At 33.8% G+C, this 112,999-nt stretch overlaps 4 protein-coding genes across 6 annotated transcripts; 3 read left to right on the plus strand and 1 right to left on the minus strand.

Moving 5' to 3' along the window:
• The first annotated feature begins 5,203 nt into the window (after positions 1–5,203).
• LOC130247258 (Ig heavy chain C region) lies at positions 5,204–10,886 on the plus strand. The gene is made up of 3 exons (XM_056480489.1): positions 5,204–5,329; positions 5,671–5,988; positions 10,565–10,886. The coding sequence occupies exons 1-3, from the start codon at positions 5,281–5,283 to the stop codon at positions 10,867–10,869; spliced, it is 672 nt and encodes a 223-aa protein (XP_056336464.1). The 5' UTR covers positions 5,204–5,280; the 3' UTR covers positions 10,870–10,886.
• Positions 10,887–16,826: 5,940 nt separating this feature from the next.
• LOC130247161 (uncharacterized) lies at positions 16,827–20,797 on the plus strand. Its single transcript, XM_056480366.1, has 3 exons — positions 16,827–17,609; positions 18,686–18,991; positions 20,563–20,797. Exons 1-3 carry the CDS (start codon positions 17,288–17,290, stop codon positions 20,667–20,669), a joined length of 735 nt encoding a protein of 244 aa, XP_056336341.1. The 5' UTR covers positions 16,827–17,287; the 3' UTR covers positions 20,670–20,797.
• A 12,505-nt stretch (positions 20,798–33,302) lies between these two features.
• On the minus strand, positions 33,303–40,105 carry LOC130246807 (uncharacterized). Of its 2 annotated transcripts, XM_056479950.1 has the most exons (9): positions 39,932–40,105; positions 39,451–39,762; positions 39,071–39,370; positions 38,528–38,626; positions 36,863–36,890; positions 36,733–36,770; positions 36,549–36,589; positions 34,340–34,398; positions 33,303–34,237 (listed from the first exon to the last, which is right to left on the minus strand). In XM_056479950.1, exons 1-8 carry the CDS (start codon positions 39,987–39,989, stop codon positions 34,342–34,344), a joined length of 933 nt encoding a protein of 310 aa, XP_056335925.1. In that variant the 5' UTR covers positions 39,990–40,105; the 3' UTR covers positions 33,303–34,237; positions 34,340–34,341. The 2 variants fall into 2 exon arrangements, with proteins under 2 accessions (XP_056335925.1, XP_056335926.1); XM_056479951.1 differs by lacking the exons at positions 36,733–36,770; positions 36,863–36,890.
• A 9,832-nt stretch (positions 40,106–49,937) lies between these two features.
• On the plus strand, positions 49,938–109,635 carry sema4ab (sema domain, immunoglobulin domain (Ig), transmembrane domain (TM) and short cytoplasmic domain, (semaphorin) 4Ab). 2 transcript variants are annotated; one of them, XM_056480410.1, is made up of 15 exons: positions 49,938–50,181; positions 73,098–73,348; positions 92,445–92,602; positions 92,927–92,986; positions 93,111–93,209; positions 94,371–94,476; positions 99,540–99,662; positions 99,768–99,895; positions 100,281–100,462; positions 100,565–100,709; positions 101,032–101,221; positions 101,999–102,114; positions 104,090–104,253; positions 104,883–104,971; positions 108,390–109,635. In XM_056480410.1, the coding sequence occupies exons 2-15, from the start codon at positions 73,255–73,257 to the stop codon at positions 109,235–109,237; spliced, it is 2,502 nt and encodes an 833-aa protein (XP_056336385.1). In that variant the 5' UTR covers positions 49,938–50,181; positions 73,098–73,254; the 3' UTR covers positions 109,238–109,635. The 2 variants fall into 2 exon arrangements, with proteins under 2 accessions (XP_056336385.1, XP_056336386.1); XM_056480411.1 differs by having other exon boundaries at positions 108,405–109,635.
• Positions 109,636–112,999: the final 3,364 nt, after the last annotated feature.

A 112,999-nucleotide genomic window follows, 5' to 3' on the forward strand; every position in this document is an offset into this window, starting at 1 on the left:
AAGTTTCCTCTGCTTGTTTTTTTTTTCTTTCTTTCTTTTTAAACAGTTCTTGCAATGCACAGGCAAGGACATGCTCAGTTTTTGGGTGGGTGCAATGGGATTACGAGACTTGACACTCCTTTGACAACATTACAGGAGTGATTTACTACAGCATATAGGACAGCAATGTACAGGTGTGTGCGTATAAGCATGCATATTTACACATAAACAAACTGAGCAATGAATCAGTCAATGTGTCATCATCTTCAAACGATTGCTCCACCCTCTTGTGCAAAAAAAGTAATTGATATTGAGGTTTGGGTAACTGATTAATTTACACAAGCAGAATAATATCAATACTTCAGGTGTTCAGAGAACACTTCTGTTGTGTTTAAAATATGGTTAAATTGTACAGCTGAACGAACTGATGCATTTACTTCAAAATTATACAATTATTAAAACAATGTTTTAAAATACTTTAAAGTAAAACTTTAAATTTGACAATAATTTAAAGCACACTTTGTGAAAGTGAACTCTTATTAAGTATATTTCAGGGGTATTTTATTTCATTAAAAGTTTTATATCTAATTATATATTTTTTAAAAGTAGTCTAAGTGCAAATTCAATACAATTAAATGTACTTCTTTTCATAAGGGAAAACAAAGGCCCTTTTGTGTCTGTTTTATAAAGTGATGTCAGTTGTATTTAGTGCATGTTGATTCTGGTTAGTTATTTAAATCCATTTGAAGCCATCATGGCTCAGACCCATATTTAGTTAAATCATAGATCTTTTTCTTTTCTCTTTCTTGCTACACACAATGTCACATTTGTTTAATTTTCAGTGTAAGCACAAACAGCCGTGTTTTTCATTGCAGATGTTAATTTCAGCTCAGTTCAAGTCTACATTCTTCACATACCATGCAGTTTTTTTTTTGGATGGCACACTGCCATTTGCAAACTGCCTGTTTTACCTGCGGTCTGAAATGTAACATATTTACAAAGGAAACAAATGTGCTTTGAACGTACAGACTCGTGTTCACACTTGTGCGTTTGTGATGCATGGATTACACATGCGTAAGTATTTGCTCAATAAATGTGTCATCATCTACCTGTAGAGAGGTGTTTTAATGAATGCAGTATTAGTGAAAGGAATCAAAGAGTCCTTATAATGCTATTTTTAACAATCCTAAATATGTATTGGTTTTACGATAAAAACAATACTTTTCTCTTAGCACCTTCTCACCTTATTTATGCCCATATTGGTGTCTTAATGATATTATTACCTTTTGAAAAGTTGTAAACTTTTACATAAAATTGACATAATTTTAAAAGCGTTTTTTCCCTAAGAGTGTAAAAACTGATTTCTCCAAAACCCAATTTTTTTAGAGGTTACTCTGATTAGTCAGATTGGTCTACCACAGAGATGCCCAAAGTAAAGCATGTGGGCCAAAGTTAATCTTTAGTTAAACCCATTGTAACCTTTGATTTGGCCCACCATCCCATCTGAGAATAATGGAGAGGATTGGGGAGAATGCCTTTAACAGAGATTGTCATTTCTAATTTGACGTAACCTGACGTGTGAGCAATTCAAGGCAAAAAACAGTGTAAAATTGTTTTTATTTTTATTGTAATAAGTTCATTATAAAATGTAAAAAAAATTATTATACCATATTAGTTAACAAAAAGCAATGTTTTCTAGTTATTTTTAAATATTAAATACATTTCAGCCCACTAGCCTCAACAAAACTTAGGTTTTTGGCCCTTCATAAAAAAAGTTTGGGCACCCCTGGTCTACCACTTACAGTTTCTATCAGAAACCAAAAAATCTGTTTCTGGATTTCAATTTTGAGCCTGAGTCTTCATCATTTGAATGTAAAAAGTAGGATTTGATTTGCTTTTGCTGAGCGGAAAACAACTTCTTCTCAACATTCCAGCTCAACAGCCCTTTTTCAGGCCTTAATGTTTGAAAGCTGAAATAAATATATGTCGGTGAAGACCATTTTGTCATAAACCTACATAGGTTTGTACAAAAATTATGACTGAAATTACTAACAGATAGTTTCAGACTGTTCAGAATCATAAAATTTTGCAAAGGTTGAACGAAAATCACACAAAACTGGATTTTCTATACATTTAAGTAAATTATTCATTCATTCATTTTCTTTTTCGAGGTCACCACAGCCGAATGAACCAGCATATGTTTTTACGCAGCAGATGCCATTCCAGCTGCAACCCAACACTGGGAAACACCCATACACTCTTGCATTTACACACATACACTAAGGACAATTTTTTAGCTAACCCAATTCACCTATACCACATGTCTTTGGACTGTGGGTGAAGCCGGAGCACCCGGAGGAAACCCACGCGAACACGGTGAGAACATGCAAACTCCACTCAGAAACGCCAACTGGCTTTGGTAAATTGAAAAGGGAAATTAAAAACAATTATTATCATATTTCAAACAAAAAAATTTACCAGACCTACTAGCAACATTCGTCCATCCATTTTCAATAGCTTGCACTGTGTAGGGTAACTAGTAACCTAACTGAAATAACAGGAGAGTGCCTTCCAATTTATTAAAGTACATAAAAGTGTATAAAGTGAAGCAGGAAAGCTGAGTTCATGGGATTAATTTCTTGTCATCTCAACAAAGGCTAAAACATGACAGATAGATTTCATATTTACTCTTCCTGCTCTGATGCCGATGTCACAATAACCTGTTCTGTTCAAACCTGTGCTCAACTAAATCTACGTCTGCCCCACCTTAATTTATCATTACCATTGACATCACATAGTCATCATGACTCTCATTGTATCCATTTCAACCACAGATCTTTCTTTCTGTCTTTTCATCAGTCCCGAGGCACAGGCCCCAATCAAAAAATATATCTTTCTGCTACTGCACTCAGCTATTGTAGGAGAGCAGATTCAACAAGGGGCCTCATGATGATTTAATTTAAAGTTTGGATAAAATCTAAATTTTAATGTTTATTTTACTAGAACACTTTGTTAGTCTTTAATGTGAACAATTAAGTGCAAGTTCATCCACTGACAAAAAAACCCCAAACAAAAACATTGTTTTGTTAATCTTTTATCAAAATCTCACCATGTGCTTCATTCTGGAATGGCAGTCCTTCTATGAAGATGTCAGCTTAATGGATTGGGTGAAATATTCTTTGCCACACCCCTTTAACAATTAGTTTGCTGTGAGGGAAAGATGAAAGGAGCGCAAAAATAAAAGCCCCGCCCCTACTTAACATTAGATTCAGTTGGAAATACGTCATCATACTGATGATAAACTAATGATGAAATAAAAAAGTCTGCAGCAATTTCCGGTTCACAAGGACTTTTAAGTAAGACAAAACAAGCATTACAATTAGATAAAAAAATAATTATTGTCAGTGAAATGTCTAATGAGGGTCCATCAAAATAAAGTGCTAGCAGATACACTCCAGGTTGTTTCAAACCAACTTTGGGTCAAATATGGACAAACTCAATGAGCGGGTACATTTTTCAGTGGTAGGGTGTGTCCTTAACTTACTGCATATAGGTAGGTTAAAACAGCCTTAAAATATTTTTAAAGTGTATTAAGCAGACAATCTACTAATAGGGGAGTGCGGGGCACAAAGTAACTCGGGGTAAAATGTAACACAGAGTTTTAATGTATTTGCTCGGGGTTAACCATGGCATGCTTCTGAGGTTTTCTAGTCTGATCTCACGAGAAAACATAAGTATTTTACGTTTTGTCAGTTATTGGCTGATTGGCTATTGGCTAACGAGTTCAGTCGTACGAAATTGTACGATTTTAAAAAGGAGGTGTGGCACCTAAACCCACCCCTAAACCCAACCGTCATTGGAGGATGAGCAAATCGTACTAAATTGTACGAATTAGATTGTACGAATTCATAAGAATTAGGCACTAAATCAAAAAGTTACGAATTGCCGTGAGATTGTGTTGGGTTTTCACCACAGTGTCGGCAGACGTCTTCCTGCCAATTATTTAAAAAGTTCAGTGAAATATGCATGAGAAACACAGGAGAAACCATTTTTGCAGCATAAAAATATTTTTTATTATGCTCTATTTTTTTTTAAATCTGTAAAAGTATGTCAGTTAAATCTTATATTGTTGTATTTACCATCTTCTAGGCTAAAAGATGGAACCATTTTAAAAGATGTAAGAAACACACAGTGACTGCTAGCCAGTTTTGAGGAAAACACGACACGGGGTTAGTTGTAAAAGGGTGTTACAAATAAGCTTCAAACTGTTGGACCCCAATTAAACTAACACAATAATTTTTGATGTTTTGACTGTATTGTTGGGAACATTTTTAAATAGTTTTTTAATAGAAAATATTTTTGAATATCATTTTTTATTGCTTATAATGCAAATAAATGCATTGTATAATAATGGATAACAATGCTGTAAAATCAAAAATGTTTATCCATTAGATAAATAAATAAAGATGCTGTGCTATGTAGAATAAAAAAATTGAGCTACTGTAAGTACTGAGGTAAATATAGCTATTTAAAGTAAACTGGATTCAAATTAATTGTGTGAAATCTGACTTTATAGGCAGATGTTAAAACTAACCCTCTGTCTGTTACAACTTGCTCCGCAAGTAGGGTAAATAGTAACATCTTTACTCCTGGCACTTTTGGCAATACTGCACAGAAGTCATAGGTCCGGCCATCATACTTTCAGTGCTCATTTGTAGAAGAGGCTTGCGTGTTGGTAAAAAAATTATTTGTCTAACCCTGTTACTTTGTTCATTATTTGGCCAAAACCAAAGTGTTGCTCCCCCCGCTCTCCCCTACTGTAAGGACTGTTATTTGACAAGTTGCAAAGTGGACTATTGAAATAAAATGATATCTTATTTTCTTGGCCTATAAAATATCAACTTAGATGTTAGATTTGCTGCATGAGGTTTACTCGAAATTACTGAAAAAACAAAATTCTAGATTTACATCTGTGTTTGGATTTTGATTCAGATTTTTCTTCCTTTCAGGCTTTCAAATTCAACATCTAATATTTTAGGTTTTATTAAAGCTCAGTGTAGTGTGCTGAGGTCCTGCAATTCAGTCAGACTGGTAATAATACCAGACAACAGTGGTGCGATTGGACATCGATGTGCATTTGTTTTGGGCACAAGTTTTGTTTTGAGTATCCTGTGTTTTTTCTTTTCTGTAGTCTTTGACTTCAAGAAGAAGACCTATCAGATGCCTGAAAGGAAGACCAGGTTTATGCTGACCTAAACAAAAGAAGTTTAGATTCAGTTGAGTGAAACTAAGACTATAAAGATGAGCCTGTGGCTGCTGATGATTTGGGTATCTTACGCTATGGGATCAGGTAAATTAATATTATTCATTTTGATCATCTTTTATGGATAAAAGGGTCTGCAAAATGCATATTTGCTAACAGAAAGTTTTGTGACTACTAGAAAATTGCTATAACAAATGTGCTAATGGATTTAAGTAGTTAAAATTAATTAAATTGTTTTTTTTTTTTTTGTATATTTGCATTTAATATCCAGAAACCAAATTATTATTAATGGGATTGATATAGTACAATGATTAGATTGTTGTCATTGCTGGAAATGAAATACTTCTTTAATATCAGTTGAAAATTCAGTTGTAAAAGGAAGTAAGATTATTGACACAATAACAGACATTACAATCTTTTTCATCTAGTAACAGAGCCGTCCATCGTGACGCAGTGGCCGATGGTGGCTGAGGTGACAGCTGGAGAGGACGTTGTTTTAAAATGCAGTATTATAGAGTTATACTCCTCGTGTTCAACAGTGACTTGGCTAAGAGTCAATTCAGAAAACGCAACAATCAGCCGCACCAACAGACTTCAACTGGATGCTCAGAACTCAGAATCTGAACCAAGCGTTTGTACTGCTGTTATCACCAACTCAACGGTGCATGACTCCAGTATTTACTACTGTGCAGCTGCCCATAGCCGCTTCGCTCACATTGGAAATGGATCCAGAGTCATTGTGAAAGGTGAGATCTTGTGTATTTCAAAATAATAATAGTCCAGAATGGGCCTCAGCAATTTCTTCAATTGACAATCTAAATTTCTCTTATTTTATCAAAATGCAACAATGATTCTGTTATTGTTCTGTTTATTACCATTAAGCTGCTTTGAATCTGTCTGTATTATTTAAAGCACTATATAAATAAAAGTGTGATTTAAATTAATAAAGTAAAAGATGTCTGATGGCAGATGATGGCTGATCAGGCTAGAATTCTACAACTTTCCAAATTATTAGAAAATAGATCGCCCAAAAATAAGGTCAAAACATTAAAATAACTAGGAATGCGTACAATATATATATATATATATATATATATATATATATATATATATATATATATATATATATATATATATATATATATATAAATTTTAATTGCCTTTTTAAAAACTTTTTGATCTTACATTTTAGCACCTATAACACTAAATTATTCAAAAGTTAAGCAATAAATTACCATTATACTAAAACCATGTGAAAAGGGGCCATAAACATCCAAACCATTTTGACTTTTTATGAAGCACTTTTCACAATTTGCATTGCTTTAAAGAATTTTTATTCAAAGTCATGATGTTAATGTTTATTATTACTTTATGTCTTTATGATTTATATTTTTAGAGTTTGTGTATTTACCTGATCACAATGTGATTAAGAAAACAGATTTTTAATGAAAACACAGGTTGTCCATTCACTCGGCCAGTCTTTTTAACATGTTACCTTAGATCAGTGTTTCTCAACAGCGTTCCTGGAGGACCGGCAGCTCTGCACGTTTTTTCATGTCTCTTTAACCAAACACATCTAATTCATATCATCAGCTCATTAGCAGAGACTGAAAGAAAGGAGACATCCAAAACATGCAGTGCTGGTGGTCCTCCAGGAACGTGGTTGAGAAACACTGTCCTAGACCACATAACTAGGCTTAAGTTGCACAGGTATTTTTGGACAATAGAAACATAAAATACATTGTATTTGTCAACATTGTAGATCTTTTCTAATGGTAAAAGCATAAGTTAAGTAAAAGATAAAGTTTCATTAAGATATTTTGTAAATTTCTTACTATAAATACGTCAAAACATAATTTTTGATTATTAATATAGATTGCTAACTTAATTTTAATGACTTCAAAGGTTATTTATGAGTATTTAGATTTTCTTGAACCCTCAGAATAATTTTATCTATGCCAAATATTGTCCTAAAACATCAATGGAAGCCTCTGTATTATTTTAAATGATGTATCTTTATTAGATGAATTTGATTAGATTAGATGAATCTTATTTTTTTTTAAGAATCACATACTGTGCATATCCTTTTCCATCTTAAATTTCAATGTAAACTGTTAATAACTGTTCTTGTGCGAGATTTCAAAAGGCAAATACCCTGAACATGAAATAATTCTGATACAATCCAATGTGCTTTTACAGCAATGTATTACAATAATATGGTAAGAAATTGCAGTGTGCAATAAAACTGCAGCAAAACAAGGTTTTTTATAGAGGAAAACGAAAAAGTGAAGTGAATAGCTGTGCTCATTCTTAGATGTTATAACACATTTTGTCTTCACACAGCTATCAATATGCAGTTGATCTACAATGCCAAACACAAATAACAGTCATAGAATTCCAGATGTGGGCAAAACTCATGAATGTTCTAGATTGCGAAGTGATCAATTATGTCTCTCAAACCCATATCCCCAAATGTTCAGTCTTTACCTGTACTAATATGTAGGTTGTCATATACAGAATTCAACTCAAGGATCAATACATAGTAGTAAAATTATTTATTTCTAATTTTCTTTGTCTACAAATAAACAGTGCCTTGCATTTATTGCATTACACAACACATTAGCGTAGTAATACTCATTTCTATTTGAATTCATTTTTACATTCATTCATTTTCTTCTAATCTGGGGTCGCCACAGCGGAATGAATCGCCAACTTATCCAGCATATGTTTTTACACAGCGGATGCTCTTCCAGCTGCAACTCATCACTGGGAAACACCCATACACTCTCATTCACACACATACACTACGGACAGTTTTTTAGCTTACCCAATTCACCTGTACCGCATGTCTTTGGATTTGTTGGGGAATCCGGAGCACCTGGAGGAAATCCACGCGAACACAGGGAGAACATGCAAATTCTACACTGAAATGCCAACTGACCCAGCCGAGGCTTAAACCAGCTACCTTCTTGCTTTGAGGCGACAGCACTACCTACTGCGCCACCACGTCGCACTTTCATTTTAACATTTAATTCTTAATTATAACATGCTGAATTGTACTTGCGCCCATAAAAATAAAGGTTCCAAAAAGGAGTTTTCATAATGATGCCATAGATAGAAGAACCATTTTCAACAAATAATTTGAAGAACATGTTATTTATCTAATGAAAATATGACTGCGAGAATGTTAAATGAAAAGGGATATTTCACCCAAAATTATTATTTACTCATTCTCAAGTGGTTCAGAACGAGGGATGAACTGATACCACTTTTTTACAAACCGATAGAAGTATTTTAATTTGTAATTTGTGAAATACCGAGTACCGATTCCGATACTTCTTAGATTTGGTTTCAATGAAAATGCAATTAATTTGAAAGGAGTTTTTTTTTTTTTTTGCCTGTGACAAGGATGAACACAAAAATCTTTAACAAAAGGCTATTCCATGCCAAAAAATATACATATATTGTTGATAACCCTGTAAATCCATTGACCTTATCTAATAACGATTAAGTATGGACATTTAACGAATAGGTTATCCTTGCATAAACACTTACACAAAGTGTGTGCAGTACTCCCACAAATATGCATACTCTCATATTAAAAATCGAGCCTGATCTCACGAGAAAATTTAAGTATTTTACGTTTTGTCAGTTTAGTGGCTAATTCGAACAAATTCGTATGAATTCAGTTGTACGAAAATGAACGATTTTAAAAAACCCTAAACCCAACCATCATTGGGTGATGAGTAAATCTTACCAAATAGTACGAGTGAGATTGTACGAATTGATACGAATTAGCCACTAAATCAAAAATGTATGAATTGCCGTGAGATTGTGTTGAAAAAAATCGCACAACCATCATCTCGCAATGTTTCTAGACTCTTTTGCCGCAGTAATGATCAGCTCTGATACTTTTATTTAGCCTGTAGTCCACTATATAATAGTTTAGATTTTTTACATAATATTCCATTACTTAAAATTTCTTTCATTTTTTTATTTATAGTTTATGTGTAAAATGAGTGCTAGCTTGTTTTGTTGTGATCATTATGCAAGGATCATATTGCATAATCGTTTTATTCTTCAGTAGCTTATAGATTCGTTATTAATGTATTTTATAAACTGATTGTTTATAATGACTAAGCTATTAATATATAAGACATTAATTAATACATTACGACAGGTAGGTGAACAAAGTAAGAAAGTCAGGTAGGACAACAAATCACGTCCACGTAATGAAATACTGTTGAGTGGTATCAGTGGTATCGACATTTCATGTACGATACAAGTACGAGTATTTTAACCAAGTATCGACCCGATACTGGTATCGGTGCATTCATATTCAGAACATTTATGAGTTTCTTCTACTGCTAGATAGAAAGCTGAAAACATGTAGACATTAGCTATGTTTCCACCCACCTATTTTTATGCGCATTTTGCATATGCGCTTAAAAAAACGGTTGATGGAAACGCCATGATGCACATAAATTTTGAAAATGCGCATAAAACACTTATCTTGACTTATTACTTATCTAAACACTTAACTACAATGGAAACACTTTTACCGCACAAATTTTATGCGCATTAAAAAAGGTCATGTGATTTTGTTATGAGATCATGTGATGATCAAAATGTGTGTAAATGGACAAACCAGCAGGCTGAGCACACTGTAAAACATCTGAAGTGTTGTTTTGGTCATTCTAAAATGCTTTACCGTGTAAGTATTAGTGTTATTATATTATTAACTACCTCCAGAATCAAGAGCGTCTGTGCCCCACGTCTGACACCTTCAAACGCCACCGCGCGTTCAGTGTGTGTCAGGATTGCCTTCTGAGGCGCAAGTCATTTATTAGATGAAGAAAAGATTGACGCAGCTTCTCCTACTGCAGTAAATTCAATTTTTCCTTTTGATATTTGGCGCCAGTTGAACAGGAAGTGACGATTTTGTTCACTTCGACTCGTTGGATGGAACCGCTGCTTTATTCGCACGTCTTTTATGTGATAATCCTGTTTTGCGCAGAAAGTTAATTCACATTTTTGGATGGAAACAGCTATTGACTTCTATAGTGGGAAAAAAAAAGTGGTTACAGATTTCCAATTTTCTCATAAAGGTTTGGAAAACAAAGTAAAGGGTGAGTAAATGATGGTAGAATTTCCATTTTTGGGTGAAATATCGCCTTCAGGAAACCATTATTTTTATAGTGCTTATGACTCAGACTCTATACCAGAGATAAACCTATTTAAGAGCTGCTAACTGCAAAATGTCTTTTGATGTTTGGTATTTCTTTCCACTGTAGTCTAATGTTTCCTCTAATCTCTTTCCAGAACACACTGTGCTTCCTGTTATTGATATTCTTACGCCGCTGATCACGAATGCTCCTTTAGTCCCGCTTCAGTGTGTTGTGACGGGGGCCAAATCTTCACAGGTTCGAATGCACTGGTCTGTGGAGGGAAGAAAAGAGAAAGGACAGGCGGTTTTGAAACATGGAAATGATGGGGCCGTTCAGATCAGCAGGAACCAGATCCTGATCACTGCTGAGGAATGGGAGAGGAAGATGCAGTGTGTGTGCGTAGTGGAATTGGGAGGACAGATCTTTACCAAAACCCTTCAGACATATGGTACAGTATAACAATATAAAAGAATGACTAAAATACAATAGCATTTAAGGTTTTGGGGATTTTTTTTTTTTTAGAATTTGCAATTAACTGATTAAATGTGAGAGGAAAGACATTTCTATTGATAAAAAATTTCTTTGAACAATTGCCAGTCTCAGTTTCCCAGTACTGGGTTGCAGCTGGAAGGGCATCCGCTGCTTAAAACATATGCTGGAATAGTTGGTGGGTCAATCCACTGTGGTGACCCCTGATAAATAAGGGAAGCCAAATGAATGAATGAATGAATGAATGAATGAATGAATTTCCAATTTCAGTTTCCATGACACTGTTTCCAGTACTGATAATAATAAATGTTTTTATCAGCATACTAGAACAATTTCTAAATTATGTGACACTGAATACTGGAGTAATGATGCTGAATGCTCAGCTTTAACAATCCAAGAATTATATAATACTCAGGTAGACTGTGGTGTTGACATGATGCTCAATTTGTACTAATGGGCCCAAAGTGTGCCAAGAAAATATCCCCCACACCATTACACCACCACCACCAGCCTGAACCGTTGATACAAGGCAGGATGGATCCATGGTTTCATGTTGTTGATGCCTAAATCTGACCCTACCATCCGAATGTCGCAGCAGAAATCGAGACTCATCAGACCAGATTGAACATTTTTCAATCTTCTATTGTCAAATTTTAGTGAGCCTGTGCTAATTGTAGCCTCAGCTTCCTGTTCTTAGCTGACAGAAGTTGCACCCGGTGTGGTCCTCTGCTGCTGTAGCCCATCCGCCTCAAGGTTGGATGTTTTGTGTGTTCAGAGATGCTCTTCTGCATACTTCGGTTGAGTTACTGTTGTTTTATATCAGCTGGAACCAGTCTGGCCAATTTCCTCTGATCTCTGGCATCAACAAGGCATTTGTGCCCACAGAACTGCCACTCACTGGATATTTTCTCTTTTTCAGACCATTCTCTGTAAACCCTAGAGATGGTTGCGCGTGAAACATCCCAGTAGATCTGCAGTTTCTGAAATACTCAGACCAGCCGTCTGGCACCAACAACCGTGCCACGTTCAAAGTGACTTAAATCACCCTTTTCCCCCAATCTGATGCTTGATTTGAACTGCAGCAAATCATCTTCTTGACCATATCTACATGCCTAAATGCATGCAGTTGCTGCCGTGTGATTGGCTGATTAGAAATTTGCGTTAACGAGCTGTTGGACAGGTGTACCTAATAAAGTGACCGGTGAGTGTTTATTACAATAAAAACAGTACTGTTACTGTTACTGGCATTCTTAAAACAAACAGAATCCTGGTAAATGAGACATTCAGAAACATTCAAAAAATAATACTGACCCCAAGCTTTTGGGTCCTTGCTGCATGTATGATTTTTCATTCAATGTTAAATTCAGCGAATAAATGCTTGCATTTAGTATTCTCTATACTATTAACCTCAATATACATTTTCTTATTTTCTCTTTCCACAGATGCAGTGAATCTATGCTATGCTGCAAAATACATATACTTGTCTCTGTGCTTAATCTTTGCTCTCCTGCTTGTGATAACAGTCACAATTTATAAAGTGGGATGGGAAAAGTTTATAATGATGTCTCTGTGCAAAAAAACTGTAGTTTAAAAAAAAGCTGCCACCTCACAGAAAGAAGGCGCCTGGTCCGAGTCCTGGCAGGCCCATGAGTCATTTTTGTGTGAAGATTGCATGTTCTCCCCACGTTCGCCTGGGTTTCCTCTGGGTGTTCTGGTTTCCCCCACAAGTCCAAAAATATGTGGTAGAGGTGAATTTGGTATACAAAATTAGTCATAGTGAATAAATGTGTTTATATAAGTTTATGGGTGTTTCCCAGTGCTTGATTGTGGCTAGAAGGCCATTCGCCACATAAAACAAATGCCAGAGTAACTGATGGTTAATTCCACTGTGGCGACCCCTGATAAATCCGGGAATAAGCCAAAGGATAGTCAATGAAAGTGAGAGAGGTCGATATTGATGTAAATTAAAAATAGATATTTTAATTTTAACTAAAATTGTAATTTGAAAAAAGTCTGGTCTAACGAAGACAAAAAAAATAAAAAATTTCAAACATAATCGCTTTAATAACTAATTTCTAATAACTACTTTTGACAATACATTATGTTTTTATAGAATATTTTTCTAATTTGCAAGATACCAAGTGCTATTACTTGGCATAACGATAGGTGATGTAGGTTTACTAGGCAATTTTGATTAATTAGAAGTGTTGACAACATTAATTAGGCGATGGACAACAGTGGTTTGTTCTGTAGACGATCAAAAAATACATATATTAATTAAGGGGGCCTATAATATTGACCTTAAAAATGTTTTATTCAAGCCAAACTTAAACAACACTTTCTTCAGAAGAAAAAATATCACATAAAATACTGTGAAAATGTCCCTTCCCAATACCTTGGATAACATTAAGAAAAAAGAATACAAATTTCACAGGAGGCCTAATCATTTTGCCTTCAACTGTATATACTATATGAAGTTCACTATAGAGAGTAAGAGAGGGACCCTGGACCCCATCTCATGTTGCAGAGGTATATGTATGGCAATAGCTAAAAATACATTGCGTAGGTTTGAATTCTTATTATTTTTCTTTTACGGCAAAAATATTAGAACAATAGATAAAGATCATGTTAGATATTTTGATATTCCTAACAAACCATACATCACTAGCTAACAGTTATCTATGTGTGTCGAAACATTCTATTACATATTCATTGCATGCACAATAAATAAAACAGACCAGCATAACATCATTACTACACATATGAATAAAAGTCTTAGATATCCATCGGCCAGGCATCACTTTAGTCACTGCAATAGATATGTTGTTTGTCCTGCTATTTCTTGAACATTTCGAGTTTGAGCAAGAACACTTGTATTCTCATGTATTACTGTATACAGCATGGTGTTTGTTGTTATCTTTAACCAATAAAAGTGTATGTCATGTTGTTAAATGACAGGTGTTATAATTCTTAGGCACAAAGATATTTTGTGTTGTGTGTGGCAGGTCACAGACAGGAAGCCCTTTTCTTTTTTTGTGTGTTTTTTCTTTCTTTCTGTGTCCTCTTTATTGTGTGGTTTCCTTTAACCACACGGGCGAAATGCAGATATGGACCTGACTTTCATACCTGTTAATGTCCACACTTTGATTTGTCAGCGGAAAAATGGTATCTTGAAAGTACCACAGTGAAACCACAGAGACGCATAATTTCATCTCAGAAGCCTTCTGTGTGAATTGCTGATTTTGTAGAAATAAAATAGGACACAAGTATGAGTGCATCGTGTTCATTATCTTAGTGACCTTATCTTAAAAAAAGAGCAGGAGTGCAATAATTACATGATTTTGTCACTTTAATTATCTTATCTATAAAATGTATTCAATTGTCATGATAATTTCTATTGGTTACAGTTAATCTAATGGCTTCAAAAATGTTACTGTATCATTTTCTTACAATTTCTTTATTTCTGATCATTAGTAGTGTACTTCTGTCAAGCAAATAACTTTAGCTAATCATACACTAGTATATTTTGAAAGATTACATTACCATTCCAATTTTTATGTCCATGCTTTCAGTACCAAAACTGTAAAAAAAAACAAATTAATTAAAATAAATATATTAACTGTTTCTGTATTTGTGATTCAAAAGTTATGAATTGTAAAATGGACATTGATCTCTGCTCTGTCAACTTTTGATAGTGCTTATTCTTTGACTTTTTTATTTTTTTATTTTAGTAGTTTAAAACAATATATTGTGTAAGAAATAATATTTATAGATCAACATCAACCCAGACATTATATTACTTCAGTCTATACACTACAAAGTAAATTTAGTGGCAATTTTATAAGTCACTTCTTCTAAATCCTCAACATTGAATTTTTTAGAGGAAAAATCAATGTTCCATAATGCTACTCAAAAGTATAAATACATTTTAAAAACTAGCGAATAACAACAGCAACACACAAAAAACAACAACATAAATAAAAAATAGAGAGAAAAATAATAACAGTGTAGCTAATAGGTTCCTAAATGAATCTGGCAGAGGCACAGCATTCACATGGTACATGGCTTTCAGTAAGTTATAAGCAGGGCCAGATGGAATCTGCGGACATTTTTTGCTATTTCTGTTGAGATTGTATCGATCGCTAAAATGAGAAAAAATCAATTTACAAGTTTTTACTAATGCTAATTTAAAGACTTTTAAATAGTTTTGTTTATTTTGATCATTATCAAATATAATATATGGTTAAATGGTAAACGCTTTTGCTCTTGTTTCTATCAGTATTCCATATATACACTAAATGTTTTAAAATAATTGTGAAATTAATAAAATTGTGAAATTTTATTGCACTATACCGATGGCACATTGGGTAGCGCGATCGCCTCACAGCAAGAAGTTTGCTGGTTCGAGCCCCAGCTGGGTCAGTTAGCATTTCTGTGTGGAGTTTACATGTTCTCCCCCTTTTTGCATGGGTTTCCTCCGGGTGATCCGGTTTCCCCCACAGTCCAAAGACATGCGCTATAAGTGAATTGAATAAGCTAAATTGGCCGTAGTGCACGTGTGAATGCAAGAGTGTTTGGCTGTTTCCCAGTGTTGGGTTGTGGCTGGAAGAGCATCCGCTGAGTAAAACATATGCTGGATAAGTTGGTGGTTCATTCCACTGTGGCAACATCTGATTAATAAAGGGACTAAGCCGAAAAGAAAATGAATTAATTAATTAATTCCGGTGATTTTAATGATGAATTTTCAGCTTCATTACTTCAGTCATCAAAGTCACATGATCCTTCAAAAACCACTCTAATATTAATTATTATTTTTATTATTAATAATAATAATAATAATATTGTTAATGTTAATAGTAATAAAAGCAATAACGACTGGAGTAATAATTTCAGTTGAATCTACATACAATGAGAATTTATTTGACAACAGTTATTTGTAATTTTAATAAATATTTTAAAAATGTTTTTAAAATGTTTTTAAATAACATTTAATTAATTCCTCCTTGATGAACAGAATAATTTTCTTTGAAAAAAAAACATTACAAAAAAAATGACCCCAAACTTTTGACCGGTAGTATATATATATATATAGTTATATTTTCCCAGAGATGGCTTGCAGCTGGAAGGGCATCTGCTGCGTAAAACATGTGCTGGATAAGTTGGCGGTTCATTCCGCTGTGGCGACCCCAGATTAATAAAGAGACTAAGCTGAAAAGAAAATGAATGAATGAATAGTTATTTATATTTGGTATAGAATTAACTTAATTGCTTTTACAAATTTGAGTGGTTTGAACATAAAACAATTAAGTTGTCCCAAAAAAAACTCAAAAATTGTGTTTATTTGGCTCACTTTGAATAAGTAGTTACAAGCCGCAAAAAATATATATAAATTTTTTGAGTGTTCCTTTAGGTTAAAAAAAGTATTGATTTATAACTAAGATCTGTAAATTTGTGTAACAAAATAACACAAGAAATTTCTCAAATGTTGCCTAATTTTTTAAAATTTTGTCAAAAAAAAAAAAGTTAATTTAGGCCACAATAATTAAATAATAATACCCGAACACTGAAGTAAATACAATGTAATAAATACAAGTAAATACAATACAATAAAAAAGTAAAAACAATTAATTTTCTTTCAGCAAGGGACTGTTTCAGCATGGAACAAACACACAAAAAACATACAGGATACAGTATTTTAACAGGTGCTGCCTGCTGAATGCATTTGATTACATAATATCAGCAACTGCCCAGCAAACAATTTTGTGTTTAATAGATGTCTAAAAGACATATAAACTTGGACAGCTTGGCGAAAACAATGCTAAACTTGGGCTGTCATTGACCAAATAGACCAAAGAATAGAATAGACCAAAACTAGACTAGTCATTAAATAAACAGATTAGACAGACATTATAAGTGTAGTCATTCATTTCAGACTAGTCTAGCTTTCAGACTATACACTAAATTCTTAGACATCTATTAGACAGCCCAAATTTAGCCTTGTTTATGACTATATTTAGACGTCTATTTGACATGTTTTAAATAACAAACAAAAAATGTTTGCTGGGAGTAGTAATGAATATAGGTGGGATAGAAAGAAAATGAAATAAGCAATCTGAATCAACATGTGGACATTCAGGAAAAGGTGTGAGTTTGTCAGACTCAGCACATTCCCCTCCTTTACTTTACCCTGCAAAGTGTTCAGACAACATGTGTGACCTTCTTTGTCTTATCTTGCTCTGTTTAATTTCTCCTAAAGGTAAGCTACAACATTTGACTCCTCATTTATGTATATGAATATCTCTGTACCTAAAACTAGAATAATTGTTTAGTAGTTTCAGTACAGCATGAATGTAATGTTTGTACAGTAGGTCTGAGTCCTCTTGCAGTGATGGCGGGTACAATCTCTCAGTTTCCCCCGTCGGTGAAGGTGAGGTTGGGTGAAACTGTCTCCATGCTCTGTCAGATGAGTGAGATAAAGTCATTCTGTCACACAGTGGCCTGGGTGAGAGTTCATCCAGTGAGTGGAGTAATAGATATTCTGCAGGACACAAAGACACCTCATCAGACTAAAGATCGGGTGGAAAATACTGTGTGCCAGGCCTTCCTGTTTAACGCAACGGTACAGGATTCTGGGACATATTACTGCATCGCTACAGACCGTGACCAAATGTATCTTCACCTTGGAAATGGCACAGCTATCACTGTACAAGGTACTGGACCATAGATTAACCCTTGCTTTTTCTCATGATTTCATTTTAATTGAATAGATTTTACATAAAAAAATGATAGTAGTGCAAAAAGTATATGCCAAAACTGTAATGGTATTTTACATTTAATAATTTAACATATGCTTTTATCCAAAGTGACTTACAAATGAGGACAATGGAAGTAAAATTCTACCATGAAATATGCTACCAAAGTGATAATTCATTTTAGCATGTAACTAAATTAACAGTGTTCAATATTTTGTGATTCATGTTTTTTTCTTCTTCAATTATTTATGTTTTTTAATTGCATTACAGGACCTTGATCTTTTCACCAACAGCTTTAGATCTTGAAAAGTTTGAAATTGTTTATTGTCAAATATTGCCTGTATTGGTGTTAAAACCTGGCAATAAACTCCTAGTACATTTTATTTTACAAACTTTATTTACAGGCAGAATTTCTTTATATATTATTCATTATACAATATATTGTTTCAAACTACTAAAATGTCATTAAAAGTCGCTTTAAACTGCACAGTTGAATTTTCAATATCAAAAGTCTATAGAGCAGAGTTTAAGGTCTCATAGTGCAAATCATAACCGTAAATAAACTGCAAAAAATCATGTGAATCAAAATACGGAACCAGGTAAGACACACTAGCAATGTGGTGGAAACATGAAAGCAAGACACAAATTGATGCTAGCCACACTGTAAAAAAAAATCTGTTATTTTATGTTTTTTTCCAGCAGCTGGGGTGCCAGAAAAAAAACGTAAAACAACGGCCATTAAATACTGACATTTAATGTAAAATAAAGGACGTTACATTAAAAAATTTCTTTAAATGTAATTTCCAGTAAATTTACCGTCTGTTATTTTACGGAAAATATCTGTAATTTAACGGACGTTATTTTACTTTTTTCCTGGCACCTCAGCTGCCGAAAAAAGCTCCCAAAAAACTTAAAATAACAGATTTTTTACAGTCCACATTAAAACATTTGTAATTTAATGAAACATGTTAGCAGTAAGCTAGTTCATGATGCAAAAAACCAACCAAAGAAAATAACCTCTGTCTGTCTTGCAGCTGAGAGCACTGAAATGCCGTCTATCGAAATCATGGCATTTACCATCAGCAACCACCACGACCCTACGCTCACTCTTCAGTGTACACTCAGTGGATTTGCTCCTTCACAGGTCAATATGTATTGGCTTATTGGGAGCAGTAGGGAAAATGGACAGACTTTATTTGTTTGGGATGAAGGTAATGAGAGCTCTGTGAAAACCCAGAATTATGTGGACATATCAGAGGAGGAGTGGAAGACAGGAAGAGAAAGCACCTGCATTGTGAATCTTGGTGGACGAACCTTCAACAAAACTCTGAATCATGATGGTAAATTACTTTTCATTATCAATCCACTTATAGCAAATGTAATATGTGATTATCTGTGTAAAATTTTGATTTCTTGAATGATCTTACAATTTTTTTCATATGTTTTGCCACAACAAGAAAAAACATAACTTTAAATCAGTGTTTCCCAACCCTGTTCCTGAAGGCACACAAACAGTCCACATTTTCAACCTCTCCCTAATCAAACACACCTGAATCATCTTATCATAACATCAGAAGAGACTCCAAAACCTGAAGTTAATGGGTCAGATAACGGAGACATCCAGTTGGTGTGCCTCCAGGAACAGGGTTGGGAAACACTGATTTAGATCACCAGCACACTAGATAAACAATGATGATAAACAATCATTAGCAATCATTTAATATTGTTGTTTAAAATATATGATACAGGTTTTATTATGGTTTATACACACTCAGAAATAAAGGGACAAGAGCTGTCACTGGGGTGGTACCTTTTTGAAAGGTACATATTTATGTTTAAAGGGTCCTTATTAATACATCAAGGGTACATATTAGTACCTAAAAAGTACAAGAATTTACCTCTTGAAATGTTTATGTACTAATATATACCTTTAAGGTACCAATACGGACACATTAAGTACAAATATGTACCTTTTGTAAAGGTACCACCACAGTGACATCTCTTGTACCTTTATTTCTGAGAAGCGTAGAGGAAGAATACAGACAGTGGAATCACTCAACTAAAGTTTTATTCATTCAATCATGACAGGTTTACTGCAAAAAACAAACAAACAAACAAACAAACAAACAAACAAACAAACAAACAAACAAACAAACAAACAAACAAACGTTTGTCGCTACGTGTCCCCACATCAAAAGCTGATATTTTGACATGTCGTCACCTTGAAATTATTAGGTTCTATCTGCGTTCTGAATGATTTTGAGATATTGAGCTTCAAAGTTTTTGCATTCCACATAGCAAACAGTATGTGTGTAAAATTTGTTTAAATAAAGTCTTATAATGTAAACAACTTATAAAAAAACATCCCATAATGTAAATAAGTCATTTAATACGAATATGTCAAAAACTCAATTTTGACAAAAATGTCAGATAGAACCTCATAATTCTAAGGTGACGATGTATGACAAATGTTTTATATATGTGAAATCCATATAAACTAGTATGTCACAAATATAATTTGCATATATTTTCATATATCATATTTCTATTTTGGGATCTGTTTTCCATCAGTCTGGTCTTGATTTGACCACAGGGTTCTCTTCCACATCACAGTTGTGTTTTTATTAGTCAAAGATCCTGTCAATGCGAATCTAGGCCTGATATTGGTCTGCTGTGATTGGGCTTTCTTGCATACAGTAATGTCAAATATGAAAACATTGTCTATAATGGAACAAAGAAACCATAAATATGGAATAAGCATGGAATCTGTAGATTCTGAAATTTTTGGGCCAATCAATTGTAAAAAAAAACTTTTCTAAAATCTGGATGGTTTTATTTTGCACAAAAGTGATATCCATAATAACATGCAGACATTTTTCACAACATTTTTCATTGTGTTTTTTTCTTACAGATATCCAGGAGACTTGCTATCCTGTCATCTGCATAGCTAGATTTTTAGCATTTGTCACAGCTCTACTTTTTTACATGACCTCATTAATATTAGCACATCGGTTCTAACCCACAGACATTTTTAAGATCCAAAAAAGACCTCCATTTCCAGGTATGGGGCCTTATCATTGAACCTCAAAAATCTTTTTCTCAATATATTTTTTTTTCTGTAGAAGTTTTTTTTTCTTTTTTGTAAATCAACATGCATGTTAAAAATAAATTTTAAGTATATTTAAATATTTAAAGGAGCCTTTAATTATTAACATTATTAATGTACAAATAAATAAAAGACTATTTTTTAATGGGAAATGTTATTTTATTTGGGCCCTTGATTTCTTAACAGCTCACAGCACACACCGTCAGTTTAGTGGCTAATTCGTGCGAATTCGTATGAGTTCAGTCGTACGAAAATGTACGATTTTAAAAAGGAGGCGTGGCACCTAACCCCCCCATAACTCCAACCGTCATTGGGTGATGAGCAAATCGTACTAAATTGTAGGAATTTGATCGTACGAATTCATACGAATTAGCCACTGAATCAAAAAAGGTACGAATTGCCGTGAGATTGCGTTGGCAGGTGTTTTGGCCAGAAAGCAGAATAGTGAAGGTAGCTGCGTTTCATTGTTTGTCTTATTTCTACTTTTTTCTCAAATGTTCTCAAAATTCGCACTCTTGCACACTCTACAGTTCTACTTCCACAGTTACTCCATGCTGACAGACTGGCAGTAGGTGCGTTCGACTTGAACCAGGACTGCAGCCGGTGATCAACGAGATTAGCCGAGCGCAGGTGGGGGTGGAGTTGTGAGTACCACTTAGTCAAGACAGACAACCGGACACTTCGGGGCTCAAAGTTGCGGCAGTCATAATGACCGATCACATGGCGTCATCATAATTTTTAATTTTTTTTTATTTATAACAACAAAAGATTTACAGTACAAATAAAACACAAGACAGTCTCTAGAAGCTATAGTTCATTTTTAAACTATAAGGGAATTATGAATTAAATATAAAACAAGCGCATGAGATACAAAAAGGGAAACAAGAGGGTAATATAAACATAAATGAATAGGCCTATTAAATACAAAGCAATAAGCACAAATTGTAGGAGTTTAAACATCCCTCTTTAGGGTAACACTTCTTGTTTAAATATGCTATAAAGGGGTTTACATTTATTTACATTAATAGATATAAAACTTTCCAATATATAATAATGTAAAACCACAAACAATGTGTTTTGAATAAGTCTTTAACAATGGTTAAGATTATTTTGGATAATGAAAGCATTTTCAAAAAAGCACTTTAATCCAAAAAGATTTAACAAAAGGACATTCCTAAAATAAGTAAGCTACTCTTTAGAAGTTTCCCAGAAAAAGCAGGTACTTCAAAGTTACTTTTAAAAGTTGTGCATAAACGGCTAGACAGGAAAAAAACAAAAAACAAACAAACATATATATATATATATATATATATATATATATATATATATATATATATATATATATATATATATATATATATATATATAGATATAGAGATATAGATATATAGATATATAATCATTTAAATCATTTTAGAATTATTTAATAAAATAGATCTTTAACTTATTTTGTTAAGAATCCTTTAGGGTGGCAGGATCAATAATGATAATTATTTACCAGTCTGTAAGACTTATTTGAGTTAATATTTAGGTTATTCGCTAAAATATATAATTTAAATCATTTATGGAGCTGAATGCAGTAAATAGTCTGTATAAAAAGACAGAATAAACCTGTGCAAACAATCTAGCCATTATAACCAAATTATTTAACAAAAAAAAAAGATTATTGCAGTAAAATATTTGTAGTCTTTTAATAAGCATGATATATACAAGATAGAGATGGCATAAAAAAGTTAATTGTTTGTTTTGAAATTTGTGAGACAGAATTTGTCCAATAATAAACCTGAAACACACGTGGTTGTTGTCATGTGGTGAACTCGGCCAATGGTGTAATATCAGTGTTGTCATCGCAGCTTCTGCAGTCGCTCTTCAGATGCTGCACCGGCTGAATCAGTCGTCTGATCTCAGAGCGCTGTTGCGGTACTTTGATTCCACATGTGACAGTCATGTGGGTCCGCGCAGCGTCAATCCGGACAAAATTTTTAACCAGCATGCACCACTTTATGACAGATTTCGATGATCTGCGCAGCGCTGCATGAAGTCGAACGCACCTGGTGTGTTTGAACTGCAGCGCTCACACCTCCTGCATGTGCAGTGCAGAAAAGGAACATTCCATCATAGGGGCTCCTAATTTGAATGGAAGTATTAACCTTTAAATCTTAACAGTTACTGACAGATTTTAAAACATATGATAAAAAAATGTATAAAAGAGCTATATTATTAATATAGAAATTTTGGCATTGCGCCGGGTCCCCTGATTCCCCGGTGTCCTAAACATCTGCTTACCTCACTTATTGGTTAAGTCCGCTCCCTGATAACATATAAGGAACTTTTAATAAATTGTAATTAATTTTAATTAACTGTTAATTAATTGAATAGCAAATTGGTGATTATAAACGTGAAATACTCAAGGTCTCGGTTGAACATCATGACAAAAATTCTATAATTCTAATGTGAAATGTTAATGTGTAATGTAGTAAAAAGTAAATTAAAAAATATCGATATGATTATGGCAGGTCTTTAAGTATTTCCCAGCAGTTCTGTTGTAGATTTGCTGGTGTGCTTGGATCATTGTCTGGCTGCATGACTCAATTTTGGCTAGGTTTTCACTGTACAGACCAACAAACTGCTAAAACATCTGTTGATAATCAGCTCAGGCATTTGATTAGCAGTGCCTGACTTATTTTTGTTAATGGTAAATATTGCAGTTTATCTGAGGTTTTATTTCGCAAAATCTGTCCTGATTTGGAGAATGATTTATTTAATATGGTGTCCTAAATTTCTCACATGACCATCTGTGTGTACGTATATACATGAAAACACACATGCACACACGCAAATTTTTCATGTAAAATTTGAGTTAACTACACTCATTTCATTTGATAAAGTTGACTGTTGGCTTTTACAGTGGACAGTATCAGTAGTGGGGCTTTGGCTGAAACCTTAGTCATAGTACCCATTGCTCAAAACTGTTGAAAGGTCCTCTTGTGGTAAACAAGGGAATTGTCCTTCAGTTAGTCAGTTATACTTTGGCATGCACCCATGCTGTTACATTTACCATGCAGGGTTCATATATACTCATAAAAAAGATAAAAATTCTTTATTTGCAACATTGGCTTCAAGAAGAACCTTTTATACCTATCAAACATTTTTATTTAACAAAGTTCTTTGAAGTGAAAAAGATTCTTCAGTTCCAAAAATGGTCCTTTTTCATCTTTGTATGCTTTCACAGATGTGGATTATATTCTGAAAAACCAAAACATCCTGACATGTAAGACAGAGATCGTAAAAGTATGTGTGTGCGCATGTATATATATATATATATATATATATATATATATATATATATATATATATATATATATATATATATATATATATATATATATATATATATATATATATACATATATATATATGTGAGTTTTGATAACTCATTTCTAATAACTGATTTGTTTTATCTTTGCCATGCTGATAGTAAATAATATTTTATTAGATATTTTTCAAGACACTTCTATAAAGCTTAAAGTGACATTTAGAGACATAACTAGGTTAAATAGGTTAACTAGGCAGGTTAGGGTAATTAGGCAAGTTATTGTATAACAATGGTTTGTTCTTTAGACTATCGAAAAAAAATTTGCTTAAAGGGGCTAATAATTTTAACCTTAAAATGGTTTTTAAAAAATTAAAAACTGCTTTTATTCTAGCCTAAATAAAACAAGTAAAGCTTTCTTTAGAATAAAAAATATTAGCAGATATACTGTGAAAATTTCCTTGCTCTGTTCAACATCATTTGGGAAATATTTAAAAACGAAAAAAAAATTCAAAGGGGGCTAATAATTCTGACTTTGACTATATACAAATGTTTATAAAAGAAAAAAATCAAGACTTGTATATATTACAGTAAATCTTGTCAAGTTCTCCTCATGGACATGTTCAAATGTTAATACTGTACATATTCATATACACCAAAATAAAAGTTCAGTTTCTTAACAAAGTTTTCAGATTTGTTTATTTGAAGCCAAGAGGAGTCACGATCAAATAATAACAACTTATTCTTTAGATTTTTACTCAAGAACAACTAATTGCAAGACTCATGCTTACCCCGAACACAAAAGAAAGCAAAGCAAAGAATAGGTGGTAATCTCAGCTTAATAAACAGTATAAGTATAAATGTAATGTTTGTCATATTCTGACATTCCTTTAAATTCCTTTCAATAACTCTGATCTTCACCGACATCCTGAAAAAGAGGAAAAGAATATCTGAAGATAATGAAAATAAACTGTTTCACACATTCAACTAAAAAGCATACACACATTTTATATTTACCTTTATTTTTTTTTACCTAAATTCTGTCCTAACCCGAAGGGATCAACAGGGTAAAACTAGGGGTGGAGATGAAAAAAATTGAATAGGCTAATAATTTTTTTTTCTGTTAATTTAAATGAATAGGTTTTGATAAATTTTCACACAACTTAGCAGCAACTATTGAAAAGCAATAGTTAAAAAATAAATAATGTCCATTTAACATGCCCTCCAACAATTATTAGACCGCACAATGCTTACCATTACAGATGAAATATCTTCAGTCCCTGCACTCTGTTTACCTGTTAAAGAGTAGATACATTCAGTGAAGTTCTGTGTTAGGAACTATAGGTGTAAACTAGAACTACTAAATACTAATAGTTTGACAATGTTGTTGATTTTAACAGTAAAAATATAATAATATGCACATATAATTCACATATGCATTTCATATTCAGAAAACACAACCTAAAAGTACATTATTTGCATGAGTACTATTTCGTTAAGCTAGTTTATAGTTTACCAAGCATTTCATCAAGCTAGTTTAAAGTATATGTTAAAATTTATTTGTGTGTGTGTGTGTGTGTGTGTGTGTGTGTGTGTGTTGCAGCACAAGCGTTCTGTTATTGTTTAATTTTCCATTTATGATTTGTTCTTAAAGGATTTCTTTAAATGTGTGCACTTTTATGGAGGTTTCAATTAAATGCTAAATCACTAGAGTCGATGTGTCTACAAATATTAAGACTATATTGCTTTATTTAAAAAGCAATAAGTAGAGTTGTTGATGCAGTGGTCTCTCTGTTCGTTATGCTGACATGTATAAGTGCTATTATAGCTGAATGACTGTAATTAATGACGCTAATGCTGAATGACACTTATTTTCTTAAAAAGTCATTCAGTACACTGTAAAACAATTAAAGCAAATCATTGTTTAGTTAAATACAACTCAGAAATTCAGTTGCTGATTTGCTGTAAAATTACATTAGTTAGATCAACTTATTGTAAGTTGAATACACAACGAAGTAAATATTAAGTGTAAAATAGTATTTAATTATTGAAACCAAAATTTGTTTATGCAGTTCTAAGAATCTAGCATACGCACAGAATCTCAACAGCTATGTATTTACAGTAGAATAATCATATTGCCATAAACTGGAAAACACTTTTCCTTTTCTTTCCTTTTGCTTCTTTGTCTATTTTACACTTTTAAATTGTAATTTAAGTTGTACATTGTGTTTAAACTCTGATATATTTAGCATTTTGCATTCGTGAAAATTCAGAAAAATAAATTCATGAATGGAGATAAGGCGTTTTTACAGATATTTGGGGATGCATTTTTCCTCACATTTTAGTCTTTTATAACATTTACAGTTTTGATGCTTTTAAAAATATATAGACTTTGTGATTAAATAAAAAATTTTAAAACAGATATATGACTCTGTCTGGCAATGAAACAGATGATTTAAATCTTTACCTTGGCATAAACACACACAGAAGGCTACAGCCATACACACGAATACTGATCCACAGCTGCAGTAGATAAGCCAGGAAGTTCTTGTGAAACCTAATAATGAAGATGCAGCATTTGAAGTTCAGTCTTTTGGTATTCTTTAAATATATCTTCAGTATAAGCTATATTGTTTAAAATAAATCTTTCAAATAAATTCCTCACAACAACAAAGATTTGATTTTGATTAAAAACGGTAACAAAGAACAAATCCACTCTTGTCTGTGTGTGTGAGAGCGAGCAAAAGAGTGCTGCCTTCACAGCTCAGTTGATGCCGCGAGCGGCTTTTTTCCTTTTTGTCTTTATTTTGGAGATAATACACAACATAAATACAACAGAAAGACATAAAACTTAGCAAATTTTGTGTCCACTTTTGTAGGCTCAAAACAATAGTGTCATATCTTGATAAAATAGCCTAAGCTATATTGAAATAATTTAAAGAATTACAAATATCGGATATAATAAAATCTCATTAAGTAAATAAACCAATATAAAACAAACAAAAGCTAGCTATAAAAATTTAGGTATATACAATACATAAATCAAACCATTATAAAGCCATATTAAACTTTCATTTTACAAAGGCCTATCTGAAAAAAAAGATATTAGATATTTTCTAAAAACAATAAACACCGGAGGAGGTTTAAAATATTATTTATAAAGTATTTGGATACGATGACATTAATCAAATCTTCATTGCCACTGTCTATATTTTGGCTTCTCCCTGTTTCTAAGTTTCCATTGTACACTTTGTCTGTCTAATTCTACATCTTCTCATCCTTTTTAACTCTCTCACTGTGAGTGTCATCATTATTTGAATCACTGCTTATGCTAGACTTTGCCTCATTCTTGGTTTAAATATATATGCTTATTAAACAATTATAGGTGACCTAATGAATAAATATGAATAATTATAACCTAATGTACAGTCTCTGGCTGCACAAAACCAGGCAGCCATCGCCGATTGGGCCAAATGCTTAACATTTATTATTATTATTATTATTATATTATTATTTTATTATTACTATTATTATTATCCTCATATTATTATTATTATCATCATCATAATATCACATCTAGCAAGAGTTAAAAACTGCCTGCATGAAAAAAAAACAATACATATTTTTTAAAAAAACTGACCGGCCCACATTTAAGAAATGGTCCGGCCCTTCTGGCATTTGCCAGAATTGGCAGATGGCCAGTCCGCCCCTGGCGGGAATTGATGCCGCTTTATTAATTATTTATTTATTACATAATTTAAATTGATTATTAAACAGTATACACTACAGCTGCTTTTCACTGGCACACTCACCACATTCTTATGAACATATTTTATTTATATTTGATTATTAGCCAATTTCATTGTCTTGAATATAATTAACCATGTATAATATAATTACTAACTCGTCGTCTAAAATCTTATCTTTAAATAAAATCTTAAAAGCTTTATATAAAACTAAAAAATACAAAAAAAGTTCATGCACAGAAAGCAAAAAGTTTTTTTTCACAGAAAGAGCTGTGAAGCGAGTGCTCTTTCGCCTGGTCACACACACATGCATACAAAAACATGCACATAAAAAATGTGTTCTAAGTCCTCAAACAAATGTTTATGTTTTTATATGACGTAGTAAAATGTAAAAATGAAATTTTAAATGTAGAGCTTTAATAGCGGATATTTAATCAATAAAATATGTTCCTAAGAATGTGGTGGGCCACCGGTTTCTCCCAATCCGTTGTAAAGCGGTGTTGCAATGACAGAAAAGAAGGTAGACTAGTTTCTGATGATTTCACTCTCCCGACACATCTAAGCTTGTTTTTAATAAAACAAATATAAATATGCAAATAATAAATAATACTACTACTAATAATAACATTATACAAACGGAATCATTTGCTGGCTATTGCTTCGGTGAGACTATAATCTGATGTAAGAGAAGTCTTCTTTCACTACTGCACTGAAAAAAATTATTCAAAGATGATTCCTTGGATTTACTCAATGTTTTTAGTTAAGTGGTTGTAAACAATTTATTTGGGCTGAATTTAAACAAACAAATTAAGTTGAACTATGCTCAATATAATTTGTTTGTTTAAATTCAACACAAATAAATTGTTTGCAACAGTTTTGATTGCAACACTTTTTTCAGTGTGTATTGTCCTTAAACAGAGAAAACATTTTACAGGTAAATAAATCTAAATCGTGGACCTTATTCCTGAAATAAAAATGAGCAATAAAAAAGTGTGAAGCACCAGAAGCGGAACATATTAAATTAATTTGAATATATTTTGGCTATTGTTGATTTCCAGGAATTTTCAAATGTACTTTTTTTAACCAAAGAGGCTAGAAAAAATCTGAAGAATTCATTATTATCGTATTATTATTATTATTATTATTATTATTATTATTATTATTATTATTATTATTATTATTATTATGTTTAAACTATTATTTTTTATTGAAATGGCCAAATTGTTACTGAGGACAGTTGAATGTGCTGGCCAGTTTGTTTTTTGTCTAATAAGTGATAGTAGGCTACAGTTTTTTTTACTTTTAAACATTAACAGATTGCTATTTTTTCCTAATGATATATGATGTAATGAATTTGTATTTTAAAAATTAGTCTTGTTTTAATTTTTTTAAACGCATTTTTTAGGAAATATTTAATATTTAATAACTACCTGCAAGTCAATGGAAAAGCGGTCGTTCCTTGCGCCACCTGATGGCTATTGCGTAAAGCACAGAAATGTTTTTTTTTTTTTTAATGAAAAGGCCGCAGTATTGCGCGTGACAAATTGCAGTATTGTGCGTGCAAAAACGCGCGTTCTCAGTAGCCATATCTGTAAAAATCTGATTATAAAGCTAATAAAACAGAGCAAAATAGCACATTTTCTCTAAGACCCTCATGATTTACTCACGTTTCAGAGATTTAGAGAAGTTTTGTCCTTTATATTCAACACAGCACTGAATTTCCTCAGCTTCAGTCCACTCGTCTGCAGGAACAGAAAGATGAGCTCTGGTGAATTCTGTGGCTGAATCAGTGTCATTTGTCCAGGCCGACTCGGTCCAACCAGAGAGCACTTTCTCCTCAATCATCCAGAAAACCCGCACCTGAGACGGGACAACTCCTAAAACAAGACACTGGAGCTGGACTGATAGTGAATCAGCTTTTGTAGGCGAGTATAAGATGGAGAGCTCTGGCACAGAGTCATCTGCAACACAGAACATCAAGACAAAATCTCATTTATTTTATTAATTAAACAAAGAAAACGTGATTTGACTTCAGATTTACCTCTAGTTACGATCACCCTGGATCCATTGCCGATCATAGCTATGAAGTTAGACTTAATGCAAAGATACAAGCCAGAATCTTTAAGAGTCAAGTTATTTAATGTCAAAACACAAGTTTTACCATCATGGCGAGGGACATTATTCTTTTCTATATTTTTCACTGGCATGAATTGACCAGTCCGTAGATTCAGCTTGTTCCATGTAGCAGTAAAGCAGTACTGAACTTTCTGCTCAAATGTACATTCCAATTCTACAGAGCCTCCGACTGAAACCAGTGTGAGACCCGGAGATTGAAACTGGAGATACCCATTCATAGCTGCAAACAAGAGAGTATAACACATTTACAGTGAATATTTTAAAAGATATTAATCAGTATTAATTGAATAATAATATATTACGGATGATTTGAGATTAATATGATGAGATTCTTGAATGACACAAAAGGTTTTTCTTACTCTGTGCAGCTGAAATGCAAAAGCATAAAATCCAACAGCGCACACTGGTACCCATTTCAACGTTCTGAATAATGCACTTTTAATAGTTCCAGTCCTAATGCCAGAGGATCCTCGATTATACGAACTTGATTTTCAAAGTACCCTATAGGTTTTCAAAACCCTCACCAGTGGGTGGACCTTCATAGCTCTTAGAAATCAGACTTGTTGTGAGGAATATACCACAATAGAATTTCAAAGGTCTATTTTGGTTGTTAAGTTACACTCTTTTGGTATTTGTCAGAGACTCCAAGATGTTATGCTAACTTATATGCCGATATTCATGCTTCATTATATTGTGATAATAATGAAGATGCACAATACTGATATTATGGCCTCTTCAAAATACTGCGAATAATGATTGATTATTTAAAGAGTGCTTTTAAGGGTATTCAGATTGTTGTGTTAGTGCTTGAAAACTTATCAGGTGATTTATTTTTAAACTTAAACATTTTCATGTTAATCTGGCAATACTGAAAATTCTGTGAGTACTTATAGGCCTTTTGTTTATTAATCTGTATAGTAAGGCTCAGTTTGTTAACATTACTTAATTAGTTAACAAAAGCATTTATTCATTTTAGGTAATTTTTTGTTAAGCTCTAATAACAAATTAATAGTCATACAAATTTTATTGAACATAGTTAAATAAATTCAGTTACATTTTTAAATTAACTTTAACATAAAACTATAACATGGTTTCTGTTGGATGCTGATTTTATTGCATTAAATAATGTTTACTAATGAGACTTTTTAAAAAGTGTACTTTGTCATCCTTTTGCATTTATTATTATTATTATTATTATTATTATTATTATTATTATTATTATTATTATTATTATTATTATTATTATTATTATTTTAAAATAATAATAATAATATATATTAACCATTAACTTCCATTGTAGGATTAACCAATATTATACTGAATAGAAGTCAGTGGTTACAGGTTTTCAGCTTTCTTTGAAAAAGGAAATGAAACTCAAAAACTCATAAAGCTTTCTTCAAAATCTGTTCTTTTTTGCTCAACAGAAGGAAACTCATAAAGTACAAAATTTTTTAATGAATTATCCCTTAAAATACTTTGTAAATACAGATGTGCAGTTTATTTTATTAAGTTAGATTATGTATATGTATAACAGCTCAAATGTGGTTGTTTATGTCCAGGGAGAAAGGGGAAAAAATAACATCAAAGCAGGCCATAATCAGTTTCATGTAAAGGTTAGAGTAAGGTTGGTGCATTTGCTGCAAAAAGTGGGCTGTGAAAGTAGGTGTTCAGTCAGTTTGATGAGACCCTCATCTCATCTAACATCCTGTTATGCAGCTTCTGTTTAACCACAACAACTGAAGTGAGAGGATGTTGCTGCAGCAAGAGTCCAAACGCTGTCTTGTTTCAGACACTGTGGTTTTTTCAGCCCATCACAAACATTATGTTATACATTGTTTTATATATATATATATATATATATATATCACCATAACAAAGAAACCACAGTGTAACTAAACATTTAAGGAATGTTTAGATTTGAAGTGACTTCTTAACTTGTTACTATACGAATTGAGCACAACTTCAAGCCAAATTTAAATATTTAATGATACTTTTAGGTACATTTGAAGTCAGAATTATTAGCCCTCCTCAATTATTAGCCTCCCTGTTTATTTCCCCCCAATTTCAATTTAACAGAAATAAGATTTTCAACACATTTCTAAGCATAATAGTTGAATAACTAATTTCTAATAACTGATTTTTTTTTATCTTTGCCATGATGACAGTACATAATATTTTACTAGATATTTTTCAACACAAGGTATTCAGCTTTAAGTGCAATTTAAAGGATTAACTAGGTTGATTAGGCAATAGGCTAATTAGGCAAATCATTGTATAATGATGGTTGGTTCTGTAGACTATCTGAAAAAAAAAATTGGTTAAGGCGGCTTAAAATATTGACTTTAAAATGATTAAAAACTGCTTTTATGCTAGCTGAAATAAAACAAATAAGACTGCTAACACTTTACAATAAGGTTCATTAGTTAATGCATTTACTAACATGAACTAATCATGAACAACACTTGTACAGCATTTATTAATCATAATTGGACATTTACTAATGCATTATTAACATCAAAGTCCATGCTTGTTAACATTAGTTAATGCACCGTGAGTTAACATGAACTAACAATGAACAACTGTATTTTCATGAACTAACGTTAACTAACATTAACAAATACTGAAGTAAATGTATTGTTCATTGTTTGTTCATGTTAGTAAATGCATTAATTAACATTAACTAATGAACCTTATTGTAAAGTGTGACCATAAGGGTTTCTTCAGAAGAAAGGATATTATAGGAAATACTGTAAAAAATTCTTTGCTCTGTTAAGCATCATTTGCATGGGAAATATTTAAAATAAAAAAATCACAGGAGGGCTAATAATTTTTACTTCAACTGTATATCTTGGTCAAAAGAATGTACATACTGTATAGGTCACATCACATATGCTAACGTAACATTTTAAGTATATTTCTGAGAAAAACATGAAAAATAGTCTTAAAATGGAGTACTATTTAGTGATTAAAAAGTATTGTTATACCAACACAATCTCACGGCAATTCGTAACTTTTTGATTTAGTGCCTAATTCGTATGAATTCGTACGATCTAATTCTTACATTTTCGTACGATTTGCTCATCCCCCAATGACGGTTGGGTTTAGGGGTGCGGTTAGGTGCCATGCCTCCTTTTTAAAATCGTATAACTTCGTACGAATGAACTCGTACGAATTCGCACGAATTAGCCACTAAACTGACAAAACGTAAAATACTTACGTTTTCTTGTGAGATCAGGCTGGTTATACCATTATGAAACCATATCGTTCATGGTAGCTCCAGTGTGAAGTGACTAAAGTTTTTTTTACTATTATTATTGAAATACAGCCAAAAACAGGACTATTGTGAACATATTTCATTTATTCTTTGTCCTTCGGCTTATTATTCATCAGGGGTCGCCACAGCGGAATGAACCGCCAGCATATGTTTTACAAAGCAGATGCCCTTCCAGCTGTAACCCAGACTTGGGAAACACACATACACACTCATTCACACACATACACTCTGGCCAATTTAGTTTATTCAGTTCAACTATACCACATGTCTTTGTACTGTGGGGGAAACTGGGGCACCCAGAGGAAACCCATGCAAAGATGGTGAGAACATGTAAACTCCACACAGAAATGCCAACTGACTCAGCCGGGACTAACCTTTGAGCCACTGTGTTGCCCCTGAACATATTTCATTTTAAAATAAAAGTTTGTAATCCTTTTGTGAATTCTTTATTTCTGAAAAACAATATCTTGGGAAATGGACTAAATGTATGATGTGGCACAAAATACTGATAAAGCAACACAATCTCACGGCAATTCGTAACTTTTTGATTTAGTGGCTAATTCGTACATTTTCGTACGATTTGCTCATCCCCCAATGACGGTTGGGTTTAGGGGTGGGGTTAGGTGCCACGCCTCCTTTTTAAAATCGTACAATTTCGTACGACTGAACTTGTACGAATTCGTACGAATTAGCCACTAAACTGACAAAACGTAAAATACTTACGTTTTCTCGTGAGATCAGGCTGGATAAAGCCATTTTCAAATACACTTTTTTATTAGAAAACTTTCATTTATATTTAAATAATAAAATACAGAGAACATAAATCATACAAAGAAGCATACAGTTCCTAACTAATAAATATTCATGATCATAGACACTTTAAAAACGTTTGAAAGTGTAGAAATCAGGTGCCGTCTTTTTGTATGAAGACACACATGTACACTTTGTGTTTGATAATGTCAACTTTCATTTCAGTTTTTTCCAGCATACTCAAGTATTCCCTTCTTCACTCTGAAATAAAAAATCAAAACAATAATATTAAGGGCCTTTGAGAATTATCATTTAAACAGATTTTATCTACTGTTCAACACACATGTTGTGTTTTTGTTTTACCTCTATTCGTTTGATGGACTCCCATCCTGTTCATGACTAATGAGATCTCCAGAGAAACCCTGCACAAAATGGAAAGATGAAAATTGATCTGTGGTTAAAAGCTGGCCAAAGCATTTGATTTGTTGTAACATTAACATTTAATCTGCTGTACACAGTTGCATTTAGGTTTTTAAAAACCCACAGATTATGAATAAAATGGTACAAATTAATGTGAATTAGCCAATAAACCAAAACGTTACAAATCGCTAACGTTAAATATAACCTAGCTGTACTTAACAGTTACATTCTCCAAAAACATTTAGTACATTTTTGAGATGCAAGATGACACCAATGAGTTTTCATTTGTGTTAATATGAAAAGAGAGAAACAGTCAGAAAACTAGAAGCATAAGCAGCACAATGATATTGCTAACAGTCAGATCAGTCATCATTACAGTGGCCGAGAGAGCTTAACACCCTGCAATTTAAGAAAACGCATGCAAATTGAAAAAAACACAAGCAAGTTACAAAAACATATTCATCAGTTTGACAAAACACACGCTGCAAAGTCTCATAAAGCAAACACAAATAACAAAACCTGCTGCAAATCCTCACAATGCAAGCACAAACAGAATTGTATTTGTATTACTGTATGTTTTCTTTTTCACCATTTTCCTGCTAAAAGGGCCTATTTATTTTTTAGAATATTTTGTTAAATATTATTCTTATCTGCAATTTATTTTGACCTTGTTGATTTACAGTAGTCATCTAATAACAATTTACAGTTAATTGTCAGTTTATTTAGGCTTTCATGCAAAAGACAAAGGAATTATTTCATCTGAGTGTTAAAATAAACAAAAAACTTACCTTCAGGTCTCTGACCACTGTCTAACTGTTTTCAGTTCATCCTCTTTATATATCTCCATTGTGGTCCATGCTGTTTGCATGTGTTGTAAGGATTTGCAGCACGTTTTTCTATTTGCTCATTAAAAAACACTGTGTTCCAAACGATTCCTTTTTGTTGTCCGAACACAAATCAATTAAGTTAATCGTTTTTAAGTGTGTTGAACATAAAACAATTAATTTGTCCCGCAAAACTCAAGAATTGTGTTGATTAATTTAAATAAGTAGTTAATTCAAACAGCAAAATCTTTTTTGAGTGTGTGTTTGCGTTGTGAGGATCATGCAGAAGTCTGTCTGCATGCAAGGTGCACATGATGGAGAAGTTTTATTTATCTGCTTGTATTTTTTTTCATGCATGTGATGTTTTCTTAAATTGCAGCATGTTAAGCTCTCTCTGCCACCGTATATTCTACAGAAATGTTTTGGAATACTTTTAAAACAGGGTTCCCACATTTTCATGGACAGCAGATTCAATGACTTTCAAGGACCTTTTAAAACAACATTGATTTGAAATCAAGCACCTACATACCCAGTATATGTAGAGCCATTAAAGTCCTTACTGTAATTAACATTTCACTTACACACATTTTTCACAAATTTTGACTATTTTAAAAAGTCTTGTTCAAACAACTTTAATAAAAAAATTCAATACTGGTAATATTCAAATTTTTGAAGTATTCATCAAATGTGCATTATTTGTCAGTGTTATTGTACAAAATTGAAATTTTAAGTTTTTTAATTTTACAATTTCAATTTGTTTTTGACAATTGAGTACATCCATAAACATATTTTATTTCAAATTTAATTCAAGCACTTTCAAAAAACCTTTGATTGTTTTTAAGTACTTTTCAGGAATTCATATTGTCTAAAAGTACAGTACTTTCAAGAAACTTGGGTACCCTGTTAAAATATTCCACAACTACTCACAACAATGTTGGCCACTTTTAGATTTTATCTTTTGGAACATGACAGTATAATGCTTTAAAAATTGGATATTAGTGTGAACATTAAGTATAAAATTAAGTTATTTAGGTGTAAAATTCAAAGAATTTCAATAAAATTGAAATGTTTTAAGATGCCTCTTTTTGCAGTATGCAAATGTATATTCACATTGTCAAAGTGGTCTTAGAAGAAACACAAGCAAAAAAAATAAATAAATAAGAGCAAACTATTTTGCTTCAGTAAACACATATGGCATACATTATCTCAAGCTTTACTACATATAGTATTTATAACTTGTCATTTAGCCATCTGTCTTACTAAAGAGCAAAAACATAATTTTCAGGAAAAAGTTAAACTTTTGATGAATATTTTTAGTTTTTTCTTACCATAACAGATGGAAAATCTTCTTTCAGAGTATTCTGTTTACCTGTTAAAAATAAAACAACCAGACAAATTAATTTTGTATTTGTAGTGTCTCTCCCCTGACTATAATTTTACAGCTATTATTCATTAATACAATTCACAATCTTACATTACATTTTACCGTTTTAAGTCAGAAATGTATATTACCATATGATATTTTGCGGTGAGCATCTTTTCTTGTGAGCCTTAAGAGAATAAAGTTTTTGTTACCTTTTATTCAATTCACAGTTTTTTTTATTTTGAGTACTTAACCTTAACCCTAAGTTGTAATACTGACCCTCTGGACTTTCTGGTCACCAAAATATCTGAAAAATGTAATGAAGAAACCAACAGTAAATGCATGATATATTACAATAATAAGCCATGGTGGTATAATAATTTAGACCATTTTGTTTACGCAACCATACATATTTTTATTTTAATTATAGCAAAAAGAATATGGCTTAAATTGTTTCTGCATTTGGTCATAAGTCAAAGATGAAAAAGCAGTTTTCAAGCAATAAGTAAACTGATATACTATAGTGTAGTACAGCTTTATTTTCCCATTTGTTGAGTGTGTCCCTTTTAATTAATTAACTAATTAATTAATTAATTAATTGTATTTTTTAAATGAGAAAAGAAGAATATTATAGATTTTATTTTTGATTTACACCTACTGAATAATGTAACAACAGTGTACTGTATATACCAAACATTCTTGTCAGGTATTTATAACAAGAATCATTGTATGGCATAATAATAGGCTTTTCTGAGGAGCTAAAATTGTCCATAGTGTATGTGTGTGTATGAGTGTGTATGGATTTTTTTTTTTGTTTCACGTTTACGCAAATATATTGTATCTGTTTCACTGAATGGTGCAGGGAATATTACTTCACCCACGTTTTTTTTTTTATATGAAATTATAGTTGAATTATATGAAACATTCAACTTTACAGTTAAATTTACTAGTGTAAATTTAATGTGCTTTATTCCAAAACGGACCATCTCATCTTCGAACCAGCATTCAAGAATTCTGAATAAATTTGAGCATTTTATTTATTTCAAAAAGGCCACAATGATCGAGACTTTCACAAGACTAAAATTCAAATCACTTCAATTTAAGTTTATATGTTTAGCACTTTTCACAATAAAATAGGGTATATGCACAAGGACTTAAAATTTTCAGTAACCCAGTTCAAGCACGTCCAGTGAACAGTTGTGCCGTTACAAAACTGCAGTGTTTAAGGTTTGTATTCTTAAAAATCAATGATCTTCACTGTCTGATTGATATACAATATAAAGTGGGTCTCAGAATGTACAAGAAGCACGGCATTAAGTTTCATTGTTAATTTCTTTTAAATATGAAAATGTATTTTACCACAGTATTTTCAATGGAGTTTCTGCGCTACCAAAGCAGCCTCACAAAAAAGTGCATGTTATACATTACAATCAAAAGCAAAAAACTAATTTAGTTTGTAATAGTTATTAAATTAGCTAACTAACTAACTAACTAACTAACTAACTAACTAACTAACTAACTAACTAACTAACTAACTAACTAACTAACTAACTAACTAAGTAGTTAGAGTGTTAGGGTGGACTTTATAATTATCAACAATATGTGTAACTGTTATCATCTGTATTAAATTTAAGTGATACCTACAGTATGTATATAATATACTTTTTGCAAACACATTTGCTATACGGTATCTATTGAGCAGTTTCACCTCTTTACTGTCATGGTACTAAACATTGTGAATAAATTACATGTTGGATGGACAACCTAACTTATTACTAATGTAAAATCCGATTAAGGCATGACCAGCATTCAGAGGCAGGTGTGAACTTTGCATATTCAAAGTTTATCCAGTTTAGGTTCCATCTATTTAGAAAATATTTCAACTATTACTTATAGTATTTGCAATAATAAATAGACCTAGAAAATCAGAATGTTAGATCTCACCTCGGCGTAACACCACAGATATAATGATGGTTACTATTATGGTAAGGAGTGCTGCCACACAGCCGGCGTATGAAAGCCACGAGTGGACTGCTTGATGCTCTGAAATATAAAAATTAGCAGAGTAATTGAAATTAAAATCTATATACTAACAAAATATATAAATTAAAATATACCTACAGCTATAACAACACCTAAAGGTCTGTAATGCTTTGTAAAATTTGTAAAAAATGTTTTCTGTGAATTTATATTCACCACACAGTACACTATAAAAAATTAAGTGTCAAATAACTGCATCAAATATGTCAAATTTTTTTATCTAACAGACTTTTGTCCATATTTCACCCAAATTTATAGTTACATTTTGTTGCTTTTCGTTTAATCACAATTTGTAATTTCGAAACAAAATGAGTTTTCAGCTGTAAATTTTCTACAACATTAATAAAAGCTATTTCATTTTACTACATTGAATTTAGTCTTAACTGATTGATATTTTTACTATGTAAAAGAAAACCTAATATTATAATTGATGCTTTCATCATTTACCACATCGCTTCAGAGATTTAGAGAAGTTTTGTCCTTTATATTCAACGCAGCACCGAATTTCCTCAGCTTCAGTCCACTCGTCTGCAGGAACAGAAAGATGAGCTCTGGTGAATTCTGTGGCTGAATCAGTGTCATTTGTCCAGGCCGACTCGGTCCAACCAGAGAGCACTTTCTCCTCAATCATCCAGAAAACCCGCACCTGAAACGGGACAACTCCTAAAACAAGACACTGGAGCTGGACTGATAGTGAATCAGCTTTTGGAGGTGAGTATAAGATGGAAAGTTCTGGCACAGAGTCATCTGCAACACCGAACATAAAGACAAAATCTCATTTATTTTATTAATTAAACAAAGAAAACGCGATTTGACTTCAGATTTACCTCTAGTTACGATCACCCTGGATCCATTGCCGATCATAGCCAATAAGTTGCTAATGCAAACATACAAGCCAGAATCTTTAAGAGTCAAGTTATTTAATGTCAAAACACAAGTTTTACCATCATGGCGAGGGACATTATTCTTTTCTATGTTTTTCACTGACATGAATTGACTGGTCCGTAGATTCAGCTTGTTCCATGTAACACTATGGCAGTACTGAACTTTCTGCTCAAATTTACATCCTAATTCTACAGAGCCTCCGACTGAAACCAGTGTGAGTCCCGGAGATTGAAACTGGAGATACCCATTCATAGCTACAAGTGAAAAAACACAAAAATTAGATCAAAATGTTTCAGAATTTTGTATAATATGTCTCACACTCGGTTAAACTTTGGTATAAAGTTCAAATCTTATATTATATTAAATGAATAATTATAATAGAATGTTCTTTAAAAAAGGCAGGCAAAAATATCTAAAACTTACCATGTGAAGAAGAAATGCAAGAACAAATCAGCATCCAACCATGCAACCAGGTATCCATTTTAACAATTTCAAAGAGTCTGATGTACTGAATGTGGCACTCTCAAAATCAAATGACAGCCTGTCTGACTGAACATAAGCTGCAAGGAGAAATACAACAAAAGAGAGAATCCCTTACAAGTCTCCAGGGGGTGGACCTTCAATGCCTATCATGTAAGTCACTTGTGCAAACACTACCCTGGAAAGACCTGTGTGCAATGCGCATCAATGTTCCCAATAGTCTGTGGCACCCAAACTTACTATTTCAATGAGATCTTGCTTCTAATAGAAAATGTTGTTGCTTATCACCTCTCTTATGGGGGGATTGCAATACAGCTTTATCTAGTGTAATGACATCGAGGTAAAGTATGTTTTATTTGCACATTCAGACTTTCTCCTTAGTAATATAGTTTCAGGAACGAATTCTTTGCAAATTCTAAGAAGTGAAATCATATTAGCCATTAAAAACTATCAAAGTATAACGTTGTTCACAATCAAATAAATTATGCTAATGTTCTTTTAAAGCCATTCTTACTTGTCATTTCAGGCTGAATATTCAAAGTAGCATGGTGAAACCGTGTCACAAGTTGTCACTGAATGAATATGTGGATATAAAACCAACTTTAGCTCATTTGCAGTGACTGCTTCATGTAGTGCTCTGTTACTTCATTATTATACAGTTCTATATACAATCTAGTGTTTAATTGGCTCATAATATTAGGGTTCACTATTGTTTTAGATATGTTACTCTCATGTGTTTTGCTATTAATGTGAATTTAACTACAGTGGCAAAAGCTGTTTTGAGTCACTTTTATGTTTTCCTAAGATCAAAAATTCTCATGTTGGACCCTGGAACATTTCCTTGCGGGTGGCGTTGGGAAAAAAAGTGTTGAGAATCACTTTATCTACAGGAAATACACTATATTTTAATATGCTTTATTAAATGCAATCTTAGAAAGACTTGAGAACATTTCCTTTAAAGACATTTTACAAGGGCTTAACAAGTTCTTTGATTGGCACTGGTGTTATATAGCACTTTAACCACCCCAAAGAACTGCTGAAGAGCCAGTTTGTGTGTGTGTATGTGTGTGTGTGTTTGTGTCAGTCTTGCCATCACCCATTACTCATATTTTGAATGTCAACATTTAAGAAACTCATTGAGGATTGATTAAATCTTTGGCTGGTAACTTGACATGGTACACATGGATTTTGCAGGGACGGCCTTTAGATTTTTTTTATTATGTGACTTTCTCCAAATGTACACTGTTAGACCTTACCAGACTTTTTTTACAGAAGAATACTGGCAACCCTGTTGCCAGTTAGTCACTGTAAAAGTGTTGCCAGTATTCTGCTGTAACTGAACCATTACAGTGAGTAGCTGGCAACAGTGTTGCCAGTAAATTACTGTAATAGAGCACTATGGTAACTAACTGGAAGCTGCTTACAGTTAATTATTTACACATTACTGGTGTCATATATAGTTATTGTAGTGTTCCTAAAATGAATGAGTATTCTTGACTGTTATTAAAAATAGAAAGCATATAAATTCTTCAGAAAAATGTATTTTATTGTTTATTGCAAACAAATATACAATAGAAAATGTACAACAAAATTAAACAAATCAGCAGTTATGAATACATTTTCTGAGTACAATGAAACAAAAATGTTAAATTAATTAACAACACATGCAGTGTATATAGCACACAGGATGTCAAACATTTAAATATCATCTGACATATTACTGAGGGTCACAGGTCTGCACATGCTAGTGTGATTTTAACTGTCCCGAGAGGTCATGTTTTGATCTTCGATTGGTCTCATGCAGTCATGTAATGCGATTTCGCAGGTCAGAGTTCACCAAGCTTGAACTTTCCAACGCAGCGAACTGCGAAACTTGTCACATGAGTTTGCGTTTCCGGTCTGACGCATTTGTGTGCGTATGAATGGAAGTCTATGGGGAGAAAAGTGCAGTGTGACCGCAGCTTCAAGCTTTAACTCTAATTAAACACACCTGATTTAACTAATTGAGGCTTGATAGAAATCTACAGTTAATGTTGAAGCAGGGTGGGAACTAAACTCTGCTGGGCTGCAGCCCTCCAGGAAGTTCCTCCTCCAGGAAGGAGTTTGACCCTCATGGTATATAGCATACTTGCAAAGCAACTGGCAATATTTATCACAATCACATATCCAATTAAAAAACCCCAAAATAAATAAATAAAAATTAACAAACTCCATCTAAAGCAAAAAAATTAAAAATAAAAAAATAAATAAATTATCAGCACTGATCCTTATCTTGCTCCAAACCTGTAGGAATAATAAAAAACAAAACAAATCATTTATGCATATATTTAAGAAAGCCTTTATACTATAAATACCACTTTTACTTACTTCATTTGAAGTTTTACAGCCAACTTTATAGAGCCTCTGTAAAATGTATGGAATTGCTGTTCACATTTTTAGTTATTTTGGAAGATACTAATATTCAGCTTACATTGCAATTTAAAGGCTAGGTTAATTAGGAAAGGTAAACAAAGTTATAAGAGATACTGTGACATTTTCTTTGCTCTGTTAAACATCACTTGGGATATATTTCAAAAAGAAATAAAATTTCAAAGGAGGCAGAATAATTTTGCCTTTAAATGTATGTCGTCCATATACCAACCTTTCAATAAGCTCTACTGTGGCATTACTTGACTCCTGACAAGGTTAAAAACATAAAAGGAACAAAAAAATAAATAAATAAACACAGAAAGTTCTGCAGTCAAATGTGTTACAAAATGCATACAAAAACTGCTAAAAAACAGCTAAAAACAAAATAATTAATTTATTTTTGGAAGTTTTTTTAAATTTTAAATAAATTTCAAAAATAAGCAAATCAAAAGAACACACATATACTTTAGATATGGTTAGAAATATGTTTGTCAAACACAGGCATACCATACGTCAATTCTTAATAAAAAAAGGTAATTTTTTTTTTACATTTTTAAAAACAAACTCCCTTAAAGGGCCAGCATTTCTGAAAACTTAAAAAAAAAAAAATTGTTTAGAATAAGATAGACAGCCTGTGGAAGTGTGTGTTAATGCCTAAATCATTGTTTTCTGTCTTGAGATGAATTCACTTCTCTATAAATAGCAACATAAAGCATCAGAGTAGATGGGACAGTAATGGCTGAACAGTAATTTACTATTTATTGTCACAGTTACAACCTGTAATGGATACATAAAGTAAATTACTGTAATTTATTCTTTTTGCTACACAATTTCATACAAATCCTACTCATTTTACAGTAAAATACTGTTTCCTTTTATTACAGCAAAACACTAGCTATTTTACAGTTATTTAATGCATAATCTACAGTAAGGGTTAACAGTGTTTGCCATTATTTTTTTCAATTCCTTTGTTCTGCTGTGAAAATACACAAAACATATATTGTTTAATGTTTTTTTTTACCTTAAGAACCACTAGACTCGCAAAATCCTGGAGCGACTGATAAGACATGAGTTTATAGATTTATGATAATAGAGGTTTAATGCCACAGGTTAATACAGTTTATTTCTGATATCATCCACAGTCACCGTTGCTCTACATTGATGTCGCTTGCTCTGTAGTGCATATTTTCATCCAGAAAGGTCAACACACACTGAGCAGGTGTTCTTCTTGTCGGTTGACTCTTTGTATGATTGTTTGCAGTTATTCTGGACGCCGTGACTTGTTTTGATGTAACCACACGGGAGTGAGACGAAAAGAGAAGCGGTGTCAGAAAGATCGGCCAGTGGTGAACGCCCACACCTTCACTCGCAAACATCTCTCTGATTTCTCCAGCCTGCACTTCAAAGCCTGTGCAATGTCATGTTTAAATGTCACTATAGAAATATAAATTCTACATCCTTATGTCAGGAATACATCTCTGTGTTCTGATTTTCTGCAATTTAATGAGAAAATCAAGAAAAAACTGTGTTTTCATTTATTGTTTTATAAAGCAGGTTGTAATTTACATCTGTATTAAAGTAATAAAAACCGAGACTTTAATAGAGAATTTGAAATGCCTGTGTTTATGGTCAAAAATGCATTGTTATTGAATATTGTATGTTCAATAAATCATGACACTAGCAGTTTGGTTATTTATAATCTGTGAGGGACAGTGTATGCATGCATCAAACATTCTGCTGAACATGCACCTCTTTTAAGTTGGTCTAACCACACGGTGTTCAGATGCGAGCGTAAAAGGCTATATGCCAATGCATCATTGTTGGCATGCATTGTGGTTTTTCATCACATAGAAAAAAGCTGTTAGTGCTGCAGAACCCAAGATATGCATAAAGTTAATCTCTGTGCCTTTTTACTCATATATGACACATATTAAAATTTAGCTTTTTATCATGGGTACCCCTCCAGAGACAGCTTTGCCATTCTTTAATATACCTAAATTAACAAAATCTTTAATGTTTTGATTAATAATGTTGTTTAAGGTATATAAATAATAATAATAATAAGGACAGAAATAGTCAACGAAATATAAGAAAAGAAACGGAAGCTACCATTATTTACAGATTTTTTTTTAAAGTGTGGACTACTTGCTTCACGTGCATCAAAAATGTCTGGCAATATATAAAACAAAATAAAATAAAATAAATATTGCAAGCAAAAGGCATAGTCTGATGTTGGTGCTAACTATCAAATTATCTTTGATCATAAAACAAGGAAATGCAATGAATATAATTAAAAATAATAAAAATATTAACAATAATTCATTTATTCATTCATTTTCCTTCGGCTTAGTCCCTTATTAATCAGGGGTCGCCACAGCGGAATGAACCGCCGACTTATCCAGCAAATGGTTTATGCAGCGGATGCCCTACACAACCCAGTACTGGGAAATACCTATACACTCTACCATTCACACACACACACTCATACACTATGGCCAATTTAGTTCATCCAGTTCAATTATAAAGATAACTAGAAAACATTGCTTTAAAACATATTAAATAATGATGCAATATAATTTCTAATGTTTTATAATGAAATTCTTATAGTAAAAACATGAATAATCCCATTTGTAAAACAATAGAGATCAGTGCGGAATACACTAGTCGAGCTGCTCCTGCCTTTGCCTTGATTTGTTCGCCAATGTCTTGTGCATCTGTCAGTGACAGTATTTATGTTTTAAATGTCTGATTCATTTCCAACATTTTAGATGGCTTTTTTGTCGCTCCTGAGTTAAACAAAGAAACAAAAAGTTACATTCAATTCAAAATCACGTCTCTGTTGAAGACATTCGCCCCAACCAACTCCCCATCATTTTCCCTCTCTTTTCAGATGGGATGGCAGGCCAAACCAAAGGTTATACCATGGGCAAACTTTGGCCCGCAGGCCCTACTTTGGGCGCCTCTGGGCTAAAGCATCCAAAAGCGCCACATGCAGAGATCTGGAGTGTGTGTTGAGCTGAACGGTCTTCCCGGCACTATAGCCTACCTGAATTTCAACCTGAACAATGGTCTCAACTGTTCAAAGACATGAAAGAAAGAATGTCACTATTAGGCCTCCCCTATTAGCCTAATCAACATTACACTTACGCTGCGGTTGCAATAGCGTGTATCGTTATAAGAAACATTGGACTTTTGGAATGTCTTTTGTCACATTTGAAAACCAAGACACTGTTTGATCACTGTAGCCCATACAGTCGGTTGGAAAGTGAATTGCTACACCTTGCTAATACCACAACCAAGATTAATTAATGTAACAGGTTTTTTTTTTTTAAATCATAGGCTAAAATAATTCTACTGAATATCAACACAATAGACTTGGTTACTTTGGTAGTCTATAATGACAGCTCTTATAACCTACTGCAGTGTTTCCCAACCCTTTTCCTGGAGGCACACCAACAGTACATATTTTGGATGTCTCCCTTACCTGACTAATTAACTTCAGGTTTTGGAGTCTCTTATGTTCTAAATAGGTGATTCAGGTGTGTTTGATTAGGGAGACATTGAAAATGTGTACTCTTGGTGTGCCTTCAGGAACAGGGTTGGGAAACACTCACCTACTGCACCACAAATAATTTAAATCAACTTAAGATCATCCATGCGTCTTCTGATTGTTTATCTGTAAAGTTTGCCATTTTATATGATCAAAATTAGGTTATTGTTTACATTATTATATTTGAACAGCACACATGTTTAATTTCAAGTACAATGTTGTAATTCTGGAGCTCTTTAGAAACGCTTAACAACCAGCTAAAATCTTATTTCGGTTTGCACTGGTTGACAGCGCCGAAAAGCCAGTTTCGAGGTCGGCGCTAAGCCTCAAATCTTCTTTGCTCATATTACTAATCTTACCACCCGCTCCCCTGACCTACCTATTAAATCAGTGAAAGCTTGAGACGACAGACTTGCTGAATATTGAGCATAGGCTTGCAGCTGCATGAATAATTACTCAGCAAATGTTGATTAATCATATAGTCTGGAGAGAATTTTAGAAAGCTGTAAAAGTATTTACCTGTTTTTCAGGTGAATAATGAGATCTACACCTAGGCTGCTTAAACAGAAGGAATGAACAGACGGAACAGGTGCGATATGCAGGACAACTCGCGCCTTTCTGTTCCTCGGAGGGACGAGTAGCCTGTAGTGCGTCTTTGTAGAGGCCAAATTTGATATTAGGCACTTGTTATCGTGGGTTTGGTGAGTTATAGTGTTTCTCCAAGATAACAAATGTGCCCTTGAGCGGTTATTGTTCAAATGACCGCGGAGGATAAGTTTCAGCACTTTGGATGTGCTTTTGATACGCAAAGGGAATACTCAGTGGATTTCGAACAGCGTATTTGTTGTCTTGAAAAACTCAGGTAAGTGAATGGTTTTCAATTTCATGTAAAAAAAAAGTGTTGTCTATTGGCAATAGCCCTATTAGAATGCTGAAAGCTTCCACAATGTGTTTAAATTGGATAAACGTTGAACATTTTATACAAACAATTAAATTGCTCTTTGTGCAGAGGTTACATCGCCTAAGGTAATTATACACAACATTTGTAACAAACTAGATTTGTCACGTATGCCTTACTGGTTTGGCTAATACGTGACATATTCCTGTTCAACGTGTTCAGATTTGGTCAAACTTTGAAGTTTGCAGAGCAAAATAAACGTTCTGCAAAACTGACAGCAAACCCCTCCCTCATGTTTGCACCATAGACACCAGCATTGATAAAACAAGTTCAACATTTAACCACTGGATCTCCAAGGAAATAATGTCTATCAGGTTTATATTTCTCACTGTATTATTATGCTGTTATTAAACTTATTAGGAGGATTAATAATTTGACTGCGAATGGGTAAACAGAGACAGAAGCATGATAAACACTTTTTACTTTAATAAGACAATAGCCTAGGCCAGGGGTAACAATGTCAGTGCAAAATAACGATGTCAGTGAATCACGACCTCCACATTTCTCAAAACAGTAGGCCTATATAAACACGAGCATATTGACAACACAAAAAAGTGCAACAGTCTAATAATCCTATAATTTGTATAGTCATTTATTAATTTGTTTAATTTATTAACCTCACCTAAAGAGACTGGCGGGCACAACGTTTTCACCACAAGTCTATTCTTGGTTTAATTTTGGAGACCACCAATCAGAGATCAATCTCAATATTCAGTTGTGGCCTGCATTTATTTTTAATGTATTTGATTGCCGTAAAGGTGTCAGAAAGTTTCACCTGGTGCTATAATGAATCTGCTGCATCTGACACTATTGCTGTGTTGTTAAACTAACATAAACACAACAATTCTATAAAAAAGTCATTGAAAGTCTTTCCCATTTGCATTTTGTTAATTTTTATGTAACTATTAACTACTATTTTTATCTTCTGTGGGTTTTGGATAAAATATGGTAATTCTAATAGTTTAATAAAATGTATTTGGCATTTGGAAATCACTAATGGAAATCCCCCTGTCATTGTCCCGCGACCCCCCAGGGGGTCCCAACCCCCACTTTGGAACCACTGGCCTGGGCTATGGCCTATAGTTAACCAATGTAATAAGACTGTAATTATAAAACAAGAGTGTAATTATAAAACCATGGCTCATTTTGGTAAAGGTTGTTGGAAAAGCCAAAATCAACCAATGTCTTCTCAATATTAAACCATTTTAACTTGGTCTAAGATTTTTGGGGGCTTTTTTGTTTGTCAGTCTTCATAGTAATAAAATGTAATGTAATGTGTATTTATATAGCGCATTTATCATGTGTGACCATAAACCCAAAGCGCTTCACAATCATGAGAGGAGGGGGTCAGTCCACACCACCACCAGTGTGCAGCATCCACTTGGATGATGCGATGGCAGCCACTGGACAAGGGCGCCAGTGAACTCACCACACACCAGCTATTGGTGGACTGAAGAGATAGTGAAACAGCCAATTTGGTGGATGGGGATGATTGGGAGGCCATTGGTTAAGGGCCAATGGAGGGAATTTGGCCAGGACTCAGGGGTTACACCCCTACTCTTTACGAGAAGTGCCATGGCATTTTTAATGACCACAGATAGTCAGGACCTCGGTTTAATGTCTCATCCGAAAGACGAGTACTTCATCCACTCCTAAAAGTATTTTTATGGGCATTAAAGATTCAATGACACACCTTTTAAAGGACAGTTCATCTCAAAATTTTATTTGTTGTTAATGTAATCAATTTCAAATCATTCAAGATGTGAGTGACTTTTTCTTCAGTAGAACAGTAAAACATAATAATTTTAGCTACTTTTGCTGTTCATGGGTCATAGAATGCTATTTAATGTCCACTGGCACTCAGGTGCAACCGATAAGCAAGGTAAGCGGCCGCTTAGGGCCCGAGGAAATCTGAGGGCCCCCAAATAAATACCAAGAAGTATTAAGGATATACTATAAATTATATATAAAAAAAAATTTCTATCATATTTTGTACGGTGAATCTGCGCAATTGTGTCCCCCACCTTCAATCATGGACCAGTCTAGCAGTCAAATCAGTAAAGATTTCATCTTAAAAAAGAAATAGTCATTTATTATGTTTAGTTATGAATTCATCTTAAGAAAACTAATTGTTTCAAAGGTTTTACAAGGTGCTGTACATGTTATTATTAATTCGCATTAATATAAACTGTAGATAACGAGATTGAATGATATAAGAAAAAAACAGCTAAATTAAAAAATTTAAGTACAAAAGGTGCATTTTAGAACTTTTGGACCCCTTGGCTGTTATTGCTTAGAGCCCCTAAATTCACTAAATCCACTCCTGCTGGCACATTGAGTAAAAAAAAAACTTATGAGAAAAACTGAATCACTAATTATGGCTAGGGGCATCACGGTGGTGCAGTGGGTAGCACAACCGCTTCACAGCAAGAAGTTCGCTGGTTCGGGTCAGTTGACATTTCTGTGTGGAGTTTGCAAGTTCTCCCCGTGTTCGCGTGTGTTTCCTCTAGGTGCTCCGGTTTCCCCCACAGTCCAAAGACATGCGCTATAAGTGAATTGATATGCTAAACTGACCATAGTGTATGTGTGTGAATAAGTGTGTGTGTATGTTTCCCAGTGATGGGTTGCTGCTGGACGGGAATCCACTACATAAAACATATGCTGGATAAGTTGGCGATTCATTCCGCTGTGGTGACTCGTGATTAATATCTTGGACTGAGTAAACTAAACTTATTTTTAATAAATTTAATATCAAACTTAATATTCACATGCCTTTTTAAATTGTATAAAAGGTTTAAAAAATAAACGTTATTAGGATTATTATAAGGTATCTCATTATAAGAAAAAATATCTTGTAAAAACGTTCTTTTGTGGATCCCAAAATGATAATTGTACATGGTATTTATGGCAACCCCTTTTGAAGCCTTCATATTTGAATTTATTTATTTATTCTCATTTTACGGCTAGATGGCGCTGTTGTGTTGTGTAGGTGAAGCAGTTTTTTTGGCTCTGCTGTCTACCCGTGGGCTAAACGGCGTTTACTTATCAACAGCGTGGACACAATAGAGAGGCAAGCTTTTACATGAAGACGAGCTGCTTTTAAAAAACGAGTTAGTAATGTGTTACTAACCACAGACTCTGCGCTTCAGAGTTTCCATTATCTGGAGTAGCGTCATCTGGAAGTTCGTCAGAAATTGTTGTAGCCTACACAAACGAGGGACTATCATAACAACACCGGAGCAAAACATAACAGATCCCGGAGAAGCACATTTTGATGTGAGTACAGCCGTTAAATCGTTGCACAGCAGTGTGAAGTGAAATATGTGTCGTGTAGTGTGTATTTAAAGATAAAATGTACAAAACGGCAAATCCTGAAACTGTTAAAGTGGGCTATAAGTGATAGTAAGTTAAAGTATGTTTGCGCTGATCGTGAACGGTTAACCAAATCATGCAAAGTTGAGCTGTGAACTTTACATCATGTAACAAACATCGACTATGTCCGGGCTGTTTATGAATGTTTGTTTAGTGTCTATTAAAATCTTAATAAATAAATAAATAATAAAAAAAATGCGAATGAGAAAGAAACACGTGCGTTTCAACCTCGCCAGTGCAGGATGTGTTTGTCGTTCTTGTGTGACTTGGTTATTGTGAGTTTTCTTAGTATTGAATAGTTTAATTTAGTTTGCCGTGTTGTGCTTTTTGAACATTTGTTCACAGTAGATGCATCAAGAGCACATTTTGCTCATTTGTGAATGTACATTTCCATTTTAGAACAATCTGCTGGCTGATCTAATCTAGTTCAGATTAAATCAAACTGGTGTTTTCTTGCGAACTGTTAGCTGGACCTGCAGTGAAGTGCAAGTATGCACACTTGACAGTAGGTGTTTGGTACTGGCAAAGTACACGTGGCCTGTCAGTGTTGATTAACATTCATTGAAAGAAAATTAAAATAATAAAAAAATGTGGCATAATTATTATTTTATGTTTTAATAATATTATGTGATACATCGCGCATCCACTGCCTCTATTTATTTAGATATTTGTTTGCTAAGGAAACTTTAGATTTACATTTTGAGTATTTAGGACAATTAATATCTGTCTGAAAAAATGTGTAATATAACCAGCTGTTTTATAGTAAGCTGTATTTCAAACAAACAAACATACAAACAAATAAAAATGTGCATTTTCATACTGCCCCCTCACACATTGATTACTCTAGAATTAAATTATAGAGCATCATCACACTGGCACACACACACTTCATCACAACCCCACTGCTGCCTGGCAATCACATCATCTGTAGTCATGGCAACTGGACATGAGGATGAAAGCTTCCTCTGGGAGAGTGATTCTCTTCTCCTTCATTGACTCAACGCTTTTCCTCTGCGGACTAAGACGTGTTACCTGCTTGCACGCAAATGCCACCATTGTTTTTCTTCAGGGAATCACTGAATTCTCATCCCAACGGATTTTCCGCTTCATCTCTAAATAAGGCTTATGTTGGTGAAAATACCCCTCACCCCCACCCACTCCACTGCTTTGTTTCTGATTATTGTTTTTTTTTTTTTGCATTGTAATGATTGCAATTTGCATTGTCAGTAAATCACCCTTTCTTACATATTCTCATTTTTTTTTGTTCCTGATAGCCTACATAATATAAAATTGTATTTATATTTTATTTTTAATCTAAATACATAGTGAGGTTGTTTTTCATGGTTTCATTTATGCGGTATCATTAATTTATATGCATATTTTTAAAAATTAATATTATGAGAAAAACCTGTGATGGCAATAGAAGAAATAAAACTTCAGGATACATTACAATAATAAGAATAAAAGTCCTCTTGTTAAGTCGTGATGTGTGAGATACTGTTTCTGGGTCCAAGACACTGCTCATTTGAATTGAGAAAATATTCATTTATGACCACTTTTTAGTCATATCACAGACTAAAGTGAATATATATATATATATATATATATATATATATATATATATATATATATATATATATATATTTTTTTTTTTTTTTTTATTTTTTTTATTTATTTATTTAATTTGTGGTTTACAAAAGTATTACATCACTTTGAAAATGTTTACTTTTACCATTTGTTGAGTCTCCCATACAGTTTGATAGATTGCTTGGACCTGGAAGCTGCTTAACGTGACATCACACTTAACAAGCAGGTGAAATATGTGTAATTGGCCTAAAAATTTCATTGTTAAAATAGTCAGAAATAATGGTCTTCATTTTCTTTGAGCAAAATAGAATTTATTGAATCTTTAGATTTCTTTTTTTATTATTAAACCTGGTCATTTTCCTGAAGTGCTTCATGATGTGTGATGTCTGTAGACATAAGAGTTGAAATGAGTTTTGAGTTTAAGAATTGATGAAAATCCAACAATAAATTATTAAATTTAAATTAAATTAGTAATTAAATAAATGTAAATAATTTTGTATTTCGTTACCTTTATGTGCAGGATTCACAAGAATCAAATAAAAAATATTTATCAGTTCCATTTCTGAAAATTCTTAAGAAGTTTTTAAGAACACAAACATTATCTTCTGAAGCAAATGACTTTGTTGTCTGATTGCATTTCAGGTCTTGAAGAAATTCAGGAGAAAAATGTCATGCCTAATCATAATCATTGTTTTTTGATCTTTGATCTACTCGTCCACATTCCTAGAAATAAAACGTTAGATCTCATAAAAGGCTACTAATAGTAAATATTTTAGTTTAGAGAGGGACACAGACATAAACAAAAAGGTTTGAAGCTGACAAATGTCCCTGGGTTAAAGGGTTCACCCCTAAATGGAAAATACCCTATATGACTTACTCACCCTCAAGCCATCCTTGGTGTATATGACTTTGTTCTTTCAGACGAATCCATCCAGAGATTTGTTAAAAGTTCTCTTTGATCTTTTAGGCTTTAGAATGGCAGACAGTAGGTGTTAAATTTCTTCAGTCCAAGTAGGGGGAATGTAGGCCCTCTGTAGCGAATCAATGCATTTTAAACATAAATTAAAAAATCTATATTTCAGAATTTATAAACACTGTGCAATCTTTTCTGGTGGGTGTGCAGAAAACAGGAGAGCAGTCATGATTCAAAGTACAACAATTTTTTAATTGTGCATCGATCTGAAAACGTGTTTTTGTGTGTGGTAATTAACAATGGTAATTCAAAGTGCTTTACATAAACAAGAATAAAAGAAACAAGAAAATAAAAACGATTAAAGAATTTAAAATGATTAAAACAGATAAAAATAGATTAAAATGTGTTAAAAATGAAAATGAAAAAGAAAAGAAATACATAATAAAGCAATCTGTCGGACATAGTACAATGTGTTTTCAGTCTTGATTTGAATGTGCCTAATGTTGGAGCACATCTGATCATTTCTGGAAGCTTGATTACAGCAGCGGAGTGCGCAGTAGCTGAAGGCAAATTCACCCTGCTTTGACTAAACTCTTGGAATTTCTAATTTATTTGATACTAATGATCTGAGTGATCTGTTAGGTTTGTAGTCAGTGAGCATGTCTGTAATGTATTGAGGTCCTTGGCCATTTAGTAATTTATAGACCAGTAATAATACTTTAAAATCTATTCTGAATGTAACTGGGAGCTAGTTCAAAAACCTGAGGACAGGTGTGATGTGCTCTGATTTTCTGGTTCTGGTCTGAAACCTAGTCCTGGCAGCAATGTTGTGGATGAGCTGCAACTGTCTGACAGTCTTTTTGGGTAGGCCAGTGAGGAGTCCGTTACAGTAATCCACCCTGCTGCTGATAAAAGCATGAACAAGTCTTCACTGGAAACAAAGCATTTCATTTTTGCAATGTTTTTGAGATGATAGTATGCTGATTTACTTACTGCTTTGACATGACTATTGAAATAGAGATCTGACTTAAGAGTCACACCAAGATTCTTGACCTTATTTTTGTTTGTTTGACCCCTAGAGCCAAGGTACGCATTCACCTTGAGAACCTCATCTCTGTTCTCAAATACAATGACTTCAGTTTTCTCTTTGTTTAACTGAAGAAGGTTTTGGCACATCCATCTGTTCATTTCATCAATGCATTGGCAGAGGGTGTCAATGTGGCTAAAACCATGTGTCAAAAAGGCAATGTAGATCTGAGTGTCATCAGCATAGCTGTGGTAAGAGATTTGGTTCTTTCTCATTATTTGGCTCAGTGGGAGCATATAAAGGTTGAACAGGAGAGGTGCCAGAATTGAACCTTGTGGGATTGCACGTCATCATGGGTGTCCACCCCGACCAATGTTCACCTATACTGACATAGTAACCTCTTCCTTCAAGTTAAACCATTTCTAAAAAAAAATATTGGATAGCTCTTGCTTTGTGTGGATGAAGCCTAAATGATAAAGCTTGTGGCAATTTAACTTGTGTACCATTTCAGGAAACAATTAGATTGTTTTGATTTGTCTGTCTTTGACAGATTTGTGAAAACTGTGTTTTTTTGTCATAACATTGAGAACTCTGTTTAGCTTAAAAAGACTGTGTTCTGTCATTTTTTTAACACTGTACTTCAATCTAAACTCTTTGTTTTGTTTAAATGTCAGATTGTCAGATTCTCCATGTGTGGTCGGACCTGCTTTGATTATAGCTCATTTTTCCCCCTCAGGTATTTCCCTGGTTATATTTATAAAGGAAAATATTCTTGATCAGGCGTCAGAGATATGTAAATTCATTATGTAAGATATTGGAAGGATTCCTAATGCAATATCTTCAAATAATGTATTTTAGCATTTTCAGCTAGGCTTATCAAATGTGGATATGCAATGAATGTCAAAGAATGCCTATAATTCGTCCATTCAAAATCATTCATTCATTCATCATCTATCTAGGCCTATATGTATGAAGAACGCTCTATGGTTTTTATCTGATGGCACAGTTTTCACAAATTTGCATTTTTTTTTTTACCAGAGATTGTAATGGTACTATTTTCAAAAACTTTGAAACCCTAAAAGCAGTTTTCAAAAGTTTTCAGGCCACTAAAAACTCTGTTGCTGTGTAAATAAACAGTCATACCACTTAAGAGAGTTTTAGTTAAGAACAATGTTGTGTAAACTATGCAACTGGACTTTTCCAGAATGTGAAATACAACCTTTAACGAGTGAATGGGCATAGCCTACATCTGCTTTTAATGTAGATCTGCAAATAAGAGAAGGAACTTTCGTGAGCCGATTTGACTCAGTTTCAGTCTGAATCAAGTAGTGCTTGTAGAGGGAAGTTTCATTGCCTTTCTGCACCTGAAGCTTGTAATTAAAATTCTATATAGTATGCCAAGCACCTCTATATATGTTGAGGTATGAAAAGGCTTAGAGTCTACAGGTTGTGATGTAAGGTTTGTTGTGTTTATATCAGGCTTGCGTGACTCTTTACACGAGAGGTGTCACCTTTCAGGCAGTACTGACACGAACGTATTGATGCAGGAGTTGTGTATTATTTATCAAGTTTGCTCAAGGCATTTTCTGCATGTGTCATAGACAGCTGACTTCAGTTCTCTATTGATTATTTTTATATATGACTGTATCTTATGAAAGCATCATATTTAGATTTTCTTATGAATGACATGCCAAAAGTATGAAGCTTGATGGGATTATTGTGGGTGTCAGAGTAGAATATTAGATTTAAATGCATGTTCAATATAAATATAAATATAAATTGTTGACAGTTAGTCAACAGTCATAGGGACTGAAATAAACAGAAGCGTAAAGGATGTTGAAAATGTACCGGTTGTAAGACAGTCATTCATTTTTTTTAAAGCAGAAAAAAAAACATGTCACAACTGTCCCTAATTTGACTGTGGTGTAGATATTTTTGTACCTGTTCAATCCCACTCTTTGCTCAACAGAGAATCTCTTTGTTAAACCTATTACATAGACTAGTCCAGGAGTGGAAAATGACTTAAGGCCTTCAAGTATCACAGTCATAATTACAAAGCATAAATAACAAAGCAACATTAAATTTACAAAAAGGGAATTTGGAATCCTACATAATGCACTCACGGGAAGGGCCATATTGATTGAACCATAGTTTAAACACTGGTCTGTAGATTAAGATATATTTTTAATAATTTAGAATTCATATGTTGTTATTTGGTTTCATAGCTTTGTAATTATTTTCTTTGTTTTATACTTGTTTTGTTTCAAACTTGAATGCGATGCGTGAGATTGTAAGAACAAACACCCAACCCTGAGGTATTTATGAGTTAGCCTGGGGTGGGGGTGAAGGCAATATTAGTCCATGTCTGTTAGCTTTTCACTCAAGTATAGCCAGGCGTGCACATAACCGTTTTGGTCCAGTATTCAAAGAAATACCTGGAGACGTCTCTTGTTTCCTCACTGGTCATGGCACCTGTCATATTATATGTCATATAAATCATATTGAGACTTTCAATGTCGACTGATAATTGTATTAAATATTAGTGATTACAGTTATGACCAATGAAATCGTGATTATGATTTTTCCCATAACCGAACAGCCTTACAGCACAGCATGAAGGAGCGATAGCAATAAGAGATTTTTTTTTTTTAGGGATGTTCTGAATCGTTGGCAACTGGAATTATTCAGATGAAAACGAAAACAAAAAAATTACTTTCAGTGTTCTACTGAACAAATAAGAAGACAGAATAGGGCTGGGTGATATGGGTTAAAAAATTATATATCTGTATTTTTAGGAGGATTGACGGTATACAATATATATCCTGTATTTTCCCATAAATGGTTACTTGAGAGTTAAAGCTTTTATTAAAACTTTATTAAACAGTTTTTGAGCAAAATATAATTCAAACACAGGGTTTCCCTCCCTGTTATTATCATCATTAGATTGTATAAGAGTAGATAACAGCGAGATATTTAAATAGAAAAAGAAATGTTTGGTAGACAAATGCATGTTTTTTAAATTTATTTATTTATTTATGTTTAAGTTTTAATAATCGTTTAAACCACCAACCGTTTGTACACTAGGCACACACACAAATCAAATGACGTCTTCCAGTTAAGGGGCTAAAATAAATACATCAACTAAACAAAATAAATAAATAAATAAATACAATGATTAGAATATTATCGTAATTAAAGTCAATATGCAGTAACAGACTAGAACACATAAATGTGGTAAAATGTAAATATGAAGATGAGACCGTCGTGTAATAAATACTGAACTTATAATCTGTGAACATGAGGTGGTTTCACTTGAAATGCGGTATAAATTCGTCTCATTTTGGCGATTTTAATTCTTTTGAACACATTCAGGTGCTTTTTGTCAGTTTGACAAGGCTTCTATGTTTATTCTTGCTGTCAATTGCGGAAAAATTATCGATAAAAGGTTTTTGATTAACCGCTGTGACAGCTGCAGGCACTGTGTGACTCGCGTGCACGAGAGGGGGAGTCAAATTTCAATACAACACTGACACTGCATGTTCCTCATGTCGCGTCAGTGATAGGTCATTCTTGAAAGATTCGTTCATTTTTAACAAATCTTTTTTATGACTCATGGAGTGAATCATTCATTTGCACATGCGCTCATTTGTGGAAGTGGAGCTCGCGTGCTGTCTTGGAGTGTGCGCACGTGTGGCCTCAAACCATATCGATAAGAAAGATATTGGATAATCCCGCATGGCGTTGGGGAATCATATCGATAAGTCCCCAGAACTCGATATATCGCCTAGCCCCAAGACAGAATAATGTTTACTGCAAAATTACGTATTTGGTGACATGCCATGCCGCCCCTAGCAAGATGTCGCCCTGGGTGACCGCCCATATTGCCCAGGCCTAAATCCGCCACTGGTTGCTGTGGTACAACTCAAATGTAACAAATTATTCTATAGGCGTCAGTTTTCTACGTTATAATTATATGCCATCACGACGCAGCAAAGTTTACATTAACGTTACAGTAATTATTACAGTTTATCAGTTTACTATGATGCAGTATTCTGTAGCATTCATCAACTAAGAATTGTACACATTATACAGTTTACTATGTGGCTCAAAAACATGTTTATTATAAATTACTGTAGTTTTATCCCCATGCGAATATCTTTCAGACATAACGGAATAACAGAGGAAAGCATACAAAAGCATGGACACATAGTCTACATTATTATTTGCTTCTTTTGGGAAAAAGGGCTCCACAAAAATAACCGTCTAGTTTTGTCGCAAGGGTTGCGTTTCATTTTTGTTCAGCTTATGAACTTTTCATCAACAAACATTCACCACTGCTGCGCATCCCAATGTTAGCGTTAAGGTGGTTTATTCTGCCGAAACACCAGTAAAGATATGGATTATTGCAAAGTGAGACAGAGATGTCATTGCAGCGATTACATGGCAGGGTACATTATTAATACTCTCCTGGATTTTGTATAAGTGTGGTGGTGTGTGTATCTGGTTTTCACATAACACATTAACATATCTATACACATAGCTATACCTGTATATAATATTTATTTGTGCCGTCAATCGAATTATGACTTGGAAATCATGGATGTTTATTACATGCCACCTTTTCTTCCTGTTCAGCATTTCTTATCTTGGCTGATTTAAACAATTAAAAGCAACATAAAACAGAAACATTTTGATGTTCTGATAGTGATTCCTATGTAGAAGAATCACTTTCGGGACTCAATCTGAATCTTGTGCGTCATCAATGACGTCATGTGAAAACAACCTATAGAAAGAGTCGTGGTTATTGAGTACCAACAGATTTTAAGTGGTGATCAGCCAGATTTTAAGTGGCTATATCTAATATAGGCATAGTTTTTACTATACTCGTGCTACCATTTGTCAATATTAAAAAAAATTATTTCAGACAAATGCAAGCACACAGTAGAGCACGTTCTCTCTAGTCTTCATTGATGACAGTCATGTAACTGCAGAAATGATGATGGCTATTGTTCTGTCTGCCATTTCATCAGCACTTCTCAGCTGCACACATTTTGATGGGCAGCGTTTATTTCATACAAAGACGATAACAGTAGTAAATGCAAGGCTTGCTGTGCCAAATATGTCATGACCGATCACTAAAGTTGCTCTGTGAACATCAAGAACATTCATGACAGAAACAGTTTGACATTTAAATGTATCACATGTAATGGATTAATCATTGTTTTGACTGCATGTTAGTAAACGGCATCACATTTACTTCAGAAAAGGCATTCAGTGTACATGTTTGTTAATTTCTCTAAATATTGATTAAATTACATTAATTAAATTGTTATGTTAAAAATGTCCTGTCAAATAGTTTTAGAAACTCATTTTTTATCTTTTATTAAATTTTGTTGAAAAGCAAGACAAAAAAGTAAAAAAAAAAACATTTTGGCTGTTTGATTTATGCAGTTATGAAAAAGTGGCAAAGTGATTGGGGAAAAACAGAAAAACCTTGTTCAGTGTTCAACTGCTTTAGTTTTATTTGTTTTTGGGCTTTTTTATTTACAGTATATGTATTGTTTTTTATCATTAAATCATAATAATTGTTATTAAAATTATTTTTTTTAAATGTGATTTGATTTTAACTGATTATGTTTGTCATGTGTAAAACAAAAAATAAGCTTAGTGAGACAAATTAATGGACAAAATAGCAGGTCGAAATGTTGCTTTGGTCATTCTAAAGTGGCTTGGCCAAAATCTATCATCAAAGTGGTTTGGTGTTATTACCTTTCACAACTTGAGTGGCTCTCGCTCCTCCAAAAGCCACAGTGCATTCATTAATTCATTGTTCAAGAAAATATGCCCATGGTGGTTTCTCCCTCTGCAGAAAATTCCTTATTTAGATGATTTTATTCTTTTCGACTCATTGGATTGAAACTGATTTATTTGCAAATGTTTAATGCAATATTCCAGTTTTGCACATAAATCTAAATCACTTCTTTGAACTGCAACATGGCTAATGAAAGATTTTGCAGAAGTTTATGGTGCTGAAAATCATTAATATCTTTTTTGGTGACTCTAAAATTTTTATGCTATCAGTGATTCATCTGTCTTTGGTCTTAATGGGAACACTGTAGAGCAGGACTGTCTAACTCCGTGTCTGGGGCTGGATGCACCAGCAGAATTGTAATAATTTAAATGGTTCTTATTGGATATTATGTCATTCTATGTAACTATGCAATACTTTACAGAGAGTTCATGACCTACTTCTATGTTCTGCCCTAAGAACTTGTGTTGCAACCAAAGTAAGAACAAATTTACTTACAAACTAGCCAGTAGTTACTAAGTTTAAGCAAAAACTTACGAACTAGAACCCTAGAGGGCTGCATCTGGCTTTAACTCTAGTTAAACACTCCTGATCAAATTAATTGAGTCCTTCAGGCTTAGTTGAAACCTACAGGTAAGTGTGTTGAGGCAGGGTTTAAACTGAAATCTGCAGGGCTGCAACCTAATAGAAAGTGGTGGAATTTAGGGATGCTCATTTTGGTTAATTTTTGCCAACCGACAACCGCCGCTTGTTAACCAAATATTAATGGTTAACTGGTCAGATTAATATTCAATTATTATTTAATAAAAAAAAATTAGGTGTCTATTTTGTGTCTGACATATTTAATATTGCATTTTAAAATACTCATTTATTTTAACATGATTGTGAACAACAGCATACAGAACATCAGAAAAACAGCACCTGCATTGTCAAGCACCTGCAGTGTTTCCAACAGCATAGAAAAACAGAATAAACTAAATAAAAACAATAAAATAAATCGTCCTGCCCTGGATATTTTTCACCTAATTGACAAGTTTAGATTACAAAAAAAAAAAAAACACTGACTGCATTCTTTTTAAGAACCGACATAGGCTGTTTTTTCCAAAGATATATATTTTTTTTCCTTCGGTCAAATAAAAATAGAAGGCTACCTCAAGTCGATCACTCCACGGAAAATATGCATTTAATCAACAGAACCCCCCCTCTGCTTTCATTTAATTGAAGAATTATAAAGACGCGACTGACGTAACAGTTTTTCTGCTAAGAGTTTACTTTATTCAACTGTGGGCACACAGCGCGCAACGGCAAACTCGTGAGGTGCTCAGGGCCCCGCAAAACGCTCGCGGCCATTAGTAAATCATTCAAAAGATGCTCCTCTCAACGCAAAAAGCATGTTCGATTTGATCGGCCCCTGATGCAGCCAAACTTTAAAAATAAATATAATAATTTCTTAATGATTTAACGGATACCATTAATCATTTAAAACACATCCTTTCGGTTAACGGTTAATTGGTTATTATGAGCATCCCTATAGTGGAAGTTTGACACCCCTGCTGTAGAGTTCTTGTCAAGCGCTGTCACACTTGGAGCCTTTAATGTATGTTATTTAACACTCCTGAGTAGAAGCACTCATCTGACATGTTCTCACGCACAGCATCACTATCTGTCTGAATCTGCCAGTATGCTTAATCAGATGTGAATGCTTCTGTTGTAATGCTCAGCCTCTGCTGTCATGTGGTGGAAGTCAAGATGGGACTCAGTTAAAATTCCTGCACCCTGTCAGACAGCTGAGTGTCATATGCGGTGGATCAAAACTGGAGTATCCCGCACTTCTTTTCGTTTCACAACTCCATTCAACTGGAAAAATGTTGTGTTGAAAGTCTAGTTTGACTAGTGTTCAGATTGGAATATATTAACTATACTAACTGCTTCCTTACCTTTACGAGTTTCAGAATGTTAAAGGAGTCGTCCACTACAATATCATATTTTAAACTTTAGTTGATGTGTAATGTAGCCGTGTGAACATAAACAACATCTCTGAATGTAATATGCTCAAAGTTCAATGCAAAGGGAGACATTGGCTTTTACCAAACCCCTTAGTTTTTCATGATTTTTTTTGTCATAGAAATTACTTTAAATTTGATTTACCACACAAAAATTATTTTGTAGTGGTATTTCCCTGAAATATGCAGACAATTTTGTGATTAAAAAGATATATGTAAATATAAAAAATATATATAAATATAAAAAATTATATATGTATATGTGTGTGTGTGTATGTATATGTATGCTTGTGTGTGTGTGTATGTGTATGTATATATGTATATATGTGTATATATATAACCATATTAGGTAGCCTACTATGTTTGGTGTGCAATCTGGCACAATGACACATCATAAAATTAAATATTCTTTATTTTTTGGTCCTTTGTTAAGACAAGATCTAAAACAGATCTAAAACGCTAGGGATTAAGCCAAAGGAGGGTTGTATAATTCTTATTTTTATCCATGATCTTACTTTCTTACAGATTTTGCTCCCTGGAGCATCTGACATCAGGTACCTCACTCAGGACATGCGTTAGGGCTTTGCCTACCGTAATACACCTAAAACACTAAAAGAATACGTCTGTGCTAGTGAGATCAGAAACGCTTCAGGTTACGCGCATTCATCATGCGCATACACCCCGCACAGAGAAGGGGCGTGGCCAGAGGTGCTATAATGTTATAGCAGAGAAAGCTAAAATACCATCCAAATGTTAATTTCCACAGAGCTTGTTCTGTTTCTGTATTTGGGCTTTTAAAGGACACAACACAAAGAGAAAAGTGCTTACAATTTAATTTTAATTATGTTCCAGAGAATTATAAAAAATATGTAGCTCTAGCATTTGACAAAGGACAGCTTCTTGAATCTCTCCCAGTTCAGTGCTGGATTCTGCTAAAAACTCCTCAAAAAAGGAGCAGCTCCAACCATAATAGAAGTAGCTGTAGATTGTGAGCCACAACCTTTGTTAAAATCTATTACATGCAAAGTTTTTAGCGTTAATGGTTTGTTGTAGCAACAAACAAGGATGTAAAAAAAGGATGTAAACAACTGGAAACGCTGCTTGGTACCATTAGCAATTTAGCTACAAATTCAAATTTATCCATCATACCGCTGTAAACACCCACAGTCTTCACCAGCGCTGCAATTTCTCTCCATATGGCTGCTTTGCTGGCGTTATCTCAAATAACATACTTGCGAAAAAGATATGTGAACGTTTCATATTACTTACACATACATAAAACCTGAATGTATATGAAAGATACTTTAGAAAGCAGGCATGAGGTTCAGCTGTGTCCTCATCATTCAATCAGAGCCTCTTGAGGGCAGGCTTTGTTGTTTTCATGTTAGCTGAGTAGCTTTAGATAATTAAAGTAAGATATATGAAGAAATAACTTAATTTAAAAAATTTTTTATAAAATTTTTACAAATGAAGCATGAGCACACATTGCTTTGCATGTTATAAACACAACCAAGCCTTAAAATACACTCTGGACCCTGGACTCTGGACCCCCAATGATATTAGAAACCTGTAACCATTGACTTCTATAATAAGATAAACAAATACAATAGTTGCATGTTTCCAACATTTTTCAAAATAACTTCTGTTGAATTTAACTGGAAAAAAAGAAAGTCAAAGAGCTTTGAGACAAGGAAAATTTGAGTAAAGGATAACAGAATAATCAGTTTTGGGTTACAGAAGTTGTTTATGCAGGAACTTTACATAGGATTTGATCTATTTAACATTCTGCATGTAAAACAAGAATTGAATTCTGTACTTATGTGCATGGAAGTGAAGACCCTGAGAGGAAATGGTTCAATGTGCGTTATTCTATTTTTAACATTATTATAATATGTGTACATTGTGTTCTCTGCAAAAATGCTTATAAATCACATCTTTTGTAAAAAGTACTTAACAAATTGGTGTAAGGTACATTAAAAGTGTTTATATTCTGATTTATGTACAGATGAACCAACATGTTAAGAGCAGTGACAGGTAAAGCGAATGTTGTGGATCTCCTAGCAAGGCTACGTTACGGACTAGATTAGATGGTAAGCAAGCATCCGTTTTCATCATCAACAAGTTGCAGGGGAAATAAAGATCTGAGTGGCTTTGACAAGGGCCACATTGTTATGGCAAGGCGAATGGGTCAGAGTTTCTCTGAAAGGGCAAGGCTTGTGGGTTTCTCTTGGTCAGCAGTGGAGAGAATTCACCAGCAGAGTTCTGAGGAAGGTCAAACCACAAACTGGGGGCCCAAGGCTTATGAATACACAAAGACAATAAAGGCTTTCATGTCCTATCTGAGCCAAGAGATGATCTACTGTGCTACAAGTTGCAGAAAATTTTGATGTTTGTTAAAGAAATGTATTACTACTGTCGAGTCAGCGTGCATGTGAACATCAGAAAATGTATCTTAGAGCAGTGGACTGGTCTGATTGGTTGTGGCACCAGTAACTACTGTAACACAATAACAAGGACAAGTATGATACTCTGGGCAGTGTTCTTCCTGAAAACCCATGGTCTGGGCATTCATGTGATATTTAGATTCATGTTATTACTTCGGAATTTAGCAAAAGCTGTGATTGTCATGGACATCTTGTCAGTGAAGCACGTTTCTGTAATCAATAGTAAATATCCATTTGAAGACAGAGGGTGCTCTCATCGGAAACTCCAAATATTAATAAACAAACAACTATGAAGACTAAGTGTTATATTTGAGTTTTGCTCATATTTTTCCTTATAATAAACTATAAAAACATCCAATGTCTTTATCAGTGCTTATAAAATAAGTTGCATGTCTTTTCAATGTAAGAAGCCACATCATCTCGCAGAAGGATTTATTTCAAACACTCAATTAAATTATGAAGTGAGCTGAAAGCAAAAAACTGAATTTGAAGTCTGTACAGTACTGTATCGCAGACTGATCATTTTCGATTCATCATCAGGTGTTTAAATTGGTTATATTTTTTTGTGAATTTTTTGCCTAAAATCTATGTGAAGTAAATGCTGCTACATCCTAAAGTATGTGCTGCTGGAGATTTACTACTGATTCCAGAACTGACAAAAGAAACAGGAAAATTGTGATTCTGTCTATCTACAGAAAGTTGTAGCTAGAGATGCATGGATCGAATATCGATTCGATACCGCATATTTAAGCCAACAAAAGCCATGAATGTAGCCTATTATAAGTGCCTAGAAAGTTGTCATGTAGGTCTACTATATCTCAAAGATTCTGAAGCCATTCTACAGTTTAATGTGATGTAGAGCTGCACAATTAATCTGAAAAAGATCGCGATCTCGATTCGACCCCCTAGATGATCTTAATCCAGCATTTCTATGATTCTGCCAATCATATTTTCAAGTTTAGGAGAGAAGCAAAGGCAGAGTCTTTTCATTGTTTCACATACATTGCTCGGTGACATGGACACCTCCAAATGATGTTGAAAGAGTCACATACTGTATTTAAAAGGTATAAATCACCTAAAAATGTCATTTTTGTCTTCATATAATGCTGTATTCGCGGCCCGGAAATCACACGTGACATGAGCAGCTGACTGTGACCTGTTACCACAGAGAGGACGGGCGCGCAACCTACTTAATGATACACCCACGCGCGTCTACTTCAGTGAACAGAACCTGCATAGGCTGTGAGTAACAGGTAATAAAGTTGTAAATAATATTCAGTTTGTGGCACAGAGTGATCGTTTGAGAGCCGCACGCGAAGTATGAACAGCACTTAGCAGTGAAAATGAAACCGAAAGCGTGCACATCATTTAAATAATCATATCGCATTTTAGAGTTATGATTGCCACAAGCATTTGATATGTTTTTTCTTTCATAGCGATCACAGAGTTGTGCATGAAAATAAATGTTTACAGTGTCAGTATAACTACTCTAGCCTATATAATGTTGATTTTACCAGTGAATTAAATGGTCTAATAATGTTGTTAATGACAGATTGCAAGCATAGGCCTATATCTCAACCATTATTCAACATCAGAATTATAAGTAGAATAGAATTATTTATAGAAACCAGTAGACCTACACATTATATTATTATTGTTGTTTTACCATATGTTTAAAAAAAAAACAACAATATTTGCAGACTAATATTAAGCATTATTTTAAGCTTTATTCTACAGAATCGTGCGAAAATCGTGATCTTTATTTTAAGCAAAAAAATCGCGATTCTCATTTTAGCCAGAATCGTGCAGCTCTAATGTGATGTACAGATGAATATTCATGTAGTTCATTCACAATTCAAAATGCGTGTCGCGTTTGACAACTCGAAAAACTCTCTCAAAGACTGTTTGTTCCTGTTAATATAAGTAATCAGTGGAGAAATGCATTTAGTTTAGCATTAAATGTGTTCATTTTGACCTGAAACAAGGAGTTCATTGCGGTTTCTAAATCATGTTGCACTGTGTCTGTTAGATCCAACAGAGTAGAGAGGGTTATTACCTGCTCTTCACACACAAAGTGACATTTTAAGTTAGAAAAGGCTCATTAGTACATTGGACAGATCCTCAACACATTGATTTCTTCCCTTTTTGTTGCTGTTTTGGATTGGAAGTGTACGCAGATACTGGAGAGCTGCGCACTATGTCTCAGTTTTGCATCAGTCGCTTCATTCACATATCTGGCTGCACAGACGCGACGTGTGCCGCTCTAAAATTATTCTGTAATATTAAAAGTTTCTGTTCTCTCATCCTTCCCACTGAGTGTATTCTTCCGAGGGGAATACTTTCAGTACTGCGAATAGTTTGTAAAGCCTGGCTTATTATGATCAAAGTTGATTAAACTAATAAAAGTGAAACTGACGGGCGCAATATGGATTGTCATTAACAGAAAATTATTTAGCCTAATATAGGCTACTCTGAAACTGGATATTTGACTGTAATTTTAACTTAATATAAAAAAGGAAACATAAGCTGGACCACAACAGATCAATGTCATAGCGAAGGCTTAAATAATGTAGCCTAATTTACAGCAAGCATCATGTTTTTAGTTAGATTGTGCCGTCTGTCATATACAGTAGGCCTATAGGTCTGTTATTTTTACTAAAGAAGACATATTATTTGAGTTTATCACCAGAACTATAGAAACTGTAAAAAAAAAAAAAAAAAAGGCATAGTATTGGGATCGGGTCTGTATCGGTCGATGCTCAGGATTTTGGCATCAGGATTGTATCTGTGGTAAAAATGGTATCTGTGCATGGCTAGGTGTAGCCTGGTAAAATTGACCTCTTTCAGGATTATAATGCACTCAGCACACTGCACAAATTGTGCAAAATTGGTTAGAAGAACAAGATGAAGAATTCAAGTTGTTTTATAGTCTCCCGATCGAATTATCCTGATCGAATAGAGCATCTGTGGGATGTGCTGGACCAATAAGTTTAAGCCTTCCCTTGGTTGTTTCAGCTGTCTCATGAATATTGTTAGTGATTTAGATTTTTGGGGTTGGAAAGATCATTCCACCATCATGAAACAGGGATTTTAAATATTCTGGAGAGTGATTTTGTGCTTTTGTGTGACACACATTTGCTGACTGCAGGTTCTGGAGAAGAAAAAAACAAGTTTGACTTACTTGAACCACTATTGCTATCCAACTCTTGCTCACCATTGATTTTAAGGAAGTAATGTTTGAGCAATTCTTCCAGTCAGTGCCACTGGCCGGATATATAAAAATGGGAAGTTAAACAAATATATGCTAATTCCTCTGAGTGAGTAATGAATGAAAAAATGTTTGTATGGTAATGTCGTACAGTGTATCCTATGCCAGTCGCTCCAGGATTTTGCCAATGGTTTTTAAAATTATGAAAGATTTTTGTGTAGTGGACATGTGCCTGATCTGTTTATTGTGTTGATTATATGGAACATGTTTTTCTCAAGACCTTTATTTAAAGAAAAATATTTAAAGACCTTATTGAAAGAAAGGTTACTGCTGACTGTGTATATTTAGGAACACCCTTAAGCAGGTCGCACACCGGAAGCGCCGCTCGGCGCCTCAACACAGTGCGCACATGGCAGTTAAAAGTATCACACACCAGATGCAGACATTCACATGATAGTTAACATGAAACTAATCAGATGGTGCTCTGTGGCTCGGCAGAGAAATGAACAGTGTCCTGAGCTGTGGCTGACAGCCGCCGACTTGCGACGCTGGTGTGTGTACCCTGATAGAAACCTATGTTTAGAATTCTAAAATGTATGGCACTGCGTGGCGCGCCGCCAAGCGGCGCTTCTAGTGTGCGACCTGCTTTAGACTTAATTAAGGACAGTCACTGCTTCTGTCAGTCATATTTACTTAACATTGTTAAAATGTATTTTTTTTTGCTTATTTGGGTTGCATGGTGCATACGTCATACGTTATATGATTTTATAGCTTGTTTTAGTGAGGTACAGTGGCCACACCGCCACACCGTGTCACGCCGCGGCTGTTCAGACTGACACCGAGTCAATGTGTAAATTTGTTTCTTTTAATGTCAGCAGTAAAAAACAATTATTTGATCTTCCATTTTATCCACAAAGTGTGCAGCTTTTGTCACTGCAGTGTATCTAAACGGGCTTATTTACTTGCTAAATAAAGTATACTTTTATACTTAACTTTGACTTAAGAATACATTTTTCTCCTCAGGGTGTATTTACTGACTTATCAAGATCAGTCTTGTACAGCCAGGGGCAGTATTGCTGCTCTGACAGCCAAGTTGGGTCAAAGCTAGGGATGCTCCGATCAGGATTTTTGCAGCTGATATTAAGTACCGATTCCTTGTGGTGATCAGCTGATACTGAGCACTGATTCTAATGCTTCAAGCTTTATAATGCTTTGAGTACATTTTCCCTCTAGGTATGAACCTGAAAAGTATGTCGCGGATGAAAGTGAAGAGGGTTGGGGAGTCGCGAAAGAAAGTGAAAGTCAACAGGGGAGGAGGGCGGTTGAGGAAGGGGATCGGTAAAATGAGGTGCCGGATCAGATTTCAGAGGATCCGGCGTGTTCTGGCACAAATTAAACCCTGCATATGGCTATTTAGCTTGTTTATTAAAAGAAGTTGTGATCTGGCGCTATATATAAAATACATTTAACTTGACTTCAAGGGGGGCGAGGTGCCCCCCTAAGATAATGGTGGGAGAAACACTGGTGTTACAAGTGATTTCCTCAAGTCAAGCGATTAAACGAAAAACAAAAAAATCATGTGCATAAAATATAGCTAAGCTCAAATAAATACATGTATTAAAGAGGCCAAAACACCTCTATATAGCAACATGTTAAAAACCCTTACAAATGCATTAGCAACTACAGTACATAGCTAGGCCCTTGCAACTTTTTGGAGAACTTTTTGGCTAACACCACCATCTGTTGAGAAGTTGTTTAAAATGTACAATCCTGTTGTCTGTTTTATTCATGGGATGGCATTGTTTTTTTGTTATTGAATTTAAAGTTAATTTTTAATATTATAAGTTTTCTCCTTTTGCACAGATGAAGTGTCCATGATGAGGTAAAGGAATGTTCTTTCAAATAAAATTCATGTTGTAAAAAGTCATATGGTCTTACCACATCAGTGACATAATTGCATTGTGACAGTTGCGTTACCATGAGATTTTAAACCCCCAAGGGATTATTATTGTACTTCATCATGTAAACACATTCTCATCAAAAAAGGGGTTTATTGAAATCATTTATTGATGAGTAAATTCTCAAAACAATATTCTTCAACCCCTGTATGAATGCCTAATGGTGAAGAGAGTACTTCACTTCAACTAGGCCTAGTGTTTAGTAAATCTTGGTTTGTCCAAGCACAAGACACACCGGTCATGTTTTTGGGTCACAGGGATTTCCATTATATAGTCATTAGTTCAGAGATGATTCAAAACATGTCCATTTTCCATCCTCTTTGTTGTACTTCACAATTTCTTCGCCAAACGTACATTTATTTATTTATATATATATATATATATATATATATATATATATATATATATATATATATATATATATATATATATATATATATATATATATAGTTAATATCAAGGTTAAAACAAGACTGTATTAAGTGATAAAATATAAATATAAGATTTATATTGAACTGCATTAATGGCACTTGTTTTCTGTAGATCTGCTTTTTTAACAGCTGTTTTATAATAAGCATTGTTTTTGTAACATTGATGTCACTGAACATGACATTAAACTGACCTAAGACAAATAGTAAATCTTCTGATTTATTTAGAGGGCATGTAGCTCATTTGATATCTGGTAAAAAAAATCTCTGAATCCACGTTGAACTGGCATTATTGTCCAGAGCCCAACTGATTTTCATTTTGCCAATTTTATGAGCCTGTTTCTGATATATCTATCTTAGGAGATATGCTATTGAAATTAGCGTTTTTTTACAGAACATTTAACAAAGATAAAATGCTTGAAATTGTATAATTACTTAGACCAGCAGAGCGCACTCTATTGTTTGCTACTGGCAACCAGCCAACCTTTCTCAGTCCCTAAAGAGGGCTCCTGCAGCGACATTCAAGCAGTGTCTTAAAAGTAAGTTGATAACTAGTTTGCTACTGTAAAGTTGATAAACAACGACCCCATCAGTTTCCAGGGTTTTTCAAATGTAGACATGTTTGTGACATCACTAGCCAACTGCCATCAACTTTGCATCTGTTTATGCACAGAGACTTTTAACTTTGATAAAGCCAGCCGATGCTTCCAGTCATGCCATTATAAACTCTCTGTGTTTAAGATCTGTTTTGTTGAAAATCTGTGATCTACAATGCCTGATTGAGACACAACACAAACACATTTAGCACTATATTTAGCAGTTTTAGACACTTTAACAGCATTTTTCCATCAAACATATATACTGACAAACCCATAGGTAAACTTTAGCTCCAGTACTGCGCCATGAGTACTAGATCTGAGTTTCCTGGTGTAGTTTTGAATTTCTTAGCCTTTGTTCTGAGGCAGAGAAGGAGCACATTGGTGAGCCATACCACATGGTAAAATATGATATTGAAAAAATGTACAAAATTGTAGATTTATTCACTTTTTTTGTTACCAGTAGGGATGCACCAAAGTAAAATTCTGGGCTGAAATCGAAAATTCTGGATGCATTTTGACTGAAAACTATTGGATACTCATTTCGGTTCATTTTGCCAATCGACAACTGCCGCTTGTTAACCGAATATTAACCATTAACTGGTCAGATTCATATTAAATTATTATTTTATTTAAAAAAATGTATGTGTCTATTTTGTGCCTGACACATTAAATATTGCATTTTAAAATACTGATTTATTTTAACATGCGAACATATTAACAACAGAATATCTTCACGTGACTGCATTGTTTGCAACAGCATAGAAAAAAAAGAGAATCAACTAAATAAAAAGAATAAAATAAATAGTCCTGCCCTAGATATTTTTTATTTTTAGATTACAAAACGAAAAACACTGACTAAATCCTTTTTAAGAACCAGCTGTTAGAATAGAATAAGAATAGGCAGTTTTTTTCCAATCATGCTTTTTTTTTTCTGTCAAATAAAAATAGCGGGCTACCTCAAATCAATCGTTCTACGGAAAATATGCATTTAATTAATGCTCTGCTTGTATCACAAACCTCTGTTAACATTTTTATTGTAAGTCATTACTGATTAAGGGCTCTATTTTGACGATTATAAGATAATCTTTGGATTTGTTTGATTCGTAGGTTAGACTATGTAGGCTATTTTAAAAATGGATATTTTATAAGAAATATTAATAACTTATCTTTAAATAAAAATTGGTTTGTTGGTTGGACACTACATCTTCACAACTATAGATTTTTTGTTGTGTTTACAAGCGGTGGCTGGCTTGTTTCCAAAGCAGAGCACATTTCGGAAAGTTTTGTTTTGCGGCTTCCTTCTCCAATTGTGCAAATAAACAGAGGTGTTTATGATGCAGATCCAGGACTATCCAGGCTATCAGCATCAGCGCTGGTTTGGCATATGTGTTGCACATTTTGGGGCTGATCAAACCGAATGGGCTTTTACATTTCAAAAACACGAGGCACATCACACTGCCTTTTTGTTGACAAGAAAAAAGAACCTTGGTGCGCTTTTTTAATTCACTGGGCAACGACTGAATCAGCTGGTCCATTGTGCGCGAGTGTTGCTGTTGATGTTGTTATACTTGTAATATTTAATAATATTGTGATATTCAAGAACAGCGACCACTAGACTCTCCTCCATCTTTTAAAGTTTTCCGTAGTCATCTTAACAACACAAACACTGCTGTCACCTCATCAGAAACTCTGCCTCTGCTTTCACTTGATTGCAGAATGAAAAATACGCGACTGACGTAAACATGCTTTTTCCGCTCAGAGTTGACTTTTTTTTTTCGTGCTCGCAGCAAAAACGCGAGGCATGCAGGGAGCATGAGCAATGCGCAAACGTTCGCGGCTGTTAGTAAACCATTCAAAAGATGCAGCTCTCAATGCAAAAATTGCGTTCAGTTTGATCGGCTACTTACGCAATCAATCTGAAAAAAAAATAAAATAAAAAAATTTAATCGTTTAACTGATACCATTAATCGGTTAAAAACGCACCCTTTCGGTTAATCGGTTATTATGAGCATCCTCCCTACTGACAACTAAAACTAAAAATACTTTTATTATTTATTAGTCATTTCTGGACTTAGTAACTTAAATTATACTCTTAAAAAATGAACTAGCAAATGAAATAACCACATTTATTAGTAAAATGTATTAGTAACATTTTATTGACACTGAACAGGTCAATGGCCTAATTTTACTAGCATTGCCATGACAGCACAGTAACATTATTATAAGATGCAGAGACAATTAAACTACATATCAGCACATTATTCATGTGAACTTTGGTTTTCCGGTGAGCATGTGCGGTTCATGCTTAAATTTGTACATATGTAGATGAGCAGAATATTAAGCCATTTTAAACTTTGACTGTGGCACGCAATAGCTAGTTGGCGTTGCGCTAGGTGTGACCGTGTGGTCACTACAGCTGGAGAGAGCGTGAAATCGGGGTGCTGGGCAATTTGACACAGCATAGCCTTTTTTTTGGGTTCATATTCTTGTCTATTTTTCTCTTTTATGTGAAAATTCACTGTATAGTATGCATGAATTGGGGTTAGCATACTATAGATAGACTTGACTTGAAAAACATATTTTTCCTCATCTACTAAGCTTATAGACCATTCATTATCTGCATGGTTTTTAGTGTCTTTCTCAGAATTATCAATGTAAAAGTGTATCTGAACTCCACCTCCCCCAAACCATAGATCAAGACAGTCATATGCTGATATCAGTTGTCCTTTATACACGCTTCTGAAAGAGGAAGAAGAGGCGAGCGACTGGAGAGGAAGTGATGACTTGAATGTCCGCGCCTTCCGATTTCTAAGCAACTTAAATATTTTTTTTTCGTCTGAACAGATGAGATGACGGCAGACTCCTTTGGTTGTTTGAAGTGGTGTCCTTGTGGGCGACTCAGTGCTGAACGGACGGCAACAGAGGGAAACAGTGACAGATAGACCAGTATTTGGAATCAGCTCATCTGTTGTGCTCAACGGCCTCCTGGTTTTCCATCAGGATGGTGAATTCGGCATCACTTTGTGCCTGCGTGTTTCTTCTGACTGCCCTCAGCTGTCATTCTCATGTCCTCCCCCGACTCTCTTTTCCAATGGGTAAGTTTCTTTTTTAATACATTTTTTTAAAAATCCCATTAGATATTTGAGTGACTTAAACTTATCTACCGTTGTTCAATAACCTAATAAGCACCACACACATTAAAGGAAAACACCTTTAATGTGTGTGGTGGTTATTAGGTTAATTTGAATTTAATTATCCATTGCATCATAAAACAATTAAAATGTATGGACCTCTTGATTTAAACGTAGTTTGAATACTTTATTATTTCAGCGCTGTAAATAATAGTGCTTGTAAATATGTTGTAATGGCTAGCATATTATAATCATTGTTGAATATATTGAGTGTCTTGTAATAATTATGTGTAAAATATTGGTACATTTATATTCTGTTATATTTCTATAACATTTTAAGAGTGCTTGTATGTTTTCAAAGCCAAATGAAAAATAAAGCATGGCATTAAAATGAATATTATGCAGCTTTAATATACTTTATTATCTTGTTTGGTTAATTTAGTAAGCAATTTTGATTTTTGTTTTGTGTAGCTTTATTTTTGATTAGGTTTTAATCATTTTAGTACTTCAGCCTAATTAGAAATGTTGTCTTGACTAACTTAAGTAAATGATTTTGTAAAATAATAAATTCAGTTTTTTTTTTTTTGAGTTAATAAAAACTCATTTGTATTATTAGTTATATTTTATTTAACAGTGAAAGCGCTGCTTAAATTTTGGAGTACATTAAAAAAATGTTTTTAACAAATAATAGATAAAAGTTACTTTAAAAAAGTATTACATTACAAATTACTGACTACTACTGGAAAATTGTAATCTGATTACATTACTAATTACTTCATGTAAAAAGTAATCAAAGCAAAGAAATTAGTAATCTGAAGTTACTTTTAAAACATATAAAATATACCTATAAAAATACAAAATAAACTGCAGCTCTTTCTGTGATTTAATATTCACTGAGAAACTTTACTGAGAAACAATAGAAACAACTGATTACACTGAGAAACAATAGAACAAAAGAATAGAAAAAACTAATTACACTGAGAAACAATAGGTTGGCATATTCAAAAGACTTACAGTTTCCCCAAATATTCTCTCATCATTCACTTGTTCCAAACCTGTTTGTCTTTTTTTTTTGAGCACAAAAAAAGACATGAAGAAAACTGCATACCTGTAACCACTGACATCCATGTATACAAAAGCACTGCAGTGTTTGGGTGTTCTGTGTTTGTCTGAAGTAATTTGTCTACCTAAATGTGTATATTCCATACAAAGCATGAAGCTGATCACTTAGTTCTTGTTGTGTGACTCACCGTTTTTAACTGGTGCACCTGGAAAATACAAGCATGTGCAAGATGTGCTCCGAATATGTGCGCACAAGCCTCGCGCCTCCATTGGAAATAACAAACTTGCGCGTGCAAAAGATGCGATATGTGAACGGCCCCATAAGCATCTACGCTTCTCTTCACATTCAGAAGATACCTTCACTCCCGATCCTGCACAAAAATGAAATTTAGCTTGTTTAGGCTAAGATGGGCCCTGTGTTTTTGGGTGCCGGTGTCCTCCTTGGTGACGAGTATTGTCCTTGAATGCTTTCTTTTCAAGTGCTTGAAGTTGCTGGTCCAGTTTAAAGCAGTCCAAAGTTCTTTAGAGACTGGACATAATCAAAGTAATGTCTGTATATCCACTTGAAGAAGCAACCACTCTCGACAGCAACCATTTCAGCTCGTGTTCTATAGCAATTTAAATGCGCATGCTTATTTACGGACATTGCAGCGGAAAACGAGACTTAAAAGATTTTATTTTCTTCTAAACTAAATTTGTGATGTAAGTAGCACAATTACATTGACTTTAGTAACTGTAAATCAAATTACACAAATTTAAAATGTAATTTATTACATTACTGTGTTCCCCAAAAATGTAATTAAAGTAATACGTTACTGTGGAACGTGTTACACCCAACTCTGCTTCAAACTAAGAGTGTGCTCACACTAGGTACAGTTGCATTGAACGGTGCTGAAGCACGATTGTCCCCTCTCCCCCCACGGCCTGCACTCACACTGTCGTTTGCATTCAGAACCCGAGCACACTTGCGTCATCGATGATGCGACTGTTCGGTTTAACAAAGTTCGCTCAGCACAGTGGAGATTGCTGCTGTTATATCGTTTTGTATAATTTTGAGTGGTTTGGGATGCAGTGACACGCAGTCAAACACTTTGCCGAACAGATCCGCAACTTTTGATAAAAATCCTCGTGCTGCATGTGTTAGGAGATTTGCTGAAGGTGCAGCTGATCTGCAACGAGGGGTTTGTGTCTTTAATAAACTACAACAGTTTGCGTTCATTGAAAAGTAAGAATGATTAATAAATCCAAATGGAACAATCCCTTTAAAGTGACATCGCGTCTTTAGTTTCAGGCTCAGGCATGCTTTGCACTCACACGATGAGCGTATCCCTCCAAAGCCTAACCGAACTGTGCTCTGTCCAACTGAACTGCACCTGGGCGCGATTCGGAGCACACACACTTCTCAAAGGAACCAGGAAATGCATCTAAGCATGGTTCAGATAGCATAGGCTATGTTCATACTGCAGGCAAATGTGGCCCGAATCTGATTTTTTTCCCCCTCATGTGACTCAGGTGATGACAGTGTGAACAGCCCAAACCGCAAGGAATCTGATCTTTTCAGGTCAGACCTGTGCCACTTTCATATGTAGTCCTAAATCAGACACAGATCTGATGTTTTGCAATGTGACCGCAGTGTGAACGGTTATGTCGGATTTCAGGTGACTTTTACATAATCTTCGAGCGACATGCGTCATCATTCTGTGCTGCAAACGTCATCTACTCCTCGGCAGCATAGTAGAATGGCACACAGGGCGATTACTGTACCACAGAAAGTTGGTTGTTCATGTTGAAAAATATTTTGAAGGCAAAACTGGTGCTTGTTAACTAATCTGGATAACGATTGAGGCACTGGTTGATCGCGAAGCTAAAGAGCGTTGTGGGTGTTGCAGATAGGGGATCCATGTGCAAAGGAGGGGGAACTTTCTCTCAGAGCGAAAAAGAGGCAGGTGCTCGAGCACCCAAACCCCCCTTCTGCACGTGTCTGCTGTTTATAACGAAGTAAAACGAACTAATTCTGCAAACGGAGATAAACCAACTCCGCCTTCACAGTTCAGTCTGCGGCTGCTCATTAAAACCCTTGATGAGTTCAGTACGCCGGTGGTCAGAGCGCCATGCGCGGCGCTTGTTGTAAATCACAAATAATCAGTGTTTTCAATCGCAAGAGACTTATTTTAGGTCTCAAATGCCGAAATACAGATTAGTAGTAGCAGAACAACCCTTTACAGTTCATGAAATACACCATGGTTTTCTGTGAAAAGAGCAATAATCATAAGCATGATCTGATAACGTGCTTACTTCATACAGTATACACATTGTGTGCATAATTAGACATTTTGTGCTGTCCGTATCTGTACTTTTGCGCATACGGGTCAGTTTAGGAACAGGATCTGTTCACACTGCAAATCTGATATTGGCCACATTTATAAGAGCAGTATGAACAGCCATACAAAAAAAATGAGAAAAAATCAGTGTGAACGTAGCCATAGTCTGAGAGACTGAATATATATATATATATATATATAACATTAAGTCAATTGTTCAGTCAACATGCTGCAATTTTATTAAATATCACAAAATATAAAGTTCTGTTTTGACCTGTTATTCAAGTTGTGACAGTTTTTACATGCTATTTTTTTAGTACTTTAAAGTTTAATTATGAAATAGGTCATTTTTTTACACTTGATTTACTTGTTGATTACCTTTTAATTAGGCTTTATAAAAATAAACTTATTTTAATATCTACATTTTTAAACGAGACTGAAGATGACTAGAAATGTTTTGAAACCTAGTTTTGTAATGACCTCGCTTCACTTGGTTTAGCTGTGCACTGCAGTGACTGGCACAGGTACTTATTAAACGACTTAGATTAGATGAGATGCTTAACTGTGATTAAGACCTGTGCGAACATGACTAGGAGTTTTGCTTTTCACCTATGTGCAATACACAATTTTATGTGTTTACAGAATAGAACACATTGACAATCGGACATTAAACAATATGACAATTGGAAAGATAATAATCGTTTTGCACTTAGTTTCATTAGAGTGATTAGTTATTATCTGATTAGTTATTATCTAAAAATGTATTGTTTGACAGACCTGTGAAATTTAGCGGGAAAAAAAAGCTAAAACTTAAAGATAGGGATACTCAGATCAGATTCCTTGTCATGCTCATCTGCTAATATCAAATACAGATTCTGATTCTTCAAGCTTTATATAACTTTGCCATTGCATAAGCACAATTACCCTTTAAGTATGAGATCTCGCCTTACCTAAGATAATAAATTAAGGATGTTGCATACATGTAATGGTCAGAAGCAGCTTTACAAAAAGAAAATAGATAAAACAGAAAAAAAATTGTATGAAAAATTACTAATAATGAAATTTGGAAACTTTGCTCATGTGTTGTAGCACTGCTGATCCATAACCCGGGCGCATAACCCAGATGCATCTTGCTCTGCTTGTGAACTTGTAAACAAACACTTGGGATCAGTTCACGAGATCGGCCAGATCAATGAGTACCGATCGAGTCGTGAAATGTGATTATTGGCCAATACCAATCTTCGGCCGATCGATCGGAGCATCCCTACTTAAAGAGATTATCCACCACATTGCTTTGAGGGTTCACAGTTTCTGTTTGACAATCAGTCCGCATAGAAAGTTATATACTTTATCATTTTCAGTCTGGTTTCTCTCAAGGTTTTTTAGTCTTCTCTTTCGCCAATTAGTAAAGTTTTTTTTCCCTCTCCGCTGATGCCACTGGCTTGCATGGTTCGGGATCTGTAGAGCTGCGCATCGTTGGATTTGCTCTTCAGTGTTTGGACTCTCAGTAGTGATTTTTAAACTACACTGAACTGAGCTAAATTGAACTGAACTTAAACACTAAAAACTGAACGACACTGTCCCAATTTACTATGACCGTTTATGTGAAGCTGCTTTGACACAATCTACATTGTAAAAGCACTATACAAATGAAGGTGAATTAAATTGAATTGCATTTCTCTATATGCAAATAGAGCTAGTGTATAAAAAAACATTGCATTGGATATTGGATGGTGGACTAGTTTTTCACTAACAAGAAAAGAAAACAACGAGAAAACATAAGGGAGGTCATTACAACAGATATCTTTCCACGTAGATCAAATTCATTGTCCTGATTAGAAGGCATTGGATATTAAAGGAACAAAGAGTCTGTCTGGATCCTCTTATGAGGAGTCGTCTGCGCTCAAAGAGAGCTTTGATGCAGATGTCCTGTTATGGCTTCTTGAAATATTACTTCTAGATTAGGTTTCAGTTCCCCAGTGGCCTCTCACAAAGTTAAACAGCGTTCTTCTCTCAGGTTCTTAAATTCTAGGAACTTGATGTGGACATATAAAGATCTCATTGATCTGAAACTTTTACATAATACTGTTTGAATGCATTGTCATACATTGTGCTTTAAACGTACTTTAAAGGTTATTTATTTGTGACTGATTATCATACATTATTGCTGAAGTGCTTATATAATTATTAAAGTTAAAATCATACAGACGGAATTTTCTAAAGTTCAACTTTTTAGAAATGTTTTAAAAGAAAGTCACTTATTGATGCTTGATGTTTTCCTGATTAAATGTAAAAACACTGCTAAAATTTAAAATACTATTACAATTCAACAAAACTGTTTTCTTTTTAAATTGAAACGAAATGTAAAAAATATAGAGAAAAAATGTTAACCATCTTTTTTTCATGATGATTGTTCTCTGGTGTCTAGAAACCTCATTAGAGCATTATTTGTTTGAAATGTGTAGCTTTTGTATACTTTGTTATTATTATAAAATCCTAGGCAATCTCTTTTTAATGCTTTCATATATCCTTGCTGCATAAAATTACTAGTAAAAATAAAATGGGCTCATAACTTTTTAAACGCATGAAAAAATGCCTTAAATAATAAGGATTCAAATATTATTACTATATTAATATTTACTTTATTCATTTGGTTAATTTTATATATTACTTCGTTGGCAAATATGTCTTGTGTTTATCAAATAATATAAACTCATAAGTTATAGCACGCATTAGATACAAATATGCTGGTTTAAGGGTAATACATTTGGGTCACAAAAAAGGAAGTTGAAATGGCCTACTTTTGCAAAACAAGTAAACAGATAAATCCGCTGATGTAGTTGAAAATTGTTATTTAGTTTCTTTTTTTTTTTTTAATGAATGGAGGCCTTTGTTCTCTGAACCGTGGACATTTGATAAGAGGAGTCTAGTCCAAGAGGCAAAGCAGGCCAGGGTCAGACTGACCTGGCAAATGACTTTTCTGTTGGAGTCATAAGAATCCGTTAAAAAAGCTTCTCTTTGTTTATCCGGAGAGTGGAGAGTCACAGGTGCTTAGACATGCAGATACATCAGTTTCGCTGATTCAGGATCAGTCATTTGACTTGTGAGTTGTTTGCTCACTCCATTGTAAATGGCTAGATGTGAGTTTTTGAGGGTTACTTGGTTTAATTTAGGCTCCGGAGTCCCTGTTTCCCAGCAGTACCAATTACAGGGTGAGTCAGATCACACATAGTCAGGTGTTTGGCCTGATTCAATAATGACTCCTGCAAACTGATATCTGCTGCTTATTGCTGTTGGTTGATAGTTGTCACACTAAGATAAAACATAAAAATGTATAAATTAATAAAAGTGTAATGCTGTGTCTGTCGTTATATTATATTATATTATAATCTTTTATTCATTGCGATCAGATTTTTTCTCAGAAGAAGTTCTGGCAGTGTCAGAAGATTTCAGGCACTTTCCTGCAGTGTGAGAACAGCTGCGATGAGCGTCAATCTATAAACCAATAGGAGCGACAAATTTAATGACTCAATCCATGCGACAATTGAAATGACAGCGGGAAAATGTCACAACCATTTTTTTTCTTTCTTATTTTATTATTGAGACATGTCGTGTGCAAAATTGCCATTACAGATTGTTTACGTTTGCTGTGAGGAATCATTCACTTCATTCACGGGTGGATGACGTCAAACTCTGGGGGTGTTTTCTTTCGTGTTTGGTGCATCTTCATTGTCGTTCATAGTCTGACTTTGACAGCTGAGATCTTACAGTGTGACGTGGGAGCCATGTTCGTGCAGTCTGACATGCTACAATCGTTCAGGATTATAAAAAAATGGCCTTTACTGTGTCTTTTGCCTCAAACTCCTTATTAGCTGCTTATTAATAGTTATTAAGGTATTGCTTGGTTTTAGGGTAGGATTGGGGATGTAGAATAATCTCATGCAGAATATGTACATTATAAGTAGAGTTTGGTATCAAGAGAATATTACTGATTTCAATTCTGCTTATGGATTTAGTTTCTTACCGATTCCTAGTTTCAATTCCAATGTAGAAAAAAAGAAAGTCATTTAGGCCCTGTTCACACTGGTATTAAGATGTGCGCTTGTCGATGTAATCAAAGGTGACACATTACTGATGCAATTTTTATAATTTGCAAGAAATTATTTTATTACATGCAAGAAAAATATTATTAAAAGTTCCTGATCAATCAAACACAATTTATGAATGACTTTGTGCGTTAACTAATGAAATGAACTAATGATCTGTTAAGCCTGTTACACACTATATTCTGTTTCCCATGATTTTATAACATTATTTGCACAATGAACATAATTAAATAATGTGTAAAGGATCAGAAATTGATAACATGAAAAAAAAATCATACAAATGCAACTCCATCATCTGATGTTTTCAAGGCTAAATGTAAGAATGTGATTGTTGCTTTGGATGGAATAAAGTAATAAAAGCACATTAAAGACATTCACAAATCTGTATCTTATGAAAAACACCATTTGACCGGTGTTGTGAGAGCTTCATTTCGAAGAGAATGAAGCAGATTTCAAAAATCGAATTTGCAGTCAAATACATATTTATTATTCCAAAAGAAAAAGGATAAACATATCAGGACTGGTAAGAGAACGACGCGTCAGCTACACATTCAAAAAAAGTTTAAAAACACTTGTTGGTTGCTAACAGAATGTGCAATGAATTAAACACAGTGAGTTCTTTTAATTTGATGATGTGAACCAACCGCAGATGCTTAGTCATGTTGGCCATGATGCCTTGCTTGCATCATATTAGATTATTACAATAATTACACTTAGCATTGCCATCATTCTTAACCACATGTAGCCACACATTTAAGCAGTTCCAGCGGTCCATCTCAAAAGTAATGGTTAAATTATTCTTCCTCCAGTAGAAGTCCTTACCAGCATGGAAGTTCCTGAAAGTTTGCCAAGTTGAAAAAATAAAATTGTGCACAAAGGAATCGATAAGTGGGATTGAAATTTGAATTTTATAACAAGTATTAGTAAGAAATAATAATAATCAATTTTCAACCCTATTTATAACTATTAATAAGCAGCCATATAGGCAGCTAATAAGCCATTAATTACTAGTAAGAATTGTGTTCTTTTGAGCGATATGGATGAGTTCACTCACTTATTTACTCACAAAATGAATATGATTAATTTTCATGCTTTACCTGTTAATCTTTTTGTAGAAGTTTGGAACTAGTCATTTTGGCTGCTCCATTTTAGTTTACTATTTGGACTATGGTCCAATTTCTGAGTTAGGAAAGTTCAAGAAATTCAATATATTTTATAATAAACTCTTACTTTAAAATGTAAAGCTAATTATGAATCCTATATGCTGCTTTTAAACAAGTCTCATTTACATTAACGTGAAAAAGCTGAAGACACAGCAGTTATACATATTGTTATACATATAAAACATAATATTTTCAAGGTCTAAAAGTAACACATGTTCATTGAAAGTATTTGAGTGTCTATGTTGCTTCACTGAACTTTGTAATGTCCACAAGAGGTGCAAGAAGTGATTTACTTTTTTTCCAAAACAGTATTGCATTGCTTGTAAAAAATGTCACTTACAAAATGAAACTGTGTTCTCTAAACAAAGTGACAATGGCAATAGTTTTGCATTGGTTGTACATATAATGCTAGTTAAGAAATGAAATGCCAGAGGAGTCTATAGATAAAAGGTTAATGCACTTTTGCATCAACTCTAAACATAACCAATAGTGTTAACCAAAGCCAACATGAAACAGAGATGCATTTGTTTGAGCCACAACTATAAAAACCTTTCATAAGTGTACTTCTGTATCAGGTGAGCTACTGAGCGTGTTTACAGTGCCAGAAAAGACATTGTGAATAAATGGTTGAATTTCGTGTGTCTATTTTCCTGTCAGTGCAACTAAATTTACTTAGAGGTTGGCCTGCCATCGCTATAGATTTGCTAAACGTGTAAACCAAGACTTTGTAAATGAGAGACAACAGGGGGAAAAAAAGAAATGAAACAGAGCTTTAATTGTTTGAACCGCACGCCTCACAGATCATTTATAAACTCAGTTCCAAAGAAATGATAACACTGTGCAAGTGAATACGTCTTGCTAAAATTGTCATTTACATGACCACTGATACCACCACAAAGTAAACTAGTTTAACGTAGTTTAAAGTTAACAAATACTTCAGTTTTAAGTTTAAAATGAAACATCTGTCATCAAGAGTGTTTCACAAATTACCAAGTATTACTCTAGTATTACTCCAAGGTTTTACTCTAGTAACACTAATGAAAAACATTGGTAGAAATGTGATATAATTGTCAATTTTCTATTCTATTAATGTAAAATAAATATAAACAAAAAAGGAATTATATTACATTACTCCTTTAGTATTTAAGTCATATTTATTCATCTGTTTATAGGATTCATAACACAATTGCATAAACTTTATGAAGTTACTTGTGGATATTGTGATGAAGCTTTTATCTTAAACAGTTTTTGTTAATGAATATAAAAGTATACCTGTCCAATGCCCCTTTCCTATGTAAAGCTAATCACATGGCACTGTGTGGTGTGGTAGAACTTTTAACCATGTTCTGGGTGCTCGAAATATGTAGGAAATCTCCTGCAAATTAAGCAAGTTGCAAACTCCACAATATTTTAAATCGTTTGCTTGATTTTGCCTCAAGTTCGGCGATTGCAGAATCAAGAAATCATGAAGGGCCTAATTAATATATTACATGTGCAGATCCATCTTTATTACAGATATTACTTGTGCAGAGAATTTAGGGGCACCTATCCTCTTAAATGTCAGCCTGGAACCCCGTAAGTTTTTCATAATTCATAGACTTCCCCATAGTAAATTGTGTGGGAAAAATTGTCCTAACTACATGCAACGCAAAATACAAAGCAACAAGCAGTTTGGCTGTCTGCACCAAATAATTCTCAACACAACCGAAACAAATACTAAAGCCACTTTCATTTTCAAACCATTCCCAACCCATCCTGAGATGCTTTAAAAGTCTACTTTTGACTTAAACATGTTATTTTGTTCTTGCACTTTTTTTGTTTACATCTATTATTTATTATTTATTTGCTTTAGGATATTTTTTTCATAGTCCAATTTCAAATGTCTGAATATTCATAACAATAAAACATTCTTTGAAACAGTGTACCTGAATTATTTCTCTATTATGTTTTAAATGTATTATTTTTTTATTAGCGGAATAAGTTATAAAGTAAGGATGTCCCGATCAGGTTTTTCTGCCCTCGAGTCATTTGATTTTGAATATCTACTCAAATCTGATCCGATACTCCTATAATACATAAGGAATAAAGAAGAGCTTTAAAAATCTGTGTTTAATCAAAGAAACATGATGGAAACTTGGGTAATTAATCAATGTGAAGAGTACTTGAAGTTTTTTCAGAAAACAAGTTCATACATGTTTAATATGAACCCCTCCAGAAACTCTAGTGACCCAAAAGTTCTGGTATTTTTTTCACTCTGTGTATATATATATTTGAGTCCTGATCGGGAGGTAACGTCTGATTCCGATCGAGTTTGAAACCACGTGATTGGGCCCGATTTTCGATCATGTGATCGGATATTGAAATCCATACAATAAAGTGGCAATAATATTGTTTATCACAATTAATTTCTGTGCAATATATCACCCATCAAAAATTAGATATAGTGACAGCCCTAAGACAGTGTTACTTAATTCTAATGAGCTTGGGATGTTTAAACTTTGACCTCTTTAAAATTAAATTGTTTAATTCATAAAAAATTATAATAATTCTTTAATATAAAGTTCTTATTAATTTTTGTGGTTTGTACTGAATGAATGTACCCTGGGAATGCATAATTTCTCAGCCTTATGCTGACTCTCAGATCCACATCTTCACAGGCCTTACTGTTCATATGAGGAATCATTGGACTTTAGCTCAGTAAAAAAAACTTATGAGGCCACAGTCACCTATACGTTGCTAATGAGCCAAGATTTTCTCAGAAATTCCACTTCCTCCTTGCTTTTAGCAATAATAACATTTTTAAAAGACAATGTATGTCTGTTTAATGGTTTTATGGCCCTGTTTAATTATCGGCTTAATCATTCCTTGTTTTTAAGCCGATTACTTATTGCCACCCAAACACACATGCAGAAATTTTCTGCATTTTCTTCACTGCTTTTCGTGGAAATCTGTGGAGTAGATTTAAACGTGTTACACAAACAGGAGTGTTAAAGTTTAAGTGTTAGCAGATAAACACTAGCAAGTTTTCTGGCATATGTGGCTGTTTATTCCTGTGAAAGGCAGCAATTACGCAGAAGTTGTCATGTGAATGATGTATAGTGAACATGGGTGGAGGAGAAGCCGTGCTGACGTTCTTCTGGCTCAGATGTCTGCTGGGAGAAGACAGCTGGTATGCTGCGGCTCAGCTTTAGGATTAGCCTCCCTGCGGAGCCCAATGTTTTCATCCCAGGGTCATGACAGCTAACAGAGAACCCGTTCACACGTTCCAAGGCAGAATAAGAACTGCGGCTGGAGTAAAAATGTGTAGATTTTGATGTGACTTTGAAGTTAATAAGCTTACTTTATCTTAGAGCTTCCTTTATGACCTCCCTATGCTTGCTGTCTCTGCATTTCCAAAAGTCAAATAGCGGTGTGTTTCTGCAAGCATTGGCAAGAGTTTTTCTGATGTGAAGTAGTTGCGTAACATCACCTCACCCCTCTGTTCTACTCGCTGTATGGAAGAATGCGGATGAATTCTGAGTTCTGACGTCTGTTCTTCTTCGGTTTGCTTTGCTTTTGAAGAGTGTAGACCTTTTGTCAATTAAGAATTAAGTGTTTTTTAAGGTGTTACATAATATTTAAAAAGTACTGTGGAAATATTTTAAGATTAGGCAATTTTTTTATGATTATTCACTTTCATTTTTTAACATTCTAAAACCATTTAATATAAAATAAAATATTTTGGTTATGTTATTAATTCAGGGTATCCACGGGGTCTTAAAGTCTTAAAATGTCATAAATTTCAAAAACAATATTTTAGGCCCTAAAAAGTCTTAAATGCACTGAAATATTGTGTTGAAGGTCTTAAATCATTTTAACGGTGTATCGAACTGGGCCAACACCCCTCCAATCACTAACACTAACACCTTAATAAAAGTTTTAACAAAAGATTATTTATAACCTCTATTTACCAATATGGTTTAATTATCGTCCTTACAATAACATTCATTTTAATGTTTTTTTTTTAGGCCCAATACCAATTGTATTTTCGAACCCCTACCTCTTCCCCTTCCCCTTGGCCCTTGAAACAAAGTTTGAACGGGAAGGGCTTCATAGTTTACCCCTAAGAAATAGGACACCACTACAGGACCTGCACACGTCATCATATGTCATCGCGATCTTTTACTTCATGTGAGATCGACGATCGGGACTGCTGTAGTTATTCAAGTTGTGTTCAGCTTTGGTATTTATCTTCAGGAAATTACTTAAGGAATCATGTTATCATAATGATATAATGTGAAAATAGGATAGTAACTGTACTGCGTATTTACACCTTGGCCATATTCATCTATGTAAACACACAAAAACAACATTAACATTATACCAGACACTGCAAAAAGGTTATTCCCAGCCACTAGACTTTTCTGACAGGGTATGCCAGTGTCTTAGAGTGACAATGTTGTGAGACTGTTATACAGGAGTTATTATTATAGATAGCAAAATTTAGCAAATTTTATTTTATTTTATTCTTAAGTATGATGGTAAAACACAAGCGCCTTTATGAATGTATTAAAACATATACTTGTTTGTTGTAAAAATCCGTAATAGTGACAAAAAAAATACTAATTTCTCCTTGTTTCTGTGTGCAGCCAAGCTGCTGCTGTAGATGGTGTATTCTGTAAATTTTTTTTTTACCCCTTGGTTTCGAGTGTGGTCCTGAAAAATCTAAGTTTCAAGGGCTATCTAGCCCTTCCCCTTAGCCCTTCGCCTTCAAGCTTAAAAGAATTGGGACACCCCTACCCCTTCACGCGAAACGAGGGGTAGGGGTAAAGGGAAGGGCTATGCAGTAGAATTGGGATTGGGCCCTAATGTTTTAACTGGGCCATTGGAAAAAATTCTTAATGTTTAGCCTTGTGCAAGTCTGAAATTTCATTCATAATGCAAAATTCTTGAAAAATTATTCATAATGAAAAAGTCTTAAATTTGACTTGATGAAACCCTGTTTATTCAATTACATTGCAAGGGAAAAAAAAATATTAACTTCCTGTGAACTTTTAATTCTATTTCAAATATTTGCCAGGATATGCTTTAGTCTTATTTAAAGTCTTATTTTTTAGTTTGTCTTGAATAAAAGCAGTTTAGAATTTTTTTAAAATACTTTTTAAGTTTTTTAAGTTAATATTATCCCCTTAAGAAATAATGTTGTTTCGATTGGCTACGAAACAAACCACTGTTGTCCAATGACTTGCCTAAATAAACTTGCAACCTTGTTAATCCTTTAAATTATAGTGAGTTAGCTGAATGCTATTACCTTGCAAAATAACTAAAATGTTATGCACTGTCATCATGGCAAAGACAAAAGAAATGAGTTATAAGAATTCAGTTATTAAAATGAGTAAAATGTCAAAGAACTATATTTACCATATATTATTTAGTTTTTAATGGATTTGAAAGTAGTTTTTTTTTTTTCTAAAACTGATTCTTCTTTCAGCTGCTGCTTTTTGTTCCACCGCATTGTCATGTTCAAAACTGACCTCAGAAAGTTTCCTCTTCCATCTGATAAGGTGCCAAACTCAACAAAGAAACAGCCTCTGACATCTTATGCTCATCTTTTTGTTGGTGGTCTGTAGATAAGAATGGACCCATACATTTCCGTACAACAGGGGGTTTTTGAGACCTTATTTTTAGATTTTTTGTTCAGGTTGACATTGATGTAAACCACTTACTGTTTCGTTTCATGAGAATGACTACAGTTTATAAGCTGCTATACTGAGGTCTCTTCACAAACCACTGTTCATTTGTATAACCAGGTTCGTGTGATCAGTTAAAATACAACTTAATTGACAGTAAGCTTTAAAGTTTTGCATAAAACCTAGTTACAAATATTTTAATAAGCTGTGTCTGATAGCATTAAACTCTATTATATGGATGCTGTTACGCTACTGCTACCATTTTTTTAATAAATTAAAATTTTATAAGCAAGCATTAATTAAAATGATCAAATCAGTCAGCTTTCAGTTTTCACAGAAATATTAAGATGCACTACTGTTTTCAGCATCGTTAAAATACATTTTTCTTTGAACCACTTTTTAATTGAAATGATTTAAGAATCTCGTCGCACTGAAGCCTGTCATAATGGCTAAATATAAGTTTCACATATATTAAATGATAAAACTGGTAGTATTTCACAAATGAGCTGTTTAATCTGATAAAATAAATGAGCAATTCCAAAATTCATTCAACAGTCTGAAACTGGCAGATCTAGAGTACTAATAGACATTGCAAGTGTTCGCTAGATTTTCTCATAAAATAGGTGTTTGTATCTACATATAGTCTAAAACAAAAATCTAACTAGCAACATAGATTGTATAGTTTGACCTACATTAATGTCTGAAATAGCTAATCAGAGGATACTGTTGGTCTGAATACTCTAAATATGCTTCAAAATGTTGAAAACTTAGGTATGTTTTACTTCTAATAATACATTAGATGTAATTTAATTGAATACATAAATAACTGAAGCATGTATGAATGCACAAACAATAACAAAGAAACTGGTTTTGATCTTTGATATAAAACCCTTTCGAAGACTTTTTGAAAACAATTTACAAACCTCAAGCATTTTAAAAGTAACGTTCATACTCTCTCAAAAACTTTAAATCGCTCGCGTCAGTTAGCATATGTCATTCAAAGCAACACTGATTGCATTCATGCTTGTTTTTGCATATATAGTAATTCATGGTTACGATGCATGTTTGTTTTGGCAAGCTAAATAAAATACAATCAATAATTCATGCAGCCAGATCTTTTTTTTTTGTTGTTCTCTTTGTCATGCTTTCTAAGGCATGTATGTTGTGGTTCATCAATCATTTTTGTTATGCAGTGTTTGCGTGCATGCATTTTAGAGTTCACATGCAACAATCAGTGTTTATAGTTACAGAAGCTGCATATTGCTTAGACGTTTATCAGACACATTAATCCCATCTTGTCTCGACTCTAGACTTAACCTGATTGTGTTGAGATACGTCTAGTGTGGTTTCTGAGGGATGATGGCTTTACAGAAACCAGTTATTGGCTGCTTTACAGCAGGTTTTGGCTCTGAGAAATGAGCGTCAACCACATTCAAATTTACTCACAAATTCTTACAAATGTCAAATTCGAGGTGAACCATTTTTCTAGTGAAGAAACCACTGTAACCGTATAGGGCTAATAAAAGTCAAGCAAAAGCAGTTACCATTTAGGACAGAGTTCATTTTATATTGGCTGTATGAACAGGAAGTTGTCTTTGCAGGCTTCAAGAATAGACTTCTTGAAAATGACTTTGTTTTTCTTCCGGAGATTCAGACTTTACACCTCTGTGCTTGATCAAAGTGGGAGTTTAAAGCAAGAAACTCAGTGTCACGTATAACTTAAGTGCAATAGAAAAAGAAAATTGTAAGCTTTTACTCCACATCGGATTGATATATTGAGTGAGGTTTTTTTAGGCAAGAATGTAGAGTTAGATTGTAACTATGCAGTTTGTTTATAAGGATAGTGCCTATTTTAAATATTTATAATTTTGGGGAGACACTGCGTCGGCAGGGATTAGCCTGTCATTGAGCAGAGAAAAGACGTTGTTCATCCACAAGATGGCAACAGAGACCGAATAATAAGCCCTTAGAGGAGAAAAACTCGTAATTTCTAACTACAGCTGATCAAATAACTGATCATACCAGATTACTGTTGTGTTTGCAAGAAGTAAAAATGCTAAACGTGGGCATTTCTTCTTTCTTTTTTTTACTGAACTAGCTGCTTTTGCTTTTTCGGGGTTAATTTTTGTGATATCCCGATTGCAACAGAGAAATATTGTAATATCTCTATAGACTGATGGCATTTCCTGCCGTTCAGCCTTATAATTTTAAAATGTGAGCAAAATCATTTGGTTTGTTATCACTTTAGGTATTACATTAGTGATTAATTCAAATACTATCTTTAAAGTAGTGTTTGTGAAGTAGCAGCGGTTCTGCTGTTCTGACAGTCTCAGATGTGAAGGAATGGCAGAAGAAAGTAGTTCCTCATGCAAAAGGACATTTAGACTCTTGTGTTTGATTTACTTTTATTATATACACGATTACGCTGTCACTCATAGCAGTGTGATATGGCTGAATATTGTCACTGCGGCCTTGTGCAAATGCACGCCTCCCACCAGTGCTGATAAACAGCCATATCGCACTGCTACTCATGTGATATTGCTTATAATAATAATAATAATGTTTAACAGAGCAAGGAAATTTTCACAGTATGTCTGATAATATTTTTTCTTATTAGTGTTATTAGTTTTATTTCGGCTAGAATAAAAGCAGTTTTTTTAAGGTCAATATTGTTAGCCCCTTTAAGCTATATTTTTTTCAATAGTCTACAGAACAAACCATTAGTATACAATAACTTGCCTAATTATCCTAACCTGCCTAGTTAACCTAATTAACCTAGTTAAGCCTTTAAATGTCACTTTAAGCTGTATAGAAGTGTCTTGAAAAATATCTAGTAAAATATTATTTACTGTCATCATGACAAAGATAAAATAAATCAGTTATTAGAAATGAGTTATTAAAACTATTATGTTTAGAAATGTGTTGAAAAAATCTTCTCTCCGTTAAACAGAAATTGGAGAAAAAAATAAACAGAGGGGCTAATAATTCAGGAGGGCTAATAATTCTGACTTCAACTATATATATATATATATATATATATATATATATATATATATATATATATATATATATATATATATATATATATATATATATATATATATATATATATATATAAAAAGCTTTTAAATGAATGAGTGTGTTAGGGATGCAATGATTAACCATGTTCACCATTAACCGTGCTTTATTCGTCAGTATCAGAACAAACAGCAAAAATCAGTCCAAGGCACTTGAAAAAAGGCTTTTTAATATATTTTCCACATTTTTCGAGTGCCTTAGAAATAGAATATTGTTTGTTTTATAAGAGGTGTTTTCATGTGATTTATTAACTAGTAGTGTTTAAAAATTAATGAATACATAATTATCATGAGAACTGTGATTATTCCTCAGTTTATAATCATACAACCAATATCTATAATCGTTGCATAGTGTGCGTGTGTGTGTGTGTTTGTGTTTATGGATTCAAGTAATATTATTAGATACTAAAGCATTAAACTGATTACTTTGATGTAGATTATTTTTAGAAGAGTGCATTAATTTGACTAATTTTGTTGACACTGACCGTTCTGAAAGTATTATCCTTATTAGTAAAATATATCAATTCTATTATTAATAAGTACATTTGTATTGCTAATTATATAAAAAGATAACTGGTGTTCTTCAAGTAATAGGAAAATTTAAAAAAAATTATAATGGTGTGTGTGTTACAATTGCCCCAGATTATTATATTATATTTAGATCACATATTATGCTAAAACAAAATCATTTATTGTATCAAATGTAGACCGTAATTAACTCAAGAAAATAAAAAAAACTAAAATCTGAACACTTCCACTTGATAATTAATGTTTTGTCATAATCTTTTTCATTCTGGTCAGTACACTGCGTCATTTCTGCGTCATTGTCATGAGAACAGCTTTTGTCTTCTGCCATAATTAATCTATTAAGCGCTATTTGGTGCCGTTAATATTTCAGTGGGTGTTTGTCTGCCCCCTGGTGTCTGTGAATTTATCTTTAACTTCCTCATTTTTCATTATGTGCTATACTTTAATACAATTATGTAATATTTATTAATATACATTAATGCAATATATGGTTTATATATTATATACAGTGTGTATTTAAATTATATATATTTGATAGTATGCTTCTTAAGAAACCAGGGCTTTACACACAAATTTAATGTGACACCTGTCATAATATTTTACATCAGATGATGTGTCCATGGCACATTAATATGCCTGGAGGAATGTCATATAGCATGTGTATGTATATCGTACGTCTTGGTTGCTGTAGCCTAAAGGCTCTCTGTATCTTACACTGACCTCTTTTTATAGAATACTCACATCTGCAGCACATTACTAGTTATTTGGACTTATTAGATGTGATTAATCATCTCCTTGTACTTTTGCAACATCAGGTTGATGTATATTCAAGCCTTTTGGAAGGGAGTATATTACAGTAAATCATACATTATTCTGCATTGTCACATTGTTTTCATCATATGCACACCCCACGCAAACTGTTGTTAATGCCGTATGAAAATCTCACAGTCTTTGCTTTTAGTCATTGTTTATGCCAGTTGCTTGTCATTTGTTAATTTATGAAATACTATACCCTTACATTCCAAAATAGTGGTAATTCTAGGGAACTCATTAGCAAGTAATTTGTGATTATTGTATTAATTATTGATTTAATTCTGCTTTTCATTAATATTTTTATTTTCTGCTGTGTCACAGGCAGCCCAGGTCGCTCTCTCACCATCTTCACAAATGATGATAGTCACAACGCCACCACACTGTTGCTTAGCAACGATGAGGGCACCTTATTTGTTGGAGCACGTGATGCCATTCTGTCAATCAACATCAGTCAGACTGATATGACATTGAAGGAGAAGGTCAGTGTGCTTTTTAAGTATATGGGACTGATTAAAGGATATCACCCTGGAAATTTACTGTCCAAAAAAAAAAAAAAATGGATATTAATGGCTATGGTTATTAAATAGACTTATATTTCATAACTATGATTGCAGTAATAAGTGTTTCATTATTATATTAAGTATTTTATTATTTTTGTTGAACTGCATCCTTCTGTCATTTTATGCAATGTTTTGTTAAGACAATAAGGTGTTTTAGCTGGTACTATGCTTAATCTTGCTTGATTAGAATGATAGAAATAATTATATTGATGAATATTGTGATTTGATCATGATGTATTTCAGCTGGACTGGTCTGCCTCAGAAAAAGACCTTAATGATTGTTCCATGAAAGGCAAAATGAAGGTTAGTGGCACCAACCACTTTTTGTATTAAAATAGTAAACTCTTTGTTAAATGGTAACCTAAGCAAATTTTGGCTTTATAAACTGGTCTTTAACTTAAAACAAATCTTCCTTTTCCACCTTCAGATGGATTGTCATAACTTTGTGAGAGTTTTGCAAGTGCTGAACTCTACACATATGTACGCCTGTGGAACGTTTGCCTTCAGCCCCCGTTGCATCTACATTGTAAGACAGCATTATCGTTTTTAATGTCTTTTTGCACTCTGCAGTTTTCATAAGTAACTTTTCACCATTTCTGACAAACATTAGACCAGAAGTCATTCATTTCTATTGCAGAACAGTATGGGCACTACATGCAGCTCGGAACATATGTTGAATTTTCAGATCCAGTTTGAGCTTTGGTTGATTTGTCAGAATCAGATATTTCAATTAAGTTTGATAAAATGCAGTCATTTGATGTTCTATTTAATTCATATGCCTAATACATATCAATTCATCAACCAAATCGAATGTTCTGTCACTGACTTTAGGAAGTGAAATTCACACTGCAAAAATATTGCCTTGTTTTCTGAAATATTATGTCAAAATTAAGCGAGTTTTTCCTTAAAACAAACACAATAATCTACCAATGGGGTAAGTAAAATATTGTTATTCCAAAGTGAAAAAAAAGATTATTTTACTTACACCATTGGCAGGTTATTATGTTTGTTTTAAGGAAAAACTCACTTAATTTTGACAAATTATTTTAGAAAACAAGACAATACTTTTTTGCACGTCTACAAAATGCATCTTGATTTAAGGATTTTTAAATATTTAGACTAGAAATAAGACAAAGTTGTGCTGTATGACATTTTAAATGCTGTGGAAAGGCAGCTTTACTGTGCATTTTTTGTTTTTTATTTATTTGATATGCTTTCAATATCAGTGCCCCGAACTCTATGCGTTAGTCTGCAGTCTTAACCTCAGGCTGAATCATGTGAAATGTTAGGATATTGCATAACCCTGCTGGGCATGTGAAATGTACCAACTTCCTCATTTATAGCTACTTGGACTGTACAAGTTTCAATATCATGCACCTTTAAGACGGAAACTTGCGTGACTGTTTTTCACGCATTATTGAGCATTGTGTGATCCTGTCATGCGGACGCAGCAGTCTCAGTGCTGCTTTCTCACTCTGTGCTTTCATGAGTGTGAAAGGAAGAAGATCAGTGTGTGTGCGGATCTCAGCAGAATTGTGCATGCCTGAATGAAACCACAACAGTGTGTGAAGAATTTGTTATTGTCCTTTCAGATCAGATTTGCAAAAATTAGCAGGGGAAAGTTGTCGTGTACATATTTGTACTAATCTAACATCAATGTGGTAATGATATGCGTTCACCTCCACAGAATTCACAGACATTCACCATGGTTACAGGACCCAGTGGTAAGCCTGAAGAAGGCAGAGGCCGCTGTCCTTATGACCCATACCAGAAGAACTCTGCCATAACTGTGGGTAAGTATACCTCCACTGGCATGAACATGATGATCTGGCTTAAGTTATTTGGCATGTTTCACAAATAATGCATTAATAGTAAATGTGTTTAATATTTCAGCATCTGTATGACATTACAGAGTTAATAAGAGGTTTACTGCATGTATAAGAGACAACACCATGTCTCTCACATGCAGTAAACCTTTGAATGCTAGCAGTAGTTATGAATATAGCTGTAGCTCAGTGTTTTACTTCTGAGTATTCAAAAACTCATTGCAGTTTTATTTAAACAATAAATCATTGTGTGGATATGACAGTTTAGCTAGTATTTAGTCCTGGTGGGCTTAGAATTGCTTTAAACATTCAACATTTGAAAACACAAATAAACTTGCTAACTTGGCTCAGATTTGGAAGAAAATATAAACTGTCATTTTCATAAGGGTTGAAGTTCATGCCATTGTTAAAAATAATCAAAGAAAAGTAAAAAGGCCTAATACAGAGCCATGTTCTGCTTGATTCTTGACTTGTTTGATGTGACTTTGATGCGTTTTGTTGGGTCAGAAAGCAAACTGTTAGCACAAAAGATCAGAAATGGAAATTCAAAGGTAAAATTAAAGTTTCCATTGTCCATATTCATGATTTATCTTTCCCACGCTTCACACAAATTGCTTATTTAAAGAGCCCCTAATTTGCATTATAAAAGGTCATATTTTGGTTTTAGGGGTCACCAACAACAGGCTGATATGCATGCAAGGTCAAAAAACACTTTTATTGTCTTATAATATGGATTTATTTTTACCTGATTATCCCAGCAACTCCCATATGATTCATTCAGCGATTCATTTGCTAATCTGCTGTGATTGGTCCGATGACCCAGTCTGTTGTGATTGGTCGACGCGAGAGAGAGAGAAACTTGCACCACATCTATGAATTAGCACATAGTATAAGTGTGAGCCCAATGCAGGAATGCAATAAAGCAATGTAGTTAAACACCAGCTTATTGCTCTACTTTTAACCCTAAGCCCAAGTAATAACAATGACACACATTCAGTATTAATCCACACAGTGGTAAAAGTTGAACTATTTTGAAAATTGACCGCTCTATGTGCGTGTGTGTAAGAACAGCTGATGGTGGCCATAGCAAAGTCAAACTGTAGAGGATCACGAGTTCAGAAATGCATTTAAATCGGTAAAGGAAGAAACACACGTCACGTTTTTAACCTGGTTATGAACACAATATGTGAATAGCCCCAAACAGATATAACCTGAGAGATCTATAATAGATAAGTAATTACAAGCCATGCGGAGTGATTACAAGTTACAATCCACAATTATTGAAATATTTTGCAAACTACACAAAATGAGGCAACAATTTTAATTACATTTACATGTTATGATCTGGTGGAAGAAGAAACTGGTCCATATGAACTATAACAGTTACTGACAAAGTCCCCGTCAAAGTCGGACAAAGTCCCATACATAATAGTCTCTGCTGCTCCTTCCTGTAATAGAAAACAGCTGACAAATCCTGTGTTGCAGCGCACGGTTGGTATACCAGGGGTTTTCAAACGTTTAGGATACACGCCCCCCCCAAATTTGTCCAATTTCACTCACGATTTAAGACGATACTCTGATTAGAGTCTACCATGTAAACAGCGATTTTTTTTTTTAATTACCTTAATCCGACTAAAGACATAACTGAACTAAACCGAAATGGAATTATGACAAGTGGAGTATGCAGATTTTGGAAGTAAACACCACAATCAAACTATTACCGTCGTGTAGGACTTTTCGCCGCATTTTGTGACAAGATCCACACACACTCACACACACACACTCATCACGAAATGCAGAGTTTTTTTTTCTTTCCATTCGGCTCTCCATTAAAACAACACTCTTCCACCAGTCCTTACTTTATATTCCCGTCTAATACCCCAGTTTGTCTGTCACTGGGATGTAAATGAAATGTTCATGAGTGAAAGTGAAACTTGAAACGAATAGCAGTAAAGTTGAAAAATTTAAGATGAAACACCCAAAATTACATGAGCCTCTGCAGGAAACGTGAATAGCCTGGTGACGCAATATTCAAAAAGCACTTCACGTAACACCTTAATTATATTATTGTCTTATTAAGGCAAAAAACTGATGTCCATGTAAACATAGTCAGTAGTGTCTTCAAATTAAGGGAAAGATCTAGATGAGCATTCTGCTGATTTGATTAAGAAGGGCACTTTTTTGTCAGACGGCTCACCGGTTTGACTTTTATTCATTTACCAACATTCATTTTAAAAAGCACCCAGTCCATTTTATTTGTATATATTTTATTTAAGCATTAACTCTACAGTGGCCTGATAGTTAGCTGTGGAGCTAACGTTAATCATATTCCCTCTAGTGAACGCATAAAAATCGTCATCATAATTTACTCGAGTGCATGCCTTAATGTCTCGCGCCCCCCTTAATAGGTGCTATCGCCCCACAGTTTGAAAACCCCTGGGCTATACTGTGGTATTGTTGTGAAAATGAACTTTAACCCTTTATTCTCCAAAACCAAATCTTCATCTGTCAGTGATCGCCATCTTCGTGTCATGATCTGTCCCGTGATGCCCCACGCTCAGCTAGTGTCTGAAGGAAAAGACGCATTCACGTTTTAACGGATCTGGCACTTCATGTTTGGTTATGTACCGTATCGACGTCGACGCGTTTAATAGTTTTAATCACGGTACACTTTCATATTTAAACCTCAGCTGGATGTCTTTATTTACTTAGAGCTGTGTTACACTGCATGGAAGGTCATTTTCAAAAACCCATAATAGGGGCGTTTTAATGTTTTTTTTTGTGCATTCATAACACATGATAATAATATTACCTCTGTTTAGTTGGAAAATAGGAATATTACTCGTTACTGTATGTCAAATTACTAAGTATGCAAGTAAGGGACTTTGGCACTCTGTCATCATTACTTAATGATCAAGTTTTTAACGTGTGTATTAATCACAAACTCTCAATTTCCCTCCAAATGGCAAATTTCTGTTACCAAAAACACTTACAGTGAAAACAGCAATGTCAGTGACGCTGTGGTCATTCCTCTCAACTGCTTTTAAGTGTGGTGTGAATTAGGTCTTTAGGAAGAAGACTAAAGTGAACTAGAAAAAGAGACAGGCAGGTTTCTCTTAGTGAACAGACACTGTTAATCCTCTTGCTCTAAAATCCAGGTCCTGATCTACTTATCTTTGGGTGGCCGACATGTGACTTCAGACATGAGGCCTGAGAATGTTCACTTCACATTTACCTCATCATCAATCAGACAAGCACACAGTTTAGAGCCTTGCACGAAGCCCAGTTGACCACACACTGCATTCTTTGTTGCATTTGTACATTTGAACATAAAGGTTATTTATTGACATCATTGGTTCCATGAAGAACCGTTAAAGAGATTTTTCACCCAAATATGAAAATAACAAATCATCATTGAATCTCACTTAAGGGGTTTTTAATTATTTTTCTCAATTTTTTTTCCCACAAAACAAAATATTCTGAAGAATGCTGGTTAGAAGACATTGACATTATTAATAGGAGTAAATAAAATACTATGGAAGTCAATAGCTGTTGTTTTTTCCTAACATTCAGTCTATATTCCTTTGTGTGCAAAAGAAGAAAGAGGACGAGTAAATGATGACAGAATTTTCAGTTTTGGATGAATAATTCCTTAAACCCCCATGGAACCATTCAATTTCATGAAATGTTCTTTGTAGTGTGAGAAGTTTATTAAAAATAATAGACAACTGTGATAGAAAAGTTTAAATAGTCTAAATAATGATTGATTTCATTTAAGTTAGTTTTGAACTACAGTTGAAGTCAGAATTATTAGCCCCCTGAATTATTAGCCCCCCTGTTTATTTTTTCCCCAATTTCTGTTTAACGGAGAGAAGATTTTTCCAGCACATTTGTAAATATAATAGTTGAATTAACTCATTGCTAATAACTGATTTATTTTATGTTTGCCATGATGACAGTAAATAATATTTGACTAGATATTTTTCAAGACACTTCTATACAGCTTAAAGTGACTTTTAAAGGCTTCACTAGGTTAATTAGGTTAACTAGGCAGGTTAGGGTAATTAGGCAATTGTATAACAGTGGTTTGTTCTGTAGACTATCCAAAATAAATATAGCTTAAAGGTGCTAATAATTTTGACCTTAAAATTGCTTTTTAAAAAATAAAAAATTGCTTTCATTCCAGCTGAAACAAAACAAATGAGACTTTCTCCAGAAAAAAAAAACACTATCAGACATACTGTGAAAATTTCCTTGCTCTGTTAAATCATTTGGGAAACATTTAAAAAAAGAAAAAAAAATTCAAAGGGGGGCTAATAAATCTGACTCCAACTACATATGCTATATGAACTATTTAGTCTGTTATTGACCAAAAACCTTAGTTAAATTAAATGTGGAGCTAAAACTAGACTTTTTAAACTATCTTTTTGCAAATGTTATTGTTTTTATAAAACAGTCTATTCAGATTGAACTTCAGCATCCCCTATTTCAAGTTCAAACTAATGCTACTCAAGCTGTCAAATATGCCTTTCTTAAAGACAAAGTAAGATTGTTAATATTACACGTGCAGTGCTTCCAAATCAGGTGTTTGTTTTAGTTTGAAAGATCAGAAAGGTAAATTCAAAGGTAAAATTCAAACTTCTGTTGTTCATATCCATCTATTTGACCATATCTTGCCTGTTTCGCACAAATTAAATATTTAATGCGTTTTCTTTTTTTTATTATAATATTAATGTGTAAAAATTAAATAAAATAAAATAAAAAAAGAATGACTAGTCATTGATATTAGTATAATTGTTAAGTACCTAATAAAGAACTTTCTAGTACTTGTGGCACTTTGACACTCTCAGATCAACCAAAAGTCCAATCCACTTGTTTTTGAAAATTAAATACTTCTGTTAAACATGGTGGCATTGAATCCAATTTTTTCAAATGTTGCTCTGGAGCCCTGTTAATACTAAAGACAGAGATTATGAATTCTTACATAAGATTTATAACTGTTTGTTTCAGTATTTGTATTACTGTTTCAGATGGGGAACTGTATACAGGAACGGTGTCCGACTTCAGAGGAACTCGACCTGTCATTTCACGGCATTTGAGTGAGGGCAGCCATGTTGATCTGAAACTGGATGATACACTTGGATGGTTAGAAGGTAAGGAAAAACTGCTGCCAGAAAAGCTAAACAAGATGGTTTAAATTGATTTAGCGTTTAATGGCTGCCCATAATATGCGGCTTTTCTTTCTTATGCTATTTCAGATCCTACTTTTATCAGCTCCACATATATTCACAGTGAGGAGAAAGTTTATTTCTTCTTCAGTGAGATTGGAAAAGAGTACGACTTCATTGACAAGTTTACGGTGTCTCGCGTTGCCCAAGTTTGCACAGTAAGTGTTGCTTGATAAACTGAACAATGCATAGTTTGACCATAATATGAAAATCTACTCTCCCTCAAGTAGTTTTAAATGCTTATGAATTTATTTGTTGAACACAAAAGAAGCTATTTTGAACAATTTTGGAAACTGTAGCCATTCACAGTACAAAAAATATATTATGGAAGTCAATGGCTACTGGTTACAAACATTCTTCAAAATATCTTTTTCAATTTTCAACAGAAGAAGCGCAAATATGTTTGAAACAAGTGGAGATTTAGTAAATAATTAACACATTTTTGGGGGAGTGAACTAACCCTTTGACAGCATTTTCTCAGTTTCAAGTAAAAGATTGCCTTAATCTGACATGTTTTATTAAAATGTGTTAATCTCTGTTTAGAGTGATGTTGGTGGGCAGAGAACTCTACAGAAACGCTGGACCACCTTCACCAAGGCTCAGCTACTGTGTCAAGCTGACAAAGAGCTGCCATACAACGTCCTGCAGGACATTATCAGTCTTCCTCCACCAGATGGCGCATCTGAGGACGAAACGCTCTTCTATGGGATTTTCACTTCTCAGTGGTGAGGGAACAGGCTTCAGGTTTTTCTGAGATTCTTTTTTCTTGTTAAAAGGAAGTGAGGATTTTATGAACTTCTGTTTTTTTTTTATTTTTATTTTTTTAGGCGAGTAAACTTGGGTCGCTCTGCCGTGTGTGCTTTCAGCCTCAAAGATATTAAAAAGGTGTTTACAGGACGTTATAAGGTTCTGAATCGGGACACTTTGAAATGGAGCACAAGGGTGCAGGAGCAGATGGCAAACCCTGGCGAGGTGAGTGTCATGAGTGACCCAATGCAATGTTTTTCAAACTTTTTACAGCATTGATACCTATGATATTTTTGACCAGTACATTTTCATATTAGATAGGCTCGCGTGACACTAAAGAAATTATGTTGTCTATTCAGCTTTGATATTATAAAATATATTCAAATAAAAAATTGATATTTTACATTTTACAAATATTTCTCATTTTTTATTGTTTAATCAGATAAATGCAGCCTATTTGAACATAAGAGACCTCTCAAATTGCCTAACCTGTTATCTACTTCAGTTTTCTTATGCCTATTTAAATATGTGCTCTTTATCTCTGCAGTGTGGACTGCACAATGCTTCAGACAACACTCTGCGCTTTGTTAAGGACAATTTCCTGGCTGATAAAAGTGTTCTACCAGTCAATCAGGGCCTAACAGTGGTGTCACCTGATAAGAGCTACAGCAACATCGCAGCTCAGAGAGTACAAGTATCACGCGGCAAATATTACACTGTGCTTTACCTGCTTACAGGTATATGTTACTGGTTACTGCATCAGTCAGCATCAGAAATAACAAGACTACTTTTTATGTATAGTTTTAGTGACATTTTCAATAGTTCCATCATGGTGCTTTAAATTTCTAACAGGATAAAGAGAAATTAAAGCTCATTGTAATTGTAAAACTTTTACTTAAAACCAAATAAACGTTTTCTTAAATAAAATCTAAATATAATCCTGTTTTGTTTTAGCCACTTACCAAGGTAATATTGTTCATTTTCATTTGGAATGAATGAATGGACTAAACTTACTAGCCATATTCTTATTGTTAACTAAAATGATTCACAATTATGTTCAGTATGTGAAATGATGAAATGCAAATGAAAGTTTGCCTTTAAACTGAAATTATTTAAAGTAGCTACCAAACATTAGCTACCAAAACTGGAAAATTAACCCTTTATTGGGCAAGGAACCTGGTAACTTCATTTACATTGATTTTAATATAATTTTTTTTTAAGTAATGAAATTCAAATGTCTTATAATAACCCACAACAACACTCTAGGGTTTTGTTCCAACGAGTATTTCAGTGCCCTATAAAATGTTAAAAAGAATAGTTTTAATAAAAGCAAACAAAATAGTTATTAAATTAATTCATATGAAAGTAAAACTTTTTGTTCTGAAATGCAATACATTGGCTGGATATTCATATTAGCCTTTAGATCATCATGTTCTACCTATAATTATTTCTTGCAGTCCTGTCATGAAGATCTTCTCCAAGTCATTTTAAAATCTTATCTCTGTTCCCTGCAGAGTCGGGCTTCCTGCACAAAACTGTGCTCTTGAAGGACGGAGCTCACATCATCGAGGAGATACAAGTGTTTCATCAACCTCAGATGGTCAAAAACCTCCTTCTGTCTGTTTCTAAGGTACCTGATGCATCAGCAATCAGTTTCTAGCTTTACTCATTTAAATGGCAATATTTAACACTCAAAACCAGACACTCCCATCACACTGCTCAGCCAATCAAAGCTCAGCTGTTCATTTTCTATGTCTTTATTCAGTATTTACTTGGTGAATTATTTGTAAAAGACGTGAAAATGTGAGTAAAATGATATGTGCCATTGACCCACAAGTTGCAGTCTGAGTTTGGATTTACTGACCTCAGCAGTCACGTTTCTTAGGTAATTGGGTTAGATCAAGCTCTGCGAGGGGATTTGTAGTGTAGTGTGCATTTGTGTAAAGCTTTGTTAAACTAAAGGAAACTAAATGAAAATCTAAATACTTTAGAATATCATAAATATCAAGGGCTGTTAACAACTGTTTACATAAAAGGCTTCTAAAAATAATTGCTAATGTTTTTGAAAGAAGTATCTAAATGTATTTGATTAAAATCTGTAAAAAAACAGTAATATTGTTAAATGTTATTACAATGTGAAACATTTTTTCTATATACAGTTGAAGTCAGAATTATTAGCCCCCCTGTTTATTTTTTCCCCCAATTTCTGTTTAACAGAGAGAAACTGATTTATTTTATCTTTGCTTTTCTCCAGAAGAAAAAATATTATCATAAAAAATAGCCTTGCTCTGTTAAATAACGTTTGGGAAATATATAAAAAAAAAAAGAAAAAAAATCAAAGGCGGGATAATAATTCTGACTTCAACTGTATCTTTAAGCAATTACTACAGATTTCAGTGTTACTTGGTCTTTCATAACTTACTTTAATTATCCTTTTTTATATTATTATTATTAATGAAAATACATACGCTGTTTAATATTTTTGTTGTAACAACATCATAAATGTATAGCTAATAAGATTTCTAATAGAAATAATTTCTTATTAATAATTTCTTAATACAAATATTTCTTACATTGAGATAGGATGCATTAAATGGATAAAAATGGATGATAAATACAGTTTAGACAATAGAGACAACAAAATTTTAAATGCATTTTTAAATGCTTTGTAAAATATATAGATTTAAGTAATTCCAGCATTGATAGGAACCATAAATAATAATTAAATAATGTTAATGGTTCATAAGTAAATCAAATTAGAAGGATCTGAAGGAATTTGCAGTGTTGCATGGCATAATATAATTATTATAAAATAATAAAATGTTATTTTATATTTAGTTGTTGAATTTTTGCAAACATCAAAAAATATTAGAGGGTGTCTGCAGGGTCTTAAATTCACACAAATATTGTGTTGTAGGTCTTAAATCATTTTAAACAGGTCTTAAATCCATCCAGTCACCAGACATCTGTATCAATAAAACATAATATTTATGAACAGGCATAGAACTTATGGTTTTATTACAGAAATGCTATAGTTTGAATAGGAGTTATATACTCAATCCATTTGGACAAAAAGCAATCAAATATATATTTTTGATCATTCATGTAATTGTGTCCATAATAAATAAACTTTTAGCAATATTACACTTTATTATTTTTTTTATTGTTACTGTCATTAAAAAAGGAAAATTATGTTGAAAAAAAAAAAAAAGTATACAGCTAGAGTTTTCTTGTTTTGACACATTAAAATATACGACTAAGAAATAACTACATTTGATTTATGTTGTTGTGGTAAGCATAAAAAAAACAACAACAACTGGGCCATTAGAAAAAATCCTTAATGTTTAGCCCTGTATAAGTCTGGAATTTGATTCATAGTGGTCTTAAAAAGTCTTAAATTTGACTTGAAACCTGCAGACACCCTGTATTATATCAGATGCAAAATGAAACAGGATGTCTGATAACAGGAAAAGAGACCGTTTTATAGTCATTTAATTTACTACTCATACACCAAGAAAATTAAACTTTCTGTGCTCACTCCCTGACCAGAGCAGCTAAGAAAGAGTGTTCAGGATTGATCGTAATTTTCTGTATGTGTCCTGCAGGGGGCAGTATTAATCGGCTCTTCAGAAGGGCTGCTCTCAGTGCCAGTGTCCAACTGCTCTCACTACAAGAGCTGTGCTGAATGTGTTCTGGCCAGAGACCCTTTCTGTGGCTGGGACCTTTCCCAGAGGGTCTGCAAACAGATAACCACATCACAGGACCAGCTGTGAGTATCAGCACAGGAAAATGTGTTCAAACATAAGAAATACTAACTGGTTTAAAATGCTTAAGGCAGTGATGCTTAAGCCAGGGCCAGTGGGCCAAAATTGGCCCATGGTAACCTTTGATTTGGCCCACCATCCCATCTGAGAATAAAGGGAGAATGATGGAAATGATTTCAAGATTGTCAATTCAAATTTAATGTAACTCTGTTTATGTTGTTGATTATTGTTAATGGAGCAAATCATGTCAAAGGCAGATTCTGCTTGACTAGTGTCTTCAGCATTGAACTCCACTGTGTTATAAATGTGATAGTTTGTTTTGATTGCAATAAGTTATCATTTAAAAAGTTATACTGCATTCGTTAATACAATTCAAAGTAATGTTTTCTATTTACTTTTAAATCTTATGAAATAAATTAGGGTATAAATTACCCATGGCAACTTTAATGTAATATAGTTTGATATATTTACTGTCGGCCCACGGCTCTTAGTGATATTTGGTTTTTGGTCCTTCAAACAAAAAGTTTGGGCACCCCTGGCTTAAGGTTGCATAAGAAAACAGGGCAACTAAAACTGTGTAACTGAGCACAAGCATCTTTGTTGATATTAATGTATCCTTTTGCTGCTTTTGCAGGGCTCAGGATGTAGATGAGGGTAAAGTATCAGAGCAGTGCACCAGTGTGAGCCCCAGGTCCCGCTCTGGCCAGCCCCGAACCGCCCCGAGTGAGTACAAGTTTTTGTCCTTTTTATTTGCGTATGATATAAATAATTGTGTGTAATAATTAAAAAAAAGTTAAAAAAAGTTTTTTTTTATCATAATTGAATCCATTCAGCCAATCTCTGGATCTGGCGGGACTACTTTTATCTTAGCTTAGCACAAATCATTGAATCAAATTAGACCATTAGCATCTCTCTGAAAAAAAAATATATAAATGTATATCAGGAGTTTTAAAGGTAAACTTTTCTGTAGTCACATCGTGTACTAAGACAGAAATTGAAAAGTTGCTATTTTCTAGGCTGATATGACTAGGAATAATACTTGTATTCTAGATTTTACATTCTTTGCCCAAGTCCAGACTTGACTGGGTCGGGCTGATATTTTCTGCCATTATCTTTAGGCCGGGCCGTGATCAAGCATTTGTGTTTTTTATTTTTCAGTCATTACTCAATTAGACTGATTGAGTGGAAAGCTATGCTGTAATTAGAAATTTGATACAAATATATGAGCAATGTCTAAGCAACACATGTGTGGATCTACAAAGTTGCAAAATTTGCAACACGTGTCATGCGCAGCAACACTCTAGCTCCTGCAAAAGCATCTCCTCCACTGGCACACATTCCTACCTCACGCTCAAGGTGAGTTGAAGCAGTGTGTTTGCGCAGTGCATATGTAGAGCAGAAACAATGCATAAAATCAGTGGATCTTATCAATGCATTTACTGGGTAAAATTAATTTTTACTGTCATTCAATGTGTTTTTGGTCATTATCAATGCACAAAAATAGACCCAGTGCCGAAATGATCACGGCACTGCTGCTTCAGCTCTGCTCATGCACTGACTCGCTGCTTCTGTGTGCGGTATGAAAGCTCTAATAGGTTGTTTTCAATCACGTGGTTCTGGTGACACGAATGGGAGACATAGAGGAAAGTTCGTATTTTTGTGATTTATGCCATATTTCAAAGGAGAAATAATTAAAAAACAACCACATATGTTGGGCATGATCCTTGCATAATGAAGAGGGCCGAGTTTTCTACTGAACTAAAATATATTTACCTGTTATTGAGGCTGTAGATACTGTATAAGCTATTACGTTACATGAAAAAATACTATACTATAGTGTTAGGAAAAATACTATAGATAAATATTCAAATTAAACTGTTGTATTAATTATATTGTTGCTGTGGTACGAAAAAACTAGTAATAAACTAATTATTCAATAGGCTTAAGATCAGTTTACTATGCCAGTATTCTGTAGCATTGATTAACAAAGAGTTGTACACATTGTACACTTTGACTTTACTATATGGTTCAAAAACGTGTTTATTTTATATATTACTATAGTTTTCCAGACACCACTAAATAACAGATGAACACATACTAAAGTGCGAACACATAGTCTACATTATTATTTGTTTATTTTTGTAAGGTGTGAAAAGTGCTCCACAAAAATAACCGTCTAGTTTTGTCACAAGGGTTGCATTTCTTTTTTGTTCTGTCGATGAACTTACATAAGCAAACAACAACTGCTGCTGCGCATCTCAATGTTCATGTTACAGTTGTTTAATATGCCAAAATACCAGTAAAGACATAGATTATTGCAAAGTGAGACGGAGATTTCATTGCAGCGATTACATGGCAGGGTATGTTATTTATATTCACCTGGATTTTGTGCGGTGGTGTTTGTATCTCATTTTTATGTAACACATTAACAAATCTATACACATCGCTAGACCTGTATATAATCTTTATTGATGCTGTCAAATGAATTACCGCATTCAAAAAAGTTTACACATGGATTTATTGAAAAAATGTTTATTACATGCCACCTTTTCTTCAGTTTTATTAGCCAGTTTCTTGAACTTTCTGCCCTTTTGGAAGTCTATAAACGCAGTTTGGCGTTTCTTATTTTGGCTGATTTAAACAATTATGAGCAACATAAAACAGAAACATTTTGATGTTCTGAAAGTGATTCCTATGTAGAAGAATCACTTTCTGCCCTTCATCTGAGTCTCGAACGTCATCAATGACGTCATGTGTGAACAACCTATTTTTATCCGTTCACATGGATGCTGAAAAAAACACGAGCTGCTCACGCTCTGCTCGCACATGCAATGTTAAAGAGGACTACCAGGATGAACAGACACATGTCAAGAAGCACGCATGCCATGGCAGAAAGGATGATGGTCAGCATTTAATATCCTCTTTTGTTACAATCCATTCTAAATAAAAAAACAATGCAGTTTACATGCTTCGTCCTCGTACATTATTCATTAAGATAAATCGTAACTAATTTCTGTAGTTCAAACAACTCAGAATTGTAGTTGAGAATGTCTGTTATAACGGCACATGTACTAAAAATAGTCGGATTTAAATCGGGCTCATAATTACAGTTAATGTGTCAGACCAGGTCGGGCTCAGACAAAAGGTGCACATGCTTGGGTAGGGTCGGGTTTCATTTTTGAGCCCTGATCTGAGCTCTGTTTCATTCTGGCTCAATGACTGTAAATAATATGGATGATGCGACAGTGTTTTTTCCCATTGAATGCTTTGAATGCAAAACGCCTCATGACGGGCACAAACTGTCACAACAAACTGCTGAAATTGAAGCCAGGGCATGCGCAGAAGGACTACCTGATGGAGCTAGAGGCAGAACCGTGAAATCAAGCTTCCAACCAAACCCTTGTACTTTGTCAAATCAACCACGCCCACCGAACTTCTCATTTGATCACCTGTATCTGCACTATAACAAAGGCTCGCTCATTAAATATAAGCACTTACATTTAAAAACACATTATAATATACATTATATTTAAAAACTGTGTGATGCAAGCTGTTTTTAATCATTTAATTAAAACAATATATGTCAGACTGCAAAATAAACGATCTTTCAAACACTCTAGCCCGAGTTAGACTAAGCTATGAGCACAAAAAATATTGCTCTTATAATGGGTTCTTGGTGTTGTGGCAGGCGTGTGGCACACTTGTTCTGGCCTAATAATCAAGAAACTTTGTTGCCGTACCATTGCTGCAGCTGGCTCATTAGAAAATGGCAAATAGTCATTTTCTATCAGTCTGCAACTACAGAAGGGTCAAGCTTTACAAAAGGATGTTATCGAAAAATATTTTTCCAAACATTTTTGCGCCTGAAGCTAATGGTCTAATCAGATTCAATGATTTATGCTAAGCTAAGCTAAAAGTGCTCCCATCAAACCCGGATATTGGCTGAAGGGATTCAAAACTGGTAAAACTCAACTGTTAACTCAAATTTAATGAAAAAAAAAAGACTTAATTTTATAATTTTCAAGCTATGTCATCTACATGCTGATGTAAAGTGCCATACACAGTACTCGATCAACTGCATGTTTGTGTTTTCCGTTGTGGTGTGGTCTGTATTCTGACCCCTGACCTCTAACCTCCTCAGCTATCTGTCCTCCAGGTGAAGTGCTGTCTGTGTCTCTCAACGAGGTTATTAACCTACAATGTCCCGAAGCATCAAACCTCGCCAAACGCCACTGGGAGCGTCTCAACAGCCAGCTCTCCCCCAAAATCTTCATCCAGGCAGACAACGGCAGCCTCAGCTTTGTGGCGACCCCGTCCACCCTGGGCCACTACCTGTGTCAGGCGGTGGAGAACGGCTACACCCAAACACTGATAGTCTACCATATTAGACAGAAGAACAATCCCACCATCCTTCCGCCTTCCCCGAAGATCACACCGACTTCCGCTGAAACTGGAAACAAAACCCCTTTTTCCACTCTCACAGCTCCCAAGCACACCGAGCCTAAACCAGAAGACACAAGCTTTACTGCACACAAAGATTCACCCGCGGCCACCACACGGAAAAGCAAAAACTTCACTCCCTTGTTTAGTGCGGAAGAGGGAAGCTCTCGAATGAAGGAACACAGTGGAAACTTCCAGCAAGTGGATAAACCAACCTATTTGCAGGAGCTAGTAGTGGTGTCCGTTCTGCTAGCGCTGTGTGTTAGCGCCTTGCTAACCATCGCTTTTAACAGATTCAGACACGTTTGCACCAGCAGGACCATCGCACAGAGTCCTTGCTCTCGCAGGGACGTTGAGAAGAGTGGAAGTGCGACGCCGCAGGAGAGGGAGTCTCTCAGAGGACATTCACCACGTTTGGAAAAGCGCAACGGACAAGCTCCTAATGCACAGTCCCACAATGGTCAGGCGCATAACGGCAAATCTCCAATCACCCTGAGCAATAACATGCTGAACGGCTCTAACGGTCACCTGCCCAACACACCCATCTGATGGTACTTGTTTTCTTGATTTACTGTAAAACTCTTTTCTGAGCCAAATCGGGCTTCTATTGAATCAAGCCCTGTCACTGAACCACTCATGCTGGATCATTTCGAAATCTAAGAAATAAAGTCAGAAGCTGCACACTGGACCTGCTCATAAATCATTTGAGCTGTAAGACTGAAAGATCTTCAGCTGTAGGAACTAGTGTACATTTTCAGTTTGTTAATATTTAAGCTGTAATTTATGTGTAAACTGAACTGTTCGTTTCAGTTTTAAGCGTGTCAGATTGTATGCCTCTCTTAAAGGAACACTTTTTTTCAAGCTCATTTTACAAGAAAACAGTTGGGTTTTAATATTTTTGAATCCACTCAGCCGATCTTTGGGTCTCTCGGGAGCACTTTTAGCTTAGCATAAATAATTGAATTGGATTAGACCATTAGCATCTTGCTCAAAAAAAAAATTGACCTAGTTAGTACTAAAATAGTACTTTTTTTAGCCGCTGCATAATATAATTGCACCTGCAGCAACTTTGTTCCATCGGTCTTAGTTCACAATTGAACTACACATGTAAACTACAGAAATAGTAAAAATTACCAAAATAATTTGAGCAAGATGCTAATGGTCTAATCCAATTCAATGAATTATGCTAAGCTAAGCTAAAAGTTGCCAGTTGATCAGCTGAATGGATTAAAAGATTGTCAAACTCAACTTTTTAAGTCTAGGGGAGTTATAAAATGAGCCTATTTCAAAAGAAAAAAAGAGTTGAGTGTTTCTTTAAACCACTGCCAGGCAAGTTTAGATGACAGTTTAAGATTTCCATTAATCTTTTTGATATTTCTATTGATTTTAGAAACAGTTAGAGTCATTTTATATTACAAACTTTATGGCTCTAATATTATGATCTCCTAAGAGAGGCAGTGTAACTAACTCAACTGATCAGTTTAAAAATCTTATTTTCCATTTTCCAAACATTTAGTTTCCAGTACTCACTCTCTCTACCTTTTTCAGAGTCGCTATATCGCACATCTTTCTTAGTCTTTGCCTTTGTTTCTTATTCTTGTCTAATTTCACATTTTGAATTTCAAAACGAGGTAGTTAAGTTTTCTTTTTTTTCCTTAAATGATAGTTTACTCAAAAATGAAAATTAAACTTTTAATAAAAGTTATAATTGACTAGTGATCCAGCCATCAATGGTGTTGGATTTTTTTCCTTTCAGTAGAATATTGAAGGATTATAGCTGAAACTGTGGTCCTTGATGATTCATAAAATCCAATACTGTTGCTGCTCTAATTTTAAGAATGAACAAAAATAGATACATGAGCGTAATTAAATGAATACCCATGATTTCTGATGATATGTTATGAAGCTGAGCAATCTTCTGCACTAATGACTGTCATGAATACACAGAGGCTGTGTATTAAAGGTAATATTTTTTTAAACTGTTGACTTCTATGAATCACCAAAGAGCTTGTTTTCAGCCAAAAAACATCTTTAATCCCTCTGCTGAAGTAGAAAGTCATCTACATCTCAGATGGCCTTAGGATAAGTAAATAAACAGCTTTGGTTCTCATAGACTTACATTAAAATGGACAGTCTGTGGGAACAAAAATGATTTGGTTACCAACAGTGTTTTTGTTTGTATCTATGGAAGCTTTTAACAAAGGTAATTGTGATTTTTATACAAATTCTGACATTATTCTCTGAGAATTCTGTGGTATGAAAGTGCATTTGCTAGGTAAGACAGTATTGCAAGATAAATACTCATAGTTGTGAAACAAACTAGAAGAAAAATGTTTAGAATTTGCAGATATAAGTCTACAATTCTTACTTGACCACTCATGATTCACAATTCTTTCCCCTGAATTGAGATTTATAAACTTGCAATTGTGAGTTATAAAATCGATTACTCATAAAACAATACTGACAAGTTTATATCTCACAACGAAGGTCTCAATAAATATATATATATATGTATGTATATATATATATATATATGTATATATATATGTATATATATATATATATATATATATATATGTATGTATATATATATATATATATATGTATATATATATGTATATATATATATATATATATATATATATATATATATGTATATATATGTATATATGTATATATATATGTATATGTATATATATATATATATATATATATATATATATATATATGTATATATATATATATATGTATATATATATATATATGTATATATATATATATATGTATATATATATATATGTATATATATATATGTGTGTATATGTGTGTGTATATATATATATGTATATGTGTGTATATATATATATGTATATGTGTATATGTATATATATATGTATGTATGTATGTATGTATGTATGTATGTATGTATGTATGTATGTATGTATGTATGTGTATATATATATATATGTATGTATGTATGTATATATATGTATGTATATATATGTATGTATGTATGTACATATATGTATGTACAGATACAGAATGCATATATATGTATATATGTATGTATATATATGTGTGTGTATATATATATATATATATATATATATATATATATATATATATATATATATATATATATATATATATATATATATATATATATATATATATATGTATGTATACATACATGTATACATATATGTATATATATATATATATATATATATATATATACATACATATATATATACATACATGTATATATATACATACATGTATACATATATATATATATATATATATATATATATATATATATATATATATATATATATATATATATATATATATATATATATATATATATATATATATATATATATGTATGTATACATATATGTATATGTATGTATACATATATGTGTATACATATATGTATATACATATATATATACATATATGTATATACATATATATATATATATATATATATATATATATATATATATATATATATTTATTGAGACCTTCGTTGTGAGATATAAACTTGTCAGTATTGTTTTATGAGTACTCGATTTTATATAAAAGTTGCAATTACCTTACTTTTATTTGGTGGCGGAAACAGGCTTCAATATGAGGGTGAATAAAGACCACATTTTCATTTTTGAGCTGTCTATCCCTTTACCATTGCACCAGTGCAGAAATGAAGCTTTCAAATGTGCTTTTCAAGTGGTTTAATTTAAGTTTTCTGTGTAATGCTGATCATTTAATTTAATTGTAAAGTTGTGTTGATCAGTCGTGTACTGTACAAGTACGGGTAGATGTTTCTGTCTTTTACATTTCAAGAATATATCAATATAAAAATAATACGCAGAAGTGTTATTTAGGTACCATGGACCTGTTAGAAGTATGTAGCCTGCTCACCTCATTCAATGTTGACCACTTGACTGTGTCCTAATGGCAAAACACAGTGACTTTATTCAGTTTTTACACTTATAATTGAACCAAATCAATCTGTCTGAAAACAGAATCTAGGTTTAATTATAGGTGGGGAAAAAAGATATGTTATAATGACATATAAATATGGGTTGTTGCTGTATTTTGTCTTGGTACAGCAATATTCTGGCTGTGATTGCAGCTACTTTCACTATAGTCAGGGTGTTTGAATCTAATCATTTGTTGTTTTTCCACTGAATGGTACTGATGTGAAGTCTTCATGTAGGGGAAATTAATTATAAATTGTGATATATTGCCAAATATGTGTTTTATAATCAAATGATGAGGACTTGTTCTTATTAGTGGTTCAAA

Source organism: Danio aesculapii, chromosome 19, assembly GCF_903798145.1.
Source record: "Danio aesculapii chromosome 19, fDanAes4.1, whole genome shotgun sequence".
Taxonomy (NCBI): domain Eukaryota; kingdom Metazoa; phylum Chordata; class Actinopteri; order Cypriniformes; family Danionidae; genus Danio; species Danio aesculapii.

Excerpts from the sequence above, each read along its gene's own strand:
- LOC130246807 (XM_056479950.1), bottom strand. The coding sequence starts at position 39,989 with ATGGATACCTGGTTGCATGGTTGGATGCTGATTTGTTCTTGCATTTCT. Across the intron at positions 36,771-36,862 it reads GTGACCAGAAAGTCCAGAGG|GCTCACAAGAAAAGATGCTC; the intron begins GTCAGTATTACA and ends TATTCTCTTAAG. Across the intron at positions 36,590-36,732 it reads TCACCGCAAAATATCATATG|GTAAACAGAATACTCTGAAA; the intron begins GTAATATACATT and ends TATTTTTAACAG.
- LOC130247258 (XM_056480489.1), top strand. The coding sequence starts at position 5,281 with ATGAGCCTGTGGCTGCTGATGATTTGGGTATCTTACGCTATGGGATCA. Across the intron at positions 5,330-5,670 it reads ATCTTACGCTATGGGATCAG|TAACAGAGCCGTCCATCGTG; the intron begins GTAAATTAATAT and ends TTTTTCATCTAG. Across the intron at positions 5,989-10,564 it reads ATCCAGAGTCATTGTGAAAG|AACACACTGTGCTTCCTGTT; the intron begins GTGAGATCTTGT and ends ATCTCTTTCCAG.
- sema4ab (XM_056480410.1), top strand. The coding sequence starts at position 73,255 with ATGGTGAATTCGGCATCACTTTGTGCCTGCGTGTTTCTTCTGACTGCC. Across the intron at positions 101,222-101,998 it reads TGTGCTTTACCTGCTTACAG|AGTCGGGCTTCCTGCACAAA; the intron begins GTATATGTTACT and ends TGTTCCCTGCAG. Across the intron at positions 102,115-104,089 it reads TCCTTCTGTCTGTTTCTAAG|GGGGCAGTATTAATCGGCTC; the intron begins GTACCTGATGCA and ends TGTGTCCTGCAG.
- LOC130247161 (XM_056480366.1), top strand. The coding sequence starts at position 17,288 with ATGGCGGGTACAATCTCTCAGTTTCCCCCGTCGGTGAAGGTGAGGTTG. Across the intron at positions 17,610-18,685 it reads CACAGCTATCACTGTACAAG|CTGAGAGCACTGAAATGCCG; the intron begins GTACTGGACCAT and ends TCTGTCTTGCAG. Across the intron at positions 18,992-20,562 it reads CAAAACTCTGAATCATGATG|ATATCCAGGAGACTTGCTAT; the intron begins GTAAATTACTTT and ends TTTTTCTTACAG.